The sequence below is a fragment of the Camelina sativa genome, chromosome 18 (assembly GCF_030686135.1).
Source record: "Camelina sativa cultivar CO46 ecotype springtype chromosome 18, ASM3068613v1".
NCBI lineage: Eukaryota > Viridiplantae > Streptophyta > Magnoliopsida > Brassicales > Brassicaceae > Camelina > Camelina sativa.
This window is the reverse complement of record NC_141897.1, coordinates 11561430-11693834: the sequence shown is the minus strand read 5'-3', so window position 1 is coordinate 11693834 and position 132405 is coordinate 11561430. Positions and strand designations below refer to the sequence as shown.

Sequence of the window (132405 nt, the reverse complement as noted above, 5' to 3'; positions counted from 1 at the left end):
ATACCCGACCCTTTAACGGGTACCCGGAAAAACTGGTATCCGGCAAAAAAAATCGCCAATAACCGCAAAAAGAAGAACTCATAAATGTCAATAATTTCATATTCCGAAATCCAAAAAAGAAGAACATTTATAAATGTATGCAACATATAGTATCAAAAAATATAAAATTACAAACTTAAAAAGCTTATAATTTCATGTTGCCGTTCTTCCGTAAGCTGCCGTGTAATTTCCTAACAACTTTGATTCTCTTTCCTTACCTAAACATAAACGTAATACAAAAGATCAATATCAAGCTCCAACATATATTCACAGAAACAGTATGAGGTTTACAATATTACCTTCTTCATCCGTGTTTAATGAAGTTAAACCCACTCATCTTCCAAAGAAAGACTAACTCCTTGGGGGAAAGCGCTAAACTCTACAAACAAAAAGTAACTTGTAAGTGTATAAATAAATATGAACATTCATTGATTAAAGCTCAAAGATTAAAAATTTTACCATCTTCTAGAGTCTCAAGCTCTTCCATTGGTTCTTCCTCCGAAGAAACTTGTGGATAATCATACCGAATCCAATCTTGAGTGCAAATGAGTGCTTCAACTATCATTGGTGTGAGAGAACTTCGGAAAGGAACAAGTATGCGACCACCTGTGCTAAATGTCGATTCAGAAGCAACAGTTGAAACTGGTATTGCTAAAAGATCCTTTGCCATTAAGGAGAGAATCTTAAACTTTGAACTTGCTTTCTTCCACCACAACAATATATTAAAATCCGGATCAGACCTAGGAACACAATCATCAGCTAGATAACACTCCAATTCTGTTTTAAAAACCAAATTTGCTTCTGTTTCTTCATGCATATCCATCAATGAATCAAGATCAAAACTTCCAACCACATCCACTTCTTCTAAATTACTGGTTCCTCTTGGCACTTGGTTAGTATTTGTAGTAGAGCTTGAAGCATAGCTTTCATAGACTTGATACATCTTCTCAAGCAGAGTATGAATACTTTCGATCAAGGCCTCAGCAACGCTCCCACCATAACTTTCACGGATTAGCCAACTCACGTACTTCATCTTATACCGAGGATCAACGACACATGCGATAAATATCACCAAGTTCATGTTTTCTCCCCAGAATTTATCGAACTTTATCTTCATTTTACCAGCCATTGACTTCAGATTAGCATCATTCTTGTTTAACTCCATTTTCCGAATCATAAGGCCAACACCAAAGATCTCCTTCATATAAGCATTTCCCGTGAAATAACGTGTTGTAGAAACTTTCAAAGTGGCATCATAGAAGAACTTAAAGATAGGTAAAATGGAGATTTCATAGGTCCAATCAGATTCAGTTGGCGCACCTCCTATTTTCTGAAGTTCTTCCATGTATTTTTCATCTTCCAACTCAAGCATATCGAATCCCTTCTTAAGTTTCACAGCAGCTTCCAACATTAGGTATGTGGAATTCCATCTTGTCTCAACATCTAAAGTAAGACCAGATGTAGTAGAGATGTTTTGATGAAGAAGACATTCCTTAAACTTTAGTAATCTAGCCGAAGAAGATCTTATGTAGCGAACAACAGTACGAATTCGACAAATAGCAGTATTCATCTCTTGTAGACCATCTTTAACAACCAAATTTAAGATGTGACACCACATCTCATGTGAAGATAATCACCATCAAGGAAACTTGTACCCCATGACTTAAGTCTTCTTTTCAAGAATCTTATAGCGACATCATTTGCACTTGCATTATCCACGGTGAGTGTAAAAACCTTGTTGATTCCCCAAGAAACTAAACATTTCTCAAGCATCTTCCCAATCATCTCACCTTTATGACTATGTATTTGACAAAAGTTGATGATTTTCTTATGTAGATTCCAGCCATCATCAATGAAGTGTGTTGTTAAACACATGTAGCTAAAGTTTTGCACCGACGTCCATGTATCCGTAGTGAGAGAAACAGATCCCCTGTAACTTTTAAAGAACTTCTTCAGCTTGTTCTTTTCTTCAAGAAATAAACTCATGCATTCCCTAGTTATTGATCTACGAGAAGGAATAGTAAACCGAGGTTGAACAATGCTCATGTATTCACGAAAACCTACTTTCTCCACAAACCTGAATGGTAGCTCATCCTTTATAATCATTCTCAGCAAAGCTCTGCGTGAATCTTCTTGACTAAACGCTAGATATGATGGAACAGCTCCAACAGTGTTATCTTTGTTAGATTGATTGAACAAGGTAGCCTGCTTCAATCTTTTTCCATCCATTGTTTCAACGGCAAGCTCCGGGTGAAGTTTTTTGCATCTCCTCATATGCTTAATCATATTACTTGTAGTGGTACCAGATTTCGTCGTAAGACCAACAAGTTGTGAGCAATGGTTACATTTCGCTTTATCTCCCTTCTCTGTTTTCTTAAAATGATCCCAAGCCACTGACTTTATTTTTGGAGATATCTTATCAATGTCGGGACCTTAATTATGTTCCACCTTGGGATTTTCGATTTCTTCGATTGCCATCTACAACATAACAAGATAACATAAACAAAAAATCAGAGAGATGAATAAAAAATAGAAGTGGCAACAAGAATCTTGAATATAAAATGAGACATGAATAACCTGTTTCAAAGTGAAAGCCTAGAAACTAATTGGCGGCCGACAAGGAAGTGTAGTGGAGGAGGAGAATAGAAACTATGTTAGCTAGGTGAAATATATATTAATTCAATTAGGTTATGGTCTTGTGGATATATTAATTGAATTGGGCTTTGTATCATTTTAATTGGGTTAAATTGAACCTAGACTTTAACTTTAACTATAGAATATATTCATAAATTAATAATATATAATAATAATACAAAATATTAAAAGGTATTAACGGGTCGGGTAACAAAACGGGTAAAGGGACAAGTAACGGGACGGTATTGAAAATTAAATTAATACTCGATACTCGTCCCTTACTCACAGGTAATATAATTATAGAACCCTTTACTCGACCCTAAGGTTACGGGTACCCTTTTTTCGGGACGGGTACGAGCCGAGTAACGGACCGAATATGGGTAACGGGTATTAGTGTCCAGGCTGAGTTGCAGCAACCCGGGCACTGTCTATGTTGGATATGGGCTTTGCTACAGAAGCCCAAACAGAAAATTTTAGAAGTTTTGGGCCTAAAGTCTTGGATTTGGCCCATCTGGTCGCAGGGGAAAAATCTTCAATTTACTGAGAAATAGAAGAAGCCTTACGTCACTGACCCACTATAAATACTAGAGGTCTTTGTCAGAGCTGGGGATCCGAAATCTTGGCAATCAGAGAGAAAAAAGCAATTATTTTTGTATTATTTGCGCTTAGATCTTTGATTATATTTTTCGTAAACACTCACCTTCAATTCTACGTTAATAAAAGGACCAGCTCCGATTCATCCCCATTAAGACTCGTTTTATTTCTATTGTCGATTTCTTACATACAACAATTTGGCGCCCACCGTGGGACCAGACGGAATCCTTTTATTTGACGAATAGAGTTTGAAGACAAAGGCGTTTTCAAAAAACCAGAAGCATGTCTCACACTGATCTCTCAAGTAACGAAAGCGTCAACTCTTCCGCTCGAGGACAAACCAGCTCCAAGGCGTCAATCCAACTGACCGCGAAGCCGTAGGCGCTACGTGCGTCGCTCCGACTAATCGCGAAACCAACGGCGCTATCCCTCCTGTTCGTGTAGCCGTTGGCATCAATCCAACCGACCGCAAAGCCGTAGGCGCTACGCTCGTCGCTCCAACAAATGGCATAGCCTACGGCGCTCCGAACACCGCGTAACCGTAGGCGCGTACGCGCATCACCCAAACCATCTTACACCATCGTACATGCAATCAACGAACAATCAACGAACAATCATCGATATTCTCCACTCCTGAATACGATCTTGCTCTCGCAAGCATAGCCCGTAACGGCGACCTCGTCAACTCTCAAGCAAGCCACGACGAAGTCACGTACACCATCATCAATCTCGCCATCTCGCCAACACATATGCGAGCAAGTCATCTCGCCTAAAATCGCAAGCACTCATGCGCTGACTTCCGCTGCGTCACCTCGCCACCGCATCGCCGAAAAACCTTGATCTCGCCAGAATTTTGAGCAAGCCTTGAACTCGGCCCACGAACCAACACAAGGGTAACCCTCGAGCACACCACCGAGTGCGCCATCGCCGAGACCTGCGAGACGCGACCGATAAGCTGGACGCGCATCAAGCATCAAGCACGCCCCCGTACAAAATCCACCTCGCCAAGTCTCCCACTCACAATCTCGCACTCTTGAGCTCGCATCTCACGATCTCGTATGCAAAAAGTCTCGATCTAGCCACAATCTCGTACGCAAAAGTCTCGACCTTACCATCCTCTCGATCTAGCAAAAGTCTCGACCTTGCCATCCTCTCGATCTAGCCATGATCTCGTACGAAATAGTCTCGACCTCGCCATCCTCTCGATCTAGCCACGATCTCGTATGCAAAAGTCTCAATCTCGCCATGAGCTCGTACGAAAAGGTCTTGATCTCGCCACGATCTCGTATGCAAAACTCTCAACCTCGCAACTTTCGCTCGAGCTCGCTACCCTCAATCTCGCAACTCTTGCTGTAGCTTGCAACCCTCGATATCGCAGTCACGATCTCGCCACTCTTGATCTCGCACTCTTGATTTCGCAACTTGCACTCGATTTCGCACTCTCGATCTCCCCACTCTTGATCTCACGCTCTCAAGCCCACAAAATATGGATGAAATTTCTTAATTACGCCATCGTACATTGCCCGTCGTCATTCCATGACTCCACGATTCTCCTACCACCCTTGGCGGCACCTCGCTATCGTCTCCATTATGTCACCGCACCACAGAGAACAATATGCTGTTGACCTCTACACACCGTCGCGCTTGGATTAACGAACCGCTAGACCAAGGCACCAACATCGCTCCGTATTGAAGCTGACATCGCCAAGCACCATCACGCCGCAACGCACAATAATCGGAGAGGATAAAGCCACACCAAGCTCAGTAAGCAGCATTCCAACCGACCTCTCTAAATTGGAAGAATGGTGAGATTCCGAACAACCATGATCTCGCCCTTGCCAAGTCTCGAACACTCCGACTGGACAAGCATCAAAGTCGACAAATCGTCACACGAGCCATGCTGCCTCCGCGTCAACTACCATACCATCACGTCGACATCGTACACGCACCCACCAGACAGCGCCGCCGGCAAACCACCGCACATTCACCAGCACGCAACAAAGAGCAATACCTGCCATATTTGGCGCAACGAGAACCTCTCAAGCCCAAAAAAAAAAAATCGTCACACGCTCGACAATATCGAGCTCTAAGTACTCACGGGATAATCCAGAAGCAAAAGCCGCATCCAATGAGTTTTCGGGCAATACTGCCTTGCTAACGATTAGCTTGCACATCGTCGCCCTGGCCAGGTGTACGATTGTAAATGCGCTCCGCATGGGTGCAGTGGTGAAATAATCCACGTCCTTACTTCAGTAGGACATTTTAAGTCGAGCCCAGACTCGCAATGAGCTGGCAGGAAGTAGAGTGAGTAAGCCGAGACCCCGACTCACACACACGTAATTCCTGCAGCACCCACAGGGTAAGCCGGTCACGCGTACCGCACCTTAAACAGTACGACAAGTCCGTCTTGTCTACTCAAGACGTTTCGGGGAAAAACATATCCAGGATAAGCCAGGAGATGTCCTGCACTGCAAAATATGCCTTGTAAACAATTAAAACGTCGCATCTCTATTTTGAGGGTAATTTCGAAATAATATATTTTGCGCGACAAAAATCAGCAATAATCAATCTTTGCGAAGATCATCAATAAAATACGAATTACCAAGTTCCTGCAGCAATCGAGTTCGCATGACAAAAAGAAAAATCTAAAAGCAAAAACAAAAAGCAATAATACAAGGACATATCACTCGTTTGCAGCATCATCGGTGTCTCCATCAGCAGCCTCCAGGAATGGCTTCGGATCCTATCTTCGGGAATTAAGACCCATCTGTTAATCAACGTCTGAAAAAACTTCACCGTCCTACTACACGCGCACGTCTTGACTCGTACGAGCTCGTTAATTTCTCCGCAAGCGGTGATCTCATCAAATGGTGACCACACCAACTTAATCTCGCCAAGACAAGACAACATTATACGCAGCAATCCCGTATACATATGTTGAGCTCGCCAATGATTCCATATGGAGAGGTATTGAGATCATCAATGATTCCATACAAAAAAGTATTGAGCTCACCAATGAGTCCATACAGAGAAGTGTTGAGCTCGCCAATGATTCCTTACGGAGAGGTATTGAGGTCACCAATGATTCTAGACGAAGAAGTATTGAGCTTGCCAATGAGTCCATATGTAGAAGTGTTGAGCTCGCCAATGATTCCATACGGAGAAGTGTTGAGCTCGCCAAGGTCCTGTACGTAGAAGTATCGAGCACGCTAACGCGTCACCGCCTCAGTCTCGCAATAACAAGCACAGCAAGCTTCGTATGCAGGCAATCAACTTGACCTCAATCTCGCTACGAGCACGACCTCGCCATTCTCGATATGCGCCCTCAAACTCACAACGAGGACAAATCCTTGAGCACGCCACAGTACGGACAAATCCCCGTCAATCCATCTCGCCATCGCGCCATCTCGCCAGACCATCTCACCACGCCATCTCGTCATCTCGTCATCTCGCACAATCTGCCCCAACATTCCACGAGACTCTTGTTAGTACCTTGTAAGCATGTCATGAGTTCGCCACAACCATATCACGAGCACGCCATCTTCTTCGAAGCAAGCACGTCGTCATTCCGCCATCGTTGCACTAACACAATCCAGGCGGAAGCTGGACCGAGACGCCTAACGGTCTCGGCCAAGTATGGCGAGCAAGGGGACTAGCGCAGAGCAACGAAGCGAATAGAAGGGAGAAGCACCATGGCGGAGCGGCAGGGCCAAGGCGCCTCACGGTCTCGACCAAAGCCAACGGACAGTGTACTCGCCGAATCTGCTCGACGGAACCAGGCAACGGCGGCGCCACAGCGAGATAACGATCACCCACAGAGAACAAGGCGGCGGAAGATGGACCGAACCCCACGATGGTGGGGAATAGATCCCGGCGGCGGACAAGCTCGGCGGGGGTGCTCGGCGAAGCCATGGCCCTTACACAACCACAAAAAATCTAAAGTAAAAGGATAAGGGAGAGAGAAAGAAAATTACCTTGTGGAGACATTTATATATGGAGGGACCAGCACGTTGACCGAGGTAAAAAGGAAAACCCTAATTTTGGAGCCATCTCTACTTCCCGCGTCTCGGGAAACGTGCAAAACACGCAAAACTCCCGTTTAAAACCCGAGTGACCTAGAAAAACGTGCACAATACACTATTCATCTTGGAATCTCCCGAATGTCTCGAAAAACGTGCGCAAGGTATTATTCATCCCGGAATTTCCCGGATGTCTCGAAAAACATGCGCAACACACTGTTCATCGAGGCACCTTCCGGAAGGCCGTCAAACTCTCAAAAATCTTCTGTTCATTCTGCAAGACGGATCTAGAGACATGGAACTGTACCCGACGAGCTCAAGCATGCCATCGCTCATTGGATTAGGGGGCCTTTGTCGGATATGGGCTTTGCCCCCAACATCTACAGAAGCCCAAACAGAAAATTTTAGGAGTTTTGGGTCTGAAGTCTTGGATCTGGCCATCTGGTCGCAGGGGCAAAATCATCATTTTACAGAGAAACAGAAGAAACCCTAGGTCACTGGCCCACTATAAATACTAGAGATCTTTGTCAGAGCTGGGGATCCGAAATCTTGGCAATCAGAGAGAAAAAAAACAATTATTTTCGTATTATTTGCGTTTAGATCTTTGATTAGATCTTTGATTGTATTTTCCGTAAACTCTCACATTCAATTCTATGTTAATAAAAGGAACAACTCCGATTCATCCCCATTAAAACTCGTTTTATTTATATTGTCGATTTCTTTCATCAACAGTCTCCCTTGAATTTGAATCAGATCTGATCATTGGCGAGTGAATAAATCATATTGAGTATGTAACCGCCTTAGCTGCTTCTGCAACTCCAAGGCTTCAGCCTTATGCGCCAAAGTGCATCTCTGTTGATTAAAAAAGAAACTGTCAGCGGTGCTGATGTACTGATTTGGTATATATATACACGATTACATCAACAAAAGCTAGTGCAGTAATTATGAACACTCTGATACCATAATGGAAATCTCACACCAATAAGAACCTGAATGCAGTCATAAATGATAACCCAAGTGATGTGAAACAAATTCCCCGGAAATTTCTCACAGGGAACTAATTACATTTATATAAAACACGACAAGAAAGTCTGTAACATATAGACCTCCATCCAAAGGAAGTCTTTTACAAATAATGGCTAAACTATCTATTTTTGATAAATGTTGGAGCTACTTATTAAAATTGTCAGTCCGGTGTTTCACACTCTCTCTGACTAAAACCCGCATATATGTTTATCAGTTTACAAACACCCACTTTAGCTAGTAGGAACTATATGATTTTTTTTTATTGGAGTCAGAGCAGCCTCCTACATTATCCCCATATATAGCAGGATTTGGGTTCCCAACCACAAAAATATTGAACTCATTACAGACAGAGAATTTTTTTTTTTTTTTTTTACAGACGGAAATCGCACAGAGATATTTCAAAAAAAGAAATATCGGCAAGAGTGAGGACGTAAATAGAGCTTTCGACATGTTGAGAGTGAGAGAGTAACACGTTTTCACATTTGTCCTATACAGAGAGATTCTTCATCATTAACGAGGAACGTCAAGGACCAATATGGTAGAACAAGTGTACAACATATCAATCACCAAGTCCAAGTCTCACTTCTTCTTTTTTTTTAATAGAAACCAAATCTCTCTATAGGAATTACGTACGTACGAAGCAATCAACGACAACACATTCTACTCCAGTAAACGCTTTCTAGTCTAAGAGCTCCGGTACCAATTATTTAATTCCATTAAGATGAACAATATTCATATTAACAATCGATCTATTTTCTCAACAACAACAACAAAAAATGTTTTCGCATGCATAGTAAAGAGATATTTTTGATAAAAAAAATAGATCTGAAATCCAATTATTTTAATATGCGATTTGTTATCTTTTGGAGATTCATAGAAATCCAAACCCCTTGAAAATGGGGAAAAAGGATTACCACAGGAATACAGTGTGGTGATTCAACGAAAGTAGCGACCACAACTATAACAGTTGCTTCTAGTCATATATTGAGCATTGTTGTAACCACAGGAATAACATCTTGAATTACTAAGAGATGCCTTCATGATCTCCACGGCAAGATTTGGGCTACTGGCGACGAACAACTTGAACTCATCAGAGCTAGCAATCGTACTTATGTTTGTTTTGATATAGCCAAAGGCTGCATCGTTAAGTACTTTGTCAAAAGGAATTTGAGCGAGCTCAAGGAGGTCAAGAGAATTCGACAAACTAAGAGAAGATATAAGCTCGGTTCTGCATAGGTCTCGTAGATGCGGAATCTCATATTTATCAGCCGCAAGATATCAATAAAGAGAGAAGGAAGAATGAAAAGAAGAGACCAGAATAAGTTTGTGGGCAGAGATAGCTGAACCCTCATCATCACTATTAACTGCCTTGAGCCGTACGTCAACTTGCCATTGTTCTGCCAAAACCTTTGCAAGTCCACCCGAGAATTGCTCTTTGTTATTTGGAGTTGCCATATCAATAGAATAGTATATTTATCGTTGCAAAACGAAAGTGGATTATATAGAGAACATAATGAAAACGGTCAAAATGACTTATTTAATTCTTTTTCTTCCATCTGCTTCCATTTTTCAAGACTTTGGAAATGGAGAAGACACAAATACGAATAAATTGCCAATTCCAAACTCTTAATTGGCCTCGCCTCCTCTCTTGAAAATTGTATTACGATATGAAATCGTTAAAACACAAGTATATATATATATATTAAAATTATTTTTTTAAAAAGTATATATGAAGATGTTTAAAACATGCCATATAAATTTAACAAGAAAATAGTTTTCCAGGGTTTTTAAACTTTACGTCTATCATTCTATGATATATATTGATTAATTTTTTGCGATGGTGATAAAATAGCACGAAGGAGCAAAAAAGAACGAAAAACAAAAGGATTAATTTAGATTACTTTTGCATGGCCATAACTCGTGATGACGTGAACGTATGCGTTTGTATAATCACCAACTACTTTTTGTCTTCGATTCGTTAGACATTTAGACCACATGTCTATGCATGGGTCATCAAACACATGCGATCAGATAGGAATAAACATTGAATGATTAGTATCACCCCTTACGACTTATGAGAATAATTTGGACTTTGAATGATTAGTATATCACCCCTATAGGAATAAACATTGATAGGAAAATAAAATAAATAAAAGAGAGGTTTTCATTTTACCTATCCATTTACAAAACAAAACAAAACAAAAATAAAAAAAAATTCTGTTAAAAATAAAAAGGTAAATCTTTTGCTTTATATATAACTAGATTAGGACCCGCCCGATGTGCGGGTTTAGAGTTTTTAAAATAAAATAAAATTTAACAATGAATATAAAGTAAATATTTTAAATAAGTAAAAACTATCTATAAAAGTAAATAGAAACACCGAGGTGTCCAATGTAATTATCTTGTTTAAAAGGTGCGACTCTGCGGTTGAGACTATTAATCACATTTTTCTTTGAATGGCCTCACTCGTAGGAAGTTTAGGTTGTATCTCTAACTTCGGTCTCATCAGAGGATTTTCCATATGAGTCGGTGTACTCAAATTTGAATTTTGTTTTCTGGATGGATGTCTCTCAACAGGGTGATCCTGATCAACTTCTTCAATTACCATGATTTTTATGGACAATCTGGATGCCATAATTGCTCAGGCTTTGGGCAATAAGTTAGCCTGGGAAGAGGCGCTATCTTTTACGGCGGTCATATCGGCTCCATCTCCGTCCTTGAATGTCCAGGTTTCTTCACCTTGTTGTCAAATTGATGGTTCTTAGAAAGCAACCAATGAGCATTCATGATTGGGCTGGTGGTGATGCGTTGGTGAGGAGCGAACCTTGTTGTTGGGGGCCAAGTGTCTAAGACGGACCCCCTCCCCCCTGCATTCAGAGTTAGAAACGTTTTTGTGGGCCATGGAGTGGATACGTGCTGAGTTACTCACTATGGTGCATTCCCCGAATATTGGTCATCATTCTTCAACTTGCTCGATGAGTTTATTCGCTGGAGTTCTTTTCACTACTCTCCATCTCTTAGATCCCGCATGCGACAAATTTGAAGGCAGATTTTCTTTCATGTGCTTCGCATTCTCTTATCTCTGAAGTTTCTTTTGTAAAACCCTTTCCTCTGGCTTAGGAAACTAACCGAGGAAATTCCTTTTACTTTATTGTTTGGTTGAAAAAAAATGGATACACTTTTAGGGGTGTGTATTCAAACTGTGATTTTAGAAGATTTTATGGGATTTAGGAAATTTGAGATTTTGAGAGATTTAAAGAGAGTTTTTAGGATATTCGGTGGAATTGTTAAAAAAAAGTTTGTGATTTGATGAGATTCAAAGGGATTATATTGGATGATTGTAAGAGATTTATAGGAAAAATAATATGGATTTCCAAAATAAATTGAAAGCTAAAATATAACCTTACGGCTTGTACTGGTTAAAAAATTGAAAGACAAAAATGGATTTCTCTGTTCATCATCTCTTTTCCCCAAATTTTGTTTCGTCATTAGTTTTTTTCTTCTAGTTTTAATTGTTAATTAAGAACTGGGGAGTGGAGAATCATGGTACGGTGGATAAAAAACATTGTCATCTCCTAATATTGTTCATCATCTCCTTCCCCCAATCATCATCTTCTTTTCACTGGCCGAATGTGGAGTTGAGGACGTGGTGGTTCCGAACGCTGATATGGAGGCGGCAAAAGAGGACAAGATTCAAGCACTTTGGTTTCGTTAGTGATGGTAATGATCATATTGTATTGATAGTGAAATTCTCTAAGCTGTCTATAGTGAGAGGAGAGGTCACGATGTTTTTTTTTTTTTGTAAAACAAATCCTTCAAAATAGCACCTCTAGAGGTGTGATTTTATAAATTAGATTTGTAGTGTAAAAATGTATTCCAAATCTCTCAAAATCTTTCAAAATCATTGTTATGAGATTTTAAAGAAAAAAAAGTTATGTTTTCAATAACAGTTGATTTTATATGATTTTTTAAAATTGATGTTTGAATAACAAGACATTTTGAGCGATTTTGGGTGATTTTATTAAAATGTCATTTTCAATAACACTAGATTTAGAAAAGGATTTTAAAATTCTAAATTGAATAACATGTGATTTTAATACAAATCCAAAATCCTCCAAAATCATGGATTGAATACATCCCCCTTAGTTAAAGAAAATAGTTGTAGATGAGTTCAAAAATATTAAAATTTAATTTAATTTAACAAAAAAATATATATTTAATTCTTTTCGTAAGTAAAAACAATGTATAAAAGTAAAGAGATAAGCTTTTAGTTATAGAAAATAGTTGGTTTTTTTTGCTATAATACACTAATGTATATCCATTTACAAATCTACTGTCTATATTACCACTAAAAGTTTATTTGTACACACAAATATATTTTACTGTTAAACTATACTCCTTAGTCTTAACTACTACCAGCAAATTGTCTTTATGAACCTATTATATAACCTGTTATATCTCTCTTCACTTTAACATTTTTATAGTTATAAAAGCGGATACGTTAATCTTACATACTCTTATCATATATATTATAATAGCAGTCTTTGGAATAAATTATTTGATTGGTGAAAAAAATATAAGACGATCTATTATTTTTTTTACTTCAAGAATCTTTTTCTTTGTGTACAGGTGAGTATTTATATTTTTTTAGAAACAGTAACTAATTATATCATTTTCACAATCATTTTTTTGTCTTATATAAAAAGTAATATTTTCTTGTAATATAGCAACTAAAAATTAAAGTAAGTAAAAAATGTTATAATTTTGAATTTTATGGTATATATATATATGTATATATATATATATAAATTTATCTTATAATTAGATTTTATATAAAATTAGGTTTTATTTTGTCTACTTACTTTTATATAAAACCTTTCTAAATTAGGTTTAGGTTTTTTAGATTTTTATTTTTTAAAATTTTAATAATGAATTGACATGTGTCAACATCTGAATGATATAATTGAAACGTGTCACAATCTTGTTAATGAATAATTTTGTCATCAAGATTTATATAATAAATAATTAAATATATATTTTTTGTCAAATTTAATTTTATTTTTTTCACTATTCTCCATCTCTTGGATCCCGCATGCGACAATTTGAAGGCAAATTGTCTTGTCCGTGCTTCGCATTCTCTTATCTCTGAAGTTTCTTTTGTAGACCCCTTTCCTCTGGCTTAGGAAACTAACCGAGAAAATTCCTTTTACTTTATTGGTTGGTTAAAAAAAAAATATATACACTTTTAGTTAAAAAAAAAATAGTTGTAGATGAGTTCAAAAATATTAAAATGTAATTTAATTTAACAAAGAATATATATTTAATTATTTCGTAAGTAAAAACAATGTATAAAAGTAAAGAGATAAGCTTTTAGTTATAGAAAATAGTTGTTTTTTTTTGCTATAATACACTAATGTATATCCATTTACAAATCTACTGTCTATATTACCAGTAAAAGTTTATTTGTACACACAAATATATTTTACTGTTAAACTATACTCTTTAGTCTTAACTACTACAAAAAAATTGTCTTTATGAAAACATTATATAACCTGTTATATCTTTCTTCACTTTAGCATTTTTATAGTTATAAAAGCGCATACGTTAATCTTACATACTCCTATCATATATATTACAATAGCAGTCTTTTGAATAAATTATTTGATTCGTGAAAAAAATATGAGACGATCTATTTTTTTATTTTACTTCAAGAATCTTTTTCTTTGTGTAAAGGTGAGTATTTACGTTTTTTTAGAAACAGTAACTGATTATATCATTTTCACAATCATTTTTTTGTCTTATATAAAAAGTAATATTTTTCTTGTAATATAGCAACTAAAAATTAAAGTAAGTAAAAAATATAATAATTTTGAAAATTTACGGTTTATATATATAAATTTATCTTATAATTAGATTTTAAATAAAATTAGGTTTTATTTTATCTACTTACTTTTATATAAAACCTTTCTAAATTAGGTTTAGATTTTTTAATTTTATTTTTTAAAATTTTAATAATGAATTGACATGTGTCAACATCTGAGTGATATAATTGACACGTGTAACGATTTTGTTAATGAGTATTTTTGTCATCAAGGTTTATATAATAAGATTTGTTCAACTTTTCAAACTTGTAGTGGCATAAGTGAATCTATTTATGCTTACTCTCCATCACAAATAGTAAGTTGTAGAAATATTTTTATTTTTATTTGTTTGAAAAAAAGGAAATAATTTTATTCAATTCAACCTATTTTTATTGTTGTATTTTTTATTCAACTATTTTCATCCTAAAAAACTTCTCTATGATTGTAATAGAAAGTAAAATATAATAAAACAACCATCTCGCGACAAAGTAAAAAAGTAGAAGCTAACTTGATCAATCTATAGTTGCTTTAATTGTGCTTTAGAGTGCTACCATTCTCTTTCCCTAATTTGAAAGCGTGGCTCTCTTTCCTTTAATGACATTGATTGCCATAATTCCACCACCTTTGTCTTCTTTTCTTTCTTAAATTACCCACTTTTTCCCTTTATTTGAACGTGTATCTTCTTTTCTTTTCTTTCCATTTCTTTATTAGAAAGATAATAAAAAGACGAAATAATTTGATTAGAAAATTAATTAAAATAATTGTAACTGAATTTTTAATAGTTGTAAGTTCGAGCCTAATAAGAAAGAAAGACAAGACTTTCATAATTTACTTAAGAGTCACGCCCAACATTTATGTGATACTTTAACGTTAAATTAAGCTGTTGGTTATATAAACTGAATTGTTTTTGTCAACGATTGAAATTCAATTTCAAAGAAAAAAAAAACGAAAAACCTACTTTTATGAAAAGTTTGATATAGAAAAGTTATAAAAATATTGTGGAGAAAAATACAAAAAAAAAGAAGAGAATATAATGATTTGTAGCCGAAGAAAATACTATCTCTCTCCAAGAAAATGAATGAAATTATGGTTAAATAAAGCATATATGACATATTCCACAAAATCCATCCAATCCATAAATTCCAAAAAACAAGTACCATCAGTATATATAGTGAAAAGGTTAACAAGATGGAGGAGAAGATTTCGACAACGTTGTTTTATGTTATAAAAGTGTCAGCAGTGAAAATTTAAATAAAAAAGAGCGAAGGAGGTCATATATCAATCATCCACTTCACCGTATATATGAGCTGGGTTAGAGATATCAACAGGATGAGAGCACTTCCTTCAAGAGCCCTAATTTCTCTCCAAAACCAGTCGCCGCGAGAAAAAAAAAATTCGATCTGCCCTCTCCGACTGCCGGGCTTCAAGCCGGAGCTGTGGGAGGGTGTAGTTCTTCGTCATGCTTCTTAGTCTTTGTTTTCTTTGGTTTAGATCTTTTTTTTCGGTGTTGTAGCAATTCTGTTGTCAAGATCCCCTTTGAAGCGAAGATCGATTGAAAAAGGAGAAGTCATCAGCGGCGAGAGTTGGTTATGGTAGAGACGGATCCGTTTGTTAACGGGTTAGTCTAGGTTGTGGCTCGGTTCTGGTGGTTCTCTTGTGAATGGCGGTTTGAAGGAAATGAACGCTTGTCGTTTCCTGGTCTGGTATGGTATTTCTCTCGTTTCTCTCTTCTTTGGACTGCGTTTTTTCAACTAGGTTGTGTTGTTGGTGTTAGTGTGGCTTCAACCGATGGTCTCAGGTTGCAAAGAGATGTTTGTGGTTTGTGTCTTCTCTCAAAGTTGCCTTCTCTGTTGGTTGGTTCTCAATCCTTAGATCTTCTGCTCTATTAGGTCTCCTGGCTAGTCAGTGATTGTGCTCTTTGTTAGGTTTCGTTCTTTATGCTTGTCATTCGAATGGTATTTTGTTGCTAGCCATCTACTAGCTCACTTCGGCGGCTCTTTTGAGTTGTGGTTTTGGGTTCTAAGCATAGTAGTGGAGTCGTCTTTTAGCTGTTCTCTTGCGAGGAGGTCACCAGTTTTGATTCTGTAGATGGTTAAAGCTGGGTCGACGAGGGTCCGCGTGTAAGAGCTGTTAGTCCTCTTTAGCTTGTCTCAGGTCGAATCTCAAGGTTTCTTCTTTGTCCCTAGTTTGGCTCGCCTTCTCTAGACTGGTTTTGTGCGACTGGATAGTTGTGGCTTCTGTTTCTCTGATGTCGTTCGAGCTTGCTTTCGTTCCTGCCGGTGCTGATGATGGTTTGTCGACGGTGTGCTATCATGGTTTATAGCACTTCCGGTCTTATTGGTACTCTCCGGCGTTTACAGGTTCTATGGGAAAGCTTGTAAGTTTCTTTCTGATTCAGCTGGGCAGTTTTAGTTCTTTGGTTTTTGTATATTCCTTAGTGACCTGTTTCTTTTAGGTTGTTTAGTCTTTGTATCTTTGTTTCTGGAAGTTTGTAACTTGTCGGTTTATGTCTCTGGAAGTGTGTTACTTGCCAGCTTAAGCTTCCCTTGTTTTGGCTTGGTATTAGGTGATTTCTTTGTTTTCATCTTTTTGTATTCAAAAGATGTAATCTATTCAGTTATAATATAAAACCAGATGACAAAAAAAAAAAAAAAAGAGATATCAAAGGATATTTAAGTGATTTAGTATATTTGGGTTTCATAGAAAGCTATTTGTTGAAAAATAATTGGATGTCCCCTAGTACTTTTGTTTGTCCAAACTCCAAAATAACAATATAAATACGATACTACAGTTTTTTGTTTTCTTCTTTTGGTTATGATATTCACCTTTTTATTCAGATGTGTTTGAGAGGTAGGGTTGTGTTGTGGGTATTATTTGTTACGGTACGTTTAAATTCGGTACTCGTTTTGATTCAATATGATTAATTTGAATATTTGTGAATCAACGCAGATAGTAAAATAGGATTTAATATGCGTAGTATTCTCATACTGTATCAATAATTTTTTGTTTCATTCAATTTTAACTAAATCAGTTTGATTTGACATATTTAATTATAAGTAATGCTAAAAATAGTAAATAAAAATTTAGCTTGTACTGAAGTATTGGATAAATGATATTTTAAATTTATATTAATATTAATATCGATTCAAACTCATTTCACAATATAATCCGTCCTATAATATTTTAAAATTTTAGTATGTTTAAATATTTAATATTTTAAACTTTTTTTATAAAGTTTAGATATATAAATTATGCTTGAAAGTTCAACATTTACTATATACAGTAAATTAAACAATTCAACTAAATGACCTGACTTGAAGATCTCAATGAAAGCAAAAGAAAGTTTTATTTTTTCTTTATTTACCTTGGATTTTCTTACGGTGCTTCCCTCTCTAGTAGCCAAAATTTGTATGTTTTTTTTGGTTGAGTTTGTGAGCTCTCATTTATCTGTATGTTTTTGTTTGAACAATGGTTGTCGTTTTAGCATTTGTGAGCTCTCATTTAGAATTTTTGTGTTTGCCTCTCATTAGCCTTATCTATCATATCTCGCAAAGATAATTCTGATTTTAAGTCACAAAATCTTAGTTTGTTTAAAAAGAAAGCCACAAAAGATTATGCTATATAAGTTCTTCTCTATCTTGAAAAGCATAATATATTATCATCCCATGCTATATAAGTTTTTCTCTATCTTGAAAGCATAATTGTTTTTATCAAAATATTAATTTCATTTATATACACTTCTCAGTATAACAATAGGAACATATGAAGTAACCTACCAACAATTTTGAATATACAACTGTTTTGTCATCTGATTATTATAAAATGAAACTTGGAAGAATTACGTACTTTAGTCCATCAAATACAAGCAAAGGCACAAAATAAATAAACAAAACAACCTTAGCTTCTTGCTAAACCAAGTCATTTATAAAAACAGGGCCTATCCAGCTTCCAAGTTCCAAAACTTGACAATTTTTTTTTTTTTGTTGCCAAAACTTGACAATTTATTTCTTTTCAAAAACAGGGCCTATCCAGCTTTTATTTATTTTTTTTATTGCCAAAACTTGACAATTTATTTCTTTTAAAAAACAGGGTCTATCCTAATATTATTAGGGTGAATTAGGTGAGTGACCAAATAAAAAAAGGAACAAATAATATAACCATTAATTTGAAAAAATTAGATATTTAGGAGTAAGGGTAAAGTAAATTACCTTTTTGGGTTTTATAGTTTAGGGGTAAGGGTGGATGGGTGGCCGGGGATGATGGTGTACGGTGGTCCGGCGGTGGTTCGGCGGTGGTCCAATGGTGATCCGGCGGTGTTCTGGCGTGGTCCGGCGGTGTTCCGACAGGTGTTCTGACGATGGTCCGGCGAGGGTGGCCGGAGAGAGTAGCCGGAGTTGGTGATCGATGGAGGTAGTAGTCGCCGGAGGTGGTGGTGGTGACTGCCGGAAGTGGTTGTAAGAGGTGGGGAGTGTGGTTTTAGGGGGTGGGTTGGTGGTGGTAGGGGGTAGGGATGTTGGTAGTAGGGGTTGGGAATGGTGGTGGTGGCAAGAATAATATAGATTATATTATAGTTTATATAGTGTATATTACTTTTCATGTTAAAATAGTTAGTTGTTGAATTATAATTTTTTGTTGGTTATAGAGTTCAATTCCTCTTATTAAGTCCCACACACAGCTTAGAACTCAGCTAACTTTGAAAATTTTTGTCAAATCTACCATTAAGATTTCTGCGAGTTTCTTTCTGCTAAGACTATCTCCAATGGTTTCCCTTATTTTTTCCTCTATAATAGAAGATCTCTATAATAGATAAGAGTTTTGGTCCAATGGTTTTCTCTATTATTTCTTCTAAAAAGAATATTCCAAATAGATTTTTTATTTATTTTACAATTAACACTTTTTATTTATAAAAATTGCAAACTAACCTATTTTACTTAAAATTTGTAACACTTTCATAAAATTATTATTTTTATTTAAATTAAATTTGTAACACTTTCACAATATTTTAGCGATATTGGTGGATCCCAAAGTAATTTACCAGATTATTAAGTTATTTGTTTTTTTGTATTAAAATAATTATTATGGATTGAATGAAAAATAAATATTATAATTTATAGAAATTATTTTTTCCAAATGGTAAAATCTCAATATTTTAGACTAAATATTTATACTTAAATTTATATTATTAGTTTTTAAAAATACTTATTTTAATAAATTTGTATTATTAGTTCTTAAAATATTTATTTTATTTATTTTGGTCATAAATAAAAGAAGTTAAAAATTAAGAGAACTACTTTGCAAATAAAATAGTTCACCTCTATTTATAGAGAAGAACATAGAGTTTCCCTAAAAATAGGGAAAAAATAATAATCTCTATTATAGAGGTGAAAATAGAGATCTATTGGAACAAAACTACTTTATAATAGAGTTTACAAATGAAAATAAAGGATCATTCCATATACTCTAATATATATAAAAAAATATCAATTTAGGATCCGTTGTCTACATTCTCATAAACTCTTAGTATAGTCCACTCTTTTTCAATTCACAAAAAAAGGGAAAAAAAAAACAAAAACAAAAAAAAAGTAGGTGCCACAAGTCAAACTTTGTGTAGACGAAGCTAAGCTACTATTCAACATTCCCCTCCTCACAGCTTTTAACTCCTTTCCCATCCCTAATCTAAAACCAAATCCATCACTGATCAGTGATCACTAGTACCAACAATATAGTGCACATTTTAGAGGATGTGAGCCAAATATGCAAAACCAAGTCTCATATTTTTATAATCTAATTAACACAATATGGCTCAAAAGCTACATTGTTCTACTATCTTTTAGGATTCATCTCCTTCTTTTTTGCCTACGCATAATTAAATACATATATAATAATTTCACAAAGCATAGTCTTTTTGATAATATATAATAATAAAGTATTGTTTGTGACTCGAAATCTCTCACGCTTGTTCCTCCGTCAAAGCACCCGTGTTGGCAAAAAACACCTTGAAATGCACCCAAACCCACCTCCTCCTCTTTTCTGCAAATTTCAATTTTAACATTTTCCATAAAAAAATCAAACCTTATAATAATAAAAAATAGTCATAGAAACATATCAATAAAAGATTAAACTAACTAATTAACAAATTAATTAGGTTTTGAATACCCTTTTGGATTTGACTGAGAGAGGTTGTGGGGAGACTTTGTACAAGTCTTCATCCACAGGCTTAGGTGCCTTCATCCTCCGCTTCACCACCGGTGTTGGACAGCTCGTCGGCGCGTTTAACTCACGCGCATCCGTCTCGTAGTTGTGTTGTTCCTTGGAGACATTTCTTTTCTTCTCCGTCCCCGGTTCTTGCCCCACCTTAGCCTAAAAAATAAACATTTTCCGGGAACATAAGACTAAATCAAGAAAACTCACGGGCGACAAGTGTTGAATCGGGAAACATGAGTCAAGAATCAAGAACGTACCCGGCGACGAGGGAGGAGGATAACAGCGGGAGCAGCCACAAGGTGGTGGTTGTCGTAGAGGTCACCAGCGAGGTAAAGATCACGGTCTTGATGAGGGTAAGGAGCGTAGTGAAGAAAAGCTGGCTGTTGAGTTGTCGCAGTCTCGAAGCACTGAGTGAAAGGCACGGCATCGTTCCAGTCCCAGCTTCCAAAAGCCGGCACGTGCCCTCTCCTGCAGTACTCTCCTCCTCCGTATTCCTGATTGAATCAACCCAAAAGAACACAAAAAGTTAAAAACTTTGTAAAACCCACAAGAAGATGAAGAAGAAAGAAAGAGGAAGGAGCTTATTAGCTTACGTAGTCCATTGTAGTACTAGTGAAGTAGTGATGAATGGGTTTGATTGATGATGATGTTTGGATCTCTGCTTGCTTTAAGTAATCTAAATAGAGAATGAGAGAGAAGAGAGAGAGAGAGTATGTTAAGTAAATGACCAGATGGGTATTTTACATTACTCAACACTGAGGTTGCCTTAAAGTCTACTTGTAGGGGAGTGTTAAAGAGAGAGAGAGAGAGATGGGGGACTCTGTGTGGTCTCTCTGAGCAGAGGTGAGTGTTGTTTTTAAAAAATCTTGTAGGGTAAGTGAATAAGTGAAAACTAATAATGAAAAATAGAGTCGGGTTTAGCCACTCTTCTTCAACTACTTTTTTTTTTTTTTTTTTACTTTTCTAACAAAATAATACTCTTCTCTTTCAAAATATAAAATAATGTTTTAGCCAAAACACCCATAATAAACTAATAATGTTTTAATCAATCAAAAATAAAACTGCATAAAATAAATAATAAGAAAATACAAAAGTAGTCTAAAAGTTGCCTCAAAAAATGAAACATCCTATATTATGAGACGAGAGAGTACTATTGTTTTTTTAAATATAATTTCTTTTTATACAGTGTTGTGTACTACTGTCTTTACTTTTAATGTTAGAGGATTTTTATCCATTTTTATAAAAAACAATTGGTGGCTTTAGACTTTGTTTTTACATGAGATAACTTTTTTCTTTATAAAATTTTACAAAACATTTATTTTTCCATGGTTAACAAAACAAAAAAGACTTAAAACGTAACGTAACTTTCACTAACACTATTAAATTGACCAAGTTTTATGGATTCTAAAGCTGACTTACTCGTTCCATTTATTGCTATCTTGTGAGTTGGGTAAGAAAAATACTAGTAGATTGTTTTTGTGTTGTGTGGATTAGATATAACATTCATTAATTGTCATTTCTCAGAATATCCAATTTGAAAAATGGAATTTTATTGTTTAGAAAAAGTGAAAAAAAAAAAATTGAAGAGACAAAAGAGTTAAGAAAAGGAGCTTTAGGAAGGAAGGGGCCACATGCAACATTACCTCTGTTATGAAACTTTGTGCTCTGTGCAGTGTGCAACCAACAACAATACAATAACATTGCCACGACTCCAAGCAATCCCATACTCTCTATTTTTTATCTTTTGTCAATTTTCTCTTACTTTTTCCCCTTATTCAATTCCATCTTTTTACAGTTCATAATAATAAGTCTCGAATTTTTTTAAAATTTTTTGTTCTTTTATAAGTAATTGACAGAGGACAGGTGAGGTTAGGTCAAAATTACTGATACTGTTCTTCATAGCAGGATAATAAATTGGAACTGCTCATTGCAGCCTTTGAAATTGAGAAAACAGTTAAAAAAAACATTTCAACGGAATGGCTTTTCATTGATGTAATAACTGCTTAGGGCAGTTAACACTAGAGAAACTATTATATTGTATAAATTCTTGAAATAAATGATAGAATTATTTTAATACAATTTCATAAACCATTTTTTGTTAAATTATAGTATTATACAGTATATAATTAAGTTGAATTATAACTAACACGATATTTTTAATGAAGTTTTAAATAAAAACAATACATTATTTTAGCCACAACTTAAACATTGCTATTATGTTGCACAAAAAAAAAAGAAAATAGTCTTTTATTTCCCATATACACTATTGAATTTTTACTATTCCTTATTGAACACCATCAAACACATGATCACTAATGACTAATTTTACATTTTTTTTTGTTGAATTAGAAAATATATTGGTAAATAGAATACATTAGCATTCTATTCAATGGATTATATATATAATAGAATGATGTGTTATTACTTACTACTCCAAATGATGTGTTATAGAATGATATATATAATAGAATGATGTGTTATTACTTATATATCATATCGTATATACAAAAATTTTACCAAATGATATAACAGTAAACACTATGAAAAGATGATTGTAGTGCGTAGAAACTAAAATCTCTTTAGTAATTTTAAGGCAGTTTAAAAAGTGTTAATAATGTTTATTTACAAACTATAAACGAATTTTCAGTAACCTTTAAGCTTTAAACTACATAAATAATGAAACACTTTCGGCAGTTTGTAGAAATATTTTGCAAAATAAAATGAATGAAAATTTAAGAAAAAGAAACAAAAATAAACTAAATGGATGTCATGCTTCTGAAAGATCCATAAATTAAATGGGATCCATAAATTAAGGCTGTTGTTTTATAATGTTGCTTTGGCCTACTCTTTACTCTCTACTACTACTACGTACGTACTATTAACGTTTGACATTTCTATCATTAGTCTTTTCTATGTTTTCTATCATTAATCCACCGGCTTTGTCTTCTTTTGCAGTTAATTTGACGAAATGTTACTTTTTCTGATTTTAACTTTAATTCTGATGTTTTTGTTATGTAATGCTTTTACTTTTTAGTATGAAACTCCTCATTAGTCATTAGTTTAGTCGATGTGATTTAAACTGAACAGAGATTGGATTCAGATATATGAACTCCAATTATCAACCAAGAATTTTGGAAATCGAGATTCTTCAGTAGCTCTTCAACTCTGGTTTAGAATTTCTGAACTTCTGATTCACTATAAACCATGCTTTATGTGTTATTACTTATTATGAATGTTGTTTTAATACTTTTTACAAATCCAATATTTACAATATAAATGTTAGGTCAACTAAATATCTTTCTCTTAATATCAAATTGTATTTACATGAAGAATTAAATATGCTGCATTTGAATTTTAAAATAAAAATTGTAAAACAAAAGAGAATAATTGAGAAACATTTATTAGAAGAAAACAAAATATTTATTAAAACTAAATTACTCTTCAGTCTTCCTACTTTCTTAGGTTTCGTGAACATGCTCTAACTACACATTTACTCCTCCTTGTGACCTTGGAATATTAGCTACGTCATTTGCGTATCTTGTGTCAAAATATTATTTATTCCTTGGGACCTTTGGATACAGTTATTCTAGTTTGTAATAAAACTTTTTTGTAGCTTCTCTGATTTGTTCATGGGGCAATTTATATCGTGCTTCTGCAACGTCTCGCAGCTCCGTTTGTCAAAAAGCATTCATCCGATCCTGATTCTTATTGTAACATCGAGAAGCATTTAATTACATGAGCTAGCAAGATACATTTTCCACTGTTTGCACCCAAAAAAAAAAAACAAGATACATTCTCTAGTAGGAGCAATTCCACATGACCATAGTCCATAGCGTTAGGTTCGAGAGACGAGAGGTCACAAGTTATATATAGGTCTGGTCAAACACACAATCCTATTGTGCTTCTCTATGCAACCTAAAAACTACTCTATCAAACTAATCCTATAAACGAACAAATTATTCGGAATATAAAATCTAACAACGAAAGATTTAACAGAATATGCAATATTTAGAATCATCACATAGTTAGGGTTCACACTTCACAGATTAATGTCAATCTTAACCTTTTTTTTTTCTTTATGATCAAGTTCAATCTTAGCCTAAAAACATAAGAAAAATACTTACGTATCAAAATACTCTTCATAATTCGGTAAACATGAAACTTTTTGGTCATTTGTTTGAGTCTTTTTAACCTTCGGTTGCATAGAAGAAGTGATTTACTTTAATTCTTTTCATGACGGTAACAAAAGAAAAGGGAAAAATGTCATAAAAAGCCTCAACTTATCATTTTCGTTGAATCAAAGCCTCAATTTTATATATGGTGAATTTAATATCGAACTTTTTGTTGACTTACCTTTTAAATCTCAAATTTTTGTTGACTAGGCCGATTTGAGCACAACGTTAAGTCACTAAACGGACAGATCAAACGCGGTTAAATTTCTGTCAATACATCTGTTAGCTGTTAAACGAGTCGTTTTAATCAAAACGAAAAACCCCCAAATCGTAAATCAATTCTCTATTTCTCAGAACCCTAAAAATTGAAAAACCCCAAATTTCTCTCTATTTCTTCTCGATTGGTCTCTATTTCTTTTCGATACCTCTTTATTCTTCTCACTTTCATCAGATTTTGATTTATTCTTCCAATTACTATAAGTTCTAGCTCGGAGACGTCGGTGATAATCGATGATCGTGGATTGCCCTCAAAGTGTGTATGTGGTGAAAGGGTTTTAAATTTACATCAAAAAATCAAGATAATCCTGGGCGACCATTCTTCCGTTGCATCAGCAAACGAGATTCAAGCTCATGGACAAGCAAGAGAGATGTAAGCTCAAACTCGTGGTTCTTTTTTTGATGTTGTTTATGTGTGTTATGGTAATGGTAATGTTGTTTGTTTATGCATTAGGATCACTTATTTAAGTGGGTGGAGGATGCTATCTATGAGGAAGTTGAAGATGCATTACCAAAACTAGGAATCATGGCAAACGAGATTGTTAAAGCCAAAGCTGAGATAAATGAGCTCAATGTTGCTATGCAAGAGTTGAAGGAAGATGCAATGCAAAGGAAAAGAGACATATGCAAGCTTAAACTGTTGTGGAAAATGTGTTTTCTGTGGCTTTGTGTAGTAACAATTTTCATTGTTTACCTTATGGTTGGTAATATAAAACAACCCAAGTTTGTTCTCGGTTATTAGTGTTGTTTACTTGTATGTTGGTTTGTATGTTTCGTAATGAAATCAATTTGTTTCCTTTGAAAGAGTTAGAGATGGTTCATTCATAATAAAAGACATAGTTATGGTTCATTCATAATAAAAGAGTTAATAAACAACAAAAGAGACATCATTCATGGTTTGATAACAAAAAAGACACAACTCATTGTCTAAAAACCGCAAAATAAGTAAGTTGCTGGTCATAAAACACACCAAAACATTCCATCCTAACTTGAGCATTGAAACCATGATGTCCAGCCTCCTGATGCTTGTTGCCTCTGTGGTGCTTGTTGTTCCCATTGCCGTCCTTGAGAGGGTTGTGATCCTTGTTGAGGTTCCCACTGTGTTGTTTGCGGTTGTGATCCTTGAGAGGGTTGTTCTCCTTGTTGAGGTTCCCATTGTGTTGCTTGTAGTTGTGATTCTCCTTCTGACTGTGCTTGTCCTTGTCCTAACAAGGCATTCCTTGGTTCCTAGTTCAAGAGATAAGAGATAAGAGATGATATTGATTATGACCTTACTTGTTGTGTTAACAATAATAAAACGAGAATTTTGTAAATATAACAAACATGGTTCTTCCTTGGTCGACCTCTTGGGCTTTTAGGTTGATCTGCAACACTCGGGTTTGTACAAGATATCCTATTGTGACCTTCTTGTTTGCAGTTTGTACATGTCATGACTCTACCTTGTCGTGATAATCTGGTGGTGCTTGAAGAGGCAGTTTCAAATCTTCCCTTCCTCCTAGCATGGTTAGGAGGTCTACCACGATTGCCTTTTCTCCATGGTTGTGGCAAAACTCCTAATCTATTCATCCTAGGCCACTCCGTCTGACCTTGAACATGTGCAATACCATCTTCATAAGTTTGCTGCCACATTTTTGTTGTGTACCAGTCGCTGACATAATCTTCAACCTTCTATTTTTTTGCTATGATAACAAAAGCAGCATGGCCGCATGGGATTCCAGTCATCTGCCACTTAATGCATCCACATGTTTGATCATTCATATCTACACTATAAGTATCATCATGTAACTCTACCTCGTGTCTATCATTCCTAGCCATGCTTCTTATGCAAAACTGTGACCCTTCTATCATTTCTTCTATCTCCGAATGTGCCCTCTTCGTGAATCTTGTCTGTAATCTGCCAGCTATAATATGCCTCTTCTGATTTCTCACCATACACTGTCTCCTAATATCCTCAAGCATTTCTAGTAAAGGCTTCCTCCTAGCTTGGCGTATGGTTCTATTAAATGATTCACTCAGGTTGTTCAAGTTATCATTGCAACATGTACCTACTCTGAAAAAAGCTCTAGACCATGTCTCTGGCTTAGTCTTTAATAGGGAAGCAAAAGCACCTGGATTATATCTCTACAATGCTGCCATATTCACATTATATTTTCCAATAGTGTAGCTGCGAGCAATCTTCCAAAACAGACGTTGTAGTTTCATATCATTACTATCCCTCTTCCAATTCTCCATAATATGCTTAGCACACTGACGATGTTCAGCTTGAGCGAGAATGTTATGGATAGCTTTCACAAGACCCTGCAAAATAAATAAGCTTAGATAAAATTCTCCATAATATATGAACACAAAAAACATATCAAGCAGAAATATACTTACCGATTGCTTGTCAGATATTATAGCAATTTTGCTTCCATCCTCAATACTCAAACTAGAAGAGAGCAACCTTATAAACCAGTCCCAATTGTTATCATTCTCAATCTCAACCACTGCCCAAGCAACTGGTACTATCCTATTGTCTCCATCTCTTCCAACTGCAGCTAATGGATGCCCCTTTCTATCCCATTTCAAGAAAGCACCATCTATTCCTAATATGGGTCTACATGTTTGCTTCCATGCATCTTTTTGTGTTTTAAAACACACAAATAAACGATAAAACCGTTGCATGCTTCCTATTGTTGGCCCTGGAATAGTCTCAATCTCAAAGATTGATCCTTCATTTGATCGAAGAATTTCAGCTTGATAGTCCCAAATCCGTGAAAAGTGTTCTTGATGACCAGCACTCGCTTCTCGCCTAAGTCTTGATTTTGCCTATGATCATTGTTCTTCAATAACCTCTAGATTGTATTCTCTCTTAATCTCTGCCTTCATCTCCTGTTTGGTAATCTTTGGATTCTTTCTTAATCTCTCTGAAAATAATCAAGCTATTATTCCTCGCTTCAACATGTGATTGTAACCTGACCTCACACATCTATGCGGACCCTCGTACCGATTAATCTGCATCTTGTGTTTCTTCTTATTGTAAGCACAATAACATCTCCATAGACACTTACCTTTCTCATCAACATAAGTACATTTTGCCCCAATCCTCATAGCTTGAGATCTATACAACTTAATGTCATATCTAGTTTTAAGAGAGTACCTCAAAACAGCAAGCTTGATATCATTTGGAGAACTGAACATTTTCCCCACATGCAGCAGCTCTTCAGGATCTTCAGGTTCAACATGATTATCGCCTTCAACATTATCTTCCTCTTCACTATCTGATAGACGATCTGGTATCTTCTCCTCTTCCCAAATATCATCTCCACTATCTGCATCAGTCAAGTCTTCCTCATCTCTCGCATCCTCTCCAAACTGATTTGCCATGTCTTCACAAAAAACTTCTTCTAAACCAACACAGTTTCTATCTACCTCGCTTGTAGCTTCATACCCAATACCATCCCAATCTTCGTCGCCTACAACATCACAGTCATCTTCACTAAAGTTCTCACGGTTTTTATCACTAGCGGCATCACCAGCGAAGACTACAAGAGCATTCCCTACACCATGAGTCGATTCGGGAGCAGCCAAGCCGGGAGCAGTCGATTCGGGATCAGCCAAGTCGGGAGCAGTGGATCGACTTCATCAGATGTCGATTCGACATCAACCCTCTTTTGTTTAGGACGACGCGTTGGGAGCTTCTTTTCTTCCCCATTACTTAACAATTTAGAAGAACAGATGAAATCGAAGAATTGAAGAAGAAGAGGAGAGGAATCGAAGAATAGAGAGAAATTTGGGGGTTTTCAATTTTTAGGGTTATGAGAAATAGAGAATTGATTTACGATTTGGGGGTTTTCGTTTTGATTAAAACGATTCGTTTAACAGCTAACGGTGGTATTGACAGAAACTTAACCGCATTTGATTTGTCCGTTTAGTGACTTAACGTTGTGCTCAAATCGGCCGAGTCAACAAAAGTTTGAGATTTAAAAGATAAGTCAACAAAAAGTTCGATATTAAATTTACCATATACAAAGTTGAGATTTTGATTCAACGAAAATGATAAGTTAATGCTTTTTATGACATTTTTTCCCAAAAGAAAATGATTGTAAATTAGGTAAAACAGTGATCGCCGCTATACATTTTGTAAGGTTTAGGTAAAACAGTGATGGTCGCCGGTAAAACAGGTAATTGCATTTGAAATCTAATAATGCTCTTGTGTATCAACAACAACACACCACCAAATTTAAGTAAAAATATGAGATGGAGATTAAATAAACGTCTTTACAATGATTACGACTAATAGAACTGAAAACCTCAATTAAAAGAAAATGTAAACTAATTTAAAAATGGAAGAGTAAAGGAAATTGAGAATCTAGAAATTTGGATTTTCTCAACGCTTCTCTCAGAGTCACAGAGAATGAAGGGAAAAGGCTAAGTGGTAAGAAGACAAAGGTCAAAAGTCTATTTTGCTCTACTTTTACAATTTTCCCTTTAACATTTGTGGTCAAAGTCTGAAATGTGCAGTAAACGTTTATTTTAGAAGTCTCGAGTCGATAGGTACAAGAACCAACGACAGAGCTAACGAGATACATACTCTTTTTGCTTCCATTTATATACTAACTGATGCTCTCATTTGTTTTGTGGTTAAAGTAGCTAATTGTTGGTTGTTGACAGAGAAAGATAACATAACTCTTACTTGGGCTCAAATCGGCCCAATAGTTTAAAGATGGTTTTTAATGTAATTTTGTTTTTCTATATGTAAGAGAATTTTAGAAGTATACAATGCGCCAGTTGACAATATATATTAGTTTCCATTTGTAGTACAAGATTTGTGGGCTGGACTGTGTAATTGGATAATTGAATAGAAGTGCTATGATTCTATGACAAATACCATATCCCAAAAGTGAAGTACAAAAAAACACAACCCGTGACTAATGGAATAATTCATTCTGGTTCACGGGTTACTCTTACACATATTATATAAGAAGATACACCTTCTCATCAACATTCACTTCAACACCACAACCACAACAAACAAAAAGAGGAAGATAAAAAAAATGGCGAGCAAGAAGGCAGCTACGGCTATAATTGTGATGATGGTGATGATAATGGCTATGCTAGTCGATAGGTCAGTAGCGATTGACCTCTGTGGCATGACCCAGGATGAGTTGAATGAGTGCAAACCAGCGGTGACCAAGGGGAATCCAACAAGCCCATCACAGCTTTGCTGTACGGCTCTGCAACATGCCGACTTCGCGTGTCTTTGTGGATACAAGAACTCTCCATGGCTCGGTTCTTTCGGTGTAGATCCCGAACTTGCTTCTGGTCTCCCCAAAGAGTGTGGCATACCCAACGCCCCAACTTGTTAAAAGTATAAGCTTTGTGTGTGTCACTGACTCAGTGTGCGTGTGTGTCTTTTCATATTCTAATATGAGATGTTGTTTTTTCTTTTTTATATAAATCGTACTTTCTGCCACATGGCGTATATGGGTAAACACCAAAAAGTAGTCAAAAGATTATAGAAGGACCAATTGAAAACTTCACAAGGCCCAAACAGCACACGTAAGGGCAATTTCGAAAACGGAACCAATAAGCACAGACCCAGAGGCCTATGGTTTCTCTACCTCCGACACAGTATTCAACACTCTGACACAATAATACAACAAACTTAAAAAAAACGTATACTCGACACAAATTATTCCAATATTCTTCTTAATTCCTTCTTATCAACCCACTAATCTAATACTAGACGGTTCTATCCTAAGATAAAACAGATCAAGCAAAGGTAAACATGATTACTGACAAATAATTAAGAGAAGCAAAATCATCAACAAAAACATATAAAATCCGAGATTAATAATATCTGATTTCACCAAAGATTAGAGTATGTCAAAAGGGGTGAAACTTAGAACTCCGAGAAAGTCATTAAGCTACTCGATCCGGTTTACTACGTACCGGATTCCACAAAAGACAAAATAAACGCATAAACCAGAAAATAGGATGTTAAGGATGACAGAGTTTGTTCAGAAACCGACGCAAAAAATCAGATCCGACGGCAGTAACTAAACCTCTTTGTTCTCGTCGTTCACGGCGGCGTTCTCAATCTTCTTCACCGGAGCAGAGAAGATCCAAGTGAAACCAAACGGATCCGTGACTTTTCCTTGAACACCTCCTTCAGTCTCCACCTCCGTAACCTCCACTTTCCCAGCTCCCGCGGACACAGCTTTCGCAATGGCTGCTTCAACATCATCTGTCTCGAGGGTTAGAGTCATCGTCGTACCTTCCGGTTTCGCACTGTTCAAAGTAAAAACAAACAGTCCAAATCAAACCACAAAATATCCAAAACATGCAGAATCATCCATGAAAATAGCTTCTAAAAGGCGTCTTAAACAACCAGAAACTTCTCATCTCACAAACCAAAATCCAGATCTAAAACGAAATCAAACGCTACCACTGAGTACGCACTGTTCAACGTCTAAAACAAAAAAAAAAGTTCAAAGTCCAAATCAAACCACAAAATATCCAAAACATGCAGAATCATCCATGAAAATAGCTTCTAATAGGCGTCTTAAACTACCAGAAACTTCTCATATCACAAACCAAAATCCAGATCCAAACAGAAATCAAACGCTACCACTGAGTACGCACTGTTCAACGTATAAAACAAACTCGAATCAAACAAATAAATGAACAGTAAATCCTGTTGAAGGAAGATCAAATAGCTTCTAAACGTAATTTATCTCCAGCATACAACAACCTAAATCCAGATCTACAACAAAATCAAACGCTAAACGAGTTATAAAAAAATCTAAAAAAAAAAATCAGAGATGAAAAAAAGCGAGATCTAGACGTCAAACACCACAACAAGAGCAAGCGAGAGATAGAAGAAAGCTTACTTGAAACCAGAAAGAGTGGTGACGTCACGGACAACGAGGGAAGAACCAGCGAGGTTGAGCTCAGAAGAGAGAACATGAGGAAGCTCTTGGTCAAGCTTACGCTTAGGGTAAAGACTCTGACCAGACTCGATCGCACCGAAAGCAGATTTGTAGAACGTAACAGCGTCGCTGACTTTCTGAGCTTCAACGATCAACGTCGTCTTGAAAGCGGTGAAGGTAACAGGTTTCTCCACAACCGCCGCCGTCGTGGCTCCTCCGTTAGCACCAGCAGCAGTAACATCATCTTGAGCCATCGCGAGAGAAAGTAAAAAAAAGTTGAAGATTCGTTTACGGTTTAAGAGAGAAATGAGAATGGTGTGAGTGAAAAGAGAACAATCTAGAGAGAAACGATGGGTGAAGGAGAGAGAGAGAGAGATATTTTATGATGGAAGCGGAGAAGCGGAATCGTTTTGTGTTATTAACCAACCTGACGAGGATTCAAATGGATATAACAATTGCTTTCGCGTCCGGGATTTACTACCCTTACTTTTTTGTTTATTTACGAAACTATGCCCCTACTAAAACCCCCTTCTTTTCATTTATTGCGATACGACTCTCTCTCTTTTCCTACCCTATAGGACTACTGTCTCGTCCACGTGTCGTCTCCATTAAACCGTTGCGATATTAATTTATGTAAAATAAATAATAATTGGTTTATATTCGAATTATTTTAATTTTTGGTTTACATTTTTTACTTTTCAAGTTTGTTTGTTATCATTATATAACTGAATGGGTGAATGAATTGGTTACACAGAGGACGGCAAGTTACATTTTCTCACATTCATTCTAAGTGGGTTAAAGATATGTTATGTTGTACCATTATTAGCTACAGTATATATTTAATTCAATGTCAATTTTTTTTACCAGCACTTTTGAGATTTAATTGATGCCTGTGGTGATGTAGATCAGCAAGATGTATAACTAAGCTAAGGGGGGCTGTAACGTATAGAGACAATATTTGTTTGTCATATTAACCAACCAAATTACAATTATATACCAAAAAAGATTTGTTAAAGGACACAGTCTTTTGACCAAAAAAAAAAAAAAAAAGGACACAGTCTCTCTACCTGCAAATCTTTCTTGATGTAACGAGAAATATTACTAATATGCGATTTCTTCAAGAACTTGGAGGGTCTTCTGGTGAACCTGTTAAACAATTTTCGTTTTGATGAAATTGTAAAGAAACGAGTTTTTTTTTTTTTTTTTTTTTTTGTCTGCAAGTGTTTTTGGTGTTAATAAGAAACTCACCCATTCTAAGTGTTGTGCTGTTATACCGGATGCATTACCCGAGTATATACTTCCCAATACCTTATCAAGATTAGATTTAAAACATCACACAAAAAATGGTCACACGATATTCTCTACTCTATTCTTATCATCTGTTGAACAAGCTGATTGACACATATAGAAAACATACCTTTGTGACAGTCTCTAGAAACATTCCTGGCCTTACTGGTAATGGTTTTCTTCCTGTAACGCTTCCCTGGGATCATATCAAGTAGGTCAAGTAAGAAAACGAATAATCTTTGGTTCAGTACCTACTCAAAAAGTCTTCTCTTTTAACAACAACTGTGTTAGTTGGTCATACTTACCCTTCCATTTAATCCACTCGGTCTTTTCTCTTGGGTAGAAGATTCGTCTTCTTTGCTAAGATCATCTGCACCTTCATCTTTCCCTTGCATTACATTCTGGATCATTTGCTGGACAGTCTTTCCAGGTTTCAGAGCTACCAATTTGCTTAAGAAATTCACCTGTTTGGCGATCATGCAATATGTCGTCATTCTATTCCAATGTTTCAATTACCTTCAGCATAATGGACATAATAGTTTGTCTCACAAACCTCTGATTCAGGCAGAGTTGTGAAACCTCGGTCATTTCTCTCATCAAGTATACCTACTCCCATCATATTTCGCGCTTCCTCTCTAATCAAAACAAGCCTCGCTAGTAGTTTTCGATCCGGAATAACTGGCCTTGTTTCCATAGTCTGCAAAACTTCCTCAGACTTATAAACATTCTCAAACTATCTCGAGGATAAACAGACATTTATTTCTAACAAACACAATACCTCTAGCAAGTCATCAGCCTGGTTAGCTATGTCATTTAGATTTGCTCCGGGTATATGAAGTTTAGTACCATTCTCACTTTCAAAAGCCCCACCACCTGCGGCCACCCTACGCAACAGCTCATGTCTACTTTCCTTTTTAGGGGTTCTACAGAGTAAACCAATCACCTGGACCTAAAATAAACAGCAACACTAACGTTTAAATCATGATATGAAGCTAGTGAAAAGTCTTGAAAGTAAGAAGAAACTGATTAAAATATTACTCACATGAGGAGGGCATTTTTTGGTGAGATGAGATAAGACAGTCTCCTTGACGACCTCTAGTAAAGACTTCCTCTGAATCCAAAACAAAAAGTCAATTTCTTTGATCTGTTTCCCAGCTTATGTTACAGAACTTATGGAGAAGAAGGTAACAACAATCTTAAAATCCAGAGAAAATATGTAAGAGATTGCTACACTATATTGCAAAAGCAATCTGAGTTACAACTGTATACTAATTCTAGCAATTTTGGTCGTTTCTGTAGCAAACTCAGGTCAATCCTTAGAGGATGTTTTTTTTTTGTGTCTGTCTATTCAAAGAGGGCAAATGCAGAATTGTTTTACCTTATCGTCTTGGTCCTTGTCTGCAAGTTGGATCATGTAATCAAGGGCCATCATAAACCCTGACTCCATTTCATCAACTCTTTTCCCTATAACTCCTTGTGCAGCCAATTCTACAGCAACATTCTCAGATGCTTCATTCATATTCATATCTGTCAACTACAACACCAGGCCAATTCACATGTCAAGCTATTACGGAACCAAGAATACCCATATGGGCCATAACTAACGTGTAAAGATTCTATTTACCATAAAGCCATCTGGAAAAAGTGATGAATAATCCCAGAAAACTACTAAGCCTAACGCCTTTAAGGTGTTCGACGAAATGCCAAACTTAGGGTAACAACGCAAAAGCAAGCCCAGATGAAACATAACTCTATAGAAACGTAGAAACACGTAAATTGGTCTATGAATTGTAAAGCTTAACGCCTATAAGTTGTTCGACGAAATGCCAAGCTTAGAGAAACGAAACAAAAGCAATTTGAGATAAACTAGGACTCAGAAAAACATACGAGGGTAATCATTTCTTCAAGAACGGAGGTGACTTGTTCGCCTCCTTTAAGCAAAGCTTCATACTCAGATGGATCTAACTTATCCTCGACATTAGTTTGATTTTGCTGAGTCCCGTATCTTTCGAACAATTCTTCATCGGTGTATCCACCTCCAACTTCGTAAGGAGCGCAAAATTGAACCAGACGCTTCAATTTCTTGGTTTGTTTTGGACGGAAAGAACAAGATGAGAAAGGAATGGAGCAAATAATCGATGGGACGATTAGAGATTCTCTTTGAGATTGTGATGATGGGGTTGAGGGGAAACGAAGATGAATTGACTGTAACATAGTTGTTTTCTCGTTTCGGATTTTGGAAATTTTCGAGGTTTTGGGTTTAAGCAAGGAAAAGAAGAAAGATAAAATATCGACGAAGAAGAAGACGATAACTGATAAAGAAAAAAGAAAAAAAAAATGATTATGATAAACGCCGCCTGTGAGGATCGAATCCACGACCACGTGGTTAAAAGCCATGCGCTCTACCACTGAGCTAAAAAGGCCTTGACGAATATAATTAAATATTTTCTTGATTCTACATAAAATAATTGATCCAAATTCCAAAACCAGAATAAACCATTTCACGAATAATATTTATTGGTTTGGTTTTTCATATACCGGTTATCAATATTGGTTATTTTACTACACTATTTATTATGCAGGTATATGACAAAAATAGTGTACATTGAAGTAGTAGCAGCTCCATTCCCTGAACAAAAGCGTGTACTCTTTAAAAACAAAAAAAATAGTCTTTAGTTGTTATAGGTAAGTTGTGCGTATTTTACAAAGTTAGCTTTCAAGATCTCTACATTTGGACTTGTGAGCACATGAATAGTGTTGTGTAATGCTTATTATATTGGTCTCACAAAATGCATGTTATCGAGATTGCTATTTTACCTTGCATTGGAATCATGCTTACCATTTGAATATGCAGGTGAAATGAAAGTATAAACTGATCATGATGACTCCTCTCTCTATTGTGCTTTGCAGCTCAAGATGTTGCTTGAATTCAAGCTTAATTAATTATGATGCAAAATCAACACTAATATGAATATATCTGAAGCTAAAATGCATATGCATCTTGGATAGATTGTTTTTTGGTAGAATACATCTTGGATAGATTCATATGAGGAAGATTAATATAATAGTTCTATCTGTTGGGGAAGGGAGAGACTTGCAAAAGGAGAAGGGTCTGTGTAATACCCCTCACCATGACTAAGGCCCATATGGAACAACTTTTGTCACGACCGACCAACTGAAACCCATTATTCCGTCAAGGAAGGACAATTTTGGCTCAGACACTGAAAGGGACAATACAAGAGAGAGTTGAGGCACACTTACGGATCGAAAAGAAAATGCCATATCAAGATTGATTCTCCGTCAAATGGGAAGAATGGTATGGAAGGCCAGGTTATTGGCAATATCCCTAAGTTGGTTGAGGAATCAATAGGTAAGATCTTAGAACTAGTCTTATCTAGGAAGCCTTAGTTGGTCTAGGGAAAATTAGGAGGGGTCAAGGAAAGTGAACTAAGGCAGGATGGTACGGGATAAGGCGTTGGTTGGCCATGATACCATTATAATAAGCATTAGACAACACTATTCATGTGCTCACAAGTCCAAATGTAGAGTTGATCTTGGAAGCTAACTTTGTGAAATACGCACAACTTACCTATAAGAGCTATAGACTATTTTTTTTTAAAAGAGTACACGCTTTTGTTCAGGGAACGGAAATGCTAGTACATCACTACTTCAATATGTTTCTCTTAACAACAAAAAATATAAAAAAAATCAATGGTTTTTAACCATAATATAAGGATTTTATTAGAGTCTTTTAATTTGTTTTCTATGATGTTTTGAATCTTGACAGGTTTTCTAGGATTTTAGCACGGATGGGACGAAATGGAGCAATTTGGATCGTTTTAAAGCATTTAACCGGAGGAAATCAATTTGGATATGAAGAGCGTCGACCGACACCACATGAGCATCGGTCGACACCCATGCAAGTCGAGACAAGTCTTCAAATTTGGAAGTTTAACAAAGTTACCCGAAGTTTTCTATATTTGCATCATTAGTCCCTGGACGTGTTTTAGGACATATATATATATTGTTTTTGGGTTTTAGAAACCCTGAAGTTTTATTCTAGCAGCTTTTTGAGAGAGAAAAAAACCCTGAAAGTTTTTTAGAGAGCTTTTGGAGAGAAGAATCAAGACTCTTTCAGTGAAGATTCAGAACTCTTTTACTTCTTCTTTTGATTTCTTAATGCAATTTATTCAGTCTATGATGTGTTCTTCATTGATTATGTCTGAGTAGTTTGCGTGTTAGGTTTAGGGTTTTTCACAGGGATTTTATGATTTATTAGATCTGTTTATTTAGGATTCATTATTTTTCTAGATCTTCATCATAGGTTGTTCTTCATATTAATTCTTGATTGATCACCTAGAATTAATAACCTAGAAAAATAAATTGATATGAGAATATAATTGATTTTTCTGATAAAACTTTTTTATGAGCAAAATTACTTTCTGCAAAGAGATTTGATTTAGTAATTTTGTGAACAATTTAAACTTGTTTTTAAAGCTGATTTTTAACCTAGAATTTTACAAAGAGATTTGGATTTTCTGGTTTTAAATTTAGATAATATTTGCAGTGAGAACTGATTTATTTTACAAAAGAGTTTATAGTTCTAGATCTGATCTTAATTGCTTGAATCCTAATTAATTTATTGATTTAATATTTTGTAATTTCCTGAGAAATTCTTTGGACCTAATTTTTTGATCTTCTGAATTTACAACAGTTTTATTTAATATTTTGCATTGCTTTTCTTTATTTAAATCAACTTGTTTAGCTTAATTATAAAACTCTATAATTTATTGTGTATACTTGAGTCCTTGTGGAATTCGACCCCTAAGTATTACAATGACCTCTTAATTTGAGAGAGTAGCTCTAGGGTTTAATTTGAGCATACTGCAATTTTATTTAAACTGGTACTTGAATATAGTAATTGTTCACATGAGTTGCTAACAAGGGCGAGAATATGATGACTATGAAGATTTGAAAAATCTAGGTTTAATCCAACATTGAACCTGTTTTTGAGAGATTGAAGAACAATATGAAAAAAGAAGATTTTTTTTTTTTTTATCTTTTTGATGATAAAAAAAAACTATTAGGTCTTTTTTTTTTGTTCTTTTTTAAGAATCCTTCAAAATAACGATTTGTTAATTACAGTTTTTTTAAGTAAAAATGTATCCAAAATCAAGCAAAATCAGTTTTTAAGTAATTTTTGAAAAAAAAAGTGTTAAATTTGAATAACAGTAGATTTGATATGATTTTTTTTATAAATTCTAGATTGAATAACAAGAGATTATGAGTTATTTTGAATAATTTTATTAAATTTTCAATTTCAATAACATGAGATTTGAGAAGAGATTTTAAAAACACATGATTTTTAAAAACACTAGCTTTATTTTGATTATTAAATATTTAGTTGATACACAAAATCAGGTTTCAATTATGGAAATCGTCGTAGTTGAGATCAGCAACCATGTGGGATGAAGCATGGAGGGGTCCAAATGATATAATGGTGTTTTATGATTCTTATTAAGTTCATTGCCTACTTAGAAAAAGTCGAGTGACATATTACTAATGCCATATAAAGTATCTCAATATATTTATGCCTTGATCAACTGGTAGAACTAGAAACAATGTATAAATGTGTATACACATAATGATAGTCAATCTATATTCAAGGTAGGATAAGCCAACCAAAAAAAAAATCAAGGTAAGATATAAACACTTACAAATGTAATTTAATTTTAATGAAGTGAGAAGAAGACTATAGATAAAGTAGGCATGGCAAAGGATTGCTTCATATTGGCTCAATTATTACAAAATCTCTCTTTCTTTCTCATTCACTATGTCTGGCACATGCTTTATCTCCAAATCCTCTTTTAGGTGTAGTTTTATGATACGCTATTGCAATCAAATATTTTGTCCTTGCTTATATTTACACACACGTTATCTTATTCATTTGATTAAATTAAATTATTAATTTATATAAATATTTCTTTAATTTTCGAATTTCCTAAATAATATATTTAAATAATTTTTTTGTTAATATCTATATTTTTCTAGGACTAATTACATGTAAAAAATAATTATGACTTCTAAATGTTTTTAATCTTAAGAAAACTGAAAACACCTATGTTTATTACTTTATGTTTTTTTTTTACTTCAGCTTATTACTTTATGTTTGTAATTTGTAAATTTCATTTTACAAGTAATGAGAAAGGGTTATATAATCATAAACAAACTATTGGTATTTGAGAATTAAGCTCTTTTTCCTTCAATTTAGGGGTATTTCAAAAGTGCTTTCTTTTCAATACTACTTTTCAAAAATGTCACTTCTCTAATACCTTATCCGAAATGTCTTTAATATATTGAGATATACCCAAATACATGTGTAACTTTACAAAAACATATACAAATTATATTTATATATGTGTGTAACCTTCTTAACACCTTTATAAATACAATATAAATATCTTACAAATATCTTATAAATATGTTGTAAAATCTTATAAATACCTTGTAAAACTTTATAAAAACTTATAAAATACCTTATAAATACTTTGACTGAATCTGTTAGTAGTAGGTACCATTCATGAGTACATTATCATTTTTATAAAAAATTTATTAAGTTTCAAATTTATTGAGCGGTATTTATAAAATTGGACAGCTAAAATAGGCATCTTTGAAAATGAGCATACCAAAAAGTGGCATTTCTAAAAGATTCTCTTTAGTTGTTTTAAAGCTTATTTTCAATTTCAGATTTTCCATAAATATTATATTTATTAATTATTACTTGTAAAATGAAGTTTACAAAATGAGAAAAGGTTTAATTGTATGTTTATAGACATTGATATACACTAACAGAATGGTATGAGTACTACAAGGAAAAAAAAATACTGATTTAGTTGTGGTAGGTATAGAAAATACAATATTTATCAAATGAAATACTTGAGAATTTATTTATAACAGGAAAAAATCAAGTGAAATACTTTAAATATTGATAAAGTCTTAAAGGAACGTTAATGTACTGATAATCTATTCTTAATAAAAGTTTATCTATTTGCCACAACAAAATCAACGTTATGTGCCTAGCTACTTTTTTCAGCTAACAATGCATCTAAATACTAGTTTTATGCAAATATATATATATATATATATATATATATATATATTTAGTGTTTATGTACGTTGGCACAAATATAGAGTGTTTATATATATTGCAGTTCTTGTAAAGATTACTAAGATAAGGAATTTTTTTTCACTACTACCATTATTAGTTTTATTTTTCAAAAACACAATGAAAACATATTTTCTAAAAATATAATAAAACTAAAAAAACTAAACTTTTACCATTCAAACCTAAACCTTGAATCCTAAACACTAAACTCCATCCCTTAAAAACTTTATCCTAAATATAAAATAGTCAATCTAAACCAATAAATTTTACACTTTTGAAAACTAATTTTTGTGTTTATGGTATTATTGGAAATACATGTTTTGTGGTATTATTAGTAAAATAAATAAAGAGTGGTATATTCGAAAAAAAAAACAAATAAAGTGTTGGATTTTGAGGAATTCTTCTTATATATCTAGAAATTTTGGGACATTTTTTTTGTGTGCATATAAAAAGGATAATTCATAAATACATTTTTACATCGGTAACATTTTTTGTGTGGTGCATATATAATATTTACTGAAGAGTTTTTCTATTCACTTTGAAATTTATAGATCTAGGTTTGAATTTTTAAGTGAATGCAATCCACGTTCGGGATGTAATAACCAAACTAATTAAACGACCGTTACGTACAGCTTCAACTAGTTTATTAGCCGTAACTTCAAATCTCGTATTTACCCTCTCCACGATAACGAGAAGCCATTGAAGGTAAAGGTCATAAACGTAATTTCATATAAACGACAATTATGGGCCCTCACAGGTCACAGTTTTATTGCCTACACACACAAAAAAAAAAAAAAAAAAAAAAAGTTGATTGCGAAATTTAAAATCGCAAAAAAGACTCAAAGGGGTAGTTTCGTCATTAATTTGAATTTTCCCTTTCTCCTTCTTCACTGCCAGCTCTGCTATAGAGCTTCTTCTTCTCTTCTTCTTCACGTACGCTTCAGAGATCGACCCGAGTAGAGATAATAAAAAAAAAATGTCAGGATTCGTCGGGATTTTGGTATCGGATCCATGGTTACAGAACCAATTCACACAAGTGGAGCTTCGGAGTTTGAAATCTCACGTACGTACGTCTGATCCATAATACTTTTCTCATTTGATTTTTTTCCGATCTGATTCTTTCAATTCTACATAGTTCACGAGCATGAGGAGAGAGAGCGGTAAGCTAACGGTATCAGACCTCGCGTCAAGGATGGGGAAATCAAAAGTAGTCGGAGATCAGAACCTAAGCGACGAAGAGAGAGCGACTCTGATCCAAAGCTTTCATCCCAATTTAAACGATGAAGTCGATTTCGAGTTTTACCTAAGAGTTCAGTATCGTCTATTTCTGATTCTCTAAAACTCTACAGATCTTTTTGTGTTTTCTTCTGGTGATTTTAAAATTTTGCTATTTTTTTTTTTTTTTTTTTTTTCTTTTTTAATTTGTAATTGCAGATTTATCTGAATCTTCAAGCGCATGTGAACGCTATAATCGGAAGCGGTGTGAAGAACTCGTCTGCGTTTCTTAAAGCAGCTACAACGACTTTGTTGCATACGATTAGTGATTCTGAGAAGTCTTCTTATGTTGCTCATATCAATAATTATCTCTCTGGTGATGAGTTTTTAAACAAGTACCTTCCCATTAACCCGTCTTCGAATGATCTATTTGAAGTTGCAAAAGATGGTGTTTTGCTTTGGTGAGTTTAGTTTCTTCCCTAGCTCAGATTCTATGTTTCTTTGAATGTTTTACTTTTGATGATGATAAAGATTTTGGGGTTTTGTTTTCTGATTGTGATGTAGTAAACTTATTAATGTGGCGGTACCTGGAACAATCGATGAACGAGCGATTAATACTAAGAGTATGCTTAATCCATGGGAGAGAAACGAGAATCATACGCTTTGTTTAAACTCTGCAAAGGCTATTGGGTGTACTGTGGTTAATATAGGAACTCAAGATATCATTGAAGGAAGGGTATGTGGAATCTGTGATTCTAACTCTAGTCTATCATCAGTTTCTTCACTATCTTGAGATTTTGTTGATGGTTATGACTAACACTTGTCTGTTTCTCTTATTTCAGCGTCATCTTGTGCTTGGAGTGATTTCTCAAATCATTAAGGTGAGGCTCTATTGCTGCTACTGCTTTTTGCTGTTTTTGCTATGACGAATGTGTTATTAATCTTGAATTCTTTATTGTGTGAATGTTCTGTCTAGATACAATTGCTCGCAGACCTTAACTTGAAGAAAACCCCCCAGCTGGTGGAGTTGGTCGGTGATAGCAAGGTAAATACTAGTCACTCATTGTCTTGATACCCGTTGTTTAAAACAAACACTAAAGGATGAAACTTTTTTGAATAAGATTTGACTTTGTTCCAACTTTTGGGATCAACAGGATGTGGAAGAGCTGATGAGTTTACCACCTGAGAAGATCTTATTGAGATGGATGAATTTTCAGTTAAGAAAAACTGAATACAAGAAAACTGTCACAAACTTCTCCTCGGATGTAAAGGTATTCAAAGTCTCTAATATCAAGTTATGAGTTGTACAACTAGTTCGCTTAACTAAGTATTTCTAGTAAATGGTCCATAGACTCTTCTATATGGCTTATGATATGGTTTGCTGCAGGATGCGGAAGCTTACACTAATCTATTAAATGTCCTGGCACCAGAGCACAAGAATGCATCACATTTTGCAGTTAAAAGCTCATTTGAGAGAGCAAAGCTTGTTCTCGAACACGCAGACAGAATGGGATGCAGGAGATACTTGACAGCGAAGGATATTGTTGAGGGTTCCCCAAATCTTAATCTTGCTTTTGTGGCACATATATTCCAGCACAGGTGAAAGATACACTTAAAAAATCAAAAACAGTTCATGTCAAAAGAAAACATTTTTAGTGTTGGTCTAACAGATTAGAACTGTGTCTTTATTTCCCCACAGGAACGGCCTTTCAACACAAACGAAACAGATATCTTTTCTGGAAAATCTAGCTGATGACATCCAAATTTCAAGAGAAGAAAAAGCATTCCGTTTTTGGATTAACAGCTTTGATAGTTTGCTATACATAAACAACGTGTTTGAGGATCTTAGAGATGGGTTAGTATTTCAGCATTGAGTATAAGAACTGGTTAATAGAAATGTGGAATGTGTATTTAACACTGAGTTACGTGTTTGTCAACAGGTGGATTCTATTGCAGACACTAGACAAGGTGTCTCCAGGCATTGTTAATTGGAAAGTAGCTAGCAAACCACCCATTAAATTGCCATTCAAGAAAGTAGAAAACTGTAATCAGGTTGTGAAACTAGGGAAGCAGCTCAAGTTCTCTCTGGTTAACATTGCCGGAAATGACATTGTTCAAGGAAACAAGAAGCTCATACTAGGTAAGTTTTCCAGTTCAATGATTATGTGTTTTTATGAACCAACTTAAAATAATAATGACGGCTTGTTCAACCCCGTGCAGCATACTTATGGCAATTGATGAGATACAACATCCTGCAACTTCTTAAGAACTTGAGATTCCATTCCAATGGCAAAGAAATAGCAGACGTTGATATATTGGAATGGGCAAATGCTAAAGTGAGAAACAATGGATGCAAAACACGTATGTACAGCTTCAGGGTAAGTTCTCTCCTGCTTAATTTGTGGCCCTTTGGCCCCTTTCAATAATATTTGCTTTAAGAAATTGTAAAACTGCATTGAACTACTTTATAAATAACAAATGTTTAGTATTAATCCTTTTGCCTAGTCGGTTTGTCTATCGAACCAGAATGTGTGAGTAACGATATGATGTCTGAATTTGACAGGAAAAGAGCTTATCCGATGGGATATTTTTCTTGGAGCTGCTGAGTTCGGTGCAGCCAAGATCCGTAAACTGGAGTCTTGTTACAAACGGAGTAACGGGTAAATGAACTGTTAAATACTATGTTTCTGTGTTTGTTTATGAGTGAACATTATAATTTAATAGGGACAACACTTACTAAACATACAGATGAAGAGAAAAAGATGAATGCAACTTACGTGATTAGCATAGCAAGGAAATTGGGTTGCTCTATTTTCTTACTCCCTGAAGACATAATTGAGGTACTTGGAAACCTAATCACTTAAAAATATCAATAGAACACTATAGTGAGACATTCGAATTTATATGTGTGTAATATTACGAACAGGTGAATCAGAAGATGATGCTCACGTTGACGGCGAGTATAATGCATTGGACTCTCAAACAACCTCTTCATCTTAATAAGCCTACCGGATCTCCGGACAACCACTGTGGAAGTCTACTCGACGATTCTACTTCAGATTCCTCCATAGAATAAATATATGGTTTACGGTGAAATTATATATTCTTAAGAATTTTAATATGTGATGTTATTAATTATTTCCGCTCATTCGTATTTTTTATTTTTTTTGGGTGTAAAAACAATATTAAAAATTGAAATGTCATCGGCGAATATTGACATACATCCAATCCAACTACGAAATAAATAATACTTTGATCAATAGTGCAAAGAAACTCAAAGCCAAAATTGTTGTTCCCAACAAATGATACTTTTGTTCAATACAATTTATTTAAACTCGTTCTCGTCTGTTTACACCATTCAAAAGCACAATGATAAAAAGCATTTTTGTGTTCGTAGTTGCAATTTTCTCGTCAGGTAGGAATTGGAATGACGTTTCGAACGAGGAGCTTCTGCTACGGTCGCCACAAGCATTTTTTTCTAACACTCACACAACTCACTTTATACTTTTCATCGAAAAAAACTAAACTTTATACTTTATTAGACCATGTGCATCGGTGTAGTTTTGGATCGTCCCTCGTTATTTTTTCGTTTTAAAATAAATAAAAAAAGCCCAATTCAGAAGAAACGTCTCTTTATTTGGGACGTTTTTCGTCCGTCTACTTGGACGCGTGGTATGTTCTGATTGATTGAAGATTTTTATAGGGTTAAAACAAAAGAATTTCTCGAGACAAATTTCTAGAGAGAAGACGGCGACGGTTCTGTGTCGATCTTCTCTCCCGGTGACGATTCGATCTGATCTTCTCTCCCGGCAACGAATTCCTGTAGCTGGTTCCGCGCGACGATCCGATTGGTTCCGGTTCGAGAATCTCGTCTCTTGCGTGGTGCCGTGCTGGTTCTATGGGCTGCCTTCTGGTCGTTTGTTTTCTTCTAGCATCGATGGCTCCATTTCTGAATGGGATCTTTTCGATTTGAAGCAGAAGGTTTTAACATCTCTCAACGTCTCATACTTCAGGTTCTCTTCTTTACAATGTTTTTTTTTTGTCGTATTTAGATTTTTGTTTAAATGCAGATTGTGTTGGAGTCAATTGGAATCTCAATCTGGCAAATGGCGTTGGCTCCGGTTAATCTACCCTCAGTTGATGTAGAAGGTAAAGCTAAAGAGATTGAGAATGGATACTCGAGTGAGAAATCAAATGATGAGGAAGAGAGTGGTGGAAGTGAAGAAGATGATGATTCTGACTCTGATGAGTTTCATGAGCTAGTATCAGAGGATACATATAGGCTCCTTGCTGCTTCTTTCTTTGAGGTACATAGGATGATGATGTTTGACTTTTAACATTGTTTGCTGCACAAAGGTGATGTCAATACCCTTGCAGCATGGTATTCATTCAATTGGTTTGTTACCTTGATACAGTCATATAAGGCAAATATATCAGATTTTGGATTGGCGAAATTAGGTCCTTCCGCGAGTCAATCTCACATCACAACACGGGTTATGGGTACACAAGGTTACGCAGCTCCAGAGTATGTTGCTACAGGTACTACAACGTCTCGTCTTCTTCTTGGTCCTTTTGGTTTTCATCACAACACGGGTTATGTGAACATGTTGGTTGCTTCTAACAGGTCATTTGTATGTAAAGAGCGATGTTTACGGGTTTGGCGTTGTCTTGGTTGAGATCTTAACTAGTTTACATGCACTTGATGGGATCACACTTGTGTTCAAAGCTAGAATCTTTGTCATCAAAGATTAAGCAAGCTTCCGTTTATGGAAGATGGCGGGAAGTGCTCACTGGGTATTCAGAGATACAGAGAGCTGGAGATCGCTTTAACGATCCTTTCGTTTTCCCCATAGTTTTCAAAGCTTGTGCTAAGCTCTCGTGGTTGTTTCAAGGTAAGCGTATCCAAGGGAGTTTGTTGAAGAGAGGGTTTGAGTCTTTTGTTTCTGTGGGGAACTCGATTGCTGACTTTTACATGAAATGTGGAGACTTGAGCTCTGCGATACGAGAGTTTGATTGTATGACTTGGAGAGATTCTGTTTCTTGGTTTGGTAGATGTGTTTGTGTGCAATTCACTTATTGATATGTATGCCAAAGGATATGATGTTGATTCAGCATTTAGAGTATTTGATGAGACCACTTGTAGAAACATACACCAATGCTCATACTAAAAATAAGAACCTTTCAAAATAATACTATTAAATTTGGGAGACCAAAAATATGGGGACACCAATGCCCATGCTCTTATTGAGCAGATCATGCTACTTTCTTAAATATGACTAACGTTGAGGGTGAAGAATGTTGACTCTTAAAGTCTTAACTCTTAAGCCTTACTTTGAAATACTCAAATTGTAGATTTAAAATCAAAGGGTTGGGGGGGGGGGGGGGGGGGGGTTAAATTGACTGTTTTCCTAAAGTTTTTGGGCATTTTGATAAAATCTCTTAAAGTGGGGGGCATTTTGGTAAATTTGTGGAGAAGTAGGACCAACAAGGTATGTTCTCTTTTGGCGCCTCTGCTGCTGTAATCACATTCAGACTTGGTTTAAAGCTTTCCCAAATCTCTGCACATGGTTTTCTCCAGTTTCACACACTGCTCGACTCAGAGAGAGAGTGAGTGATCCAATGCGGTGCTCTCCACTGCACTTATGGTGCATATCAGTGGTCGTTTTCTTGTCGGTTACCAGAACCCTAGCCGCCGATCCTTACGTCTTCTTCGATTGGACTGTCTCTTACCTCACTGCTTCTCCTCTCGGCACTCGTCAACAGGTCTCAGATTTTCCACCTTCATCATCTCAGTTTCAATTTTCAAAGTTCCTAATTTGGAAAGTTTCGATTTTTAAGATTCCAATTTGAAAAGTTTCAACTTTTTTGAGATCTCATGTGGGTTCTTGCTGGTGTATTCGATTTGAAGGTAATTGGGATAAATGGGCAGTTCCCTGGACCAATTCTAAACGTGACTACGAATTGGAACGTTGTTATGAATGTGAAGAATAATCTTGACGAGCCACTGCTTCTTACATGGTCAGTAACAATGTCGATTCTTCTCTTCTATTCTTAAGTATCTGTATGATTTTGATTTGATTTGGTCACTAAAACTATGTTAGTGGTGGTGGTGATTTGTAGGAATGGAATACAACAAAGGAAAAACTCATGGCAAGATGGTGTTTTAGGAACTAATTGTCCTATCCCTGCTGGTTGGAATTGGACTTATGAGTTTCAAGTTAAAGATCAGATTGGGAGTTTCTTTTATTTCCCTTCTACAAATTTTCAGAGAGCTTCTGGTGGGTATGGACGGATTATTGTCAATAATCGAGATATCATTCCGGTTCCTTTTGCTCGTCCTGATGGTGATGTTACTCTCTTTATCAGTGATTGGTATACTAAGAGCCATAAGGTTTTTACACAAATAAAGCCTTAACCTTTTCTTTATTGTTACTGTCCTGTCTCTTTTTGCTATGTTTGTTTTTAACATCTCAAACGTTTTTGTGGAATCAGAAGCTGAGGAAGGATGTTGAGGGTAAGAATGGTCTTGGACCTCCAGATGGTATTGTCATCAATGGATTTGGACCTTTTCCTTACACTCGAGAGCTTGCTAAGAATGCGATTCCTTTTGGGATTATAAACGTTGAACCAGGTATCCTTGGAAAAAGATCCCTTTTTTGTTGAATCTTTATTTGGTTTGTAGTTTGAGTCTTCTCCTGCTCTGACCACATTCATGTCTTCATCGTTATTAGGAAAAACATACCGTTTCCGTGTTCACAACTCTGGGATTGCAACCAGCTTGAATTTTAGAATACAGAATCATAACTTACTTCTTGTTGAGACAGAAGGGTCATACACAGTTCAGCAGAATTATACAAACATGGACATTCATGTGGGTCAATCTTTCTCATTTTTGGTCACTATGGATCAATCTGGTAGTAATGACTACTACATTGTTGCCAGCCCAAGGTTTGTTACATCCGTCAAAGCTAGTGGAGTCGCTATTTTGCGCTACTCTAGTTCTCAAGGACCCGCTTTAGGTCCACTCCCTGATCCTCCTGTTGAGTTGGACACATTTTTCTCAATGAACCAAGCTCGATCCATAAGGTTGTTAACCACTATGTTTAGTTATATGTTTCATACCTTGGGAGAATGTATTTTGTATTAAGCATAATCCGGAACCCCTTTTTAAAAAAAAACTGCAATTTTACTTGTTGCTGATGGAAATGCTGTTTGGTAGGTTGAATCTCTCGGCTGGGGCTGCCCGCCCAAACCCTCAGGGATCTTTCAAATATGGCCAGATCACAGTAACTGATGTGTATGTGATTGTCAACCGACCACCAGAGATGATAGAAGGACGTTTGCGTGCCACTCTTAATGGTATATCGTATATACCTCCTTCAACACCCCTAAAGCTTGCTCAGCAATACAACATCTCAGGGGTATACAAGTTGGATTTCCCAAAAAGACCAATGAATAGGCATCCCAGGGTTGATACCTCTGTCATAAACGGCACGTTCAAGGGATTCGTGGAAATCATATTTCAGAATAGTGACACCACTGTTAAGAGCTACCACTTGGATGGTTATGCATTTTTTGTTGTTGGGTAAGGTTGCATTAGTTATCTTAGATCCAATTACATGATCAGACATTGAGAGAATGTGATTGTAAAATTAAAGAATGATGTTTGTCTTGAAGGATGGACTTTGGTCTGTGGACAGAAAATAGCAGAAGCACATACAACAAGGGGGACGCGGTTGCTCGATCTACTACGCAGGTTTTATGACCTGAAACCGGAATCTTACATGTGTTTCTATGTGTTTCTTTACAGCTAATATGTTTACAGGTGTATCCTGGTGCATGGACGGCCATCTTGGTTTCTTTGGACAATGCTGGCATGTGGAACCTTCGAATAGACAATCTCGCCTCATGGTATCTGGGCCAAGAAGTATACTTGAGTGTGGTTAATCCAGAGATTGACATGGACTCATCTGAGAATTCCGTTCCTGGAAACTCCATATATTGTGGTCGGCTCTCACCATTACAAAAGTAAGCTTTGCAGATGCTCTCATATTTTTTTTCAAAAGTTAAATCTAGAAAAGAATGTTCCATAGATAAGATAGAAAGAGTATCATTTTTTTCTTTCTCTTTCCTGTTTTTGTTGGTCCTAAATTCCAAATTTGATCAAAATAAAGAGGTTGGAGAATCTGGAAGTACCTATTATGTAGCAAAAGTAACTTTTATAACCTGGTTCATATAGACTTTTCTGGGTTATATAGACAGGATATACCTTTTAGGTTGGCCTTCTCAGTCATTTCTTTTCTGAAACATGCTATTTCATCAGTTCAACATATCTGCTCTATGTAAAATGACCAGATTCTTGTTGTTTTGTTTGCTTTTTCAGTTTCATTATGTAATTAGTGCTTGCTGGAGAGAGTTTAGTTGCAGTTTTTTTCTTCTAGAAACCGAAGGTCACATGTAGTTAATGGAGATAAACGTGTTGCATTGACATGTGTCTTGGTTTTTTCTGCAGAGATCAAGCACAAAGGGTAAAGTTTTCGGGATCACCACGATCCATCTTTGTGACAAGCAGAGCGTTTCTCCTCGCTCTTTTTGCAATCTTAGTCAGTAGTTTAGCAAGATGACGATTCTTAGCTTCTCTGGCCTGATAGCAAACCTGCAACTGCAACGCCACTCCCGTCATTTTAGAAGTTCGTAGCGTTGGTGTAACAGTAGAAGCTTGAAGATCACAGATGCTATGTTTCTTGTTTATGCGTAGAGTTTATTCAGCCAATCAATATAATGTTATGCCGTAAGGCTTGCATTAAAATAGAAAATTATTATTAGATGAACTTAGTGAGAACACTACATCATGTTTGTAATACTAAGAAGATTCTTGATAATACCGCAAAGTATTCCGATAAGGACATCTCTGGAGAAATGAGAATGGTGATGCTAAGACCTGAGTCTTGTTTGTAAGCTTCTCGCTAGGCTATTCCTAGGCATATGTAGAAACTAGAAACTGATCGGATATCCATGGATGATGGATATAATGGATCCGTGTCTAAGGAGCTTGAATCCATGTTCCAACATGGAACATTAACTCATTTTACTCTCATATTACAAGAAGATGATTCTCAGGTGGAAATGTGAAGAAGAGCTAATTGCACATAGATAGAACTAAAAAGTGTCAACTTTGCTAATTTAAGAGTTTATAGGATGCAAAAGTCTTATTCCGGTAGTTCTAATTTTTTCGTTGACTTTTGAAAGTTCAAACCTTTACGATACCAAAACCTCTCCAATGGTTTCCATTTTCCTTCAATCACCCACCTTTTTAACACCCAAGAACTACCCATTCTCATCTCCGAGGACCCGACGTGGAGCTTCTCCATTGCTTCGTGTTACAGCTTCTCGCAGCTCCTACGATGTAGTCGTTGTTGGTGGTGGGATCATCGGATTGACCATAGCCCGCCAATTCCTTACCGGGTCGGATCTATCCGTTGCCGTTGTTGATAAAGCCGTCCCTTGCTCTGGCGCCACTGGTGCCGGTAATCTTTATTTCATTCCCTTCTCTTACAAAATTGGATTCTGCAAATGAAGTTGGACTCTTGGAGAGTGAATAGAGTTGGCTTAACTTAAAATTTGTGATTTTGGGATTTCAGGGCAGGGATATATATGGATGACACACAAGAAGCCAGGAAGTGATGTATGGGACTTGACCTTGAGGAGTCATCAACTTTGGCACAATCTTGCAGAGAGCTTAAACAATGAAGGTCTTGATCCTGAAGAGTTGCTTGGCTGGAAAAAGACAGGTTTTTTTTTCTGACTACTCACTTCACTTTTGTTTAGAATTTGGAGCTCTTTAATCAACTTTTTTTATCTGATGACCTTGGCTTGATTCTTATAAAGTTCTTCACTTTAGCCCATTGGGTCCTATACACCATTAGTTAGGTACTTTTGTCAATGTTATTTTCATCGTATTCAACGAAATAGGATTGTCTTGTAGATGATATAGTTCAGTGTATTATGCATTTGGAGCTCTTTCAGCGACTTTGTTTATCTGATGATCGATCTTGTGTTAATTCCTATAAAGTGCCTCACTTTAGTTAATTGGGTTCTATACACCAATGTTAGGCAATGTTATTTTCATCTTTGTTCCTCGAAATGGCAAATTTCTTTTAGATGATATAGTTCTCTGTATTGTTGTCATCTGCAGGAAGCTTGCTCATTGGTAGGACCTCTGAGGAATGTGTTGCTCTGAAGCAAAAGGTTCATGAGCTATCTGAAATTGGGTTGAGAACTGAATATTTGTCTAGTGGTGATTTGTTTCTAAAAGAGCCTTCGGTTCTTGTGGATTATGATTCCGGGGCTGCATTTCTTCCCGATGATTCGCAGTTGGATGCTCATCGTGCGGTTGCTTATATCGAGAAGGTTGCTAGAATTTCCTGGATAGTTGAATGTCTCCTCAGACTCTTTGCTTTGTGGTTAACTTAGTTTTCTTCTTTGAGTTATTCAGGGAAACAGAGAGTTTGCAACACAAGGAAGATATGCCGAGTTCTATCACGAACCTGTTACAGGTTTAATAAGGTTGCTAATCTTTGTTTAGCTGAATTGGAACTCTTCTGAACCACAAATAAAAATGCTTTGTGTCTAGTTTGCCGTCATAATATCGTAATTTTGGTACCTTAAGAGGCTGTGTTAATTGTATATTTGATTTAGGTCTGAGGGGCATGGAACGGAGGTTACAGGTGTTCAGACTTCTAAACGCTACCTGTATGGTAAGAAGGCTACTATAGTAGCTGCTGGTTGCTGGAGTGGATCTCTCATGCATGAACTGCTTAAAAACTGCAACATTTCGCTTGACGTTCCTGTGAAGCCAAGAAAGGTTTGAGCTCTTGTCTGATTGCTCATTCTTCCATTTCATTTACCCCCGTTATCAAAATCTTTGGCAGCACAAAAATTTGGCATTTTGAATCTCTATATCGAAATGTATTGAGGTCTAAAAATTCTGGAAAGCTGAGTTCTTGAGAATGTTATTGTTTACGAGAAACAAGTATATTTTTGTTTGTCAAGTTGATCCACTGCAAGCTTCCAGAATATGCAAACTCTGAAAATAGACTGCTTTGGGATTATCCAACTAATTTCTTTGCAGGGACATCTACTTGTGGTGGAAAACTTTGATTCGTTCCATTTAAATCATGGGATAATGGAGGCTGGTTATGCGAATCATCAAAGTGCTTCAGCTTCAGGATTGGATGTCGATGAACGAATGCTATCCATTTCCATGACAGCCACAATGGATACAACAGGAAACCTTGTTCTTGGTAATTTCAATTTCATGAATCTGTGTTCACCTCTTGCCTCTTGAACTCCTGAACCAGTAAAATATCCATGTTCTTCTTATTTTTTATGCTAAAAATGTTTACCAGTCACACATGATATACATACATCTCTAAATATCAGGGAGCAGCCGTGAATTTGTTGGGTTTGACACTGAAGCTGATGAGTTTATCATCCGCTGCATATGGGAGCGTGCAGCAGAATTCTTTCCCAAGTTACGAGATATTTCCCTTGAAGATTTCATCCGTAACAGGAAAGTGAGAGTCGGGTTGCGCCCTTACAGTAAGTCTCTTGCTTCTAATGCTTCAAAGTTACTTGAAACCGGTGTTTGGAATGATCACAAGACCTGAACGTACGTGTCTTTGAACTGATGATAGTGCCTGATGGGAAGCCAGTGATTGGATCCGTGCCTGGATTACAAAACCTATACTTGGCAGCTGGTCATGAAGGAGGAGGACTTTCCATGGTAAGTAAGATTCACACTAATGTTCGAAAACCTTTCTCAAGAACATGATCATGATTCCCGGTTTCTTGAAATCGTTTAGGCTCTAGGAACAGCGGAAATGGTATCGGACATAGTACTGGGGAAACCGTCACAAGTAGCTAGTTCACCGTTTGGGGTTGAAGGACGTTGTTGCTGAGGAAATAGACGCAGTTCGGTTCAGTTAAGGGACTGAATCTTCTTGAGCATTGTTGTTGCTGAATGGTCTCTCAGAGGGAGTGGTGTCTAAATGTTTTTTGCAGTAGTGTTTGTCTCAGGCATCCTTGTCTATGCATGGTCTTGTATCGTTTCGTTTTCTATGTTTGTTTGTAATTTTTGCGTTTGGAGTTTCACTAGACGATGATGAGGATTTATAACCACCGATCATAAGCAATTAATTTATCTGTGTGTTCATAAGTTGATAATAGCTTTAAATTTCATCTACAGCTAAACCTGAAAAGAAATTGAAGGATGATCACAAGTTCATAACATTAGTGCTTTGTTGTTTTTTAATAATCCATATTCATACTTCATAATTGTATTTGAAAGCCTTGGGCAGTATGATATTATCTCATTTGGGTGTGTCAATCATCTCTGCCAAACTATTGGTTCACGAACAATAAACCCAGTGAACCAATAGTAGGTAAACCGAGTGAAGTTAGTTGGTAAATAAAAAATTAACGAAAGTATGGTGGTTCGATTTTTTTACTTGTCTTTCTAGAGCTTTGCATACAAATTAAGAAAATAGATCGATGCTCTATTATACCTTTTCTTTAATACATTTTTTTTTTTTTTTTATTGGTTAAAGTATTAAAATAGTTGGGATAAAATTGGTATTTTTAGCAGACATATGTATTGGAAATAAGTGACTGAGTATTGGAAAACAACTAAAAAACAAGAGGGAGTATTTAGTTACAAGACAATGCACTTGGAATGGGCATACTAGTAGTATTTAATTTAGTTACTACAAGACAAAGGAAAAAATATTATTTAAAGACTAGGAAGTTTTATAATCATAAGCTAAGTTGTTTAAGATATCCTCACCAAAATCTAATGCATTATCTTCTTCTTTATGGCTTAGGTTTTGTATTTGTTCAAAAGGTAATATACGAGTTTAGATTATAATTTGGTGTGATCTCAAATTTATTGTGCGACACCTATGAAACAGTTCAATCACCTATCTAATTCGTCAACAAGACTGTAGGTTAAGGAGCAATAGGATCCTCTTGAATCTTGATTCAATATCTTCATGAAGAATTTTAATCCCTTACAGGCAAAAGGTATTTCCTCAATCCGCATTCAATCCTCTCCCATCCACTGCTTAGTTGGTTACTTATTTTTGGTCTTCCTATTACAAGAAAAGACCAAACACAGCTTACTTATGTCGGGTCAATAACTTAAAAACCGTACTCTTTGTCAAACTTTCTGAATTAATCATCGTCTTTGGTCGGTCAATATCCCATAAATCAGATACCATTGGTTCTGCTGAGATAAATACAGTGATTCAAATCATTAACCAGCTCATACAGAGTGATTATGTATCAAGATATTGTAAACCAACCATGTGCCCATGTAAGGATCACTGAAAAATAAAATCCTGAGGACTGAGTTAAATTGGATTACAGATCAATCTAGCAAACGAAGAAATTGCACCAAAACATGGAATTAATGGTCTTGGGACAGAGTGCGTTTGCTTCTCAAAAACAATTATCACATAAAATTAGACCAAAAAAAAATGAGACAGATTGTGCCAGTAGATTAAGGGCCTAGATAATCATTATTTTTTATCAGATCCAGGCGAGTGATACTGACTAAATTCCTATTTCGCAAGTTATGATTTTCATAAAATTGATTGGATCGTGATATTCTTAACCCAATCAAAGAAGCTGAGACTTGCTTTAAAACCCCAAAAAAAAAAAAAAAAAATAAAAAATAAAAATTATCTACACAAAAAAATAGAACAAAGAAGTAATCTACGAACAGAGAGAGCTGCCAAAATTTTGAAAGATTAACTTAAACCCTAGAGATAGAGATGCGAGAGGCGTTGTTGTTCTTGAACAGAAAGAACAGAGTTTATATATAGTCTGAGATTAGAGAGGTGGAAGATTAGGGTTTGTCTGGTTAATGGACTCAATGATTTTAATGATTTTATCAGCCTAGCCCAATAAAAGCCCATTTATACTCTGGACGAGGTATTTCGTATTTCAGACTCGGTTTACTTCTGGTTTATGGTTTTCATATTTCTTGGTTAGTAATTAATGTCTATAAATTCCGGTTTATATCGGACTTGTGATATTTCTTGTGTCCGAACCATACATTATATAAGTAGTCCTAACCAACATAATAAAATGGTTTTTGAATCTGATTACAAAGGGTCTAAACATCATTTTGTACCTTTTTTTTTATTTTTATTTTTTGTTTATCGAACGTTAGGAATTTACAAGTAAGGAATGGTAATGGAACATTTCTTGTGCTCTATCCTAAATCATCAGTTCCTATTATTGTATGTTACGTTGAGCCATTTGAACTGCATTTTCGCCAATGCGGTCATCCAGAGGACTAGGATGGATAGTTCTTGTGAAGTGTATCCTGAAATTGATAATTTGTCGCGAGAGGAATAGTTTAACCGAATTCACAAGAACTTCCCTTTTGTCACGGAACCAAAGAACGACAAGTGCAGCAAGAGCGAAAGCGAATGAAACTCCGGTGATCATAAACAAACCGCGGAATCGGTAAAGGGTTATAGGATTTGATGTATCATCGCTTGTGTATGGAAGTTGATTATCAAACCATGTTTTCTCCATCTCGTTAAGCTTCTTGCTCGTCCTTAGCTTTATTATTTCTCGGGACACATTAGGCACCAACTCAAAGCCCTTTTGAAACATCTGATGAACACATGGATATAACAAACCCAAACATTTGTTTTTGTTAGCAAGTCAAAAGTAAATAAAGAGTAAGGAAGCTTATGAATATGAAGAAGAAGGATATACATACAAAGCCGAAACCGTTGGTGGTAGATTGTGTCTTGACCATGAGAAAATGTGTCGGATTCTCGCCAAGGAGAACTTGAAGGTATGGCAACTCATCAACAACAAACGAGACAGTTCTGTTTAATAATGCTTGAGCATAATCTGCAGCACTATTGAGACCAAGGGATCTCATTGCTCGGAGGCTGGAACTGGTTAGTGCCACATTTGCTATGAGAGAGCCTGAGAGGTGACCCACATAGTCTTCATTAGAGTTAAATCGTATCTGTTGCACTGTCATCATTGATGTCAATGTTGCAGTGTAACTTGCAGTCAAAATGAGTACTGCAAATACCCAAACTGTAACTACAAATCTTGATAAGTTGTGTTTTAGCCTCTCCCCTGAAAAACACATAATAAACATCAAAATGTGAAAGAAAACTAATTCTAACCAAGACTCTGTACTATGTGAATGTGAAAAAGTGGGTACTTACTGTGAGCATACACAAGAGTGGAGAAGCCAAACCAAAGAGCAACTCCAATCTGTTTTGACCAAGATCCTTGGAACTCCTTGTTCTCAGATCTTTCTATCAACCAAACTATAATGCCGGTCAAGACAAAGAAAGCTGCACTTGTTATCCAAAGATCTGGTGTTAAAGGTTGGAAGAACACCCACATACTCCTCTCCTTTGGTGCTACAATACCAAGACCCATTTCTGTGAATGGCAACGTCAAATCAACATACATCGATCTGTTCGAAGTGATTGTAATATCTCCCACTGCCGCATCATATTTGTCTTTCTGTTGGATGCAACACAACATTTTCATGGAACTCGATTATGTCTCCACACACTCTACATTTATCAAATAAAATATTTGTAAAAATAGTAAACATTGACATTGGTTAGTACCTGGCTATGAAGTGCATAGGCAAGATTGTCGTAGTTACTTCCATTAAGCCAAGGTATGTACTCTATTTCATAGTTGAAAGGACTAATCGAAGCTCTAAAGACTTCTATACAAAAACCTTCAACAATTAAATCATTGGTTACTGGATCAGTCTCCACTTTCATCAGTCTTGGGAATCTATTGCTAGATGTAACCAACACCCTCAGCTTTTTACGATCGCTATCTCTTAGACTATTCCCGTTCGGAGTTTGAGCAGACCCACCAGGCCAAATTATTGTCTCTAGCTTGTTATGAGTAGAAGATAAATGTCTTCTATTGCTAAAACTACCGTTAGAATTCCAGAATCCTACCCTTCTCTCACCTGATCCTATCATATTCACAATCTCAAACTTTTGTGACAACAACTTCTTATCATTCAATTGAAAGTCACCCCTCAAACCCTTAAACCTAGTCTTTGTGATTGCCTCAAGGAGAGTTAATGACACATTTGACATCTTTGTTACTTCCGCTGCACTCGCCAGAGCCCAAGCTATATCGTGAGCCCATACGCCTGAGATACTCAACCGAGTAATGTCCGCTTCTTCAACAGGTAGTGAGTTTTTCAATCTCGTAGTGAAATTTTGAAGCTCTTTTGTCATTGGGATGTAAGATTTGAAACCAACCACACCTTCCATTGCCTCCTTTACAAAATCATCAATGGACTCATGGAAACTGTTCATGCTTTTTGCAGTGAGTATCCAAGCAAACCCATCACCCATCAACCCTAGTCTCGCAGCACATGGGAAGAGATGAGTTGCTATAACTTCAGACAAATGAACAACAAAGACAGTAGTTCCCAAGTCCTTCAGCTTCTGTAACCGATCGATCACAAAACCCTCACTTGAAGAGACAGTAAAACCAACCTTGGACTGTACACGAACGTTGTTCTCATGAAAATGCTCCACCATAAGTTGCATACTCTCTCTCCAATCATCGTGATCTTCATAAACAAGAGCAACACTGTTCCAATGAAACCCATTAATAAAAGATGTAATCCCCTTTGCCTCAGAGGCAGAATCATGTGTGGCTTGAATCAAGTGACTGTATTTGCTCAATGACAATGAAACCGGAGAGTTAAGTGAAACCACAGGAACCCTAGCTTTCTCTCCAAGTTCCCCTAAAAGCTTAGCTTCTAGCAACGAGTTCCCGCCAATAATCCCTTCTACTCCTTCGTTTTGCAGCAGATCTACAGCTGTTTCATTCACAAAAGATACAAAAAAAACCAAGATTGTGAGCGTGAATGAGGACAAAGAAGAAGTGACTTTGTGTAGAGACTAGAGAGGAAGTGTGTTACCAGAAGCAAGAGCAAGAAGAGGCTCTCCATGAGAGTTTCTGAATGAAAGAGAGATTCTTGTTTTGTAACCATTGTGAATAGCGTAGAAATCGGAAAGCGCCAAGGAAACAGAGCTTTTCACTATCTTGCCTTCGACGGAACCCAAATCCAAAACCAACCCGACCCGGACTGGAACCTGTTCATGCCCCGACCTGAAACGTCCATCAACCTCGTCGTTTTGAGTTGAAGCAAAAGAGCCGGAGATGAAGAAGAGAAGCAAAACAAGAAGAAACGATAGCAAGATTGGTTTTTGAATACAAAATTTCTCCATTAAAAAATCTACAGAGAAAAAAAGAGAAAGCCCACGTTTGTTGCTTTACTCTTTATTATTATATAACACATGCCGTGTTTTGTTTTTTCTCTGTCTTGTCTTACATAAAATGTAATGTATACATACAAAAGAAGAAAAATTCAAAGTTTAGGATGATGACTTTTTTTATATGATTGTTAAGAGGGTGACATTAGTCAACGAAAAATTTGGTGTGGGCTACCGAGGTTGGCTACTCTTTTGTTTCTCAGGTCACTAAATTTATAATGTTTGGTGACGAAAGTAAAAATAGGACTCTAGACGATAAAATTTGTCAACGGACCCATCTCTATTAACATTTCAATTATTAACATTTTTGAATTTGGTTTATGTCCTTTAAATTTTACTTATTTAATTTTTTATAACATTAACCCCTAAAATAATTCTATAAATAACATTGCAAATAAACTCAAATACTAAATTTTCTTAAATTGACCAACATTTGTTACATTTATTACCATAAAATCTCGACAACATCTATACATTCCGATTTTTCCAAAAACAACTCTACCCATTAAAGTTTTAACCCATTAAATCTCCAAAACTATTTTTATGGATGCTAGAATATCTCAAATTCAAATGATATACAACAAATTTTCCATAACAAAAGTTTACAATATCCATAATTATATTAACATTAATAAATTTCCTAAACCGAAAATCCAATTATAAAATGTCACATTAAATATGTTGAAAACCTCCCGTATAATTTGGTTTATTTTTTATTTTTTGAAGAATTACCAAAAAAAATAAAATTCTATTAATTATCATAAACTATATATATTGACATGGAAAAAATTATAAACTATAAAAATATGCTAATTTGGTAAAACATTACATGACTAAACTTGATCAAAAAACTTATTTTGATTATTTTTTTACGCAAAAACTTATTTTGATTTTGGTGAGACGGGTTGGCATTAGTCCTATATAGGGAGTTAAATGGAATTGTTTTTTTTAAACACTTTTAGATGTGTATCAGGAGATAAATGTATTACTAGACTATACATATACCACACGGGTTAAAACCTTGAAAACACTACAAAAATCCTATACTTTGAATACTTATATCAAATACCTATAAAATTTTATATTTTTAAAATTAATAAAACAATAACAAAATAACAAATAAATACAATATAAATTTTAAATTTTTAAAACTAAAAATATTGTCCCGCGGTGTACCGCAGGTTAAATCCTAGTATTAAGTCATAAAAGCAACATATCATAAAATTTAAGAACAGTTGTTATTAAAATCTTAATACTGTTTCCCTACTTCTAGTTTAAAAGACCAAAGAGGAAACACCATTATAGTAAGAACAAATAAGTGGTTTTGCTTTTGGTATGTACATTTTTATGTAACTCCATAGTTGTTGGATAGTATTTAAGTACATCTTTTACACCTCTTTTTATATTTAAGGATTAATTTGATGGTACGTACACTAATTTTCATTTCAAAAAGATTTTAATATTTCAGATGCATCCCCTCTTTATTAATTGGGAAAGTACGTTTTTGAACTTAACGTGTAAATAATTACATCACAATGCCATTACAAATATATGTTATGTACTAAAAAAGAAATCAATAAAAGCCACTAAGGATAAAAATGTCAAATATTAATTTATTCAATTTAGTTATTTAGAAAAACAAAAATACATTATTAATTTCAAAAGACAAATATATTCAATCATTTCATATCTAACTTACCATATTAATTTTCCATTAATTATTATATTTCACCTTTTATTTTCATATGATTCTATTTTTGTTAAGCCAGATATGAAAGTTTTATCAATATAACTAATTATTCTTAATATTATGGACTATCTAATATAAAATACAAAAAGTTATAAAGATGTATAATATTGGATCAAGTGATCCTTGGACCCTCATTTTAAAAATGGAACACCTACTGAAATTCCCCTAAGGATTAAACGTTTAATTTGCGAAGTTTAGTGTGTGTGTTTTTTATAAATGTGAATGTCAATTTACATTGCATAAGTGCTTTCAATATTACCTAAAACTGGATCATAGCGGATATCTCATTTTGAAAGCACTGTCCAGAAATTAATCAGTGGGAGGTATATTTGCTACCAAAAACTCATAAAGTGGTTCTGAATGGTCCACACTACAATTTACAAATTGGTCACAATCATTTATACTTTCAGACGTAAGCAAGTTTGGATCAAGAACTAATGGAACATTGAAGATGGGCAAGGTTGTTCTGAGAGGCTCCAAGCTCATAGTTAGAGTCAGAGTCAAAGACGTACCAGTACCACATCGCAACAATTGTGTAAGCTATAGGGTCATGCAAAAGAACAGGAACATCCACTTCACTTGTAGTAAATGGACCTTTTGCTGTATATTAATCAGTACTTACGGTCTGTTACGTTGAGCCATTTGAACCGCATTTTCGCCAATGGGGTCATCGAGGGGACTAGGATGGATAGTTCTTGTGAAGTGAATCATGAAATGTCTAAGTCGTCGTGAGAGGAATATATTGGCCGAGTTCACAAGAGTTTCCCATCTTTCTTGGAGCCAGAGAATGAGAAGTACTGCAAGGGCAATAGCGAATGAAACTCCGGTGATCATAAACAAACCGCGGAATCTATAAAGGGTTATAGGATTTGATGTATCATCGGTTGTGTATGGAAGTTGTTTATCAAACCATCTTCTCTCCATCTCGTTTAGTCTCTCGCTCGTCCTTAGCTTCGCGATCTCAGGGGACACAGTATGCACCAACTCTGAGCCTTTCTGGAACATCTGAAACGTGGTTTAACAAACAAAACATTTATTATCAGCAAGTTACAAGAAGATGAAGAGTAAAGAAATAGATTATGCAGAATATGACACATACAAAGCCAAAACCATTGGTGGTCGATTGTGTCTTGACCATGAGAAAATGTGCAGGATATTCACCAAGGACGACTTTGAGGTATGGCAACTCGCTGACGATATATGAGACAGTTTTGTTCAACAAGGCTTGAGCATAATCTTCTGAAGTATTGAGACCCAATAATCTCATTGCTCGGAGGCTGGAATTGGTGAGGGCCGCATTTGCGATGTGGGAACCCGAGAGGTGACCCACATAGTCTTCATTGGAGTTAAATCGTATCTGTTGCACCGTCATCATTGATGTCAATGTTGCAGTGTAACTTGTAACCAATATGAGCACTACAAATACCCAGACTGTAACTACAAATCTTGACAAGTTGTGTTTTAGCTTCTCCCCTGTACGTCACACATAGTGAGCAGCAAAAAGTAAGCATCTCTTTCAATCTTTTTTTACCAAGATTGGCATATACAAATGTGAAATAGTGATTACTTACTATGAGCATAAACAAGGGTAGAGAATCCAAACCAAAGCACAACTCCAATTTGTTGTGGCCAAGATCCTTGGAACTCAGGGTTCTCAGGTCTTTCTATCAACCAAACTATAACACCCGTCAAGACAAAGAAAGCTGCACTTGTTATCCAAAGGTCTGGTGTTAGAGGTTCAAAGAACACCCACATACTTCTCTCCTTCGCTGCTACAATTCCAAGACCCATTTCAGTAAATGGCAACGTAAAATCAACATACGTCGATCTATTAGAAGTGATTGTAATATCTCCCACGGCCGCATCATATTTGTCTTTCTAAGGGATGCAACACAAAATTTCAATGGAAGTAATTCAGTTTCCACACACTCTACATAGATGAAAAACTACTTGTAATCGTAAAATCGAGCCATGGCTAGTACCTGGCTATGAAGTGCATATGCAAGATTGTCATAGTTACTTCCATTGCGCCAACGTATGTACTCCACTTCATAGTTGAAAGGTGCAATGGAAGCCTGAAAGACGTCTATACAGAACCCTTCGACATTTGTTATCTCATGTGTCACTGGATCAGTATCTACCTTCATCAGTCTTGGGAATCTATTGCTAGATGTAACAAGAACCCTCAACTTTTTTCTATCGCTCTCTCTTCGAATACTACCTTTTGGACTTTGAGCCGACCCACCCGGCCAAATTATGGTCTCCAGCTTGTCATGAGTAGAAGATAAATGTCTTCTATTGCTGAAACTACCATTAGAATTCCAGAATCCTATCCTTCTCTCACCTGATCCTATCATATTCACAATCTCAAACTTGTCTGACAACAACATCTTATCATTCTACTGGAAATCACCACTCAAACCCTTAAACCTACTCTCTGTGATTGCCTCAAGGAAAGTTGATGATATATTTGGCATCCTTGTAACTTCAGCTGCACTCGCCAGAGCCCAAGCGATATCGTGAGCCCATACGCCAGAGATACTCAACCGAGTAATCTCACCCTCAATAACTTCTTCAACAGGGAGTGATCTCCTCCATCTCAAAGTGAAGTTGTGAAGCTCTTTTGACATTGGTATATAAGACTTGAAACCAACCACACCTTCCATTGCCTCCTTTGAGAAATCATCAACGGACTCATGTAAACTGCTCATGCTTCTGGCAGTTAGAATCCAAGCAAACCCGTCACCCATCATCCCTAATTTCTCAACACATGGGAAAAGACGAGTTGCAATAACTTCAGACAAATGAACAACAAAGACAGTAGTTCCCAAGTCCTTCAGCTTCTGTAACCGATCCATCAAAGAATCCTCACTTGAAGATACAGTGAAACCAATCTTGGACAGTATACGAATGTTGTTCTCATGGAAATGGTCCACCATGGGTTGCATACTTTCTCTCCAATCATCATAATTTTCATAAAAAAGAGCAACACTGTTCCAATCAAACCCATTGATGAAAGCTGTCATTCCCATAGCCTCGGAGGCAGAATCATGTGTGACTTGAATCAAGTGACTGTAATTGCTCAATGACAATGACATGGGAGAGTTAAGTGATATCACAGGAACCCTAGCTTTCTCTCCAAGTTCCGCCATAAGCTTCGCTTCTAGCAACGAGTTCCCGCCAATTATGGCTTCCACTCCTTGTGTTTGCAGCAACTCTACAACTGTTTCATTCACAAAGATTGTGAGTTGTACACGAATAATCACAACAGCAAAAAATGGAGACAGAGAAGAAGGTGATTTGTGTTGAGAGGTTGAAGGTTAAAGAGTATGTACCAGAAGCAAGACCAAGGAGAGGCTCTCCATGAGAATCTCTGACTGAGAGAGAGACTCTTGTTTTGTAATCATCGTGAATAGCGTAGAATTCAGAAAGCGCCATGGAAACAGAGCTTCTCACTATCTTTCCTTCCACGGAACCCAAATCCAAAACCAACCCGACCCAGACCCGAACCCATTTATCATCATCGTCGTTTTGACTCGAAGTAAAACAGTTGGGGATGAAGAGACACAGAACAAGAAGAAATGAGAGCAAAACAGAGTTTTGAATACAACAAAATCTCTCCATTATTAAACTTTCCAACTAGAGAGGAGGAAGAAGAAGAAACCACACGTTTGCTGCTTTACACATTTTTTTTCTTCTATCTATATAACTGATTTAAAGCTTTTAGCCAAACCCATGCTGTGTTTTACATTTTCTCTATTCTATTAAATATATAAATAAAAAAATCGTATGTTAGAAGAAGAAAAGTTCAAAGTTAACGAATTTGTTGGAGGATGACAATAGTCAACGGATTACACAATTTAAAAAATAAAAAGAAGAAATTTCGTAGTACTAAGGCTTGTACTCTTTCGTATCTGAAGTCATTGTTTTTGGATAAACCGACTATAATGTATAATGTTTAGTGACGAAGTAAGAAAGAACAATATATGAAAAATGAAGAATCTATTGGACATAATTTATCGACTGACCAAGTTTTAGCAGAAAAAAAAATTCAACCCCATAGCTTTTGGATAGTATTATCCTAAATCCTGTGCCGACAGAACTATTCAACAAGTACTTAGTGTGAGGATTACATATACTAGACGGTCAAAGATATCTAGAAGTAGAAGAAAATGGTGAGGGTCGTCTCATCTCAAAAGTTAACGATCTCATTTGATAAAAAGTCAGTCAACTTCCTCTGTAATCTTTAAGTTTTATAGGCCGCCACCTAAAACTAAGTGAATTAATAACTATACACGACCACCAAACTCTTTCTATCATAAAATCTACGGTCAAATGAATTTTGATCTTAGTTAGATTTGCATAACTCTCCCATGAGAGATGAATGTTAATAATGTTATGATCTTAAAGGAGATTATTATGTTTGCTAGATGCTAGGAGACAACCTATTCAAACATAGATGGATGTTTGGGATATTCTAAACCCGATTAGAAGAATAGGTGTAATACATGTTTCAAGAAGTCTTTTTCTATTGGATTTGGTGTATTCTATATATCGATTTATGACAGTTAAACTATGTAAACAGTTATAGTGACTGACACTATGCAGAAGGAACTTTGGTCTGAAAACCAGCCAAGTAATCCTGCATACAAGCTTCATAAGTATCCATACCTGTAACCTTCTCAGCAATTTCCAAACCGATGCTCAGCCATTTTTTAGCGGTCTCAAACTGTCCTAGCCTCACTGGCAATGCTGCTCGGTTCCAAGCTGTCATTGCGAGCCATTTCCCTTCCTCAGTCGGGTATTCCCCTTCTTTTAAACCAACCATGATTCTGTATGCTTGTTTGTACATCTTTTGGATCGCTTCTTCATCCTCTGTATCACCTTTGTGGACGCTGGATATGGAGATCAGCTTCCTGATTATGAGAGCTATGGTTGGGTAATCTGGTGAAGCAGATGCGATCAGAGCGGATAGGCATTCGTTAAAAGCAAACGTTGACACGTCCGGGTTGGACCGTGGACTTTGAGAGGCGAAAATTCCTAGTTGGAGAAGATAGTTATAGTTGCAAGACTTGGAACCAGCAAACGTCTTTACTACAAGTAGCTGGAATGCAGAATTGTCGAGCCTTCCGTGTATGTCATATGCAACTAAGGTGTACATGAAGATGAATTCTGGCTCCATTATACAATCTTTACCATCTGAGAGCGAAGAAGACATAATCTGCATATATCTAACCATACATTAGTGCACTGGAAGGTAAATCTCAGCAAGTAATGGTACTAATATTAACAAAGAAGCGAGTAAGAGACCTTTCCAGCTCTCACGAGCAATTCTCCAGCGAGTTTCACTTCGGTTTCAGTCAGTGCGCTCTTGTTTTGCTTTTCTAAAGCAATCATAGCAGTAACACTTAGTATTATAGAACGACAAATCATCATTTTGATTTCTCCCGACTCATCAGTATCCAAACAGCCGTAAAACTCCGATGCCAGCCTCATGAATTCACCACAGAGCTCATATTTCTTTGCACTCCCACATCTTGACCCAAGATTCCAGCAAGTCACAGCAAACCAATTCTGTTCTCGTTTTCCAGTTTCTCCTGATCCAAAGAAACATTCTGCCCCAATCTTCGCTGACCTGCTCTCAGCTTGCAACATAAATTCAAGCGCTTGTGTTTCACGACCAATGTCCTGAGTCAGTATAGTGACTAAGGTACGGAAGACCACGACCTCTGTGGTAGGCATGGTCTTTCCTGAGATATGGAAACTGAGAAACTTCGAAAGAGATGCAATAGCAACTGGAAGCGCTTGGCAAGAAATAGCTTCATGCGCTGAAAGGGACAGATAATCTGAAGAAAAATCAAGGCAGGACGTCATTGCATTGATCTGACCGATGGCACAACTGTAATCCTTCTGTTGCAAGTAGATCTTGAACTGCAAGAATCAGAAGCAAAGAGATGTTGCTTATTAGGATTTATTCCAAACAATCTCAAATTGCTAGGTAGCTGAAGGCCATATGTTGAATAAAAGCGTACTGTGGGGAAAACGACAGTTTACCTTAAGAAAAGAGCAAGCAATATTAGGCTCAAGCTGCAGACAGAAAACTAGTTAGCAATTCTGAGTGAAAGATCCAACTAGGAGAACAGTTGGAAATAGAAATTCCATAGATAAATGTGTACCTTTTCAGCTTCTTCTATGTATTCAAGAGCTCGATCTAGCTGACAGAGCCCGAGGTAGCAAAGACACAAAACCCTGAAGCCTTTGGCTCTGAAAACTCTATTTTCTATATCATGTGGGATATAGAGCATTGATTTCTCATACATCTCTGCACTTATCTCATAATCTTTAGCACGGAAATGATCTGAAGCGCTGTAAACAGCAAGAGAAACCCGTATTAGATTCCCAGGACACTTAAGGAAAATAAAACAACAACAGAAACCAAAGGAGATGACAGTTACATGAATGGCAAAAACCTACCTGTTCCAGAGAACAGAATGAATTGCCTTCCTCTCCTTAGTCACTGCTTCACCAGCAAAGAGAGCAACAACTCTCTCATCTGATACGAGCTGAGCCACAACATTCGCCCTAATTCTCGAACCATTATCACCTCCTCTACTCTCACCAAGCACCCGATGGGCCACTCTAAGCGCTGCCTTTGCACTAACATGACACCTTCCCAATAGACCTAAGAACACACCCTTCGCAGTTTCTGCTCCAGCAGTCCCCACAACCTCAAAATATGCTTCCACAGCAGATACCCACACTGCCTCTGGAATGTCTTTGTTTCCCACCATACCTCTCAGCTCCTTCTCTGCCTCACTATGCCTCCCAAGCCCTAACCAAGCTTTCATCGCCAACACAGGTAATGAAGCATGTTGATCCGCTCCATCACTGCCATTTCCTCCATTCCTGAGAACTTTCACACATTTAATCACACTCTCGAACTCTCCCTTTTGCAAGTGCACTGCTGAGATGAAACGGAGAGTTTTGATTCTCATGGTAGTAAACTCCATGGTGTCTTCTCGAGTTTTTGCTGTACCCAGCCCCTTCTCACAAAGATCCAACGCCTCATTCATGAGCCTGAGAGCATCGTTTAGACCGCAATCGTCGTCATCTCTGGCCAAGGAGCTTTTACCAAACGCGAGGAATTGATTTGAGAGCGATTTGTAATGCTCCGGTGAGCCAAACAACAGATTCTTCGCTCGATTAAGCAACGTTACAGCTAAATTCCGATCAGAAGTTTCCCAAGCAGTTTGAGATCGCGCTAGGTTTAGATCCAGGAACAGTCTCTTTTCACCGGCATCGGAAATTTTCGCGATATCAATTTTGGAAACGATTTCGGTGGCTCTCTCGAAGCAATCGGAGGCGAGATCGAACTTTTTGAGACTGTGCCACACTAGACCAGTACGATAGTAGAGGATAGAGGACTTAATCGTCGGAGATGGGACTCCGTTGACATCCTTAGCGAGAAATAGCATATCGGCGGCGACATGTCTGAGATTCGCGATAATCTCGGCGGAGGTAGATGAGGACTGGAGAGAGGCGGCGTTAGAGAGGTCAACACAAGCGTTCCAGAGACGAAAGCTGAGCTTCCATATGGTGAGCTTGAAGGAGTTATCTGGAAAAGGAGCGAGTTGACTCAGCCGAGTTAGGGATTGTCTGAGAGAAAGAGGGAGAGATTGAGGAAGCGGCTGATTTTTGGAAATGGCTTCAGATTGTTGGATCAAAAGCTCGATCTCGGAGAGGAGAGGATGTTGAGTGCGTGACTCGGTTTCCCGATGATGCAGACGGAGGTCCGGCGTGGTGATTTCGGCGATTCGCATTTCGATTGTTGGCGGGAGATATCAGAGAGCGAGAGAATTGGGAATTTCGAAGGAGTGAAAAGATATTTTAAAAAAATTGAAAATTGAAAAGATATTTCGAGAGAATGGGCTTAGTGTTGGTTTAAGGTCGAGTTGCGTCCATATTTGGCATCATACCGAACCGGTTTAATTAGTATTAATCACCTCTTGATGGATATGTATTTTTCTGGTGGCAAGAGAGAAAACAATACAACATTAAAGATAATTAATAGAAAATTCAAGAGTGTTTTTGTTTTGTTTTTTGTTTTGGGTAGGGTTGATCCTTAAAAATACTAAAATCATCCGTACACAACAACATCAAAGGGAAAACAACTAAGGAGAGAGGAGTTAAAAAAAGAGCTGCCACACAAGTTAACACCAAAGGGGAGTCACAGTCACATTTCACCATCGCCTTCTTTTGATCACTAGTGAAAGTAAGGAGGAGGAGCCTGGTACTGATAGCAGTTCCCGTAGAAGGTCCCGTGTGCAGGAGCGGGACTGAAAGTGTAAGTCTGAGCAGGTGGTGGCGGTGCTTGTGCTGCCATGATTGGACCGCTAAGGAACGGTCTGTTGTCATACACATACTGTGGGTACCTTTCAGGGATGACTCTACCATATCCTGTCTTGTTGTTGTTATTGTTGTTGTTGTCACTGACTCGGGGTTGAGCACCACGTGGTCGTTTTGGCTGAGGCTTTGTGGGTTCTGTTGCTCTCTTTTTCTCTGCTTTGGCCTTCTCGAGCTGGAGAATCCGTTTCTGAAGTGGCTCAACTGGGTACTGCTCTTCCAGGTTATGCTCTTCAATACACTTTATCACAGCTTTAACCCCTGTGAGCTCCCGCTCATTGAACTCATCCTGCTTTTGGTACAAAAATATAAAATTATGTACGAAAATCTGAAGCTGAATGTAGCATCAGCAAGTACTATGATACCTTATACACCTAAAATAATTAATAATGAATGCATCTGTATTGAGTTATAAGGATTTTTATTAGTCTGAAGTAAAGAGATGAGAGCTAACTGATGAACAGAGCTCATAAATTTTTCAGCGAGGTAAAATTTACTAACAGCCAGATTGCTCAAGAAAAGGTAACAATAGTTCAATAAAGATCAGACCAATAGTTCTAGGCAACGTCCATTAACAACAAACCTCTTAATTATAATAGATGTATAATTCAAGTTACCAAGTCAGGAAATACTTGCCCGAACAGCAGGAGATGCATTGCCAGGTCTGCCTTGGGAGGAAGATCTTCTGGCCTCAGTCAAGTAAGATTTCAGTAATGCAACAGGAGGGAACTGTTCTGTGAGTTGAAACGCAAATGCCAAGTTAACCGCATCAATCTGTTTTCCACTGTTCATGAGAACTTCAATTACACCTGGAATGGAAGGAACAGCACATCAAAGATTAAGATCCATGCTGTAGGTAGAGAATCTGAATACTATTAAAATTGTAAAAACATAATCCACGTCGTGTTTAGGTCCTTGACCAGAGACCTAACTCAGATACTCACATGAATACAAAACACCAAATTGTCATAACTTGTAAGATAATCAGCCATATCCAAAATTTAGAGAACAAACCAGGCATTTTGTCTGATAGTCCCAGAGAACGGCACAGCTCAGCTGCCTGACGGCGACGTGAAACCATGGGGATCAGCTTCAAGAGTTCATCCTCTTTAAAGTCGGAAACAATAGCAAAAGTGGCTAGCAGTTGCAGGAATGCATGAGCCTCTAAAGAATTACCATTGCAAGCATCCATATCAAGAGTCTCCAGCAGTGGATTCCATCCTTCTGCAATAGTTTTTGCTCTCTGCTTAACACTTTCTGAGAGAACAGTGGAAAGGGAGTTGAGGCCCAAACCAGATAACAGTATACTAAGGCACTCCATCAACATGATACAGGTCCTGCGCATGCCCAGGAGGTTAGCGTCTTTCTTTCCATCAGCAGATGGTGCCTCCATGGGGTAAAACCCTTCCAAAGAGTCCAACACTAAGCTGGCTGGGTTTGCTGCAGCTCTGAATGCAATAGGAATCTCCTCCTTTAGTGATGCAAGGTTCTTGCGGTTATCTGATACAAACTTATGGAGCCCTGTTGAGTCCATATCCCCGCACAATTTCAGTAACTGTGGATAAGCCTTCACCTCAAAATTTCCCATCACAGGTGAGATCTGAACATCTTGCACAGTACCATCCGGATTATCATCGGCAATACTATCAGCAACAAAGGCATTGGGTGAATCCCTTACAGCATTTTGTGGCCAACGTTCACCAATAGAAGGTTTACTGATGGGAGCATTGTTGTACTTATCCAAAGCACTGTTTATAGTAAACATAGCTGCGTCTCTCTTCTTCTGAAGCCTTTCTAGCGAAGCCTTCTCCTTAGCCTCAACAGCTGCCTTCTTTTTCTCCAACAGTTCTTGAGCTTTCCTAGTTTTGGTTTCATACTCTTTTTCTTGATCTTCAAGCTCATGAAACCGTCTCTTCAAGGACCTCTCAAGCCCATGAAAATGCTCCTCGAGTTCCTTCCACTTCAGATTAAGTGTTACAGCACGCTGGCTTTCAAGTTCAGCAAACGCCTTCTGAAGCTGCTGAATCTTAGACGATGTAGAGTCCATGAGCGAAGCAACTGACCGAGTATCCTCCATCACAAAAGAGCTAAAGACAAAAAGGTAATTTAAGTACAAATGAAAAAGCCTCGAACAAATAAATCACTCATGTCAGAACTACAAATCTTATTGAAGAAGAAGATATCCACAGAGAAAAAGGGAGCAATAAAACTTCAAACACAAAAGAAGTTACCAATTCAAACAAGTCCAATGTCCAAGCAGCAAGAAAAGCTCCAAAATATCCCAAACTCGAACGACACAAACAACTACAAAAATAAATCATCAAGAACAGAGATACGAAGATCAGTAAAAACTATCACTGATAAATGGCCTACAAGCAAGTAAAAGACAAATGAACTTGTAACCCCCACAAAATTTCAACCGATTCAAGGAAAATTAAAAAAAAATCATATTCCTAGAGATACACCCACAGAGAAACAAACTCATCTTCAAGAACTAATCCGACGAACTTATTCAAAAAAAAAAAACTAAGCTGGAAACAATACGAATTTCATCAGAGAGCAAACAGATAAACAAAATGAGAGTTCTTTAAAAAAGGCAAGCTGATTCACTGATTCCGTGAAATTACTACTCAATCCATAACACAAACAAGCTTCAAGAGCAAAATTCAAAATCCTAGAAGAAAATTTTCGTTATTAATGGAGAAATCAGCAAACCCTAGCTACAGTGAACACGAACTCGAGAAGCACAACATAAAGAAATCACTTGAATAGAAAGAAGAACAAAAAAAAAAAAAAACAACGTTACCCGGAAGAAATCAAACCGAAGTAAACCCCTAAAAAAAGAAGAGATCAGAAAACTTCAAGAAGCACCGGAAGATCGTGGATCCATGTTGAAGAGCGATCGAGAGAAATCGAGGTTAGGCAGAGAGAGAGAGAGAGAGAAGGGGAAAGTGAAATCCCTAAAAAGGAAAGAGGAAAGTGGAAGAGAGGCCAAACAACAAAAATAAAGCAAAGTAAGATTTATAACAGACACTTTTATTGAGCACACCCCAATTTTACTTAACTCTCTAGTACGCAGGCACGTGAGTACGTTGGTCTTGTGTGGACCGTGTGGTGTGGTGGCTCGTCCTTCACCATCATCCCTAGGTCGGACCAAGTGACCGTAGTGGTTCTAGTCAAATCCTTTTAAAGTTGTGTGTCACGTGAGTTTGTCTGAAGCTGCCGGGGAACTTGAATTCCTTGTAATTTACTCTTTCCTCCTTTATTTTTTTTTCTCTTTCCCATTAATTGGTATCTTCACCCTCTCTATGTTTTTTTTTTGGTACCAACCCTTTTAAATTCCTAAAAATTTCCCTTACCACCAAACACACACTCAATCTTTAAACCAATGTGGCTTCATGCTTGTTGGATATGGGTTTCATCCCACTTTATCAGGCCTTCCTCTCAGCATGTTTAGCAAACGGTCAATGAAGTTTCTAGAAAGGTTGACGGTCTGAATAGAACGATTTGGGCCGACAACACGCTTAGACGGTCCATTAAGACGCTCATCGCTACAAAAAAAAAACATCATGTTTGTGTTTACCTCGTAAAAGCATCACACAAAATAGGTTTTGTTTATTAATGATGATTGTTTGACCAATTTATCTTGTTATATGACAGGTCCATATGTTTAAGGGTTTAACGAACAATCGAAATTTGATCGATTTACTACATGTTGCTAACAAACTACAAGTTTAGTCTATTTAGGTCGTAAAACATACTAGTTGGTGCTATAACCAATTAGATCTACTATTACTTTGTCTTGTGAGTTTATATGTTTATTATTAAATTCCTTACAATTTGTTTGTTTCTTTGATTCATGATTCTCTGTGAATATATATATATATATATATACTCATATATATATATATATATTTAATTGAACTCTGTGAATATTTTTGATGCCTAACGCACATTTGCTACATCACTTTCAGATTTCGTTTGTTGTTTTAATCATTTCTTATTTTGCTAGTTCTAACTTGATGTAAATTAAATCATACAAAATTTCGAAGTGTATGCTAGCATAGTGTTTGTGGATACGATCTCACATATACTTTTGTGGTTGCGATTACAGTTGTTGAATTGGATTAGAACCTGTCCCCCCCCCCCCCCCATTCATTTTCTTGAAATCTTATACAGTATTAGGCAATTGCCTTATTTCTTATGGATGTCGTCATATTTTTGTATTTGATTTGGTCCAAACCATCATAAATAGTTAAATACCAAATGAATTAAAAAAATCAAAAAGCGAAATAATGTATTTGTCCATCTCTTAAAAATTGATGATGTTGATGTTGATCATGAATAAAAGAAGAAAGAAACGTTTAACGCGCAAAAGACCAATTTGGTTTGAGTCTTTACGTTGTTCTCAAACCAAACAGTGATCAGTGTTTTTTTTTTTTCTTTGCCCCATTCTTTACGAACTTTTGTTTGATTCTTCCACAAGGCAAGTGACCATCCAAGTCTACACACCAGACGACTCTTTTCGTTTATATTATTTAAATTCCTTACATCATTCATTAACACTCAACAGGTTTGCTCAACACACATGCACATTTGTGAGTTCCTTACAAATTTTCCGCAATAATTTGTGAGTTGTTATCATCAGCTTTAAGTCAACTCATTCTTTTTTTTTTTTTTTTTAATGTGAAGAATCTCTAGTTGCATTGTTGCTATTTACAATTTCTGAATTTGTGATTATTTGGTTCCACGATATATGATGGTGTGTAGAGTTTTTGCAATTTTCTTTGGGAATTGTCTCTGTTTGCTGCTTCTACTGTCTAGCTTGGCCGATGCAAATCAGGCCAACATTGATTGCTTGAAGACCTTTAAATCTCAAGTTGAGGATCCAAATGGGTATTTGTCAACTTGGGATTTTGGGAACCAGACTGCACAAGGTTTCATCTGCAAGTTCGCTGGTGTGACTTGTTGGCACGATGATGAGAATAGGGTTTTCAGTATTAAGATCTCTGGTTTTGGTCTCAGAGGAGTGTTTCCTCAGGGATTTAAGCTATGTTCTGATCTGACTGGTCTAGATCTTTCTAGAAACAACTTCTCTGGGCCTTTGCCATCCAACATTTCCTTGTACTCTCCACATATTACGACTCTAGACCTCTCCTACAATAGTTTTTCTGGTGATATCCCTATGCTGATCTCAAACATTACTTTTCTGAACAGTCTTCAGCTTCAACATAACCAGTTCACGGGTACTCTTCCTCCCCAGCTAGCGCAACTTAGACGGCTCAAAACGTTCTCAGTGGCTGACAATCGTCTTGAAGGTCCAATCCCAAAGTTCAACAGTGCCATCATTACCTCAGAGAGTTTTGCTAATAACCTGAATCTGTGTGGTAAGCCTCTGGATAATTGTAAGATGACTTCTACCAACTCTCATAGTAAAGTTGTTATTTTAGCGGCACTAGGTGGATTTACCGTGACAGCATTTGTCGTTGGAATTGTTCTGGGATTCTTTTGTTCTACTATTTCTGTAGAGCAGCTATTATTCAGAAAAAGCCGACAAAACCGATAAATGGTCTTGTAAGAAATGACATCCACAACTGTTTAGCTCTGAACCATTACATATTTTCAAATTTGTTCAAAGTAGTTAACAAAAGCTTATAAACAAACTGAACTTTTTTTTGTCCATCTCTAACAAAAAATAAAATAAATGATGATATGCTATGCAAACCCACATTTCTTTCTTTTTAGAATTTGTATTTTTGTCGCTTTTACCACCATGATCAATGAACCTCTAACACAAAAATCGGCCGATTAAATTAATAGAGATTTGAAAGCTGAAAAGAGCATGCTTGATCAATGAAAAGTCTTGTGTCCTGTGAAGTCGAAACATCTTTTTCTCAAGAAACGTTTTAAATTTATCAGTTGAAACTTGAAAAATTTTTACCAGAACAAAAACTTCACTTTTCTGAAAAAAAAATTATAATTGGATCAACGGTATTATGAACATATAATAATAAGTATTTACAATGATATAATATTCTTATTTCCTTCAATACATTGGTAGTAGTCACAATCTATACCAAGAAACTCAAACCTCACACCTCACAACTTCCCATTTGATTGTTTTTGGATTACATATACAATAGAACCTCTATAAATTAATACTCAGGTAAATTAATAATTTCTAAAAATTAATATTTTTTTTCGGTCCCAATATGAGACTAGTGTAATTTTGGACACAATTCGATAATATAATAAGATAATAATTTTTTTTTGAAAATCCTTTATAAATATATGGTCCCATCAATAATATAAATTAATAATTATATAAAATTATCTAAATATATGTATATATATACATCAATTGCCGCCAAAAAAAAAAGCCGCCAAAAAAGAAAATATATATATCAATTTTTATTAGAGTTTATTTTTAATATTTTTACTATATAAAAAATCTTTGAGTGTTATATTCAAAACATGATAATTGCTATTTTCTTTGTAATTGATTTTATAAAAATATTAGTTATATACGATTAAATCTTATTTTTAATTTTTTTACCAAATTAGGAAAACCACTCTATAAATTAATAATTATTAATTTATCGATAAATTAAAATTTTTATAAATTAATAGATTTTCATGGTCCTAACATTATTAATTTATAAAGGTTTTATTGTAGTTTTTTTTTTTCTCTTTTTGGAATTCCTGGCTGTAAAACAAGTTAAACTACAACATACGAATCATCGAGTGAACTGATTTGGATGACATATATTTTATTATTTGATTTGGTCAAAAACTAGAAACCAGTAGAAAAATATCCAGATTTATATTTTAAAACCAAAATGGAAGAAAAATATGTCCATCTCTCTCTCACACAAGAAGATATGATGATGTTGAAAAGTCAAAAAGGAGAAGGAAGAAGAAGAAAAAAAAAAAAACATTTAACGCGGAAAGACCAATTTGGTTTTTGTTTGGGTCATTGCGTTGCGTTCTCATCAGTGTTTCTTTCTTTTTGGTTTGCTTTACCCCGTTCTTCACGATCTTTTTCACTAGACGACGACGACGACGACGACGATCCAAAGTCTCAGTCAACCCACTCACACCAGACGACTCGACTCTTCCTTTTTATATTATTTCAAAGTCCCTTTTCTTCTTCTTCTTCTTCTTCTTCTTCTTTCATAAACACTTTGCCACAGATGCGATTTGCTGTTTCTTCTTCTTCTTCTTCATTGTGCTCTTCAACACTCATGAAGCTTTGACAACAACGACGAAGACCAAAGCTTCTGTCTTGTCCAATTTCTAATTTTGATTCGTAAGTTCCTTAGAATTTCTCATGAAAAAAAAATTTGGAAACTTTTTTCTAAGTCAACTCAATTTTAGATCGCTTATCTTCTTTCTGATTCTTGTGATTCTTTATTTGCTCACAGGTTTCTGATGTTCATCGGAGAGAACCCTAGATTTTGTTTCTCTAGTTTATAAGTAATTTTACCCATTTTGTGGAATTTAGGGAGGGATTTATGAAGAAGATGGGTGGTAGGTTAGTTTTTGCAATTTTCTTTGGGAATTGTCTCTGTTTGCTGCTTCTACTGTCTAGCTTGGCCGATGCAAATCAGGCCAACATTGATTGCTTGAAGACCTTTAAATCTCAAGTTGAGGATCCAAATAGGTATTTGTCAACTTGGGATTTTGGGAACCAGACTGCACAAGGTTTCATCTGCAAGTTTACTGGTGTGACTTGTTGGCACGATGATGAGAATAGGGTTTTGAGTCTTAAGCTCTCTGGTTTGGGTCTCAGAGGAGTGTTTCCTCAGGGATTTAAGCTATGTTCTGATCTGACTGGTCTAGATCTTTCTAGAAACAACTTCTCTGGGCCTTTGCCATCAAACCTTACAGATGTGATTCACCTTGTTACCACTTTGGACCTCTCTTACAATGGTTTCTCTGGTGAAATCCCTGTTAGTATCTCAAACATTTCCTTTTTGAACTCTCTTATGCTTCAGCATAACCAGTTCACTGGTCAGCTTCCTCCTCAGTTAGTGCTACTCGGACGGCTCAAAACGTTCTCTGTGGCTGACAATCGTCTTGAAGGTCCTATCCCAAAGTTCAACAGCACCAGCATTAACTCTGAGAGTTTTGCTAATAACCTGAATTTATGTGGTAAGCCTCTGGATGACTGTAAGAGTTCTAATGGCTCTCGTGGTAAAGTTATCATTATAGCGGCTGTTGGTGGATTGACTGGGGCAGCATTAGTCGTTGGGGGTGTTTTGTTCTTCTATTTCCGTCAAATGGGTGTCGTTAGGAAGAAGCAGGATGATCCTGAAGGAAACAGATGGGCAAAGAGCTTGATGAAAGGACAGAAAGGCGTTAAGGTAAAAACCCTCATTGATGATTTAATACTGTTGTTGTTATGTTCTGAATTTATGATATATGTTTGGTATTTTGTGAGTTTTCAGGTTTTCATGTTTAAGAACTCAGTTTCGAAGATGAAATTAAGCGATCTTATGAAGGCAACAGAGGAATTCAAGAAATATAACATCATTGGAACAGGAAGAACAGGGACTATGTACAAAGGAGTGCTTGAAGATGGGACTCCACTTATGATAAAGAGGTTGCAAGATTCTCAACGTTCTGAGAAAGAGCTTGACTCAGAGATGAAGACTTTGGGCTCAGTTAAAAACAGAAACTTAGTCCCTCTTTTGGGATATTGTATTGCGAATAAGGAGAGGCTTCTGATATACGAGTACATGGCAAACGGTTACCTTTATGATCAGTTACATCCTGCAGATGAAGAATCCTTCAATCCCTTGGATTGGCCTTCAAGGTTGAAAATTGCTATTGGGGCAGCAAAAGGATTGGCGTGGCTTCATCACAGCTGCAACCCGAGGATCATCCATCGCAACATTAGCTCGAAATGCATATTATTGACTGCAGAGTTCGAGCCCAAGATCTCAGATTTCGGTCTAGCTAGGTTGATGAACCCCATTGATACCCATTTAAGCACATTCGTCAATGGAGAATTTGGGGATTTCGGTTATGTTGCTCCCGAGTATTCAAGAACCATGGTCGCAACTCCAAAAGGAGATGTCTACAGCTTCGGGGTTGTGCTTCTAGAGCTAGTAACGGGACAAAAAGCAACGAGTGTGACAAAAGTATCTGAAGAAGGCGAGGAAGAAAGCTTCAAGGGTAACCTTGTGGAATGGATTACAAAGCTATCAAGTGAATCAAAACTGCAGGAAGCGATTGACAGGTCTTTACTGGGGAACGGTGTGGATGATGAGATCTTCAAAGTGCTCAAAGTAGCATGCAACTGCGTTTTACCGGAAGTACCAAAGCAGAGGCCAACCATGTTTGAAGTGTATCAGCTTCTGAGGGCCATTGGAGAGAGCTACAACTTCACCGTAGATGATGATATCTTAATCCCCTCTGAATCAGGTGAAGGCGATTTCATCGAAGAGCTCATAGTTGCTCGCTGATCAAGCAGGAAGGGTGAGACATCTTTAGTCGTAGCAGTCCAAAGATATATATAAACTACTACATATATATATATATATATGTTTTAAGCAAGTATTGTCTTTCTTTCATTTTATTTTTGGGTTCTCCTTGTCGATGGTGTGGGTGTAATATGAAATATTCTTGTAGATGCACTCTCTCTTATTACTTGCTTATACGGAGCTTTTGGTGAGCGTAGTACCGTCACTGGTTTGGTTTTGCCACTGCGTCCTTGCTGCTTTCTAAATTTTGCGCACTATTCAATTTGGTTGAAATGATTTTACATGATTGATTAGGTACTAGTGTACTATAGCACTGAAATTTGTTTTATTTAACTAACATTAATACTACTTAATAGTAATAAAAAATGTTTTTATTGTGAAATTAGAAAGAAGAAATAAATAAAAATTATATAAATTTGATGTGAATGAATCAGACAGTGGGGAGTTTTTAACTTTTAACTTTTTAAGTTAACCTTAACTTTTTAAATATTCTTGTAAAGTTAAACGTAAGTCAACGGAACCTTAATCAACCAATTGACCTTTCCTTTGAATGATTCACCAGCATCTCTTTCACCTTCCCTCATTTTCAAAAACCCAAGAGAAAGCTTCTCACTTTCTTCATCATCATCCAATCCAACCATGAATTCTCGGAGACCCATCTCCGTCGTCTCCACCTTCGCCTCACCGTCCACACCTTGTGACTCAACTAAGAAGCCTCTGAGTTTGTGGCCTGGTATGTACCACTCACCGGTTACCACAGCTTTATGGGAAGCCAGATCCAAAATCTTCGAATCACTTCTTGATCCTCCTATTAACGCTCCACCTCAGAGCCAGCTTCTAACCAGAACCCCTTCTCATAGCCGAACCACCATTTTCTACCCTTTCTCCACTGACTTCATTCTCCGCGAGCAGTACAGAGATCCATGGAACGAGGTCCGTATCGGGATTTTGCTTGAAGATCTCGATGCTTTAGCCGGTACTATCTCTGTCAAGGTATACCCTCTCTCTATTTTGTCTTGATTTTGCCAAATTTCGATGCTTTTTAGGATTCTAATGTGTGTCTGTGTGTGTACATTTGTGATTCAGCATTGTTCTGATGATGATAGCACAACGAGGCCACTCTTGCTTGTTACAGCTTCTGTTCATAAGATTCTTTTAAAGAAGCCGATTTGTGTCGACATTGATCTCAAGACTGTTGCTTCTGTCATTTGGGTTGGTCGCTCATCTATCGAGATTCAACTCGAAGTTATGCAATCCGAACACAGTATGTATAGATATTGTCTACAAAATTTCAAACTACAGGCATGTATCCTGAAAATACAAAAAAAAATTGCTTTTTGTTTTGTGGTTGGTTTTGTTGTTTTCAGAAAATGTCAAGGCTTCTTCGGATTCGGTTGCGCTAACTGCCAACTTCATTTTTGTGGCTCGTGACTCGTGACTCTAAGACTGGTAAGGCTGCTCCTATCAACCGCCTTTCTCCGGAAACCGAGCTTGAGAAGCTTCTCTTTGAGGAAGCCGAAGCTAGGAATAACTTGAGGAAGAAGAAGAGGGGAGGTGACAGAAGGGAGTTTGATCATGGGGAGTGTATGAAGCTCGAGGCTTGGTTGGCTGAAGGAAGGATTTTCTCTGACATGCCTGCTCTTGCAGACAGAAACAGCATTCTTCTTAAAGATACTCGTCTTGAGAATTCGTTAATATGCCAACCACAGCAGAGGAACATCCATGGGAGGATCTTTGGAGGCTTTTTAATGCACAGAGCGTTTGAGTTGGCCTTCTCCACTGCTTATACATTTGCTGGTCTAGTTCCCTACTTCTTAGAAGTTGATCACGTCGATTTCCTAAGACCAGTCTGTATCTTAATCACTTCTTACTATCCTATTATTGTTCACGTTCTCTCCTTCTGTATATAACTTATGTGAATGGACTTGCATGATAGGTGGACGTCGGGGACTTCTTACGTTTCAAGTCGTGTGTGCTTTACACTCAACTGGATAAACTGGATTGTCCGCTCATCAATATCGAAGTTGTTGCTCATGTTACAAGCCCAGAGATTCGTTCCAGTGAGGTAAAATCCTAACTTGACTTTTAGAAAAGATGCATCTTCATGCCAATGTCTCGAACTATATCAAGTTTGAAGCTCATTATGTCTATTTGAGGTCTCTTTCTTTGTTGTATATATGATGTAGGTTTCAAATACATTCTACTTTAAGTTCACTGTAAGACCAGAGGCAAAGGCCAGAAACAATGGGTTTAAGCTACGAAATGTAGTTCCTGCCACAGAGGAGGAAGCTCGTCATATCCTCGAGCGCATGGATGCAGAAGCATTGAACTCAAGCAAAAAACAAGAGTAGACATAATTCCGCGTTAATATCTATGGTGTTTCTGTGTTCTAAAAGATACACCTATCCACTGACCACAAATTAACTAGAAATATATATATATATATATATATATATATATGCATTTCTTCCATTTGTATCTAAACGATTTGCTAATATATAACCAAAGATTTGGCTTACAACCTGCAATCCATTGATTTGGATGTCCAAACGAATTACCACTAACAGAAAACAAATGGATGAATGAAAGATACAGCTGATGCTGCAGAAGACTAGTAGTTGATCTAGATGAGGTAGTTACCAGTACAAAATAAAAGGGTTTCAAGTTGAGAAATTGCAGTAATTAATGTCTTAAAATCCATACATATATATGCACCTTCAAGTGGAAGAGTGGGTTACAGAGTACCAAATTCTTTTGATTTTCCGAGAAATGATGGCTTCAAGTTGTTCAAAAACTGCAAAAGATCACATTTGACAACTAAGGATTTGTCGCACGAGATGTTGTTAGCAAGCATATGGGCTCTTTGCCCTTGGCTTGTGTCTTCTTCTTTCTTATCAGTACAACCACCCAATAATTGCACCAACGGGGACAAAGATAGCTTCACCAGTAAGAAGATTGTATCTTCCTCGCAACAATCTAATGGGAAAGCCACAAAGACTCAATAGACATCGCACCAACTAAGACAAGATTTTGAATCAAATTAGCATAAACACCTACTAAAGTCTTCCAAAATGATACAGATATTCTCCAGAGATGCCGCTAGTCATACCCGTTACAACACACTGAAACTAGAGATACATTCCTAATCATTACATTTAAAATGTTACAATGGGAATGAGTCTCCCATCTCGTTACACACTTTGTCTAGAACAGACAAGAAGTCTCTCACAATCATGAAGATTCTCATTGTGTGACCTTCCTTGGAAGAATCTCCATGGAACTGCTCTGTGACTTCTTCCAATGCGGAGAGCGTTGAACTTTCTCGTATTTTAATCTTCACAATCTCCTCTGCAGCAGCTTTCAAGAATCTAGCCATACTCTCCCTGAACTTCAGCCCTTGATCTCCACTTGATCCACTCTCCTCGCTCAGTAGCAAAAGCTCCTCGATGTTCTTCTGTCCTTGACAAAGCTTCAAGACATTGCTTCTTAGAACACCATACTCAATGTCTGCTGATTTCTTGACATTGCTCAGCTCTGAATTCAGGTTTCTGATGCCTTCTAAAGCTCTCACACTGCCTTCTGATTTTATCATTTCCTGAACAACAAAATGCAAGAGACTGCTTCTTCCATCTAATGCCTTGACATCAACGAGCTTGAGGAGCGTGTCAAGTTTGAAATCATGAGCATCATCAGCACAGCGGTTTGTTGTTCTAACATTCATCTTGTTTCCTGTCTTCAGTACAGCATCCAGAAGTATGGAGAACATTCTACTGTTGCTTAGTTCTTCACAAGCAACCTGCAAAAGCAGATAAGCTTAATGAGACATAACATAAGATTACAACATCAGATACATATAAATGTAAATCTGCTATCTTCAGCATTACCTGAACAACACTGAATGATTTTCTGAGACGTTTGATCTCAGAGTTGAAATTAGCCGCAAAGAGCAATGCACCAGCTCGTTTGAACACAAAAGGCACATGAAGCAATTCCTTAAGAAACCTCTCAGCTGGACCAAGCTTGATGATCACTGAATCATCACTAAAGCTCTTCAACCTCCTCTCTTCTTCTTTACTAGGTGCCAATCTCAATAAACACTCGAGAAGTTCAGCTCCAAGTGCATCACAGTCACCTAAATCAATCATTAGAAGAACACAAATCAATAACTTTTACAAAAACACACATGGCAATAGATTAAGGATTCTTTTACCTTCAAGAAGAGCTTGACAAACATCCTTTGTGGTTAAGTTAAGTAGTTGGAGCAGAGTAGCAATCTTCTGAGCCTTTCTCGGATCTAAAACTTTGCTTTCTTGATTTAGAATCGGAAGATCTCTTGGATTTGACAAGTTTCCAATGTATAGAGTCTCTACCATCTCCTTGTCCAATCTACCACACAATCAGACAAATTCAACTAACATTAGACTCATATCAATAACAACAACAGACAAAAAGAGATAGAAAAGAGCTTTCACTTTTCTTACTTGAAAGAGCTCGATCTAAGTCGGTCCCAATGCTGCTGTTTGGGAGGTTGGTCCGAAAAAGAGAGTTTCTTTACATCGTTTTGAACCACAAACGGTTGAGACGGTGGAACAATAGGAGGTGGTCTGGTCGGAGGAGGAAGAGCAGGAACTGTTCCTGCTGCTTTGCTCTGTTGAGATGAAGATTCACCAATGTTGATAACAAAATCTCTTCTTGATGAAGCAGAGTGAGAAAGCAAAACAGACTTCACATTCCGACTAAAATCGTTCCAAATCGGCGGCGAACTATCAAGAAACTTCCGGAACAACCCATCAGGAGAAGTAGAAACTGAAGAGTAGAGAGAAGAAAGTGGTGTTCTTATGAATCCTCTGTCTGGTGAAGTAGAAGCAGAAGAGATACGAGGGAACCCAAATCCCACATTTTGATTCCAGAAGCTAAACATTCTCAAAGACGCCGACCCGTTTCCGTTATGTTTCCTTACTCTTAGTCTCTCCGGTGACGGAGACTGAAGGTTAGTAGCGTCAGAGTATCTAGGGTTTGGTGGAGACATGGTCATAGAGAATGACCTAGCTGGAGAAACCCAGCCGGAGCAGGAGGAAGAGCAGGAATGAGATGGGCTTGAAGTCTCTGAGCCAGGGAGAGAAGCCATAGGTGAAAAGAACACATCTTCTTCTCCGTCTTCTTCGTTTACCTCTGCTTCATAGTTGTTGTGGTGGAAGCTACGAGTTGGTAACGGTGGTAATGGTCGTATCTCCGGCGAGTCTTGCTTCAAGAAAAAAGTACCTCCGGTTCTTATATGTTCAGACTCCTCTGTATTGAGGTAGAAGACCTCTGAGGGAGATGTAGTAGCAGCCATATTGAAGTTAGTTGTGATGTGACTCTGTTCATCATCATAGCTGCTTCTGCTTGTGTTGCTACTAGGACAATGACTGCTCTTAACATGACGGTTTCGCCCTTGGTGCCGGCCGTAGAGAAACAAGGCCAAGCCTAGGACTGTGGCGACGGCAAGAACGGCGGAGATAGCCGGAAGGAGAAGTGTAGGAGAAGCGTGGTGTGGTTTAGAGGAGCGAGGGAGGACTAAGGCGGAGATGTTGGCTGGAAATGTGGGGAAGACGGCGAAGGTAGGAGGAGGAGGAGGAGATGGAGGAAGAGGAGGGGGAGCTGTGGCGGAGTACGTAGGGAAGAAAGGAGGACTTATGGGGGAGAGAGGAGGAGGAAGTGGTGAATCGTAGTCGTAGAGGTGACGACGGCTGAGAGTAACGGCGGATGCGTAGGATAGAGGAGACGGTGGTGCGGATGTTAGCAGGAAGAAGAAGATGGCCAACCAAAAGTTCTGCATTTTTTTCTTTCTGCAAAGCTCTCTCTCTCTCACTCAGACACTGTTCACACTCACTATAACAGAGGAGAGAAGTTAATGGGGCACTATTATGGCTGTACCTGTGACTTTGAGCTTTGTGTAATAATACTACTCTGTGACTCACTATTTTTAATTTCACCAATGTGTAACTATTTACATTTCTTTTGTTTGTTATTTAATAAAAACGTGACACTGACACAGAAGACCACTAGGGCCACTCGTAAAGTAACTACAAATATTAAAAAGTTGATGATATATACGAGTATTTTGTGTATTCGTGAAGATTTAGTGAATCCATGTAAAGAGTATATAAGATATGTGAAATAATTACTTGAACTTCGAAGTTTTTTTACCCGTCTTTCAAAAGAATCTTTTTTTGACTTTTTCTGACTCGCTCCTCTCCAATACATGGATGGACTTTATTTCTCTTTCCATGGATAACATCAAAGACTTTGTACTATTACTATTTGGCAATATTCAAAATTCATTTTCACAATCAGTATTCAGTGAATAGATAAAATGGCATAGAGGCTCGATTCAGTTGGGTTGTGAGCCCAAACGCTCATCTTCAGAAGTTGGCTTTAACAGCCCAAAGTTACACAACTGAAAAAATATTGATTGTTCAATTTCATAGCACTTCTATTAAACTGTTTCCTTGATCTAACTCTGTTACACTTAGAAGTTCTAGTAACTCTACTGAGAAATGATTGTTCAATGTCATAGCACTTCTCTTCAGCTGTATCCTTGCTGATAACTCTTAGAGGTTCTTATGTTCGGAGATGCTAGCTCTAACACCTTCTGTCCTGAGAATCGTAAGACGATTTGCCACAGTCGTTTACACTTTGCTATCTTTTCATTCTCATCAACAAAGATCAGAAGAATGATTGACTGCTTCATGAACATATTATGTTGTACATATTAGTGGTGAATATATTCGAGTTTTTCACTTTTGTACCTATTGGTATGATCTGTAATGAAGGGTAAATAGAAACCACTAGGTTAGGTTGATCATCTTTGAAATCTCCTTTTGTTTAGTACAAGAAATCACAGAAGTTGAGGTTGTAACCAATACCTTACTGTTTTGTACCAAGTGTGTGAATCATTTTTGCCTAGCTAGTAACCACTTCATCCATGTCGACAAACTATACTTTGCAATGTGTTCCGGTATATCCACCTGAACAAAGATCATCTCAGACGAAAATGAAAACAACACAAATAAGAAACACGTCAACTATACGAAAACATGAATAAACAAGAATAGGAAACTTACACTAGTCCATGTTGCAGAAAACCCATCAGTAGATAGCAACCAACTTCGACTTGTTTGATGCAGACCTACAAGTTCATCATCACCAAGATCATCATCATCAATAGCCCTCATCTTTTTCTTCTTTCTTTTCTTCTTCTCCCTCTTGTGCCTCTTTTTAGAAACCCGGCTTCTACTATCTGAGTCAGATTCGCTTTCTTCAGAGAATCCCTTATGGCTTAGCATTGAGTGGTCACTAGACCTGCGGAATTCAATCCCATTTTCTCTAAATAGAAGCTCCCATGAATCTGGCGTCTGACATTCCTCTGCTAGTCTGAACTGAATAGTCCAAGAACGTAACCCGAGTAATCTTATCACCTCTTCGTGTTTCATCTTCGAGAGATCTCTCAGAATTAGAGAAAAGCTACTGCCGTTTTCCAAACCTCCGAAAATCTCTGCCGTGGTTTCTTTCAACAACTCTCCTTCACCATTGAGGTTCTCATCACGTACAAGGCGTAGCAACTGACGACCTTGGTTGATAATAGAATTCAGAAGTAACAGCTCGTCAATAGATTCCGTGTCAACATATTTTGAAAGAACAACCCCGAGCCAGCAAGACGAGTCACCACTATCCCAAGATTCAAAGCTTGGTTCGAAATAGTTGCCAAGCAATTCAAGAAACCGACACAAGTGACATTCGTCAAGTGTGATAAGGAGATGCTGAGTTAAAGAAGAGAAAGACTCCTCCGTAAGAAACTCCTCAACAGCATCCCACACATCATTCCTATCTTCCTCGTACATGAAACCGATAAACAGATCTATAAAGAATTTGGTATCAAGGAACAAAACCTGGCCATCTTTCAGAGACTCAGCAAACTCTTTGGATGACCAAAACTCAGGAACATTGTCAAGAAAATTCTCAATGGTTCGTTGAACATCCAAATCAAGAAGGTAATGAGGCTTTGTAGCAACAACTGCAGGCGACTGACCGTGCTTTCCTCGCCATTCAAGTTCATCCCAACAAATATCCCGGTTCGTAAACGCAAACTGAGCCAATGCTTTTGCACCACGTTTGTGATCAGACCCACCGTCATAAGCAAACTGAGAGAACCACTCTAGTATACGCTTTGGATGCCCTGCATATTTAAAAAAAAAAACTCAACATCAAGCACAACAATCTCACAAGATAAATGTAAACAATGGGGAGATTAAAATTAAACAAGAGACACTTCACCTTCAAAGAATTTCTCAAGTATATAGCTTCTTTTAGCTAACAAAGATCCAAGTTTCCTAGGTCTCTTCTCAAACATCATTATCAGAAGCTGAGATACAAACTGCAACTTTCTAGGTTTTGATCTTAACAACTTCATGAAAACACTAAGTTGCTTCCTAGGGGATATATAAACAGTAGAAAGAGCACTACAAAGCCAAAGTCTAGCTTCTGATCGACCTCCACGAGTCACCAACGATTGAATGTGAGAGCCTAATTTGTTCAACAGAGGTAAAATCACATCGGTGTTGCTACTGTTGTGGGCAACAACATCGTTCAACTTTGGTTCAGACAAGAACAGATTCACCATCTTTTCTGATCTAAACAACAATAATACGATATGGGTTTGATGAGAAGTCAACAAATCAAGGGAGAAATCAACAACTGAAGGTGAATAGAGATTATTTGAAGCCCTAAATCATTCGAGAATACGTAACCGAAAGATTCATAATTTAGGGTTTCAGATACGAGAATGAGTTTTGAGGGTTTGGGAAAAGAAACAAAAAGAGTACCAATGTTTGATGTGGAGATAGCCGAGGGGAACTGAATCAGTTTACGACGGAGCTGCTTTTTCTGGTTCGCAACTTTCCCCACAGGCCAAACAGTTATTTAATATTGGTTCGAGTCGACCGGCCCTATTTAATTTTGCAGAAAAGAGTAAAAAAAAATTTATGGATTTGTAATTTACAATTTTTAGAGCAATTCTCCTAAATATCACTAACATGAATTTTAAAAAATATTTACTTTTTTTTTTTTTGTTATTTTTCTCCCAGAAAATACCATTAAAATGTATCTTTTTTTTTAAAGATACCACTTTTTTTTTATTCCGTCTGAATGATTCCGTTAAAAGTAAACAGAGTTTGTCACACTACAAAAATGGAACCAAAACAATCATCGACAGGAAGCCAAAATTTAAGAAAAACACAAATTTTGGTCATTAACAAAAACCTCCTGTAGCCAAAAGGGGAAACCTTGAGCAACATATGATTGTGAACGTTCATCCCTTGTGACACTCCTTGCTATTAAGAAGGCTCCCAGATTCGACTTTCTAGTTTCTTGGACAGTTCTCCACTCAGGGATAAAGGATAACGCCTGCAAGAGAAACTCCGATTGGGCTTTATAGCTAGGCCAAGCCGCCGGTCTGTTGATTGCTTCTGTAATATCCTTTTGCTCCAAACCAAAAACCACTCTCGGAATATGTAAGCTTTTCATGCTTTCCATAGCCCACAAACAACTCTGAACCGCTGCATCCACTTTTGTTCTAATACACCCAAAGGATCTTCTACTGTGGAGAAGAACAGTACCTTATGAGTTTCTAAGAACCCAAGCTGCTCCGCTTGTCTCTTTCTCTTTGTCCCACACTGAGGCTAAGTTACATTTCAGCCATGGTTTCTCTGGGGGACGCCAACTCTGAGAATGAAAGGGAATAGCCTGTTGGGGACGACTATCCTCCACCCTGACTAGTTCTTGAGCTTGAAACCATTCATCTGTTTCCTCTCTGATTTTCTTGACCAAATCCGTAATCAGGAAAACTTTTCCTTCAAAGACCAGATTGTTTCTGGTTTTCCAAAGTAACCATAAAATCCAAAGGAGGGATCTTCTTATCTGCAACGACAATCTATTATTCTTACTCATGGTTAAAATGATGTGGAGATTTTGGTAGATAGAGTTTGAGTCAAAACCATCCTCAGGCAGGGGAAATCCAGATAATGCCCAAACCTGTCTAGCTAGGTCGCATACGAAAAGCAAACGGTTGATTGATTCACCTTCCACACCACAAGTATCACACCGAGAGTCAACTTTCATACTCCTGGAAATTAATCTGTCGGCCACTGGTAAGGCTCCACTTACTGCTTTCCAAATGAAAATCTTAATATTTGTAGGAGCTAAGATTTTCCATATCTGATCTTTGATCCCATTTAAGGTAGGCAGAGCAGAAGCTAAACGGATCTCCTCTTCTTTAAAGACCTGACAAGCCAACCAATACCCAGACCTAACACTGTACTCACCACTTTTTTTATGTTTCCAAACCAAAAAGTCTGGTGATGAGGTAATTGGCTTTGTCCGTTGTATTATCTCTATGACATAGAGTCTATGTCTCGTTGAAAGAAATGCTCCTCCAAAGCTGTTAGACACCAGTCTCTTGAATCTTGGTCTATCAAATCATGAACTGAAAGTTCAAGATCCACGAGAATATTCTTCATGAAAGGTGCCCGCATCCTGTCATCTTCCAACCAAAGAGAAGTCCAAACTTTAAGAGAGACTCCATCCCCAACTCTTTGTTTTAACCCTTTCTCTAAAAGAGCTCTCCCATGTAAGATGCTACGCCAAGCGAATGATGGTCTCTTACCATAGTCCGCTAACATAAAGGGATTGTCATTGAAATATCTACTTTTCATGAACCGGGAGAATAGGCAGTTTGGATAGTGGATCAATCTCCAAGATTGCTTCGCCAATAAAGCCTGGTTGAACAACTCAATGTCTTTAAACCCAAGGCCCCCTTGCTCCTTTGTCAAACACAATCTGTCCCAAGCTATCCAATGGATTTTACGATGATTCTCCATTGAGCTCCACCAGAAGGTAGACATTGCGCTAGCTAGAGAATCACAAGTAGCCTTAGGAAGCTTAAAGCAAGACATAGCAAAAACTGGCATCGCCATGGCTACAGTTCTAAGCAATATCTTCTTTCCTTCTTGAGAGAGACTTCTCGCAAACCAACCAGACATTCTATTCTTGAGTTTCTCATGAATGTAGTCCAACATATCTCGTTTAGACCCACTGAAACATTCCGGTAAACCAAGATAAGTACGCGTACCTCCCTCATTTTGAATGCCAAGAATAGACTTCACCTGAGCCTTAACATCCTCCTCCACTTTAGCACCAAAAGTTATTGAAGACTTATCCAAGTTGATGGTCTGACCAGTAGCATCACCATACACCTTCAAAATGTCTTTAATAACCTCACATTGGGAAATTTGTGCTTTACAAACAAACAAGGTGTCATCCGCAAAAAGTAAGTGATTAATAGAAGGACCATCCTCAGAAAATCGCAACCCATTAAATAAGCCTTGTTGCTCTGCCTGGTTCAAGAGATGAGTGAGACCTTCGATACACAAAACAAACAGAAAGGGGGAGAGCGGATCTCCTTGTCTGAGTCCTCTCTGGGGGACCACCAGACCATAAGATTGCCCGTTTATCAGAATGGTGTATGTGACCGATGTCACACATTTCATAACCAAATCAACCCATGACTGCAAATCCTAACGCAATGAGCAGATGATGAAGATAACTCCACTCCACTCTGTCAAAACTAAAATTTTAATGTTCAAAAGTATTTATTTAATAGACAAGCAAAAATGAGTATCTTATATACTTTCTGGTTGTGTCCAACAACATTAGCTTCTTCAACTTAAAAGTTATCCTTCACCGTTGTCAATTCATGATCATACATATAATGCTTCAAGAAATTAACCATTGTAGGAATCAATTTCGATTTGCCTGTCCCAAGCTGACAAAACAAGAGATAATCACGCTTCCATGGCTTCCCAACTTTCTTTAAAATAATACTTTTCTTTAGTAAACCTAACCAAATCCTTCTTAATCCCGTCTTTCTTATCCGGATTTATAGCCAAATTATCCGGCATATCTGGATCAAAAACGTTGCTCCATCATTTTTTTGTCCAAGAAGTATAATCTTGACTTGAACTATAGTGTAAATCTTCTTCTTTGTTCTTTTAACCAATCTCGTTCCCTTCTTTCATAACATGATAAGAGAAGTCTTTGTCATCTCAACTCTTTGTGCTGATTGTGGAAACTCATAGTCAAATTTTAGTACATTTCAATCTTTTAGGATCGTACGTAGGCTTTTGTCATGTCATCGTGTAACTTGTGACTACACTTAAATTCTTGTTAGAAATATACTTGGAAAATGAATTAATAGAGAAAATCTTACTGAAATAAAGATTTAAGCGTTTCAAGATAACATTGTCACATACGAGTTTGTAATCATTTTGTAAGATTTTGATATCACGATAACAATGGTTAGAACTTGGCGACCTTGTAACCAGCCGCCAACCCACGACTGAGTTCGGTTCTGTAATCTGTTTGCAACATTGATGGCTTGTTTGCTGAAGCCAATATCTGGATTAATTGGTTTAGTCCCGCCTCAACAAACGACACACATTTAAAAGCACATGTAAGAAATTGATATTGCTATTGGCCTCACCTAGTGAGGCAGTTTACCCCACACATCCCCACCATAATACATCATCGGTCTTTCTGTTGAATTAGATAAATAAAAAGATCAAGGTGGGGGAACATAGGTATATCATAAGTCCAGGAACAAACAATTTTTCATATACCAGAAAAGAAGAAAGATCTTAAACTTATCGTAAACAAATTCTCTTCAGAGTCTGAAACTCACCAGACAAATCAACAGTAGGGTCATTGTAGAGATGCATTGCAGCTGCCCAACCTACAATCAGAATAGTAAAATTGCTTTAAAAATGAGACACAACCTCAACACACATATACAAATCAAGTACTTGAATAAAAAGATGGCATTAGAACTCTGCTAGGATCAGAAAAATAAAACTTACTTAATTTCTCACTGAATGGTAAAACACAAACCGAATCAAAGTACAATCTAGAACTTAGAAACCTAAAAACCAAGGAAAAATAGTAACCAAGGGGAGAATTCTAGAGCATACTAACTCTCTCAATGCCCTAAACCAGACACAATTACTCGACCCCTTGCCAAATCTCATAATGTTTGGCATGAGCATTCGATGTTACTAAGTGTATACTATTTTCAACCTAGGACACAAGAGGCACATAAATACTAACACTCACACTCATTAGCAAAGACAATGAAGAAATTATTAAACGGAAGCCAAATAAAAAACTTAAAAATTGAGAAAACGTACGATCACTGAGAAGATGAAAAGCTTCACTGTTAGAGCAACCCTCAAGAGATATAATCTTTGGAGAGGAAGAGTTTTCCTTCTGGAAACCAACAGCAACAGGCTGACTTCTCTCTCCCTCGTTGCTACTGAAGCTTCCTGTTCCATCCAATATTCATCTCAATTTTTACACACTTACTCCAACACACCATTAGAATGCAAGAGTGGTTGAAGAATGACTACAAAATCTGAATTATAGGTTGAACAATTAATATCATTTATTTTCAAAATGGGTTTCACCAATTACAAAGAAAGCAACTAGCTTTACAGATTGATTTCACATTTAAAACCCAAGTGGACCAGTGTCTCTCTTTTATACAGTTGAGATAAGTTTTATTACGAGGAGAGAAGAGAGAGGGAGAGAGAGAGAGAGAGAGAGAGAGAGAGAGAGAGTACGAACGAACCTCTTGATCTCCTCCGGTTCGAAGAACGGTTCCTACGAGGCAGAGAAGGAATCTGAGAAATCAAAATCGAAAGCAAAAGGAGAAGGAGAAAGAGAAAGAGAAGTAACCTTTGGTTAGGTGGAGTGTATCGTTTAGGTGCGGAGGACGTTGAATCCACCATTGAAGATGAGTTAGGGTTCTCCATCATCTCTCTCGCTCGTTCCAGTGACGAAGAAGATCTGTGACAACTTCCATATCTTTTGCGTCGAGGTTGTGGAAAAGTCTATAATCTCCACGCGCTCATCTTTAGCGCGTGCTGCTCAGTCGCTTTCTTTTAAAACCGGGTTGTAAGGACTGACTCTCGAAAAATGAATACTACTAGTCTACTACACTCAGTTTGGTCGAGTAATGCTGATCCTTGCATATTAGACAACGTCTTCAGAACAGATCCGAGCAACGTCATCGCTAAACAAGGCTAACGTATGAGTCGGAGCGATTTGGTTTCGGTTTTGGCATATTTTTGTACAGGCATGGGATAAAGAGAGTGGGGTTTAGTGGCTTGGAGATAGTATAGATTTTTTAGTGTTATTTTGATGTCATCTACTCTTGTTACTGATTCACTTTTGGTATTTTGTTACTCACATACCTAAATACATGAAATAATTTATGTGTATAAATGTGTTTACATGAATCAATCAATTGTTTTGTTGTGCTGAAGATGTTATGTGCAAACGTGTAATCAAATAGCTTATCTTTTCAAGTACCCATATTTGCCATGTAGTCATCTACACGAGTTATAAAGTCATCCACATGGTCACATCAATGAGGTTCCATGTTCTTTTCTTTTTTCAGTCATCATATTAATCATTAATCTAGGCACAACCCTCTACATCACATGCCACTAATATCAGGCTGTGATCAAAGCCAGCGACTGCTTGAAGGACACAACCCTCTACATCCTCTAACAACATCGGTTCAGGCTCATCACTCGAGCTTCCTAAACCGAGCCTACCATTCTTTCCACAGCCCCAAACCCAAGCTTCTCCTTTCTCTGTTACACACAAGGAATGCACACGTCCTGCTGATATTGAAGCTGGAGTTTCTTCATCAAAACCTTCTACTTCTCTCGGCAAGTTTTCCGGCTTTCCCCTACCGAGCTGCCGACTCCGGTTCCAACCCCACGAGACAATTTTTTTTTCACCTCTGTTGCAGATAGCTAGAGAATGACCAAGACCTGCTGCTACAGAGATTGGGGATTCGGTTATGTCCACAGGTGTCATTCCGAGGTCTTGTTTAGACCGACCCAACTGACTATAGATGTTGCTCCCAGAGCTCAAAAGTGTGCCATCATCTGAAATCAGCAAACACCTATCAGAAAAATAAATAAATCATCTCTATTGATGAATACTCTGGCATAATATAAAAGGGTCTCTTTAACTTACCACAAAGGATCAAGGAGTGGTCCGATCCACATGCAATATCTGCAACCTTCATGTTACGTGTTTCTTCCACCAGACAAGGTTCCCAAGCTATTGGCATATCGTTCTCCTTGCTCATAGCTTCCACAACCTTCTTTTCAGCTGCTTCAAGATTCAAATCAGCAGCCTGGTGATCTTTTATTGACCCATTTGTAACTGAATCCAGCAGAGATGCTTCAAGTGGAAGTCCGACATTGCCTACTCTCCCATCAGCTACATAACCCCATCCAAAAACTTTACCATCCACAGTAAGCGCAAGTGCGTGCCCCCAACCTAAGGATACCTGTCATAATTGAAACCCCCTTTCCTATGAAAATCTTAAAAGCGTTTTAAAGCTGATTATAAGACAAAGAGTTGATTATCCAAGCATGTACACCAAACCTTAACAACGTGTTCTGCAGCTAAAGTATCAACTCTTGAAGGAACAAGAGCTTCAATGATACCTTTTCCAAGACCAAGCTGTCCTCTTTTAGATCTTCCCCAAACCCACAAAGAGCCATCATCACCAATAGCCGCTGAAACAACTCCAGACGCAAAGGCAGCCCGGACATTCACATGATCTAGTCCTTCCACTCTCTTTGGCTCACTCAACTTTGAACCTCTACTAATCACATCAATAAAAATACTTCAGGTATAGTAAGTAGCATAAGAGACTAATCTCACTAACTAACCCATAGCATCCATTGGTCACTCAATAGGCAGATTCAAGTTCCATAACTGCTTTTGATGAAATCAATTTAGCAAAAATTAGGGATTAATACCTAGAATCAACGGAGACTGGACCGAGCTGGCCTTCATTGTTACGACCCCAAGCCCAAATGTCACCGCTGGATGTAACGGCAAGAGAATGGTAGTGTCCGGCGGATATGAAAGAGATATCGGAAGGTAAATTAGAAACAACGGTGGGCTCGTAAGCATCCATTCCCATTCCAGGAATCGACGATGATGAAAGACCCAAAGCGCCATGGCTTCCGTCACCGAAGCTCATCACTTTTCTTCTCTCGCCGCTAGTGCTCGTCGTGAATCGGCGTTTGCCAATTCCATTGAAGAGAACGTCTCTGGTAAAACACGATTCCAAAGTAGAAACTTTACCGATTCGTGTTTTCGCGATCGACCATAATCGCAACATATCACTTGAGAATTTGACGCCACGATCGGGTGTCAATTTGCTTAGTTATTATTAGATGTAAACAGTTTGTTTTTTTTTTTTTTTTTTTGTGGACGAACCAACGATTTTGTTTTCTTACGGCAAAAAAAATAAAATAACGAAAAAGAAATCTTTATTTTTTTCCTCAACAAAAAAGTCACCAGTTTAAATTTAATTAAATTAATCGGTCACAAAAGTGTGCTTCAATATTACGAAAAGTGCCCAACAATGTCAAAACTAGCCGTTGCCATTATTTATTAATTCCCAAAAACAGCCGCTCCTCTCTTCCTTCTCTACACGTTTCTCATCTCTCTCTCTCTCTCTCTCGAACCCAATCTGAGAATCTCTCCTCCATGGCGCAACTTCAACAACCTCCTCGCATCAGATCTCCACTCTCCGAGACTCTTTCTCCTTCCACCTTCGCACGATCTCCTCTCTCCGATAACTTAATCTCGACTCCTCACACCTTATCTCCACTGAAACGAAACTCAAACCTATCATCGCCTATTCTCGTAACAACCCCCACTCTTCGCGATGACGAATCCAACGACGATGACATGAGTATCGTATCGGTTTCCGACGCCGGAGAAGGAAACGAGTTACTATTCTCCGATTACGATGTCCAAGATGAAGAAGAAGAGATTGGGAGACGATACGACGAAGAGGAAGTGTTTGGGGATAAGTCGAGTTCGAAATTGAACAGAGGAGTTTTGGAAGATAAGAATCTGAGAATTGAAGTTCCGTTTGTGATGAACAGAAGAGCCACTGATTGTGAATTAGAGCTTCGGAGATTCGCATTGAAGAATTCATCAACTCCAGTTAGCGAACGACGGCCGCATACTCTGAGTTCTAAGGTTTACTGAATACTGATTTGGTATCGATGAAGTTTTTGATTTGAGTGGTTTTGTAGATCTTAAGCTAAATTTAGGAATGTTTTTTTTTTGTTTTGTTTTAGGGTTCGGTGTATTGGGATATAGAAGATATAAGAACTCCAAGTGCTCCACCTATAATGGAAATTGGACAAGAAGATAACATCAGCTTGGAAATTGAGAATGAAATTGAGCAGATTGAAGATGAGATTTGCAAAGTAGGAAACATAGCGAATCATAGAGATGCAGAATTTGGAGAAAGGTAATCTTGATTTTAACCAGATTTTTTTGTAATTCGTTCTGTGGAACCAGTTTTGATGTGTTTAACTATGGTTTGATGTAGTGTGAAGGAGACTAAAACTATGGAAGATGCAAAAATCGCAGAAGTTTGCTCCGATGAATTAGATTGCCATAGTATCAGGTTAAGTACTTGTTTTTGTTTCACAGTTTAGAATGAAAGAGTTTGAACTTTATTGTTAAAGCTAACAAAAATGTGTTCATGTCATTTTTCCAATGACAGTGGTCAATATGCTTGGCAAAGTCTTTTGGCATATGATGCTTGTATAAGACTATGTTTGTATGAATGGTCAAAGGGTTCTACTGAGGCATCTGAGTTTCTGCGTGATGAGTGTCGCCTTCTTCGAGGTGCATTTGGGTAGGGGATGTTTTTTTTTTTTTTTTTGTTAATGGTTTATGGGATATGACTTATATGTCTTACGTTGAGTTATTGAACTAGACCTCTTTGTATTTGTGTTTTTATAGTTTGCATAAGTTTCTCCTGCAACCCCGGGGTGTACGATTGACTGAAGAACACAAAAATGTGAAAGCGGATCAAAAGACATCATCCTTGAAGCCTAAAACCGTTGTCAGAAAGATAAGGGTGGAAGGTAAACTGTTATTTTTTTTCTGATAAGTAAGCTAAAACTTGAACACAAGAAATAAGTTTTGTAGCTGTCTGGTATGAATCAGATGTTTATACCTTTTCAATTTTTGATTGTTTTAGTGAAGAGACTTCGATTGATACCACAGCGCAAACTTAGAGGTACAGATTCCCTGCGGAGTTTTATGAATATGCAAATAGGAATGGGGGCAGAGTATTGCCGGCAAGTGTCATCACTTGTGAAGACTGGGATGAGTTCTATTAAACAGGCTACCCTTTCAGCTGTTTCAGAAGGTTTGCTTTTGTTAAATGGAAAAATTAAACATATATTCAACCATTTTGCATGATATTTTGTTGTGAATTTAATTGGTCTAGGTCTGTTAATTTGTGATTTATCCCTTTTTTCACTGGTTGGACACAGTTTACTAAATGCAAGATAACAGTTGCTAGATATGCCCTCTATTGATATGAGATGGCACGATTTATTCTTGTCAATTCTACCTGCAGAACAATTCTCTTGCTACCTTCAAATGAAGAGCACAGCAGAAGAAGGTCAAATTGAACAAGGATCGTCTGTCTGCTTGCAATCAGGAACTGGAAGTTATCATGTCTTGTAAGTTCTTTTCTTTCTCTTTAAAATCAATAAATGTGTGTTCTTAAGCTGGGATGAATTAAGAAAATATGTATGCAAGAGGTTGTTTGAGAAAAAAATGAATTACATGTAACAGTAATGTTAAAATAACTGAACATTTCAAGGAAAGTTTCAGAATTCAGTTTTCTAGTTTTCTGAGTACAAAGAGTTTTACTCACAACTGCTTCTTCAGCTTTCCTGAGTCCGAAAGCGACGCTCTGCTAATAGAAGTTCAAGATAAGAAGAAATCAGTTCAAGGAAAAGCAATGATTTCTATTGCATCCTTAACTGACAATCCGGTAAATATGACTTAGCTGTTCTTCCATTTAACTTCTGAGAATGTTATAGTGCTTCCGAGAATAAATATACTGAAGAAAACTCTATATTTGTTCAGAATGAAAATGTTAGATGGTGGCCAATATACCATGGTGAACAAGAATGTGTTGGCAAGATCCAGCTCTTTATCGGTAGCACAACCATGTCTGATGAAGACTATCACATAAAGGTCTGTTTTTTTCTCCAACAATCCTAAGAGAATTTATGTTTTATTCTGTGATACTAATGTTTTGAAATTTTGTCTGTCACAGAGCGCACCTGTTGTGGAGACACTAGCATATGATTTGCTATTAGAAGCGGCTACACGTGCCCAAAAATTTCATCCTCAAAACTTAAGGCTCAATGGTTCTTGGAAATGGCTACTAAGTGAATTCGCAGAATATTATGGAGTTTCCGATTCATATACCAAGTTGAGGTACTCGTATAGATTTTTTCTTAGACTGCCTTGCATCGATTACAATTCATCTAGAGTTTATTTCAAATATATTGCACCAAACTGTGCAGATATCTCTCACATGTAATGAATGTGGCAACTCCAACAAAAACCTGCTTACAACTTGTGCATGAGTTACTTGTGCCCATCCTGATGGCTCGAAGCGAGAGGACCTTGACAAGGCAGGAGGTAGTTCCCTTTTCTTTTGCAAATTGAAAAATCTTATGTCATCTACCCAAATTCAGAAGTTCTCACATTTTACTTCGAAGTCTGTTTATTTGATCATATTTGTGGTTACATAGGGTTACTAGTTGTTAAGATTTTTTTCTATTTTGCAGAAAAGTATCTTAATGGACTGTGAAATAGAGATAGAAAAACTCATGGGAACTGTTTTTGAGAATTACAAGTCCTTAGATGAAAACTGCCCTTCAGGATTGGCAGACATATCTTGTCCGGTGCAAGAATCTGCGTCAACTGCACTTTCTCCAGCTGTTCAGGTTTTTAGTCTCCTTCATGACATATTGTCTCCTGACGCACAAGAAATTTTGAAGAATTACCTTCAGGTAGAATATTTCAAAGTTTTTCTATCATATGAATGTTTGAATGGTTCAACCTGTTGGTTTCAAATTATAACACGGGTCATACCTATTGGGTTTCTTGATTTTATCACATATCATGACTATTGATGTTCATGATTTTCTTGGAAAACTACTGCAGACAGCAGCAAATAAGAGGTGTCGGAAGCACATGGTTGAAACCGATGAGTATGTTTCCTGCAACTCTGAAGGTTTTCTGTTGGATGCCGTCACAATCTCAACAGCCTACATGAAGATGAAGAATCTTTGTCTTAACATAAGCAACGAAATAGAAACTGACATAAAGATCACCAATGAGCATGTGCTTCCAAGGTAAACGATCCAATCTGAACAAAGAGATTACATTTGTAATCTGGTTTTCAGCCAATAATTATCTCTGAGTCTTGATATTGATTTGGTCTAATGATCTCATACTTGTTTATTATTCAAGCTCAATCGACCTAGCAAATATAGCTGCTGCCGTATACAGCACTCAGCTATGTAACCGGCTCAGGGCATTTCTGTCAGCAGTTCCACCATCCTGCCCACTGCCCCATGTCAATGAGCTTCTGATGGCAGTTTCAGATTTTGAAAGGAACCTCGATTCATGGGGAATCAGGTTTGACATTATTATTTTGGAATCAATCAGAATTTTGTGGGAACTCATTCTTCTTCTCTTTCAGACTTTAATCATTTCATTTTATTTTATGCAGTCAAGTACAAGGTGGTGTAGATTCTCGGGGGTTATTCCACAACTACATAATGGTTTGGATACATGATATGGAACTTAGACTACTTGACCGATGCAGAGCGGAAAAGGTAAGCATCCTGTAATTTTGGGTTGATCTTTAAAATAACAAGCCTAGCTATCATCTGATGGCCTGTTTTGACAGGTTCCATGGTCTGGTGTAATAACAAATCACTCAACATCCCCTTTTGCTGAAGACATGTATGATAGAATCAAAGATTCTCTTATAGAGTATGAAGTGGTGATTAGTCGATGGCCACAATACACATTGATCTTGGAAAATGTAAGCTACAAATTTATATAAGTGCTCAATTTGCAGCTTACCAGATAGTTGCCAAGACTAACTAAGGTACATTCATTTCTTTTCATGTACTCTTTTGGAAGACTGCTTCAATCATAGAGAGAGCCATCGTAAAATCACTGGAGAAGCAATACAATGACATTTTGATTCCATTAAAGGACAGCATTCCAAAGAGACTAAATATGCATGTCCAGAAGCTGACACGAAGGCAATCACCAGTTCTCTATTCTGTTCCAACTCAAGTAAGTGCCAAACACCGATCATGTTTAGTAAAAGTTTTAATGACTTGTTACTAGATCTGTGCTGAACATCATTATCTCTTGTTGATTGCAGCTTGGAACTTTCGTTAACACAATAAAGAGAATTCTTGATGTTCTACATCATAGAATTGAAGATATCTTGAGACAGTGGGCTTCATGTCTTCCTGTTATGGAAGACAAGAAGTTACTTTTTGGGGAGCAGATGAATGTAATCACGGTCTTGCTCAGGACAAAATACAGAAACTACATGCAAGCCGCGGTTGATAAACTTGTTAGCAACGTAAGTTCTATAATAATGCCTCGTATCTGCTGCATTTAAATCAATTCATGTTTTTAACAATCGTTGGTTTCAGACGCAATCAAACAAAAGCACAAGGCTGAAGAGAATCTTGGATGAGATAAAAGACAATGAGAGAGAAGTCGAAGTCCGCGAACGTATGAAGATGCTATGCTCACAAATCACAGACTCAATCTCAAATCTGCATGATGTCTTCACAAGTCAGATATTTGTAGCTTCGTGCCGTCTATTCTGGGATAGAATGGCACAAGTGGTATTGAAGTTTCTTGAGGGAAGAAAGGAGAACGAAGTAGGCTATAAAGGCTCTTACTATGCACTTGGGGTGAGAAACTAAAAACTGTAAAACACTAAACCATAAAAATAGAGAATGTGTTTGGGGTTGAAACTGAGTTGTGATCAAATTGTGCAGATAGTTGAGGACACGTTCGCATCAGAGATGCAGAGGCTGCAGGGGAACTCACTACAAGAAAAGGATATGGAACCTCCTCGTTCGGTGATTGAGGCACGTTCCATTCTCTCTAGAGATAACAATACCAATCACTCTTCTTACTTCTATGTCTAGTCCGATATTTTCATTCCATTCCATTCATTTGTTATGATATATCGTATATATATGAAAACTATTCAATTAGACTATATAATTGGTCAAGAAAGATTGTAACCGGGGTTGTTCATAATCATACACGGTCATACGAAACTTCAAAATACTTTTGTCCCATTGAGCTGACTTACATCTTGAGTGCTGAGTACTGTTGATAGTAAAATCTCATCAAATAAATCAGCTAACAAACGCTGATAACTTCATCGGCTCAAGTAACCAAAGTTGATACTCAGCACAACAACCGAAGTGATTAAGTCAAATACAGTCAGGTTGTTATAGTAGCTTCACTCATTTTCAGATTGGAGCCCTCTTTCATATATTGCATATGCTAAGAGGACTGCACTATTAGTCAAATGTGGTTCCTGTACTCAATGGCTCTAAAAATTTGTCTTTTGGTGCATCATCATCTGACATAAGTTATACTTGTGGAACAACTTATTAGCTTTAAATTACAATCCCGATCGTTCTAAAGAGCAGAACAACTACTAGTAGATTTATTGGGGCTTAAAAGCCACAAAGAAAACTTATTGATTGGGGGTTATACATTATCAAAGTGTGTTTCTGCTTGTGTTTATAGGAAGAAAGAAAAATAAACAAAGGAGGAATTAATTATGTGTGTAATTTAGATGACAGTGCCGGCTGGGATTAAGGCGTCCTTCATAACGGTTACAATTCCGCTCTTTATGAAATATCCTTCAGTCTCTCTTGCTGATTCTTGCACGTTATCGCTGTTTATGATCTGTGCCAAGTTTCAGACCAAACATTGTTAAAGAAAAGAGCAAGTATGAAACAAAAATATGTATCCTATGTGTTTCAAATAGAGAGCCTAACCTTGACATTGTCACCAATACGTGCATTTTTGTCAATGATGGCCCTTTTGATGTGAGAATTTTTCCCAATACCTATGGGTACACTTCCTTTGGCGCTTAGGAGGCTCTTTTCCGAAGCAGTCTAGCCAAAAAAAAATTACAATCATAACAGGAAGACCATTATCATCGAGAGATTTGATATTATTTGTCAATTGGATTGATGGCAAGACATAAGGGGGTTGCATTTTTTTTACCTCGTAATAGTCAGCTCCCATTAATAACGAATCTTCAATAATAGCACCTTCTGATATGCAGGAACGGAGTCCAATCACAGAGTGATGGATTTTGCAGTTCTGCACCGAAAATTAATAAGACTTTTGGTGAATTAGTATGTTCGTCAGTCAAGCAGCATATCGAATAGAAGCTGTTTGTTGTACCTTGATAACACAGCCCTCTCCGATGACACTGTCCGTGACATCAGCATCAAGCATCTTAGACGGTGGTAAATAACGTGGCTGTGTATAGATGGGAGCGGAACGATCATAGAAACTGCATTCAAGAAACCAGATAAGTTAAAATATCATTGAGGTACAATAGAGTGTAGATATTCAGCTTGGTTATACAGGTTGCTTACCTAAAATCAGGAACTGGTTTCTTGGTGATTCCGAGATTAGCGTTATAGAATGCCTCTATAGTACCGATGTCTTCCCAGTATCCATCATATAGGTAAGCTTGCACCTGCAAAAAAACATCACTGGAGTCAGCGGGTTTTACTTCTGCCTAGCACCATCAGAGCTACAAGAAGCTGTTAAATCCGAAGCCGACCAAAGAGCAACAGAGTCTTTGGTCTGTTTATCAGAATACTCACTCTCAGTCCAAGGTCAGTGGCACCGGGAATGACTTCACTTCCAAAGTCATTAGCTCCAGGAAACTTGTTGCGTAGTAACTCGAGCATTACATCTCTGCTAACAACATAAATACCCATACTAGCAATGTAAGGCATCTCCTTGGCTCTCTTATCGTCAAGACCTAGAATCGTTGTGTCAACCTAGAAGCCAGGAAATAAAAAGGTTAATATTTACAATTCCGGATGATGAACCAGACAGCTAACAGGTTAAGTTCTTATATTTTTTTTTTACCTTCATGGCCTTAAGTTGCTCCCCTTTTGGTTTCTCGGAAAATTCAACAATACGTCCTTCCTCATCAATCTTCATCAGGCCAAAAGCAGTGGCTCGTTGCTCATCCATTGGTAATGCAGCAACTGTGATATCAGCATCAGTCTCCCTATGTGCTTGAATAAACTTCTCGTAATCCATTCGATACAAATGATCCCCAGCAAGAATCAGATATTCCAAAACATTATGCTCCTCAAACAACCACAAGTATTGCCTCACGGCATCAGCTGTCCCCTACACAAAGTCACACAAACACATTCAAACAAGCCAAACACAAGTGACAGAACAACCAGTATATATATCCTGCATTTGATTTGATTATACCTGGAACCAGTTGGGGTTTTCAGGACTTTGTTGAGCAGCAAGAACTTCAACAAAACCTTCATTCTTGTAACCTCCCATGTTACTCGCATAAGCTCGAGAGAGATGACGATTGAGAGAGGCGGAATTGAACTGAGTAAGGACATAGATCTTGGAGATGTTGCTATTCAAACAGTTGCTAACAGGGATATCAATAAGCCTATAGTTAGCACCAAGGGGAACAGCTGGCTTCGCTCTCTTCTTGGTAAGAGGATAAAGACGAGTCCCAGCTCCACCTCCTAAGATAATCCCCAAAACACTCTGCCATTGAAAAACAAAATACCACACATAAAAGACCAGTTTCTAGGGTTTATTCTAAGTACATTCTTTAAACAATCAACACGCAAGAAGAAGACGAAGACGTTGATACTCACGCTGCTGGCGTCAGGATCGAGACAAGTTTGTGAGTTTTGAGAATCGGAGACGGCTTTAGGAGAGACGATCATCGGATTCCTGCTATCTCGGCCGACACAACGGGAGACGGTGGATCTGAGTGAAACATTCTCGTCGAGAGAGGAGGAGAAAGAAAGAGTACTCCTCGTCGGAACCGCCTCAGTGGATTTGCTGCCCGTGGAATGGAAACTCGAAGCAGAAGGCACCTTAAGAACCCCAGTTACAGCGACATACGCCATTGTTGTAGTAGTCTCGATCAAATCTCGAGTGGATCAGAGGAGGAGAGGAGGAAAGGGGCAGAATTTGGAGTGTTGAGACTTATGGCTTCTTCTGCTTTGTTGTTGTCTTGTGATTGTGGGAAAGTGTAAAAACAATAAAAGAAAAGATCTTTATTAGCGATGGGGTCTCGGGAACCGTTAGTTTTTTTCAGCTGATTGTTTATTGAAATTGCGTTAATAACCCTTTGCGTACGTTACGTATTCTTTTGATGATGGGCACTTTAGGTAATTTTGATACTAGTATTTTATTGTCACATATTATATTCCCAATCATGATCAATCGAATTCAAATGCTCAATATTTATCTAATCTAGCTCTCAGACGAGCTCGTACACGAGTGGAATATTTATGTGTGATTGGATTATTGATTTTAATGGATTTGGAAATGAAAGTTAAACCGCTAGTTAATCAATTATTAATTTTAAAATATTTATTAAAATTATGTATTATTAATTTTATAATTTATAAATTATAGTTAAAATTACTTAATATTGAAAATTTGAGTAGGAATTTGATTTTATATTGGATTTGAAAATAAGTTTTACTTGTAAATAAATAGAAAGATTGAAATACTTGGTCTCCACCTAGTTATTTGGATGGATTTGGGGGAAAAAGAAAACTATGCACCGTAGAATAATATTTTGAATAACAAAGTGTAAAAAAAACTATGAACAGTAGAACAATATTTTGAATAACAAAAGTGCAAAAAAAAAAACTGCTAATATAAAGATCATGAAACACCTTCATATATATAGTGGAAGGAAGTAGGGTCTTGAGAGAATAATCTCAGAGTATTCGCAAGTTCCTTGGAATATATCCCAAGTTACTTGGAGTTTGGATTTCACGCCAAGTGTTTCTAAAAAAAATAAATAGACCTAAATGCGCGGTTCAAAAAATACTCGGTGATGCGGGTGTTCCCAAAAGCCCACGGCTCCCATCCGCGTCCGGCCTGGTTCGGTTCAACGTGCGTGTGGGACCTTTCTCTTTCTCTCCTACACAATTATGAAACTAGAAGAGTGTGAAACCATATATAAAAGAGTGAAAAACATTCCCCATTTCCGATGTGGGATATTTCCCAAACCATCCCAAGTAACTAACTTCAAACCCTTATTTCTTATTCAATTCAACTCCTTTTTGGACAAATGAGTATACCATCTTATAGTACTCGTTATCAGCTTTTCATTGCACTATCGACCCAAAAATTCCGTTCAGCCATTTTGCTGGAAAGTCACCAGAATGTCATAGTCTCAAAACCTGCAATTTTCTGAAACTTACTTCTGAAATTCAGTTCCACACCATAACACTCATCATGGGACATGCTAACAAAGACTTCTTTCATTCCTAATTGGTGATTCACTTTGATCGCATCATAATGAATGTTATCTTCCAAATTATGAACTTCTTTGATAACTTCCCATATGTTGTTTCTTTTCTTCTCGGCCTCTCTTTGTTCAACTTCACTTTGTTGTCTTGTTTCTCGTTCTTGTATTAGATTGAAGATTTTATGAATTACTGTTGTCAATGAATTCATCTCAGCATAGACTTCTTCTGAATCTTCATATTGACTTGATGGTTCACCTACATCGTTAGTATTGCTTCTATCACTACAAGAAATATGAGCATTGGTAGCATAAAACTATTGCGCATTTTTCGCAAATGCTATAATAAATAAACTTCTGGAAATGGTACTATATAATAGCATTTTAAAAACGCTATACCTCAAATAAGTAAGTGAAAAACTAAAACTGGATTTTCAAACCTAAATTTTTTGATAAAGCTGTAACAAGTAGCTATTTTTTTTTTGGTTTTGCGCCTAAGTGTTGAATGTAAAAGATATAAAATGTTTATTATATTATTTTATAACAAAAATAAGATTTGAGTCTGTGAGCTCCCCACCTTCAAACGGAACAATGTCTGGAAACCCACAATCGGGGCAAAAAAAATCTAGAATGCCAGTGCTCTAATAATTAATTTCGGGATGAATATTTTTGATGGCCAGAAATTATGAAAAGACTAAAAAACCTAACTAAAATCAAGAAACTACAAGCCCAACCAAAGAATCCGATCCAAGCCTATATCCGGCCCAAATACATAAATCAGTTCGGATCCTATCGATGGTTATTTACCCTAATCTAGTAAGAAGTAAACACATAAATTTATCTTTTTCTCTCGCCCCATCCTTTTCCTTTCCATTTTTCGATCCGTGGATCCGCCGTTCAAGTTTCGCCGCTATCGGTAATAATGGCTAATGCAAGTGGAGAATACGATTTGACTGCCAATCTTCGTAAGGATCAAACAGAAACCGCTGATCCGAGGGAACAAGATAGTTCTACGAGTGAACCTGTTAAAGAAACTCCGACAGAACCAGAGGATGGGGCGAGAGAACCAGAGGATGATTCGACTGCCAATCTTTGTAAGGATCGAACAGAAACCGCCGAGCCGACATAACGAGAAGATGGTTCCACGAGTGAACCTGCAAAAGAAACTCCGACAGAAGCAGAGGATGTTGGGGACGATTATTTTGCCAAGATTGTTCCAACAACCGAGATAGAGATTGGGCTACAATTGGCGATAACCGCGATAACCGAAGCAACATAAGCCGTTAGTGAAGCGGAGGAAACCGTAAAGGTACATACATTTGTTTGGGAATTAGGATTAGAAATTTAGGATTTCCTGATTAGAATGGATCTGATTATTAGGATTAGGAGAAACTGAAACTAGAATCAACTAGTTCAACTAGTTCAACTTGAACCCTGTTAAACTAGTTCAACGTGTTGAACCCGGCTCAACTGGTTCAACTGGTTCAACCCAGTTCAACTGGGTTCAAGTGGAATTAAGAATCTAATTCATTTCTGTTTGAATTTGTAGGATACATATGATGATAATATTGCGGAAGGTGATGATTCCCGATCAATGCAGCCAGAAATGATATACAAAGAATCTGAGTACACCAAAGGGTGTAAGATTATCACTAGGTGTAGTGTGTCCCAAACCGTGACATTCATAGAGAAATTGCCAGAAGAAACAAAGTGGTTCAGAAATCATTCCCAATTCAAGCATATATTCCACATGCCTAAGGAGCAAAACCACATGACTCAAGGTATGTGGATGCTTCTGCTTTGCACAGCTCGTACGGAGATGGAAAAAGAGTGTTGGTTTGTGGTAAATGGAGTGTCTATACGGTATTCCTTGAAAGAGCATGCCTTGCTTAACGGATCGGACTGTCATGAATATCCAAAGGGGTATGAGAACTTGGGAAACTTAAATTTTGTGAATAACATGTTTGGGAGGACTGAGAAAATTAAAATAAAAGATGTGGAATAGAAGCTGATGAAGAAGAAAAGCTGTATTGAGAGGAAAAAGATCACTATCTTGTTGTTCTTATGCAAGATAGTGAAAGCAAACTCCTAGGATGATGGAAACATAGATTCTTTTCTTCTAGAAATTGTTGATGATTTGAACGCTTGTGAGGACTTCCCATGGGGGTGTTATACATTTGAAGAGTGTATGAAAGGGATCCGAAGTGTGCAGAGGAACTGTAAAGGCACTGTGAAAGGCACTCTGAAACCAAAAGCTCAACCTCCCTTTTCTGGATTCATTGTTCCTCTGGAGGTTTGTATCATTATTTAATGCTTGTAAGTTTTGTATTTGTATATTTATGATATTAACACTAAAAAATTGTAACTGTTTGTGTAGATTTTGGCATTTAAGTGTGTTCCACAACTTGGAAGAAAATTCTGAGAAGTTGTACTCGCAGAGGATGACTGCCCAAGGATGTGTAAGCACTAGTTCAGTGAAAGTGCCCTTAAGGGTTTTCCATTGGAAGCTATTAATAAAGAACTTGGAGATACCAAGGTAAGAGTTTCTGAAGTTATTTTGGTATTATTATAATCTGTTATAAATTTCATTAGAAGATAAATATGTTTGCATTCACAGATTTTTACTAGCATCTTGGAACCAGACTTTGGTGAGAAATCATTGTTGCGTCGAATCATAGATGATGGTTTTGATGATGGGATAGGTTTTATTGATCCAATGGTTGATAGTTGGAGAAAGCGTCTGGCTATAGAGAAAAAGAAGATACGGTGGAAACAGTTGTACGACTTGGACTTGATTTCTAGGGGTTTACTTGAAAAAGGTGAAGAAGGCCATGAAGTCGGAGAGGAAGGCCCTGGAATCGGTTCAGATGAAGTACCTGAGAATGTAGCTGTAATTGTTGCATCGATTAGCTCACTAAAGGAGACAATGACCAATGGCTTCGAACACATGCTAAAGAAGGTTACCGACTTGAGTGGGAGAGTGGACGCTCTTGAACTATATGTGTCTGGTGAGATAGAGAAGGAAGAAAAGAATGGGATACACTTTGGGACACCAACGGATTATCAACCAAATGATTATCAATCAAATGATCCTCAACCAAATGAATCAAGGGAATTGGTGGTATATAGTGGATCCCTTGTCCATATTTCTCCAGTTGTGTGAAACTAGTGAGTCTTTCGGATCTCATAATTAAACATTTCGGATTTGTGTGAAACAGTTGATTTAGATTTGGTTCTTAAATATAAAGGTGGCAATGAAGAGAATAGCGAGAGTGAGATGGAGGTGCAGGAGAAGAAGAAGCACAAGAAGCCGAAGGAAAAGAAGATGAAAGAGAAGGTGAGTGGAACTGTAATAAAAACTGGGAAGAAGCGAGAAAGGCAACCCTCCAAGCTCATAAGGACACCCTTTGCAGTGGACCAAAAGCAACAGAGAAAGAACAAATGATGGGTTTTTGTTTTTGGGTTGCCTTAGCCGCCGACATATTTCTGTTAACTGGGAACCAAGATCTTAAAATGAACCACACGCTTGAGAATAACACAACCAAAACAAAGAAAAAATCCAGAAAATTCTCGCTTCCAACCAAACAATACCCAAATCTACTGTTCATTGTCGAAGAACAGAATAGAAACACTAGATTTAAGATAAGAAATAAGGATAAGGTTGACCAAATGCTGTAGACAGGATGTAAAGGCTAAAAGCAAAGTGTTTTTCCATGCTCAATCTCTATATTCTAGAAGAACAAAGCCTCTTTTAGAATAAAAGAGTCTTATGACCAAACAATTCCACCACAACTCCCTTTAAGATTTAGAAATCCTTATAAGATTTGGAAATCCACATGGAATCCATTGATTTTGAAACCAAACAATATGAATTTGAAAATCAAACAATGCGGATTTGAAAGTCAACTGAAGTGGATTTGAAAATCATAGATAATATATTTCAAAATTAAAAACATTTATGATAAAAGAAAAATACAGCTTATTGGATAAAGCGCTGATGGCAATGTCTATTAAAGATTATGAGGTTCCGTTTAATCTTCTGAATTTGCCAAAATTCAGCTCTTGTGAACGAAATGTGCTTAGCTTGGTTGGAAGAATTCTGAATCCGGATTGTTAGTCAGTTGCTGGAGTGATTCACGAATTGTCAAGAAAATGGTAGAAGTACGATAAGTTTCGAGGTATAGCTCTGTCAAAAGAGAAATTTTAGTTTATTTTCTCTAGTGTACACGATTTGAAGGATGTTCTTCAAAAATATTTTCATACTGCAAATGAATGGGGTATAGTGGTGGAGAGATGGTTTGAGATTCCGCCGTCAAACTCTCTCCAGTGTGGGTGCACATCCGCAATATTCCCATAAACTTCTATTGGAGAAATTTTTGGTCAAGTTTTTCAAGTGGCTTTTGATCCTGACATAACCCAAGCTAATCTTTATGTTAGAGTAAAAATTAGGTTTGATGTCTCAAATCTCTTAAGTAAGTCAAAGGTTATAGGGCTTCCCCACAACCAGTTAGCATAGTTCTTCTTTCATTATGAAAGAGTCCAAAAGAGATGTTACTCTTGCCTCTGTTTGTCAACTTTTGGTTAAGACCAAACAAGACTCAAAGTTGGCTAGAAAAAAGAGGGGAGCACTGTCTGAAACCTAAGCCAATTCCTGTTACTAAATAATCAGACCCCCTCTTTGGTGTGCTAGGTGAACATTCAAGTTAGTCTTAATCCGCTTTCTGGCCACCCTCGGATCTCCCAGGAAGTTTTAGAAGGGATGCGTCTGTATCTTCTTACAACGGATGGTGAAGAGCGAGTAGTCATGGAAGGAAGAGTGAAGAAATCAATGGTTGAGGCGAGAAAATCCCCTTTCACCCAAAAATCTGCCCTTAGTTTTGAACTAGTCCCTCTTGTCTCTCACAATGTCGATATTGGTAAAGGAAGGTGATTCCAATGCTGGAAGAGAAAAAGAATCATTGATAGTCCCAAATGAGGTATTGTCTAACATCTGATGAGCATTTTGAGCTGGAACTGCCAAGGATTGGGGTGGCCTCAAGATTTGACAGTTTCTCGTCTCCTCGAATTGCATACAAAACATTTTCTTGAGATTATGTTCTTAATGGAAACAATGACTTGCAATGATGTTATTGTAGATATTTAAGTTTGGTTGAGCTATGAGAATGTCCATATAGATAATCCAGTTGTACATGTGGCGGGCTAGCGTTGTTTTGGAAGAAAAGTGTAGATATTGTGATCACCTATGAAGATAAAAATGTGGTGGATCTCTCTGTATAGTTGAGAGCAGAGAGTTTTTTTCCTCTCTTTTGTTTATGGAAACCCAAGTGTTAGCTTCAGACAAGAGGTTTGGTAAAGAATCACTAGATTTGGGCTAAACAGAAAGGAGAGTTGGTGTATGATTGGGGATTTCAATGAAATCTTCAATAATGAAGAGAAAATTGGTGGTCCTAGAAGAGCGGATACTTCCTTTATTATTTTCTCCTGTCTATTTAAAGACTGTGGCATGAGTAAACTCTAGTGTACTGGAAACCTATTTACTTGGGGTGGTAGAAGATGGTCTCATTGGATGTAATGTAATCTAGATAGATGTTTTGCTAATAAGGAGTGGTTGGCTTTGTTTCCTGCAGCAAATCAAGCTTTTTCCCTAAAAGGGGATCAAATCATCGTTCTGTTCTAGTAAATTTTGTTTCCTCACAAGATTCGTATAAAGGCTTGTTCAAATTTAACAAGAGGATGCTGCATAAACTCATGGTGAAAGAGGAATTCCTCAATGCATGGAATATGAACTCATGTAGCTCTCTGAATCTCCACTTTCCATGAGCATCAGAAACTGCAGGAAAGCTCTTAGTAAGTGGAAAAAGGAAATGATTTCAATTCGAAGGAAAAATTTATGCTCTTCAAGATGAATTGGAAGCAGTTCAATCCACATCTTCTCCATCTTTGGCAAGAATATATTCTCTGAGAAACAAGTTAGTTGAAGCTTATAGAGAAGAAAAAAGTCATTGGAAACAAAAGAGCATGGAGAAATGGATGTTGGATGATGATAATAATACCAAATTATTTCATAACTTTGTCAAGACACCGGAAATAAGAATGATCTATACAAGCTTGTTGATATCAATTGTAATGTGCATAGATCAGAAGCTTCAAAAGGAGAAATAGTGGCTTCCTATATTCAACAGTTGTTCTCAACTTCATCTCCTATTGAAACTCAAACTATGCTTTATGGGCTTTTACCTAGAGTCACACAGGGGATAAACCAAATGGTGGTAGGTACAGTCACCAAAGATGAAGTTAAGAATGTTGTTTTCTCAATAAAACCCTCAAGGTCTCCAGGAGCTGATAGAATGACTAGACTATTCTTCCAACATTACTGGGATGTGGTTGGAGATCAAGTGACGAGAGAGGTTATTCACTTTTTTGTTAATGGAGTCTTTCCCAAAGAATTGAATTTCACCTAGTTATGCATTATCCCCAAAAATATCAATTCTCCATTTATGAGTGATTTGTGGCCTATAAGCTTGTGTTTTGTTCTTTACAAGGTGGTGGCAAAGATTATGATGGCTAGGTTACAGCCTCTTCTGCCTGAGATTATGTCACCAAATCAATCGGCTTTCATCCTGGAAAGACTGATCTTGGACAACATCATTATTGCTCATGAAGCGGTCCACATATTGCGTACTCACAAGGAGATATGTCTAAGGCATATGACATAATAAAATGGAGCTATCTTGAAGTATTTATCATCTCTCTAGGTTTTCATAAAAAAATGGGTGGATATGGTCATGTTTTGTGTTACAACAGTTACATATATTGTTTTTATCAATGGTCAGCATTTTGGTTTAATCAAGCCTCTTTCACCAGCTTTATTTGTTCTTTGTGTGGAGGGTTTGACTCACCTTCTTAACAAAGCTGAAGTTGCTAGCCAGATTAATGAAATTCAGTTTTCCCTAGAAGATCCTTCTATGCACCATCTTTTGTTCGAAGACGATAGTTTATTCTTGATAAAAGCTTCTATCGAGCAAACTTCAATTCTTAAAGGACTATGCTGAAATCACATGACAACTAATCAACTTAGAAAAGTCCTCCATAACTTTTGGTGGCAAAGTTGAGACTGGCATCAGGACTCTAATCGAAGAGAAGATGGACATATTTAAAAAAGGTGGAGCAAGTACGAATTTGGGCTTACCAGAATGTTACAATGGGTCCAAGGGATATGCTAGCTCATATCCATGATAAAATTAAAAACAGGATGTGAGGTTGGTTTGCTCGTTCTCTTTCTCAGGGGGGGGGGGGTGAAAGAAATTCTGTTAAAAGAAGTAGCTATGGCAATGCCTGTTTTCGCAATGTCGTGTTTCTAACTTTCCAAGAAAAATTGTGAGAATCTAACATCGGCTTTTTGGTGGGACTCTACAGAGGATAAAAGGAAAACGCATTGGATTGAATTGGTTCGGAGAAGTTTTGTCTACTAAGAAAAGCTCTTCTGGCAAAACAAGCCTCTAGGATTTTGCAAGATAGAAACAACCTTTTTGATCTCTTCTTTAAAAGAAATATTTTTGAGGAGGGTGATTTCTTAAATACAAATCTTGGAGACAGACCATCTTTTGTGTGGAGAAGCATTCTTCATGGGAGGGATCTTTTGAAAGGAGGGCTTAGACAACTGATTGGAGATGGTGAGTCCATTTTTGTCAAGTCTTCTCGTTGGATTCTTGATGGTGTTATGCGAGCTCCCCTTATGAAGAATATTAATTTTGACGTGGACTTAAAAGTTAAGGATCTCATTAATGTGGCATCTCATTCTTGGGATCTTGAAAAACTAGATAATCATTTCTATCCTAGGGATATCGAGCTGATCCGCAAACTCAAGCCAGTTCCGTTTTTGAGGGATTTATTTATTTGGGAACATACAAAAAGTGGAGCTTACTCAGTTAAATTAGGTTATTGGGCTGCCTACAAATGAGAGAGAATTGATATGGTAACAGAAGCTCTAATGCAACCTTCTATCCTTCTCATCAAAGATCAGCTTTGGAAAACAGTACTACCACCAAAATTAAAACATTCATGAGGAAAACAATATCTGGAGGTATCCTGGTAGCGGAAAAAATGTAAGTCAGTGGCTTGAAAACCGATTCTAGATGTCAAAATTTTGGCATGGAAGGAGAATCTCCAACCATGTTCTCTTTTCCTGTACTGTAGCCAGACAAATTTGAGATCTCTATAGCTTCCCATATCCGATTAATGGGTATGAATTTCAGTCCTTAGAACTTCTATTTTTTGCTTCTTGTGGGTAAATATAGTAAAATGCAGATGAAGTTAAGGAAAGCTTTCCATTGGATTCTCTGGCAAATTTGGAAAAACAGAAATATTTTTTCTTCATAAAGGGCAAAAAGTTTAGGGCTCCTAAGACAATCACAAAAATAAGAGAGAGTGCCCAGGAGTTGCCAGTCAAACTTTATCCAGGTTAAAAAGTTCTGGTCTCCCCCCCCCCCCCCTCTTGGATGGTTAAAATGTAACTTTGCATCATTTTTGGACAAAGATTAAAATGTTAATGAAGCAACCTGAGTTTTGAGAAATAAATTCGGTGAAGTATTATTGCATAGCAGGAAGTCGTTTGCTTTGATCAACTCTAAACTGGATGCTTGTATCCAAAGTTGGTTATGGTCTATTGAAAGTATGCTCAGTCATAATTTTAGGAAGATCATCTTTGCCTTAGAGGATAAAGATTTGATTGGAGCCTTACTTCATTCAAAAGCTTGACCATCTTTTAAGCTACAGTCGCAGATTTTGGAAGCAACTTTGACTAACTTTTTGGATTGAAAATTGTTTTTGGAAGACATAAACTCAACTGATAATATTTATAATATTTATAAATATTTAAATGTAAAATATTTATAATTTTAAACTTTTTATTACGTTTAAATATATCAGTTATAAATATAAATTTACTATTTATAATGGCATTCCAATGTAAATTTTTTATACTTTCTAATGTTATTTTCATAGATGTACTTCTCAATTAATATAGTAGGATAATTGATGAATTTTAATGATTGATTGTAGTATCGTATCGTAATGCAATTTTGATGCAAGATGGAGATTGAGATGGAGAAGATATGGGATGGTAGTGACCGCGACAATGATGGTAATAGTGACTGACTGACTGTGCCACTATTGCTCGCGTCCATGTAAAACAAGAAAGGATCTTCAGAACTTGTCCCCGAACCAGTTATATCGTTCATTCTAATATAACTAGAAATATCTTTATTAACAATAAAAATAAAGAGTTTTTTTCTTAAAATTTTTAGGTTTTTTTTAGTTGCCTTCTAAAGAGACGCAGAGACAATCTGTTCAATCGTGTTTTTCGTGATAATCGTCTCAAGTTATATATACAAGAGAGAGTTTCCTAAAGCAAGAGATTGTACAATAAAGACTGAATCAGAATGATCAATGTAATTGATATAATATCCTTGAGTGGGATATAGAAGATATCACAATACCCCCCGCAAGCTGGAGCGTGCAGATTGTGGATGCCCAGCTTGGACCGGAACGAATAGAACTCATTTGTCCCTAGAGCCTTGGTGAAGATATCAGCCAACTGAATGGTAGTGTCAACATGAGACAAAGTAATCTGACCATTAGTAACCTCATCACGAACATAATGACAATCCACTTCAATATGTTTGGTTCTCTCGTGAAAAACTGGGTTTGTTGCTATATGAATAGCGGAGTTACTGTCACAAAGAACACACATTGGTTGAGAATGTGTGCCGCCCAAACTGATCAGGAGTCGCTTTAGCCAGATGAGTTCCTGTACAACACATCGCATCGCTCTGTACTCGGCTTCGGTGGAAGAGAGACTGACAGTGCGTTGCTTTGTTGTTTTCCAAGAAATGGGTGAAGTGCCGAGCTGTATAAAATACCCCATGACTGATCTTCTAGTGTGAGGACAACCAGCATAGTCCGAATCACACCAATCATTCAACTGCAAGTCAGAATCGCTACGTAACAATATACCTTGTCCAACAGTACCGCTCAAGTATTTGACGACACGTAGTGCGGCATGCCAGTGATCTTCACGAGGAGATTTCATAAACTGAGCGAGAAAGTGAACAAAATAGGACAAGTCTGGCCTAGTGACAGCAAGATATATAAGTCGACCAATCAAACAGCGATACACACCTGGTTGCGTCAAGAGAGGAGACTCGGAAAGCGCCAGTTTGTTGTTCTGCTCAAGGGGAAACTCCACAGATTTACAACCTAATTGCCCTGCTTCTTTGATTATATCTAGAGTGTATTTGCGTTGACAAAGAAACATACCCTCTGAACTCCTGGCCACCTTGATTCCAAGAAAGTATTTCAATGGCCCAAGATCCTTCATACAAAAGCATGAGAACAAGTACCGCTTAAAACTGTCTGAGACCTCTTTGGTGCTACCGGAGATGATAAGATCGTCTACATAGATGAGAACATTTAACATCGTGGAGCCTTTCTTGTAGGTGAACAGAGAATAGTCAGACAAGCACTGTTTGAAGCCGTAACCGACCAACGCCGTTCGAAATTTCTCAAACCAGCAACGCAGAGCCTGTTTAAGACCGTAAAGAGATTTCCGGAGACGACAAACCTTATTATCGGGAGCTGTAAAACCAGGTGGAGGCTTCATGTCGCCAAGAACGACCAACCTTGCTTTGTACCGTTCGACGGAGCCATCAGAGTTATGCTTAATTTTAAAAACCCACTGAGACCCGATAGCTGTTTTTCGCGGAGGTAAGTCTTCCAATGTCCATGTTTCATTATCTTCAAGGGCATTATATTCGGATCCCACAGCCTTCCGCCAACGATGATCACGAACTGCTTCATGATATGTTTTTGGTTCAATCGCAGATGTAATGGCGGCAATGAACGCTTGATGTTGAGGCGAGAAGCGAACGCCATTGGCAGAGTCAGAAAGCGGATGCAAACCGGAAGGTATTGCCAAGTTAGCCGAAGCTTTCTTCACGGGATGAGCAGAAGTGTCGAAGTTCTGCAATTTGACCGAAGGTATCTTCTTGCGATGACCCCGACCGAGAGCCTCCTCTGGCGGTGCCGTCATAGCAGCTGAGGTAGAGAGATTTTCTATAGCTGGCGTTGGTGTGGGTAGCGAGGTCGGATTGGGAGCAGTCGGTTGTTCTGGTTCGGGAGCTAGGTCAGAATCAGGTATCGGAGGTAGAGACGGTGTCAAAGTCGGCGAAGAGGAAGGCATGAGTGGAGAAGGAATCGATGATGGGCATGGATCCAACAAAGTTGTGGAAGAAACATCTTGGGCTTCTAGAGTGTTTAATGGGCCCAGCAAAATTGGTGAATCAAATTCCAACACACTTGAAAAAGGAGCCCATAAATGAATTTCTGAATCAGCGTCTTCATTCGTAGCCGATGTCGACAATGGTGTGGCATAAGGAAAAACTGTTTCGCAAAAAACCACATCTCTGGACACGAGAAACTCTTCTTTTTCCAGATCAAACAAACGCCAGCCCTTCTTACCATGAGGATAACCTAAGAACACACACTTTCTACTTCTAGTTGCAAACTTGTCCCATTTGTGATTCTGATTGTGAGCATAACACAAGCTTCCAAATACCCTGAGATGATCATATCCAGGCTTAGCATTGTACATGAGTTCATAAGGAGTGGCACCTTGGAGGATGGAACTAGGAGTTCTATTGATCAGATATGCTGCAGTTAAAACGCAGTCACCCCAAAATTGCATCGGCAGGTTGGATTGGAATCTCAATGCTCTAGCTTTGTTAAGAATATGGCGATGCTTCCTCTCTACACGACCGTTCTGTTGGGGAGTCCCAACACATGAGGTTTCATGTTCGATCCCTTGTTCGCGAAAGAAACTGGTAAGACAGAGGAATTCGGTGCCGTTGTCACTTCATATTTTCTTGACTTGAGTTCCAAATTGTCGTGAAACCAAGGCTAGAAAGTATTTGATTTGCGTGGCTGTTTCAGTTTTATCATTGAGAAGAAAAAGCCAAACACCTCTGGAGTAGTCATCTACGATTGTTAAAAAATAACGAGCACCCAAATAAGTTGGAGTACAGTAAGGCCCCCATAAATCACAATGAACCAATTGGAAAACGGTATTGGTTTTATTCATACTGCTCGGAAAAAGAGCACGAGTTTGCTTTGAACGAAGACATACATCGCAAGCATTATTCAAATTCTCCAAAGAAACTGAAACTGAAACATTATGAAGTTGACTAACAATTTTTGCAGACGGATGACCCATCCTGTGATGCCACAAATCATAAGTCTCCTTTGATCGTGTCGTCACAGAACCAGCAAACTCCATGCTGCGGAAAACGAACGTCCCACGCTCATGTTTCCCTGCTCCAATCACCGTCCTCGAAGTGTGGTCCTGGACAACAAGGTAGTGATCAGCAAGTTGAACAACACACCGGTTTTCATCCATCAATTGCCCCACAGAAATCAAATCTGAACATAATTCCTCAACATAATAAACTGATTGCAACACTAGACCAGCCCCATGAACAACTATGCCTTCCAAAACAGAGATATGTTCCCTACCATCAGCAAGAATGACCATAACTGGTGCCATTGCTTTCAAATTGGATAGAACCTCTAAGCGACCTGTTAAATGATGAGAGGCACCTGTATCAAGGATCCAAGAAGGAACATATGACTTACCAGAGAGACGGTCATTGGTAGCAGGTGAAACTCATTTGTTCAATAAATTCTTGATCAGTGGCATGAGCGCTGATTTGCACAACATTAGCATAAGACACACCACGTCCTCGTCCACCACTGGAAGATGCAACAAAGCCTCCACGTCCTCGTCCTTGTGTAGAGCGAGACCTTGGTCTCTCTCCCCACCATTCTGGATATCCAATGACGGCATAGCAACTATCAGAGAGATGTCCCACCCGATTGCAGTGTTTACACAACACCTTTGTCTTTGTCATCACGGCGAAAACGAGATTGAGCAGCAAAGGCAGTGACATCGGGTTGCTCAGCATGAATTGGTGTGACTTGGCGAACCAAATCCTCTTCTTGACGCACAATGTTATACACTTCCTCCATGGACTGAAGTGGAGTACGAGACACCAAGCTTGATCGAACATTACGAAAGCTGCTATCATCAAGGCAAAGAGAAACTGGTGCACTTTATTTTCTTCGCGATCTTGCTCCTGAATGACCCCGAGATCACACACACACTTTCCGCACTTGCACACTCGCAGTGGTCGATAAGCGGACATACTGTCCCAGATTCGTGAGAGCTTGCCAAAGTATGCTTCAATGGCGAGACCACGTTGCTTGCAACAAGCAAGCTCCGCCTTGAGTTGTTGGATCCGCGGGCCGTTGGTGACGGAAAACGTTTCTGCAAGTGATCCCATAACTCCTTGGCAACATCACGGTGAGAAATGTTGGAACGCAGCACCGGATCGATTGTCATCTTAATCCATGACACCAAAAGTGCCTGAATCGTCCACCAGTCTTCAAGATCGGGGGATCCGGTGTCCGGACGTTTGATCGAGCCATCCAAGAAACCGAATTTCTTGCGTGAAGTTAGAGCGGTCTTGATCCCACAAGCCCATTCGTCATAGTTCGCACCTTTCAACAGAGGGTGAGAGATCACAACACCGGAATTGTCGGCGGCTGTCAAGTCATATGGAGAGATCGTGCGGCGAACTTCCACCATGGTCGGAATTGTCGAGGTCGAGTTCATCGAAGTCGGGGTCGTCGAGGTCGATTTCGTCGGGGTCAGGTTCGTCGGGTTCAAGTCGGAAGTACCATCAACGGTGTTTCTCATTGTCGTAAAAGGAAAAAGAGAAATAAATCAGATTTTTGGTTTTGGCTCTGATACCATAAAGAGACGCAGAGACAATCTGTTCAATCGTGTTTTCGTATTGATAATCGTCTCAAGTTATATATACAAGAGAGAGTTTCCTAAAGCAAGAGATGGTACAATAAAGACCGAATCAGAATGATCAATGTAATTGATACAATATCCTTGAGTGGGATGTAAAAGATATCACAATACCTTCTTACACTAACATTATGTTTTCTTTTTTACACTAAAAAATTTCTCCTGTAAATATTGTGTGTTGTCTTTTTTTGTTTTAAGCAATGAAAGAAGACAACTAAAGAGAGAAAAATAGGCAAACTGTTAATAACTCTCAGAAATTGATTACAGTAAAACCTCTATAAATTAATAATGTTGGGACCAAGACGTTTTATTAATTTATAGTGATATTAATTTATCTATAAATTAATAATTATTATTTTATAGTGTAAATTAATAATTATTAATTTATAGATATATTTTTAATTGTTTATTTTTTTTTTAATTATGAATTGGAACAATTATAGCAACATAAGATTAAACTTTCGGATGTTATAAATTTTATGGTTTAGGAATTGGACTTGTAATATTTATAAAGCATTATTAACAATAAATTACAAATACTATAAACAAATTGACTTATACACATGACATACATAAATTCAAATTTATGAATAATAATAATATCAATTCTCATATTTTAATAATCTGTCTAATTATGAAATTGTAAATGATGCATATTTAAAAATTAAAACTTTCAAATTTAATTATTTGTATGACATGTTATAAAATATTTTAGAGATATCATTATAGTTTGAAAATACAACATTACAATTGTTCTATAGAAATGAGTTTTAGGAGAAACATGCACTATTATATCAGTATATATATATATATATATATATATATATATATATATATATATATATATATATATATATACATAAATTTACATGATTATTAATTTATGATATTATTGGAACCATAATTTACATTGAGATTTCAAAAAAATTATTATCTTATTATCTTATCGAATATTGTTAATTTTTACACTGGCCCGACTTGGGACCAGCAAAATTTATTAATTTATAGTGATTAATAATTTATAAAGTATTAATTTATAGAGGTTTTACTGGTAAAATATGTAATAGCGCTTGGAATGAATCGACAAAAAAATTTAAGGTGAACCATATGCGTTTTTGTTTGTTTGTTTTTTTTTCTTACCTTTAAAATTAGAATTATAACAATCTGACATTTGTGGATGTCTATTTAGTTACGTATGTTTCTAAATTTTGTTAAGATAATAACCAAAAAAATTAAAAGTACGACGACAAATCTCAAAATCTTAAAACATATAGTCAATTTTAGAACAAATCTTGTAGATTAATATGTGTCTATAACTGATTTTATAACTTCTATTCTGATTTTAAAACATGTGTCTCTTGATAACTTCTAATCCGATTTTTATTCTTAGAACTTTATAAAACCATTTTCTATAACTGATTAATCAACTGGATGCTTGTTTGTTATTTTCTAAAACATGTGATCTTAGTTGGCTTCAGTTGTGAGCATCGATCACACATCTATTTAAATCCTCATCTTTTAATAGAATTCGTAGCTCACAAGAATTTTTTTTTTCTGCTAATAACACTCTCTTCTCCTTACCAATTAATTATTTATTCACTGTAAGTTTTATAATCACGGTGGAAACAATGAGTTCCTCAGGAGAAGAACGAGGTGTTGCTGTTACGGAGCTCGAGCCACCAAGAGGGAATAGAAGCCGATTTGCTTTTGCTTGTGCAATCTTAGCATCCATGACGTCTATCATCCTTGGTTATGGTTCGTCTTCCTTATAAATTCTTATAATTCACTAACACCCATTTTGAGGTTGGTTTGGATTTACTGCTTAGATAATTATCCTTACTTTTATGGATGTTGCAGATATAGGAGTGATGAGTGGAGCTGCAATTTTCATAAAAGACGATTTGAAACTGTCGGACATTCAACTTGAGATTCTTATGGGGATCCTGAATATCTACTCTCTGATCGGTTCAGGCGCGGCCGGTAGAACTTCAGATTGGATTGGAAGACGATATACCATAGTGTTGGCAGGAGCCTTCTTCTTTTGTGGTGCTCTTCTCATGGGTTTTGCCACAAACTATCCTTTCATTATGGTTGGTCGTTTTGTAGCTGGTATCGGTGTCGGTTATGCTATGATGATTGCGCCTGTTTATACCGCTGAAGTCGCTCCTGCCTCTTCCCGTGGTTTCCTTAGCTCTTTCCCTGAGGTACAATATATTAAACCTTTGTTAGTATCTATATAATATATATTATATATAAAGATTGTACATGGAGGTTGATGATAGTAAGTTTTTTTATGCAGATATTTATCAACATTGGTATACTTTTAGGATATTTGTCCAACTACTTCTTCTCCAAGCTACCTGAGCATCTCAGCTGGAGGTTCATGTTAGGGATTGGAGCGGTTCCTGCAGTATTCCTAGCCATTGGAGTGTTGGCAATGCCGGAGTCTCCACGGTGGTTAGTCGTCCAAGGTCGCATTGGAGATGCTTTTAAAGTTCTTGACAAAACCTCAAACACTAAAGAAGAAGCAATCTCTAGGCTCAATGACATCAAACGTGCGGCTGGAATCCCTGATGATATGACAGACGATGTTATTGTCGTGCCAAACAAGAAGACTGCCGGTAAAGGCGTGTGGAAGGACCTTATTGTCCGACCAACGCCATCCGTTCGACACATCCTCATAGCATGTCTTGGCATCCACTTCGCCCAACAAGCCTCCGGAATCGATGCTGTCGTGCTTTACTCTCCGACCATCTTCTCAAAGGCTGGACTAAGATCCAAGAATGACCAGCTCTTGGCTACGGTGGCTGTCGGAGTTGTCAAGACCCTCTTCATCGTGGTAGGGACTTGTGTGGTTGATCGGTTTGGACGTCGTGCCTTGTTGCTTACGAGTATGGGCCGAATGTTTATTTCCTTGACAGCGCTTGGAACTAGTCTCACAGTAATCAACAGGAACCCCGTACAAACTCTCAAGTGGGCTATAGGGCTTAGCGTTACGACGGTGATGTCTTTTGTGGCAAGTTTCTCAATAGGTGCAGGTCCCGTGACGTGGGTTTACTGCTCAGAGATATTCCCCGTGAGGCTAAGAGCTCAAGGTGCAAGTTTGGGAGTGATGTTGAATAGATTGATGAGTGGTATTATCGGAATGACATTCCTGTCTCTTTCTAAGGGTCTCACCATCGGTGGTGCGTTCCTTCTCTTTGCTGGAGTTTCGGCCGCCGCATGGGTCTTCTTCTTCATTTTCCTGCCAGAGACACGTGGTGTGGCTTTAGAAGAAATGGAGAGTCTCTTCGGGAGTTACAGCGCAAACAAAAAGAACAACGTAAGGACCAAGGACAAAAAAATTGTTGATGATGAACAATGAGAGTGAGACAAAATTTGCTTCCATTTTATTTTTGGAACATCGATATCAAAAAACTCTCGTAACCGAGTCTTCATGGGATGAGTGCAACCACTAAAGAAGATTAATAGAAAATTTGACTTGCCATGTTGTATATATATATATAGCTTTAATAATTGTTTTGCAAAGAATGACTAATGAGTAAGAAAATCTTCATTTGTAGTTTCTATTAATATCTGTGCAACATAGGTTTGATTACTTTGTTTGAACAATTTATTAAAGTATGTTTTGGTTACTTGTAAGTATATAAATGAAGAATGTGTTTTTTTTGGTGATCAGCTCAAAAGAGCCAATTGGAAGAAAAATCGTTGACATAAATAATTTGATGTGAATCTATTTTGTCACGATGCGCCAGCTTGTCCGCTTTACAATTTTGGGATCAGGGGACTAAGACTAAAAAACAGGAGAGAAATTCAAGAATGTGTTTGTTGTGGGACAAGAAGCAATTTAAAATGTAGTAGAGAATTCCAATGGAGATCAATGATCTTTGTAATCTCTAATTATTTTGGTGCAATGCATACAGTTTTAACATTTACATTTAATTTTAACTTATTTAGTTGTAATATATGTATTAAAATATGTAAATTTTATCATATATATTTAATTTGGTTATAAGATTATTTGTTTCTCTTTTATTTGTATTATTCTCAGATGTACCTAAAACAATCATAAAACTAATTCTAGTAGGTTGATAATCATATTAACGATATATATATATATATATATATATATATCAAACTATATTTCAATATATTTTTACTAATTTTCTTTCTATATCTTTATATATATATATATATATATATAAATTTAGTGATCCAAAGCATATCTTTGGGATTTCAAATCCTAACTTTTTTTTTCTGCTTCAAATCCTAACTTTTATGCTTAGATTTATGATTGGTTTGATTAGATTTTTACATATTATTTACGTATGATTACGGTAAGACCTACTATATTTGTAAACAAAAAACATGTATGAATTAACATGTATATCTATCTATTTTTAATAATATCAACCTACTAAATTATTGAGCTCTTCGATATCATAGTTTTTTGTTATTATTATCACACTTAATATAATCTGACTGGCATAAATAAGAAAACGTAAATATAAAAGAGAACTTAACTGAAACTAATTAATAAATAAATAGCAAAATTAAAATAATACTTTTTGTTTTAAAATATCATTTGTTAACTACAACTCAAAAAAAAAGAAAAAACCATAAGTTACAGGAGATTGAACTTCCCAAAGGAAAAAATGATTACATTAACTAAATAACCTCAGTAGAGGTGCGTAAGCCATTTGAATAGGAGCCCTTTGCCTTGTTTGCTATGTTGATGAGCTAGGAGGATGTCTCTGATTGTTCTGTCAAGAAGCTTGAACAGAGATTCCGGCGAGACTGGTAGACCTCCATGGGTGCGAGAGTTGCGTTCTTTCCAAAGGAGGTAAACTGTAGTTTGAGAAGCCAGTTTCTTGAGCGTAGAGGGTAAACCTGCCGAGGTACCTAGTAGCCAACTGATCAAGGTTTGCCAAGAGGTAAAAATGAGATTAGGGAGACCGAGTCTAGTGAAAACTAGTCCCCACAGTTGAATAGCGTAGTCGCAGTGCAGGAACAAATGCTCCCTGTTCTCGAAACCATTGGAACAGAGTTGGCAACTTGTGTCCGTACTCATTCCCCAATTTACAGTCCTCGCTTTTACCGCAAGTCTATTAAGATTAGCAACCCAAGACGTAAAGGAATGCTTGGGTATGCCTTTCTTAAACCAGATAGCTTTGTTCCATTCCTTGATCCCTGATACAGGTCGCAACATGTTCCAGGTAATTTTTGTTCTAAAAAAGTCTTTCCTTTCACCTTTGGGTCCCCAGGTATAAGAGTCAGGTCCTGCAGAATCCATCGGAGTGTCTAGCTGGAGAAGAGAAAGCTGTAACGTCCGGAGTAGGGGATTCCTAGTCCTGTGAGATGGAAGTCTCCATCCTTGGGGACCTGTTCCCTGGGCGACAGTCGCATCTCTGTGAATGCCGATAAGTTTGGGACCATCATGACCTATAACATCGATCAGCGGTCCCAAGTTACTCCGATTGTCAAACCAATAGCTAGCTGTTTTTCCATCGCCTATAGTACACCCTATGAGAGGCTTTACCATAGGTTTCAAAGCGATTAAAAATTTCCACATCCGGGAGGACCCGTGACTTTCCTCAGCAGACCAGTAGCTGTTGCTTTTAAGCATATGCTCCCTCATCCAAGCCACCTAAAGAGAACCATTATTTTGGAATAGAAGCCAAACCAACTTAAGGTTGAGGGTTTTGTTCCAAACAATGAAGTTTCTTAATCCAAGTCCACTTTCTTGTTTAGGGAGACATATATCTTTCCATGAAACCTTTGCATTTGCTCTTTTTTCCAGACTCCCTGACCAAAGGAAAGCATTGCACATGGATTCAATGAGTCAGAGACACCCTTTAGGGATAGCGAAGGCAGAGGACCAGAAGTTAACAGAGCTGTAGATCACCGCAGAGATGAGCTGAGGGCGACCCACAAAGGAGAGAACTTTAGTTGATCAGGAGGAGAACCGAGCCTTGATATTATCCAGAAGAGGAGAGTAATCTGCTTTTCTGGGCTTGCGGTGGAGGAGAGGAATGACTAGATAGCAAACAGGAAAGGAACCAATATTAAACCCCTGCTGGGACAACTGTTCGAGAACCTGATCCGGGACCCCCACAACAAAAAGGGTGGACTTGTCTCTATTCATGCTCAACCCCGAGAGATCCTTGAATTCATCCAAGAGAGAAGCAATCTCTTGCAGAGAGGAGTTGCTCCCATCAAAGAAGATCATTAAATCATCTGCGAAAGCCAGGTGCGAGATGATAGGATTTCTTCCCAGAGGGTGATATCCTATTCGGCCAAAGTCAAAGCGGAGTGTAAGAAGATTAGAGAGGGCATCCATAGCGATTACGAAGAGGGTGGGGGAGAGTGGGTCTCCTTGTCTCAAATCTACCTTAAGTAGAGCCCTTTGCGTGACATTATTCCTGCCAAAATCTTACACCATTTCTGAGGCGAGGAAGACGTTCTCCACTAGAAGTCAACCTTTGATAAAGGCAGACTGAGAGTTGGAGATCATCAGAGGAAGGATGTCCTCCATGCGACGAGCTAGAATTTTGGAGATGACCTTATACAGGACGTTGCAACATGAAATGGGTCTGAAGTTTGAAATCTTATCAGCTCTTATCACCTTGGGGATGAGAATAACAGCAGTGGCGTTGACTTGTTTGAGAAGATTACCAGTCTGAAAGAATTCCTTGACTACAGTAATAAGGTCGTTCCCCATGATGTCCCAAGATGCCCTGAAGAAATCTCCGATGTAACCATCTGGTCTCGGGGTTTTGTTTGTTGGCATAGAGAAGAACTCCTTTTTTATTTCCGCATCTGTGATCTCAGCAACTAAGGAGTCATGGTAGTCTGCCCCCAGTCTAAAAGGGATAAGTTCCCTGATTCGCTCAATTTCCTGATTAGAAAGAGGGATATGTTGACCTCCAATCAGGTCCTGGTAGTAGGACACACAATGGGATTTCACCTCCTCAGGACTGGATAACCTCTGTCCATGTTCATTGATCAGATAGTGAATCTGATTATGCGCTCTGCGGGTCGCCATGATCCTGTGAAAGTACGCAGTATTGAGATCTCCACATTCAAACCACTTAATACGGGATCTCTGATAAGCGAACTTCTCTTCTGCAATGGCGAGAGTCATCCATTCCTTATGGGCCTGTTTCTCCAGAGCTGCTGCATTCATTGAGGGATCACTTAACAATAAAGCTTGGCATTGATGCAGAGTTTACTGAGCAGTTCTTGTACGGTCCTCCAACCCATAAATTTTTTCCTTGTTGAGGTCTCAAAACACACCCTTAAGCTCTTTGAGTCGTTTGACCAGATTGAACTGAGCTTTGCCCGCAGAGTCTGCATTATGCCAATAACTGAGAAGGCGCGGAAGGAACTCATCATCATGGATGAGGAAATGGGAAATCAGAAAGTGTCTTCTACCCTGCTGCCTCTTTCCTAGGTCCATAATGGAAGGAAAATGGTCAGAGAAATCAGGTTCCGCAAAAAGTGAAAAGGATGAAGGGTATTTGGTCATCCATTCATCATTAATCAGGACTCTATTTAGTTTTTTAGCAATCGGGTTAAGCTCCTGGTTGTTCCACCAAGTGAATTGGTTCCCTCTAATGGTGAGGTCTTGAAGAATGGCATAAGATAGAAAATCTCGGAATTCCTCCATTCATTTTTTGATATGGGTTCCTCCAGAAGAGTGTTCAGCAGGGTTCAGGCTTTGATTAAAGTCTCCCACACATCAGAATCTCGAGACAGGGCACATAGCTCCTCCCACAGTAATTGTCTCCCACTCCTGCAGTTAACAGCATACACAAAAGACACAACAATCTCGCTATCCTCCTTAGGTAAGTGGACTATACAAGAGACCATCTGCTTAGACTTCGCGTGAATGGTTACTTTCATAGATGAATGCCAAACAATCCAAATTCTTCCTACCTCCGCAAACTCATAATTGGCTTCAAAATTCCAATCCGCAAAATTAGACTGCACATATTTTAGAGATTTGTGTTGTTTGACGCGAGTCTTAATAAGGCTGCCAAAAATCGGCTTAAACTGCCGTAGCCATTTCCTGAAGCTTCTCCTCTTTACACTATGATTAAAACCTCTAACGTTCCAACAAAAAATGTCAACCTTTACCATTAATGGGAAGATTTGGATAGTGTCCCCTTCCCTGAGGAAGTCTGCTCAAATCGCCTCTCTTTACGTCGTTCTTTCTTAGATAGGACCTTCAGGAATTTCTCATGATCGTCTGGATTATCATCTTCTTCCGATGGGGGATCAGAAGAAGAGGATTCCTCTGGAGAGCCTAAGTCTGAAGAGGAGGAAGACGAGGAAGGTAAGCGCCTGGAAGAAGATTTTTTCTTCCCTTTCTTATGGGTTCTGGTGGCAGTATTGAGACCGATGTCCAGTTCCAGGGTTCCTTCCTGATTAGGGATATCAGTGGTAGTGTTCTCGTGAGCTAGAGAATTCCTTTTTGTTTGCTCCTTACGTCTTCTCAATGGGTTTTTTCTTTGTCGAGTACCACAAATGAAGGTTTAGGAACTCTAGTTCCTGGAGTACAGTCCTCCATGGAGTGATTAGTTGACTTACAGAAGTTGCAGAGGATCGGGGCCGTGGGACTAGATACTTCTATCTTGAAGATTTCACCTCACTCAAACTGAGCATTAACTGCTTTCGGTAGTGGCTTGGAGATGTTTACAATAGTAAAAACTTTTGCAACTTCTAAGTCTGTGATATTGAGCGTAACAGGGTGACAGAAGACCGAGTGACCCATAAGACCCGTTATATGTTCCAAAGCTTCCTGCGAGAAGAACTGAGGAGGGACCCCTCTAAACTCAAGCCATACCAGAGCTTCTGTTAACTCAGGCATCACCGGGGTGAGGCCAGGTTCCCAATCGGCAACAAACATTGACTGTCCCTCAATATGCCACACCCTCTGAGCTAAGACACGTTTGCGAGTTTCCTCACAAGGTATGCGGATAAAAACTGACTTCGGACCTTGCTTGGAGATAGTGATATCTCTTTGCTTGCGACTCCAGATACCATTAAGAATGGCGTAGAGAGCTCCTTTGGAGGGGAGATTACCATGAAATTGGCCAATGATAAAGTCCTTCCAGCGATTTTGGTTCTTTTGAATCACCGCATTGGGGATTTTGACACATAATTCACCAGTCTCTAAGGTGGTAGCGGTACCTTTCTTTTCCATCTTGCCCGAGGAGCCAACTAGCATTTTCTTCCAGTTAGCTAGAGCTGAGATCGGAGCTGAAACGACAGCCTTGGGATCTGCAGAGACATTCGAGGGTTGGGGTCTCGAGACACTCGCTGTAGGGCTTAAAGATCTGGACGACCTAGAACCATCCTTAGCGAGGTCCTGGGTGGAGGGAGGAGGGAGAATTGAGGCTTTCTTCGCTACTGAGGAAACAGCAGGAATCGTGGTCACTTCCTTTGGGGGGCCCAAATCTGCGGGGGGAGGGGATGAGGAAGCGGGGATGGAGGAAGCTGTGGAGGAGGGTTTATGAGGAGAACGCTTTTTTTTAGGCTTAGTCATCGGAAGGGGTAGCCAGTGCCGAGATCGGCAACGGCAACTTTGAAAAGAAAGGGATTAGGCAATCGCCTTGTCGAGAGAGAAATCGCCTTTTTTTTTAATTAGTATTTTTTTTTGAGTTTTTGTATTAATTATTGGCAGTTTATACATGCCTTCAAATTTTCACAAGAGTAAAAATAATATTGAAAGTTTGAAACTAGTTATGGAATTATTACTGAACAAAAAATACCAAACTGAACTGAGATTTTTGGTTTTTGGTTTGTTTTGGTTAAGAAAAGAAAATTTGATTTAAAGAAATTATAATATGCTCGATTATCGGTCCAGCTCGGTTCCTCTTAACCGATGGTAATCTGAATTTAATCAAATTAACCGAACCGATGTATCTGGATTACTTGAATTAATCGAGATAATTGACTGAATTTAACTAAATTAAACGAATTAACCCAAAATCTAAAATATTGAGTTAATGTTGATGCAGATCTTTGGACCTTCTCATTGAGGAAACACGAGGTCAATCCCTTTATTAATAAAGTGGCCATAACAAGTGGATTGGTTTCTCTGTCGTTGCCGGATAGCTCTTAAAGCTGATCGTTTTTCATGTCGAGCACATCGTAAATAGTACCCACTAATCCTACTTTTGCTATAGAAACTAGAACCAATCTGTTTGATTGGCAGTGATATCTTCAACTGCTCATTCACATCCTTTCGACTGCTTGCTTCTTCGGTTCTTGTCAGGTAATATCTGACTCGCGTGTTATAAAATTCATTCCGTTCGAAAAGCTTGCAATTGAATTGGACAAATTAGGTTTCTGAATTGAAGTTGAACAACGAAACTGTATCGATCGAGCTCGAGAAAGGTACTGTTGTCCATGGCTACCATCACTGGTACGCTAGCCTCTATCGATTACTTGATTCATACTGAGATTTTGTTATCCCTAATGTCGAATTCTAAGGATCATGAACTTTTGCTTCGTTTCCTTGATTCTATACAATCCAATTGTTAAAGTTTCAGAGGGTTTGAGACATTCTTTACAATATTGGTGGTGTTCTTGATATTGCTTTGTAGGTGTTGATGTGAGCTTGTTAAACTGACTCTGAAGGGTAAGAACACTGTGACTCTCCATCATCTAACCTTTGTTGGTTACTACTATCTTTAAGGTCAGTGACTTGTTTTGGAAAAAAGAAAACGTATCCTAGCTAGTGATTGTTACCAAAGTTGTGCTTTTTGGACAATTTATGAAATGAAGGATACACATTGTTGGCCAAATGCTATGATGGTTGTTCTTATACAAAATATTTACTAGGCAATGCATAAAGATTAAAGAGTATCATGTTGTAAGAGCATGTTGAGATAGCAGTAAGTTGATTTGGTTCCCACAGAGTTTTATTCATATGACTAAATAAGTAAACACATTGATTCTTTACAAAGAAAAACATTGTCTGTCATGCTCCATCAATCTTACTCTGCCATCTCCATTTCACAAGATTGTGCACTTGGGTTCGTGGTTGAAAACGGGCTCACCTATATAATTGTAGGGATTGCACGGGTGAGGAAAAGCAGAAGGTACACCGTATCCCTGGGGATAGGAGGATGGCACACCGTATCCCTGAGGCCATGGATAACACGGCACAGGTGTTGGCACTGGAGGTGGTTTCTTATCATCTGTTCCTTTCTTGTCATCTGTTCCTTTCTTATCATCTGTCCCTTTCTTCTCGCCACCTTTTTTGTCACCGTCTTTTCCCCCTACTGCATCTTTTCCATCCCCTCCCTTCTTCTCTTCTTCTTTCTTCGGAGGTTCGACTTTGGTCACGCTTACAAGCTCTGCAAATGCTACCTCCTTTCTGAGTTTTTTGATGAGGGGGATCATATCAACTTCAACACCAGTTACCTCTATCTGGTTCCTGTGATCGCCTTTTATTTCCACTGCTGACACACCTATAAAACCATTTTCATAAAGCGTTAAATGCAACAAAGGTTGGTAGTCTTTTTGTGAGAAGGTCTTCTTCTTACCTTTAAACTGAACTGCTTTTGTCATTGCTTTTGCTCTAGTTTTGTCATCTGTCATAGTGACTCTTATCAGGATCTTTTGCTGCATTCGAAATACATGAGATATCTTGTAACATCAATCAAATAAGAACACGTAAACCTATTGAATTGTTTGTTGTTGAATACACAGATATACTTGCCTTAATCATCTTGTTTTGCTTGAGATTATCGCTTTGAATGTTTGGCTTAGACTTCTGGGTGTGTTGTTGTAGTATACAAAGTCTGGAGAGTTTTGTTTTGTGCCTTTTTCTTCTGATTAATTAGTCAATTGTCGATAGTTGTGATTTCGTTTTCAGTTCGTTATATTAACAAAAGCGAATAAAACCATAACTATTCTTTCTTTAAAGCAAGTTGCTAATTTGTGCAAGCTTATTCACAACTCATTGGTTAAAATATTTTAAAACAAAACATTATTTGCTTTGTTAAATGAGAACTCTTGTTTTTCTTTTTCTTTTTTGTCAACGAAGTTGAATTGGGGACGAAGGAACATACAACGACGGCCAGAAAAAGGATATTTTATGAATTATTAAATTATTATTAAATCCGATTGCCAAATTAACTTACTATAAAATTAGCAAGAAAAAGGGTTGGTGTTTCAATTTTTTTTTTAATTTACTTCAGCATAGAAAGGGTTTTAAATAGTTGATTTTGAGGGAAAAACAAAAAGAAACAGAAACAGTGAACATATCAGCCATGAATGGTTATTGATTTTTAAATAGTTTTCAGATCATAATTTTGGATTTTAAAAAGGGCAATTGTCATAAATACCACTAAAATATGTTTTTATTCCAAAAATACCACAAATTAGTTTTTTTCCCAAAAATACCACTAAAATGTAATTTTTTCCAAAAATACCACATAATTGAACTAAAATTTTAATACTAAAAATTAATTCCTAAATTTTAAATATTAAACTCTATCCCTAAAAACTATACCCTAAAACTAAATGTGTCAACCCAAACATAAAAAAAATTCTACATCATTAAAAATCAACTTTTTGTGTTTGTGGTAATTTTGGAAAAAAAAACTAAAATATGGTATTTTTGGAAAAAAAAACTTTTTTAGTGGTATTTAAAGGAATTTCTCTTTTAAAAATTAGTTTTTGGTTTTTGAATTTTGAAGAAAATAAAAGGAAATAATTAATAAAGAAATGAAAAAATGTCACATTAAGATTTTTTTAGGAAAACTTAAAAACTCAACTAAGATGGGTTTCAGATTATCAATGAAAATTAATAAAATTTCCAAAAACAAGATTCGAAAACTATTATTACAAAATCTTGAATGGATGAAATTGAGTATTTCTCCTTTTTTTTTTTCAAAAAGCAAAAGCGAGAATAAATACAAAAACCAGTAAAACATTTAAGACCATAATGTGATGTACCCACAACTCTATAAAAAAAGTTGGTAAACTATACTTTAGAAATGCTGTCGAAACTTCTTGAAATTCTCACCAACACACCCACTGTTTTCTTAGTGAAAGATGCTTTAATTTTATTGAACTAGGACATCTAATAAATCGGTAGAACATATGACAAAGATGTTTTATACGAGAAATATTTTTTAGAAAAAAATTTCTTCAGTGAAGATAGATAACATTATCTCTTATGATATATGAAACAATATTATCAGTTTGAGTAAATGTAGACAAAATTGTGGGGTTTGTTTGTAGTTGCTTAGAACTTGGAAGTCCAAACTTCATTTATATTTATATAAATAAATAACAAACGTCAGAAAAAAATAATAAGAAAAAAAATAATAAGAAATTGTTGAATGATTGACTTGCATGGCGTAAGCCGAATATTTATGATGTACTATCTTTTTTTCTCTAACCAAAGATATATGGTGATATTTCTTACCTAAGAACACATACTAATTCTTGGAATATAT

At 37.3% G+C, this 132405-nt stretch overlaps 20 protein-coding genes, 2 long non-coding RNA genes and 5 pseudogenes across 43 annotated transcripts; 11 read left to right on the top strand and 16 right to left on the bottom strand.

Annotated features, from left to right (window-relative positions):
* Positions 1-9248: 9248 nt before the first annotated feature.
* LOC104763228 (BTB/POZ domain-containing protein At5g48510 pseudogene) lies at positions 9249-9767 on the bottom strand (annotated as a pseudogene).
* A 10161-nt stretch (positions 9768-19928) lies between these two features.
* Positions 19929-21342, bottom strand: LOC109124825 (uncharacterized). The gene is made up of 4 exons (XM_010483796.3): positions 20971-21342; positions 20635-20871; positions 20330-20533; positions 19929-20203 (listed from the first exon to the last, which is right to left on the bottom strand). Exons 1-4 carry the CDS (start codon positions 20977-20979, stop codon positions 20141-20143), a joined length of 513 nt encoding a protein of 170 aa, XP_010482098.1. The 5' UTR covers positions 20980-21342; the 3' UTR covers positions 19929-20140.
* A 4467-nt stretch (positions 21343-25809) lies between these two features.
* Positions 25810-28722, bottom strand: LOC147922778 (uncharacterized; annotated as a pseudogene).
* Positions 28723-29800: 1078 nt separating this feature from the next.
* On the top strand, positions 29801-30280 carry LOC104760827 (putative lipid-transfer protein DIR1). Its single transcript, XM_010483795.3, has one exon. The coding sequence runs from the start codon at positions 29862-29864 to the stop codon at positions 30171-30173; it is 312 nt and encodes a 103-aa protein (XP_010482097.1). The 5' UTR covers positions 29801-29861; the 3' UTR covers positions 30174-30280.
* Positions 30281-30645: 365 nt separating this feature from the next.
* LOC104760826 (uncharacterized protein At5g48480) lies at positions 30646-32280 on the bottom strand. Its single transcript, XM_010483794.3, has 2 exons — positions 31701-32280; positions 30646-31098 (listed from the first exon to the last, which is right to left on the bottom strand). Exons 1-2 carry the CDS (start codon positions 31991-31993, stop codon positions 30867-30869), a joined length of 525 nt encoding a protein of 174 aa, XP_010482096.2. The 5' UTR covers positions 31994-32280; the 3' UTR covers positions 30646-30866.
* A 405-nt stretch (positions 32281-32685) lies between these two features.
* On the bottom strand, positions 32686-35402 carry LOC104763226 (protein PEP-RELATED DEVELOPMENT ARRESTED 1, chloroplastic). Its single transcript, XM_087500126.1, has 9 exons — positions 34914-35402; positions 34405-34560; positions 34069-34137; positions 33805-33975; positions 33580-33723; positions 33332-33490; positions 33157-33222; positions 32988-33047; positions 32686-32885 (listed from the first exon to the last, which is right to left on the bottom strand). Exons 1-9 carry the CDS (start codon positions 35238-35240, stop codon positions 32841-32843), a joined length of 1197 nt encoding a protein of 398 aa, XP_087356252.1. The 5' UTR covers positions 35241-35402; the 3' UTR covers positions 32686-32840.
* A 5595-nt stretch (positions 35403-40997) lies between these two features.
* Positions 40998-44627, top strand: LOC104763223 (fimbrin-2). Its single transcript, XM_087499675.1, has 14 exons — positions 40998-41254; positions 41327-41500; positions 41626-41867; positions 41971-42142; positions 42249-42287; positions 42383-42451; positions 42561-42677; positions 42794-43005; positions 43106-43261; positions 43347-43546; positions 43627-43784; positions 43970-44066; positions 44155-44246; positions 44333-44627. Exons 1-14 carry the CDS (start codon positions 41168-41170, stop codon positions 44480-44482), a joined length of 1965 nt encoding a protein of 654 aa, XP_087355801.1. The 5' UTR covers positions 40998-41167; the 3' UTR covers positions 44483-44627.
* Positions 44628-46913: 2286 nt separating this feature from the next.
* Positions 46914-50346, top strand: LOC104760825 (monocopper oxidase-like protein SKU5). Of its 2 annotated transcripts, none has more exons than XM_010483792.3 (9): positions 46914-47169; positions 47315-47424; positions 47527-47797; positions 47899-48037; positions 48138-48492; positions 48626-48991; positions 49084-49162; positions 49232-49434; positions 49919-50346. In XM_010483792.3, the coding sequence occupies exons 1-9, from the start codon at positions 47026-47028 to the stop codon at positions 50028-50030; spliced, it is 1779 nt and encodes a 592-aa protein (XP_010482094.1). In that variant the 5' UTR covers positions 46914-47025; the 3' UTR covers positions 50031-50346. The 2 variants fall into 2 exon arrangements, 1 of the variants encoding a protein (XP_010482094.1); XR_015589098.1 differs by having other exon boundaries at positions 46928-47169; positions 49302-49434.
* Positions 50347-50496: 150 nt separating this feature from the next.
* LOC104760824 (uncharacterized) lies at positions 50497-53623 on the top strand. Its single transcript, XM_010483791.3, has 9 exons — positions 50497-50933; positions 51048-51197; positions 51602-51816; positions 51902-51972; positions 52105-52270; positions 52538-52709; positions 52849-53007; positions 53103-53191; positions 53271-53623. Exons 1-9 carry the CDS (start codon positions 50687-50689, stop codon positions 53364-53366), a joined length of 1365 nt encoding a protein of 454 aa, XP_010482093.2. The 5' UTR covers positions 50497-50686; the 3' UTR covers positions 53367-53623.
* A 1878-nt stretch (positions 53624-55501) lies between these two features.
* On the bottom strand, positions 55502-58751 carry LOC104760823 (glutamate receptor 1.3). Its single transcript, XM_010483790.2, has 5 exons — positions 58415-58751; positions 57084-58312; positions 56667-56973; positions 56201-56574; positions 55502-56091 (listed from the first exon to the last, which is right to left on the bottom strand). Exons 1-5 carry the CDS (start codon positions 58722-58724, stop codon positions 55705-55707), a joined length of 2607 nt encoding a protein of 868 aa, XP_010482092.1. The 5' UTR covers positions 58725-58751; the 3' UTR covers positions 55502-55704.
* A 2055-nt stretch (positions 58752-60806) lies between these two features.
* Positions 60807-64267, bottom strand: LOC104760821 (glutamate receptor 1.2-like; annotated as a pseudogene). Its single transcript, XR_015588603.1, has 5 exons — positions 63855-64267; positions 62502-63742; positions 62091-62397; positions 61619-61992; positions 60807-61524 (listed from the first exon to the last, which is right to left on the bottom strand). The product of XR_015588603.1 is annotated as a glutamate receptor 1.2-like (transcript).
* Positions 64268-65030: 763 nt separating this feature from the next.
* Positions 65031-68451, bottom strand: LOC104760822 (TPR repeat-containing protein ZIP4). Its single transcript, XM_087498601.1, has 5 exons — positions 66994-68451; positions 66696-66885; positions 66574-66606; positions 65830-66450; positions 65031-65740 (listed from the first exon to the last, which is right to left on the bottom strand). Exons 1-5 carry the CDS (start codon positions 68337-68339, stop codon positions 65120-65122), a joined length of 2811 nt encoding a protein of 936 aa, XP_087354727.1. The 5' UTR covers positions 68340-68451; the 3' UTR covers positions 65031-65119.
* Positions 68452-68564: 113 nt separating this feature from the next.
* On the bottom strand, positions 68565-72230 carry LOC104760820 (FRIGIDA-like protein 3). 6 transcript variants are annotated; one of them, XM_087498604.1, is made up of 5 exons: positions 71729-72230; positions 71154-71226; positions 69937-71009; positions 69559-69731; positions 68565-69211 (listed from the first exon to the last, which is right to left on the bottom strand). In XM_087498604.1, exons 3-5 carry the CDS (start codon positions 70997-70999, stop codon positions 68783-68785), a joined length of 1665 nt encoding a protein of 554 aa, XP_087354730.1. In that variant the 5' UTR covers positions 71000-71009; positions 71154-71226; positions 71729-72230; the 3' UTR covers positions 68565-68782. The 6 variants fall into 6 exon arrangements, with proteins under 6 accessions (XP_087354730.1, XP_087354732.1, XP_087354728.1 ...); XM_087498606.1 differs by having other exon boundaries at positions 68565-69214; positions 69540-69731; positions 71729-71954; XM_087498602.1 differs by having other exon boundaries at positions 68565-69214; positions 71729-71954.
* A 1175-nt stretch (positions 72231-73405) lies between these two features.
* Positions 73406-74646, top strand: LOC104760818 (uncharacterized). Of its 2 annotated transcripts, none has more exons than XR_015588930.1 (2): positions 73406-73552; positions 74140-74646. It is a non-coding gene; the product is annotated as an uncharacterized LOC104760818 (long non-coding RNA). The 2 variants fall into 2 exon arrangements; XR_015588931.1 differs by lacking the exon at positions 73406-73552 and adding an exon at positions 73693-74046 and having other exon boundaries at positions 74140-74549.
* Positions 74647-75791: 1145 nt separating this feature from the next.
* LOC104760819 (probably inactive leucine-rich repeat receptor-like protein kinase At5g48380) lies at positions 75792-78632 on the top strand. The gene is made up of 3 exons (XM_010483784.3): positions 75792-76231; positions 76347-77288; positions 77373-78632. Exons 2-3 carry the CDS (start codon positions 76437-76439, stop codon positions 78390-78392), a joined length of 1872 nt encoding a protein of 623 aa, XP_010482086.1. The 5' UTR covers positions 75792-76231; positions 76347-76436; the 3' UTR covers positions 78393-78632.
* A 306-nt stretch (positions 78633-78938) lies between these two features.
* Positions 78939-80931, top strand: LOC104760817 (acyl-coenzyme A thioesterase 2, chloroplastic-like; annotated as a pseudogene). Its single transcript, XR_015588458.1, has 5 exons — positions 78939-79403; positions 79497-79674; positions 79778-80257; positions 80347-80475; positions 80597-80931. The product of XR_015588458.1 is annotated as an acyl-coenzyme A thioesterase 2, chloroplastic-like (transcript).
* A 507-nt stretch (positions 80932-81438) lies between these two features.
* On the bottom strand, positions 81439-84440 carry LOC104760816 (formin-like protein 9). The gene is made up of 4 exons (XM_010483782.3): positions 82892-84440; positions 82621-82796; positions 82295-82542; positions 81439-82206 (listed from the first exon to the last, which is right to left on the bottom strand). The coding sequence occupies exons 1-4, from the start codon at positions 84226-84228 to the stop codon at positions 81574-81576; spliced, it is 2394 nt and encodes a 797-aa protein (XP_010482084.1). The 5' UTR covers positions 84229-84440; the 3' UTR covers positions 81439-81573.
* Positions 84441-84759: 319 nt separating this feature from the next.
* On the bottom strand, positions 84760-87533 carry LOC104760815 (uncharacterized). Of its 2 annotated transcripts, XM_010483781.2 has the most exons (5): positions 87275-87533; positions 86727-87082; positions 85517-86628; positions 85319-85420; positions 84760-85214 (listed from the first exon to the last, which is right to left on the bottom strand). In XM_010483781.2, the coding sequence occupies exons 2-4, from the start codon at positions 87070-87072 to the stop codon at positions 85346-85348; spliced, it is 1533 nt and encodes a 510-aa protein (XP_010482083.2). In that variant the 5' UTR covers positions 87073-87082; positions 87275-87533; the 3' UTR covers positions 84760-85214; positions 85319-85345. The 2 variants fall into 2 exon arrangements, with proteins under 2 accessions (XP_010482083.2, XP_010482082.2); XM_010483780.3 differs by having other exon boundaries at positions 86727-87509.
* Positions 87534-90695: 3162 nt separating this feature from the next.
* On the bottom strand, positions 90696-92410 carry LOC104760814 (uncharacterized). Its single transcript, XM_010483779.3, has 6 exons — positions 92235-92410; positions 92128-92159; positions 91688-91822; positions 91186-91236; positions 90988-91040; positions 90696-90902 (listed from the first exon to the last, which is right to left on the bottom strand). Exons 1-5 carry the CDS (start codon positions 92312-92314, stop codon positions 90988-90990), a joined length of 351 nt encoding a protein of 116 aa, XP_010482081.1. The 5' UTR covers positions 92315-92410; the 3' UTR covers positions 90696-90902.
* A 432-nt stretch (positions 92411-92842) lies between these two features.
* On the bottom strand, positions 92843-94904 carry LOC104760813 (uncharacterized). Of its 8 annotated transcripts, none has more exons than XR_015589060.1 (4): positions 94346-94815; positions 93966-94185; positions 93549-93891; positions 92843-93474 (listed from the first exon to the last, which is right to left on the bottom strand). XR_015589060.1 is itself a non-coding variant. In XM_010483776.2 (4 exons), exons 1-4 carry the CDS (start codon positions 94711-94713, stop codon positions 92979-92981), a joined length of 1389 nt encoding a protein of 462 aa, XP_010482078.2. In that variant the 5' UTR covers positions 94714-94904; the 3' UTR covers positions 92843-92978. The 8 variants fall into 8 exon arrangements, 4 of the variants coding, with proteins under 4 accessions (XP_010482078.2, XP_010482079.2, XP_087355677.1 ...); XR_015589059.1 differs by having other exon boundaries at positions 92843-93457; XR_015589058.1 differs by having other exon boundaries at positions 93966-94188; positions 94346-94795.
* A 43-nt stretch (positions 94905-94947) lies between these two features.
* Positions 94948-100767, top strand: LOC104760812 (uncharacterized). Its single transcript, XM_087498127.1, has 20 exons — positions 94948-95585; positions 95687-95862; positions 95944-96021; positions 96121-96255; positions 96363-96487; positions 96604-96774; positions 96988-97093; positions 97305-97410; positions 97506-97616; positions 97699-97862; positions 97952-98069; positions 98219-98443; positions 98598-98788; positions 98907-99074; positions 99169-99274; positions 99349-99486; positions 99588-99746; positions 99838-100044; positions 100118-100384; positions 100472-100767. Exons 1-20 carry the CDS (start codon positions 95085-95087, stop codon positions 100622-100624), a joined length of 3405 nt encoding a protein of 1134 aa, XP_087354253.1. The 5' UTR covers positions 94948-95084; the 3' UTR covers positions 100625-100767.
* Positions 100768-101156: 389 nt separating this feature from the next.
* LOC104760811 (glucose-1-phosphate adenylyltransferase small subunit, chloroplastic) lies at positions 101157-103800 on the bottom strand. Its single transcript, XM_010483774.3, has 9 exons — positions 103382-103800; positions 102972-103268; positions 102612-102881; positions 102341-102520; positions 102107-102210; positions 101910-102021; positions 101727-101825; positions 101495-101614; positions 101157-101402 (listed from the first exon to the last, which is right to left on the bottom strand). Exons 1-9 carry the CDS (start codon positions 103637-103639, stop codon positions 101286-101288), a joined length of 1557 nt encoding a protein of 518 aa, XP_010482076.1. The 5' UTR covers positions 103640-103800; the 3' UTR covers positions 101157-101285.
* A 2752-nt stretch (positions 103801-106552) lies between these two features.
* On the top strand, positions 106553-108160 carry LOC147922777 (uncharacterized protein At3g43530-like; annotated as a pseudogene).
* A 12300-nt stretch (positions 108161-120460) lies between these two features.
* Positions 120461-122602, top strand: LOC104763221 (putative polyol transporter 1). Its single transcript, XM_087500097.1, has 3 exons — positions 120461-120679; positions 120782-121128; positions 121224-122602. Exons 1-3 carry the CDS (start codon positions 120553-120555, stop codon positions 122286-122288), a joined length of 1539 nt encoding a protein of 512 aa, XP_087356223.1. The 5' UTR covers positions 120461-120552; the 3' UTR covers positions 122289-122602.
* A 1000-nt stretch (positions 122603-123602) lies between these two features.
* On the bottom strand, positions 123603-125264 carry LOC147922776 (uncharacterized). Its single transcript, XM_087497777.1, has 2 exons — positions 125022-125264; positions 123603-124571 (listed from the first exon to the last, which is right to left on the bottom strand). The coding sequence occupies exons 1-2, from the start codon at positions 125262-125264 to the stop codon at positions 123603-123605; spliced, it is 1212 nt and encodes a 403-aa protein (XP_087353903.1).
* A 3633-nt stretch (positions 125265-128897) lies between these two features.
* Positions 128898-130663, top strand: LOC104760809 (uncharacterized). 4 transcript variants are annotated; one of them, XR_763030.3, is made up of 4 exons: positions 128898-129206; positions 129277-129356; positions 129538-129629; positions 130008-130663. It is a non-coding gene; the product is annotated as an uncharacterized LOC104760809 (long non-coding RNA). The 4 variants fall into 4 exon arrangements; XR_015589373.1 differs by having other exon boundaries at positions 128956-129206; positions 129277-129328; XR_015589375.1 differs by having other exon boundaries at positions 128971-129082; positions 129207-129356.
* LOC104760810 (heavy metal-associated isoprenylated plant protein 46) lies at positions 129803-130794 on the bottom strand. Of its 2 annotated transcripts, XM_010483773.3 has the most exons (3): positions 130659-130794; positions 130483-130561; positions 129803-130407 (listed from the first exon to the last, which is right to left on the bottom strand). In XM_010483773.3, the coding sequence occupies exons 1-3, from the start codon at positions 130665-130667 to the stop codon at positions 129950-129952; spliced, it is 546 nt and encodes a 181-aa protein (XP_010482075.1). In that variant the 5' UTR covers positions 130668-130794; the 3' UTR covers positions 129803-129949. The 2 variants fall into 2 exon arrangements, with proteins under 2 accessions (XP_010482075.1, XP_087356220.1); XM_087500094.1 differs by having other exon boundaries at positions 129803-130561; positions 130659-130792.
* Between the last annotated feature and the right edge of the window lie 1611 nt (positions 130795-132405).

Bases quoted from the DNA above. Each gene is read 5' to 3' on its own strand.
- LOC104760825 (XM_010483792.3), top strand. From the start codon at position 47,026: ATGCGGTGCTCTCCACTGCACTTATGGTGCATATCAGTGGTCGTTTTC. The intron at 47,425-47,526 runs GTCAGTAACAAT...GGTGATTTGTAG, and splicing joins GAGCCACTGCTTCTTACATG to GAATGGAATACAACAAAGGA. The intron at 48,038-48,137 runs GTATCCTTGGAA...CATCGTTATTAG, and splicing joins GATTATAAACGTTGAACCAG to GAAAAACATACCGTTTCCGT.
- LOC104763223 (XM_087499675.1), top strand. From the start codon at position 41,168: ATGTCAGGATTCGTCGGGATTTTGGTATCGGATCCATGGTTACAGAAC. The intron at 42,452-42,560 runs GTAAATACTAGT...TGGGATCAACAG, and splicing joins AGTTGGTCGGTGATAGCAAG to GATGTGGAAGAGCTGATGAG. The intron at 44,067-44,154 runs GTAAATGAACTG...CTAAACATACAG, and splicing joins TGTTACAAACGGAGTAACGG to ATGAAGAGAAAAAGATGAAT.
- LOC104760819 (XM_010483784.3), top strand. From the start codon at position 76,437: ATGAAGAAGATGGGTGGTAGGTTAGTTTTTGCAATTTTCTTTGGGAAT. The intron at 77,289-77,372 runs GTAAAAACCCTC...GTGAGTTTTCAG, and splicing joins AAGGACAGAAAGGCGTTAAG to GTTTTCATGTTTAAGAACTC.
- LOC104760824 (XM_010483791.3), top strand. From the start codon at position 50,687: ATGGTTTCCATTTTCCTTCAATCACCCACCTTTTTAACACCCAAGAAC. The intron at 51,817-51,901 runs GTTGCTAGAATT...TGAGTTATTCAG, and splicing joins CGGTTGCTTATATCGAGAAG to GGAAACAGAGAGTTTGCAAC. The intron at 53,192-53,270 runs GTAAGTAAGATT...GAAATCGTTTAG, and splicing joins AAGGAGGAGGACTTTCCATG to GCTCTAGGAACAGCGGAAAT.
- LOC104760827 (XM_010483795.3), top strand. From the start codon at position 29,862: ATGGCGAGCAAGAAGGCAGCTACGGCTATAATTGTGATGATGGTGATG.
- LOC104763221 (XM_087500097.1), top strand. From the start codon at position 120,553: ATGAGTTCCTCAGGAGAAGAACGAGGTGTTGCTGTTACGGAGCTCGAG. The intron at 120,680-120,781 runs GTTCGTCTTCCT...TGGATGTTGCAG, and splicing joins GTCTATCATCCTTGGTTATG to ATATAGGAGTGATGAGTGGA. The intron at 121,129-121,223 runs GTACAATATATT...TTTTTTATGCAG, and splicing joins TCCTTAGCTCTTTCCCTGAG to ATATTTATCAACATTGGTAT.
- LOC104760820 (XM_087498602.1), bottom strand. From the start codon at position 70,999: ATGGAGGATACTCGGTCAGTTGCTTCGCTCATGGACTCTACATCGTCT. The intron at 69,732-69,936 runs GTTTGTTCTCTA...CTTCCATTCCAG, and splicing joins ACTATCAGACAAAATGCCTG to GTGTAATTGAAGTTCTCATG. The intron at 69,215-69,558 runs GCAAGTATTTCC...TTGTACCAAAAG, and splicing joins ATGCATCTCCTGCTGTTCGG to CAGGATGAGTTCAATGAGCG.
- LOC104763226 (XM_087500126.1), bottom strand. From the start codon at position 35,240: ATGTTACAGTCAATTCATCTTCGTTTCCCCTCAACCCCATCATCACAA. The intron at 34,138-34,404 runs GTAAAACAATTC...TTTTGGATTCAG, and splicing joins ACAAGGACCAAGACGATAAG to AGGAAGTCTTTACTAGAGGT. The intron at 32,886-32,987 runs GTGAGTTTCTTA...ATTGTTTAACAG, and splicing joins CAGCACAACACTTAGAATGG to GTTCACCAGAAGACCCTCCA.
- LOC104760812 (XM_087498127.1), top strand. From the start codon at position 95,085: ATGGCGCAACTTCAACAACCTCCTCGCATCAGATCTCCACTCTCCGAG. The intron at 97,863-97,951 runs GTACTCGTATAG...CAAACTGTGCAG, and splicing joins GATTCATATACCAAGTTGAG to ATATCTCTCACATGTAATGA. The intron at 99,075-99,168 runs GTTTGACATTAT...TATTTTATGCAG, and splicing joins CTCGATTCATGGGGAATCAG to TCAAGTACAAGGTGGTGTAG.
- LOC104760815 (XM_010483781.2), bottom strand. From the start codon at position 87,072: ATGGTGAATCTGTTCTTGTCTGAACCAAAGTTGAACGATGTTGTTGCC. The intron at 86,629-86,726 runs GTGAAGTGTCTC...TTAAATATGCAG, and splicing joins ACTTGAGAAATTCTTTGAAG to GGCATCCAAAGCGTATACTA. The intron at 85,421-85,516 runs GTAAGTTTCCTA...ATCTTTGTTCAG, and splicing joins TTTCTGCAACATGGACTAGT to GTGGATATACCGGAACACAT.
- LOC104760816 (XM_010483782.3), bottom strand. From the start codon at position 84,228: ATGCAGAACTTTTGGTTGGCCATCTTCTTCTTCCTGCTAACATCCGCA. The intron at 82,543-82,620 runs GTAAAAGAATCC...TGATTGATTTAG, and splicing joins TTGTCAAGCTCTTCTTGAAG to GTGACTGTGATGCACTTGGA. The intron at 82,207-82,294 runs GTAATGCTGAAG...CTGCTTTTGCAG, and splicing joins AATCATTCAGTGTTGTTCAG to GTTGCTTGTGAAGAACTAAG.
- LOC109124825 (XM_010483796.3), bottom strand. The intron at 20,534-20,634 runs GTACGTTCTTGA...TTTATTTTTTAG, and splicing joins TCCTCCTCCCTCGTCGCCGG to GCTAAGGTGGGGCAAGAACC. The intron at 20,204-20,329 runs GTATTCAAAACC...TGAAATTTGCAG, and splicing joins TCTCAGTCAAATCCAAAAGG to AAAAGAGGAGGAGGTGGGTT.
- LOC104760823 (XM_010483790.2), bottom strand. From the start codon at position 58,724: ATGGAGAAATTTTGTATTCAAAAACCAATCTTGCTATCGTTTCTTCTT. The intron at 58,313-58,414 runs GTAACACACTTC...TGAATGAAACAG, and splicing joins TCTTCTTGCTCTTGCTTCTG to CTGTAGATCTGCTGCAAAAC. The intron at 56,575-56,666 runs GTAAGTACCCAC...TGTGTTTTTCAG, and splicing joins CACTCTTGTGTATGCTCACA to GGGAGAGGCTAAAACACAAC.
- LOC104760811 (XM_010483774.3), bottom strand. From the start codon at position 103,639: ATGGCGTATGTCGCTGTAACTGGGGTTCTTAAGGTGCCTTCTGCTTCG. The intron at 102,211-102,340 runs GTGAGTATTCTG...GTTTTTTTGCAG, and splicing joins CCACTGACCTTGGACTGAGA to GTGCAAGCTTACCTATATGA. The intron at 101,826-101,909 runs GTACAACAAACA...TTTTCGGTGCAG, and splicing joins GAGAGGGCTGTGTTATCAAG to AACTGCAAAATCCATCACTC.
- LOC104760813 (XM_010483776.2), bottom strand. From the start codon at position 94,713: ATGTTGCGATTATGGTCGATCGCGAAAACACGAATCGGTAAAGTTTCT. The intron at 93,868-93,965 runs GTTTGGTGTACA...CAATTATGACAG, and splicing joins CTGCAGAACACGTTGTTAAG to GTATCCTTAGGTTGGGGGCA. The intron at 93,458-93,548 runs GTAAGTTAAAGA...TGCTGATTTCAG, and splicing joins CCACTCCTTGATCCTTTGTG to ATGATGGCACACTTTTGAGC.
- LOC104760822 (XM_087498601.1), bottom strand. From the start codon at position 68,339: ATGCGAATCGCCGAAATCACCACGCCGGACCTCCGTCTGCATCATCGG. The intron at 66,886-66,993 runs GTAGGTTTTTGC...TGCTGTTTACAG, and splicing joins CATTCTGTTCTCTGGAACAG to CGCTTCAGATCATTTCCGTG. The intron at 65,741-65,829 runs GTCTCTTACTCG...AGATATATGCAG, and splicing joins TGCTCGTGAGAGCTGGAAAG to ATTATGTCTTCTTCGCTCTC.
- LOC104760826 (XM_010483794.3), bottom strand. From the start codon at position 31,993: ATGGCTCAAGATGATGTTACTGCTGCTGGTGCTAACGGAGGAGCCACG. The intron at 31,099-31,700 runs GTAAGCTTTCTT...TACTTTGAACAG, and splicing joins ACCACTCTTTCTGGTTTCAA to TGCGAAACCGGAAGGTACGA.
- LOC104760814 (XM_010483779.3), bottom strand. From the start codon at position 92,314: ATGATGGAGAACCCTAACTCATCTTCAATGGTGGATTCAACGTCCTCC. The intron at 91,237-91,687 runs GTACGTTTTCTC...TTCTGATTGTAG, and splicing joins TTTTCATCTTCTCAGTGATC to GTTGGGCAGCTGCAATGCAT. The intron at 91,041-91,185 runs GTGAGTTTCAGA...CTAATTCAACAG, and splicing joins CCCTACTGTTGATTTGTCTG to AAAGACCGATGATGTATTAT.
- LOC147922776 (XM_087497777.1), bottom strand. From the start codon at position 125,264: ATGGATGCCCTCTCTAATCTTCTTACACTCCGCTTTGACTTTGGCCGA. The intron at 124,572-125,021 runs GTTCTCGAACAG...GGTTCTCTTTAG, and splicing joins TTGTGGGGGTCCCGGATCAG to GTGGCTTGGATGAGGGAGCA.